The sequence below is a fragment of the Hemicordylus capensis genome, chromosome 5 (assembly GCF_027244095.1).
Source record: "Hemicordylus capensis ecotype Gifberg chromosome 5, rHemCap1.1.pri, whole genome shotgun sequence".
Lineage (NCBI taxonomy): Eukaryota > Metazoa > Chordata > Lepidosauria > Squamata > Cordylidae > Hemicordylus > Hemicordylus capensis.
Window position 1 is genome coordinate 127,855,059 of NC_069661.1, and position 144,179 is coordinate 127,999,237.

The 144,179-nt window shown below is 44.5% G+C and overlaps 2 protein-coding genes and 1 long non-coding RNA gene across 6 annotated transcripts; 1 reads left to right on the forward strand and 2 right to left on the reverse strand.

Annotated features, from left to right (window-relative positions):
* Positions 1-2,196: 2,196 nt before the first annotated feature.
* On the forward strand, positions 2,197-77,270 carry LOC128327367 (potassium voltage-gated channel subfamily A member 5-like). 4 transcript variants are annotated; one of them, XM_053256148.1, is made up of 3 exons: positions 2,197-6,099; positions 68,596-68,727; positions 77,084-77,270. In XM_053256148.1, the coding sequence occupies exon 1, from the start codon at positions 2,691-2,693 to the stop codon at positions 4,620-4,622; it is 1,932 nt and encodes a 643-aa protein (XP_053112123.1). In that variant the 5' UTR covers positions 2,197-2,690; the 3' UTR covers positions 4,623-6,099; positions 68,596-68,727; positions 77,084-77,270. The 4 variants fall into 4 exon arrangements, with proteins under 4 accessions (XP_053112123.1, XP_053112122.1, XP_053112124.1 ...); XM_053256147.1 differs by lacking the exon at positions 68,596-68,727; XM_053256149.1 differs by lacking the exons at positions 68,596-68,727; positions 77,084-77,270 and adding an exon at positions 69,400-69,537.
* Positions 77,271-77,367: 97 nt separating this feature from the next.
* Positions 77,368-98,789, reverse strand: LOC128327368 (uncharacterized). Its single transcript, XR_008308606.1, has 3 exons — positions 98,689-98,789; positions 87,734-87,902; positions 77,368-84,447 (listed from the first exon to the last, which is right to left on the reverse strand). It is a non-coding gene; the product is annotated as an uncharacterized LOC128327368 (long non-coding RNA).
* A 2,196-nt stretch (positions 98,790-100,985) lies between these two features.
* LOC128327550 (uncharacterized) lies at positions 100,986-105,994 on the reverse strand. Its single transcript, XM_053256463.1, has 6 exons — positions 105,843-105,994; positions 105,374-105,397; positions 104,665-104,693; positions 103,103-103,489; positions 102,273-102,922; positions 100,986-101,307 (listed from the first exon to the last, which is right to left on the reverse strand). Exons 1-5 carry the CDS (start codon positions 105,872-105,874, stop codon positions 102,774-102,776), a joined length of 621 nt encoding a protein of 206 aa, XP_053112438.1. The 5' UTR covers positions 105,875-105,994; the 3' UTR covers positions 100,986-101,307; positions 102,273-102,773.
* Positions 105,995-144,179: the final 38,185 nt, after the last annotated feature.

Consider the following 144,179-nt stretch of genomic DNA (forward strand, 5'->3'; position numbering starts at 1 on the left):
GATAAAAGGGTTAAAATTCACTGACATGTGTGAATGTGCATCACTACATTAGTGAAGAATAAATATAAGGGCTTATTTAATTCTTGTCATATTAACTACAGCTTAGCAACAAGCAGACACAAGCAATAGGAAGGAAGCTGTAGGTCTAAATATTCACATCTTCTCTGTAACATTTAATAACCTTAGGTTTGGAAGGTGATAGAAATGTCAGTCAAGAGCTTATAGTAAAGAAAATGACATATTTTCCCCTGCTGATCACTTTGGCTAGTTCACCACCTGAGGCAGGTTGAATCAAAAACAGGCCAGTTCTTGGTTCTGAACAGGAAACAATGTCATTTACATTGCATTGGTGAGAAGCAGCTTCATAGTTTTGTTTTGTTTTTGTCATTCTCTGTAAATGAGGTTTTACATCTGCCACAAATGTCTGCTGGCCTCTCTTTGTGTAAAATCCTTTTAACAAATAATCCATGATTTGGGTGAGGGCACTATAATCTTTTGGCTCCTGTTGATATTGTGTGTTGGTATATGCATCACTCTGTGTGTGTGTGTGTGTGTGTGTGTGTGTATACAGGGGTGTAACTATAATAGGGCAAGGGGAGACAGTTGTCTGGGGGCCCACTGCCTTGGCCCCCCCCCCCGAGGCAAGTCACATGACTGACTCCTCCAGCTGATCGCCCGCCCAGGCTTCCTTCAGTTGTATTCATCTTGCAAAACTGATGTGAGTGTTAAGACCTAGAGCTACCAGAACAGCATGTCTTTCTCTAGTACCATTAAATGACTTGCATCGTCCACAATTTACAAAACCTTTTAAAAAGTTAAATATTTTTTTTAAAAAAAAAATTGAGGATGATGTTCTATTGTGGCACATAGGAGATAGACAGATAGATAGATAGATCTTGCTATGCTGTTTGTTACCACTATTCAGCCTCATTTAAGATTTCTTTACTTCATGAGCTGAGCTTCAGTGAGGGGGGACCCATTTTAAAATCTTGTCTCAGGGCCCACTCCAACCTTGCTTTGCCCGTGTGTACACACACACGTGCGTGCGTGCGTGCGAACGCATGCACACACATACACAATAAGGAACCTGTGATGCAAGGTTTGGTTCTTGTAGCCCAGTTCACTAAAAATCCACAGGACTTTGGAACTGGAGGGATGTGCTGGTGTAGTACAGTGTAGTGGGCATGGCTACAACTCTATGTACTTTACTCAACTCAACGGAACATATTTCTGAGTAGATATACATGGAAAAGTGGGCTCTAAGAATGTGAGCTCTGCACTGGGAAGTTTGTGTTTCAAATCAGGCGCAGAGATAGAATTGAAAATGGGAGGACACAAATGACTCCCTGGGCACCTGAGGGAGGGGCCCCCACTTCCTGGGTGACAGCTTGTTCTTTCCCCATGCCTCTTTGAAGAAGAAGAAGAAGAAGAAGAAGAAGAAGAAGAAGAAGAAGAAGAAGAAGAAGAAGAAGAAGAAGAAGAAGAAGAAGAAGACACCTGGGAGGCACAGGGGACCCAATTCACTTTTTGTCCCAGGGTTCACTCCAACCTTGCTACATTCCTGTTCAAATTTCACCTTATTCATAAACACACACACACAGCCCATCTGCAATATGGAGATAAAATACTGAGCTACCTTACAGTGTTGTTAGAAGGATTGTTGATAATACATAATGTGAAGCATTCTGAACATTCAGAATGTGCCATCTACAAGTGTTGAATTTGCACCCTCGCATTATTTGCAGAGATGTCTCTCTTTTCTTTCTCGTTTCTTTCCCCGATTTATGCTGTGCTGCAAATCTACTGACAAACCGATGGTTTGTGTGGGTTTCCCCAGCTCCCTCCCTCCCTTGTGTTCTGGCTGATGAGAGCAGTATCACCAGGAAACAGCAATAATCTCTTGTATTATCCCTAGGAAGCCCCAGGGTTGCCCCCTCCCTTGGCGTTTGCCCGAGAAAACAGCCCCCCGCCAGCCCCCCACCCCACCATTTTTTCGCGGCTCCTTCCCGGGTTCCATTCCCTAGCGCAGAACCCTCTGGGATCCTTTCGCTGTGATTCGGGTTCCACGCCCAGACAGGTGTGCACAGCTATTCCAGCACAGTGGGATTTACCCCCTAGAGTGATGAACTGAGCTGAGTGCTGATGGATCTGACAGGGTGATGATTGCTCTGTAGTTGGCAGAGAGCCAATCCCGTTGTATGAGGAGGAAAACGTTCAGGAAAACCCCCCAGAAGCGACAGCATCTCTTCCTCCTCCTCTGACAGCCGTGATGTGGGCGGGCTCTTGCTTGGGAGTCGGGTGGGGGTGGGGGGGGGCCAGCTAGTGCTTGGAACGCACGGATTTGCTAAGGCAGCAGTCGCGCTGGGGAGTCGGAGAGATCAGAGCTGCGAGGACCCCCACCCCATGCCTGGCATGAAGTGAAGCTGGGATCCTCTTTGACGTCAAGAGCAGACAGGCGAACGAGCAGGTCGTTCCGGTCCGGGTTTCCCGGCGGGTGCCTGCACTTGGTGCGAGCCGGAGAGGAGGAGGCGGAGAAGAAGAAGAAGAAGAAGAGAGGAGGAGGCGCGCAGGGCAGCCTAGAGGTGGCTGGCTCCGGCGGTCAGCAGGAGCCGCGCGCGAGGAGAGCGCAGCATGCTGGCCGCCTCCTCCGCGCCTGCCGCCGCCTCGTGCTGCTTCTGCTGCCGCTGCCCATGGAGATCGCGTTGGTAACGCTGGAGAACGGAGGCGCCACGGCCATCGGAGGAGGCGAGGATGGCACTGCCGGAGGCGCAAGCAGGGCGGCGCGGCGCCGGGGGGACCTGCTGCAGCTGCCCACCTCGGCGCCTTGGCTGAGCGAGTGCGGCGGCAAGGAGGGCTGTCCCCAGGCGGAGGAGGAGCAGGACGACGACGACGAGGTGTTGTCGCCGCCGGCGGGAGCCTGGAACTCGCCGAGCAGCCTCTTGCGCAGAGAGCCGTCGCCACTCCCGCCGCGCGGCCTCCTCTTGCGCCCGCCGCTGGAGGAGACGATGCTGGCGCCCGAGGATGGGAGCCACCGCGTGGGCATGGCCATGGCTAGGGGCCCCTCCGCCGGCGGCCCCTCTTCCTCCTCGGCTGCCGCCGCCGCCGCCGCCGCCGCAGCGGCTGCTCCCGTCGAAGAAGGCGACGACGTGGAGCTGGAAAGCGAGAGCGCCCTGCACGGCCAGCAGCGGGTCCTCATCAACATCTCCGGCCTGCGCTTCGAGACCCAGCTAGGCACTCTCAACCAGTTCCCAGACACGCTGCTGGGCGACCCAGAGAAGCGCATGCGCTACTTCGATCCCCTGCGCAACGAGTACTTCTTTGACCGCAACCGACCCAGCTTCGACGGCATCCTCTACTTCTACCAGTCCGGGGGCAAGCTCCGGCGGCCAGTCAACGTCTCCATTGACGTCTTCGCCGACGAAATCCGCTTCTACCAGCTGGGCGAGGAGGCCATGGAGAGGTTTCGAGAGGACGAGGGCTTCATCAAGGAGGAGGAGAAGCCCCTGCCCACCAACGAATTCCAGCGCCAAGTGTGGCTCATCTTTGAGTACCCCGAAAGCTCCAGCTCGGCCCGGGGCATTGCCATCGTCTCAGTGCTGGTCATCCTCATCTCCATCATCACCTTCTGCCTGGAGACCTTGCCCGAGTTCCGGGACGAGCGGGAGTTGCACGTGCCCCTTCTCCCGCCACTTAACGGAACTGCTGGAGCACCTCCTCAGCAGCAGCCTCCTAGCACTCTGACTGACCCCTTCTTCATTATTGAGACCACTTGTGTCATCTGGTTTACCTTTGAGTTGCTGGTGCGCTTCTTCGCCTGCCCCAGCAAGCCCGAGTTCTCCAGGAACATCATGAACATCATTGACATTGTGGCCATCATCCCTTACTTCATCACGCTGGGCACCGAGTTGGCCCAGGAGCAGCAGAAGAAGGAGCAGCCGGGCAGCACCAGCAATGGGGGCCAGCAGCAGGCCATGTCCTTGGCCATCCTCAGAGTCATCCGCCTGGTCAGGGTCTTCAGGATCTTCAAGCTATCCAGGCACTCCAAGGGGCTGCAGATCTTGGGCCAGACTTTGAAAGCTAGCATGAGGGAACTGGGCCTTCTCATCTTCTTCCTTTTCATTGGGGTGATTCTCTTCTCCAGTGCTGTATATTTTGCTGAAGCCGATGACCCCGAATCACATTTTTCCAGCATCCCTGATGCCTTTTGGTGGGCTGTGGTAACTATGACCACTGTGGGTTATGGAGATATGAGGCCTGTCACAGTAGGGGGCAAGATTGTGGGCTCCTTGTGTGCCATTGCTGGCGTTCTCACCATTGCCCTTCCTGTCCCTGTTATTGTGTCCAACTTCAACTACTTCTATCATCGAGAAACTGACCATGATGAGCAGGCCATCCTCAAGGATGAGCCCAGTAGTGCTCAAGGCAGTTCAGCTGGGGATTTGAAGAGACGCACCAGTAAAAACTCTTTGGACAAATCTGTTGTGCACTTGGAGAATGCTCAGGGAGTCAACAATGGAACAGGATCTGTAGAAAAGGCCAATATCAAAGCTAAACGCAGTGTAGATCTCAGAAAATCTCTCTATGCACTCTGTCTGGATACCAACAGGGAAACGGACTTATAAGACAGGAGAAGCACAGATAAAATAGGGTTTGTTTGATGGAATTATTGGAGAAAGGTAAATAGCACTGCCATTTAGTATTTTAAATTAGGCTATATTTTTAAGTAGGATGTTCTTAAAGAAAACTCCAGGAAATACAAGGATTTTTTGTAATGTGTTTCCCCCCCCATGACACTGAGAGTGTCACCTATTTATAAAACCAGCTAAGATTAAGCTGAGTACCTCCCATTATCTAGGAGGCTTTCTTAGCTGTTAACAAGTACAAACTGATGTTGCTTGCAGATATTTATTTTAGTAAAAAAGAAAGAAAGAAAAAAGAGTTGTTTCTAAACAGCTAATTTGTAGCACAATTCATTTGTCCGAACCCATTTCCCCCCAAGTAAATGGGATTCTTTGTTGGTACTGTAGTTTGAAGCTGAAATATTTCTATTTTCTATATGTATGGTTATATTTATAGATGAAAAAGAACATTTTTCTGTGATGTATGACCTCATGGGATCTCTAGGAAATTTTAGCTAAGAAATATCTTCCCATTTTTTTTAGTACAAAACCTGTTTTCTTGTGTGTGAAGTGAATGTGGTACTTTTCGCCTTCTAGCAGAAAACCATTTTGTTGTCGAAGTTGGGTTTTTGTTCTCTTGGTGAGCCTTAAATGATTAAAAATGCAGATTTTTCTTGATAAATACATTTAATACTGCATTATATTTCTGATAATCCAGTGATGTGCTTTTTATCCCAAGAAACAAAGAACGTTGGCAGGGGGGGGGATTGGGGTTAGCTTTTTATAACTGGCATTTTCAATGACTTTTGTTTTTAAGTAGAACATTGTTTACTATTAATTAAGCTTGATCCAAGTGCACAACAGATCAAAGGCACTGGGGTAAGCAAAAACTGAGAACAGATATGTTCAGGATCTGTGAAGCCTTTTGGATTCATACTCCAATTTCCAGTTAGCACCATAGATGGACCTCACTGCGTATCCACCTGGGTAGTTGGCTCGCTGTTTTTCATTACAGTATTTCAGCAGTGGATGCTTCCAAAAGAGTCTAATGCAGAAAGGAGTGCTATTTAAATACTTGTGGCTTGCATTTTGCACTAAGCAGGGGTGGGGTAGGGAGATCCTTCAATGGACCTATTTTCTCTAAAGGTTTATTTAAAAACAGTATGATGAATTTGCTGTGTAGTAGATGCTCCTGAATGATAAAAGACAGGACAACCTTCATCAAGCTTAGCACTCCATTGTGCAGCTGGGATAATGATGCTTGCAATGAAACCAAGTGAAGAGCAAAATCAGAGATCCACCTTCATCATTTTGTTGTTGTTACTGCTGCAAACGACCAACATCTCTAGGGTTTTCCCCTCTGTGTGTGTGTTTTCCCTTGCTTTTTTGATGAACTCTGGTTGCATCGTGAATGGAGGTTTCAGCCCTTTGTTCCGTAGGATGGTGTAATGCAAGTCATGGAAGAGGATCAGCTCTCAAGGTTAGTTTATACCTAATTCAACCATGTTCTTAATAAATTCACATTTATTCATTAGTACTTTAGCTAAGAAAGTAAGCTAAATTGAAGTCGCTTTAAATTACTTGTGCCCTCTCTGTAGAGATTAGCCCCGAGAAGCACTCGAATTTGTGCTGATAACATATGGTCTGATCTTTCATTACATTATGGGGGGAACTCTCAGTCCTCTGCAAGTTAGTGTACAGAATCAAGTGGATGACACTTTCTTTAGACTGTACCCCTTCATGCTCCAGGTGGAGTGTTGCTTGTGTAAATGCCCTCTCCCAGGACACAATATTTCTTGTGCACAGAACATCTGCATGTCAGAGTTCGTCTCTGACATGCTGTTTTTCTGTAAGCAAGGGCTATTTTTGTGGGGGAGAATTCAGATGCACAGTTCCCACAGACAGACCTACTGTCTGAAGTATATACTCTGGGGAAACATTTATCACTTGATTCAGCTGACCATATGAATTAGTCTTCAGTCTGGGGCTCTGGCAATCTCCTTCTCCATCTCTCCAGCAAGAAAGTAATGAATGAACTGGCCCAAGCCTTGCAAAAAGGGGCAGAACTGCAACTTACATGTAGTTCTGCTCTTTTTACATACTTTTTAAAAAAGTGTAGAATATTCAGACACTGAGGGGAAAGAGACTTCTGAAGAGGTTTCTCACTTTTTCCCATCAAACTGATTTCCCACTAAAATTGCCCTGTTCCTTTTATCTCCTCTGAGGAAGAAATACAGGTTTCCCCTAGAATCAGTTGGGAAAATATTTTGGTTTGAAAATGGTGCACTTGGGAAGAGCCCCTCTGCACCAGTATTAACATTCAAATGACAGCCTCTGTGGCCGATTTTATAAAGCAAAACCCCCTGCATAATCATGGAAATACACATAATGTATATTTCTGCCCTAAGTCCACAAAATGTTGCTAATCCTCAACATATTTTAAAACTAGTTTGCCTGCCCACGTATATGCATGTTACTTGATTGTGGCCTAAAAGAGCCAACTTTTGTAATGTTTCCTGTCTGGAAATGTACAAGTCACTATTTACAAGCTTGAACCACATTAAATTGAATGTGGTAGCTAACTGGCCATCTGTTCTGCCCCCAAGAAGAAGGAGCCTGGTACACAGACATTTGATTCACTTGTTATTTTCTCCCTCCAGTAAAATAAATTGGGGTACATGCGCACCTGAGTCACATATCTATTTATTTATTTATTGGGCATTAGAAGTGAAAAGTTATTCTTCATTTTGAAAGGATATTCATGCCAGGTTAGGATCGGAGGGGATGTTCCAAGGCTGATGTAATGTAAACAGTTCATAGAGTATAATGGTGTGTTTGTGTGAGAGAGGTAGAGATAGGTAGGTAGGTAGGTAGGTGTGTCTATCTATCTATCTATCTATCTATCTATCTATCTATCTATCTATCCATCCTATGTAAAGCACACAGGAGTCTAGGCTTTAGATTGAGCATCCAACTTGCAGGTCAACTTACTAATCAAAGAGGCCCCAGTTATGATATATATAGAGAGATAGATAGATAGAGATAGAGATATTTGAAAGTATAGGTGGTTGTTCTTAAAACAACAACCAAAAACATTCATTTGACAGTGATTCCAATTTAATGCAACAAAATCATGAACTTGTGTTAAGGATTATTGATTGTAGAGGTTTAACTATATAAAGATGGCATCAGAAGTATTTTATTATTCCCATTAGTAACTTCTGTGGAGATCTCCAGATACGTTACTGCACTTTCCCCTTCAGTTGCTGTATCAGCATAAAAGTAGTTATTAAGGCTATTCACACAATGATCCGGGGAAGGGTGGGCGGTGGGGAAGGCAGGGTCCAACTCATCTTCCCCCCAGATGATTGCTACGTTTTTTTCCGGGTGCACCATTGTGGCGTATCCAGATATCTCCGGATATCCCACAATTCACCACACAACAAGTATGGTGCATTGGCAGATATCCCTGTGAGACGGGTGCTCTTTGCACCTGTATCTGTGTGCACTTGGGCACACAGTGATGTTAGGTGGGCTGGAAGTGCTGGGCTTTGGGCGGATTCCAGCGCTGCACATGAGCAGCCTGAATTAGGCTGAGCTGCCCTAGCCTGGGTTAGGCTGCTCATGAGAACAGTGTTGTTAAATGGGAGTTTTCACCATTTTGGAATTTGTTTGGACTAGAGATGCTGGTGAAGCTTGCCAGGTCAGGCATAGAAACTTTAGGGGTTCATAATGCTGGCCTCAAGCAAGAAGTTTGACTCAGTGAAAAATTCCCAGCTTATCCACCTTCCTAGTTTCCAAATCTTCAAAACCCCTTCTCCTTGCCTTTAAACCACACTTGACAGCAGTGGTGGCACTCTAGCATTGGTGAGAGGGAAGGAGGGAGGTCTGTTTCTTCCTCCTAGTGGGTGGGTGCCTGACATTCTACATAGGTCTCAGTGGCCTCTGGGAAATGTAGTTTTCCCAAGGGCTACTGATGTAATTGTAGTCCCTTGGGAGAACTACATTTCTCAAGACTATCAGGGCCTATGCAGCATGGCAGTATCAGGCATTGGGTAGACAGGTTAAATTTTTGGAACCATTTGAGGGAAACAGATAACTGCAACAAAAAACAAATAATGGTAAGGGAGGGTTGAAGGGGCACAAAACAATGTCTCCTTTATTGTAGGAGAATTCAAGTGGTACAGATTGGGCGTGGGGAATGGTATGTATTTTTATACTCCTGTGAGACAAATTATAATATAAATTAACAGGAGGGTTAAGGAATTTCCCTTGATTTCAGTGGAAGTCCTTGAGGCTATTCACACGATGGGAAAAATTTGGGCTAGTGGAGGCTAGACCGATTTTCTTCCATCGTGAGAAACACCAGGCTTGGCTGTGAGCCCGGTGGTTCCTAAGCGGGTCACCTGCTTAAGTAGTCCAGTGCGAAAACAGCTCCGCAAACCCCTTTTTTCCAATCGTGTGTTGCTGTGGCGTGGTTCTGTGCCATGGCAATTCACAAGTAGACCTCCAACTGGGAGGCTCAAAAGCAGTCTCCTGGCTCAGGGGTCTCCCCAGCATGCCCTGTGCACTCACGCAGGGCATGCTGGATCTTCCGGGGGCCACATGGCCCCTGAACTCCCCAGCCTGCTCCGTAATGGAGCTGGTAGTTGTGTGGGCAGCTGCCGCAGCCGCCCGGAGCAGACTGACTGCTGTGTGTGGGGAGAGCGGGTCAGGGAGAGCTAACCCTCCTGAGGCGGGTTTCCTTGATTGTGAGACCCGCCTCCTTGCTTGAAGAAAGGCTACTTATCTGTGTTGGATGATGAAATACATATCTGAGATGAATTATCCTTGTTCTGCTACTTCCCTCAGATCAACTGTTGGTTGTTTATCTTTGTATTTCATTTTATTTTGGACCATGAAATTCTTTATAATGAGAATTTGTCGCTTGCCATGTCATTTGTTAAACTTGTTCAGTTTCACTGGAAATTACTTTACTTTAGGCATGATTGGCAGCTTTTGACACTTTAAGAGAGTCAAGTTAGCATGGTTCAGCATCATGTTCTCTATTCATTAAGTCATGTCATCATTCTTCTTCAGAAATTTGAAGTATTTGAATGCCTTTACTATATTGCTTAATTTTGGTGGTGGTGGTGGTGGTGGTAGGAGGAGAGATAAAAAAGAATTTCCTAATGAAAGGCACTGACCTTTCCTTTATTAAATATGACTGAAAAAAGCTTATTTCAGCTTTCAGAACAAACTATTGCTTGCTGCATTGAACATAACAGGCTGGATGGAGGCTTATAAAGCACTTAAATGGTGGGTCATAACTCTGCTTGAAATGGATCCCACTGATGGAGAGGAAAATAAGAAGAAAAAGATCAACAGAGAGAAGGGTAGATAGATAGACAATGAGCCGGGTCTCACGATCTGTGAGACCCGGTTTCTTCAGGTGAGCCGGGTGAGCCTGCTCTCCCCGCTCACGAGCGGAGAGGGAGCCCTGGGCGGCCAAATCGGCCCCCCACATGATTGCCGGCTCTGAGACTGAGCTGGTGGGGGCTGGGGGGAGCGGGGGCCGATTGGCCCCCGTAAACTCCAGCATGCCCTGCATGAGTGCACAGGGCATGCTGGTGAGACCCCCGGAACCAGGAGGCGTCTTTTCGTCTCCCCTCTGGGGGTCTCCTCGTGAGTGGGTGTGGCATGGAGTGGCTACCCACAATCCATTAGCCCGGGTTTGCAGAGCTCTCGCTCTGCAAACTCGGGCTAAAGGGCGGGCTACTCGAGCGGGTTAGCCGCTCAAGAACTGGCTGAGAGCCCGGTGGTTCTTACGACTGAAGAAAACTGGGCTAGCGGAGGCTAGCCCTATTTTCTTCAATCGTGTGAATAGCCCCATACTATCTGTGAGAAAGGGCTTGAAGGGGCAGAGGGGAGCCTCAAAAAGCTTCCCGCCCCAGATGATCTCCATCACTTTGTTGGGTGAGCAGATTGCCCACCCCGATGATTGCCAGCTGCTGCCTGCAGCAGGGAGGTTTGGGAGCTGGAAGACTCCCAGAAAGCCCATAATGCACTGCATGAGTACATGGGGCATTATTGGGATTCCCCTGACGCTGGCTGGGAGCCCTGCAGTTTCCCAACCCTGGCTGCAAGCAGCTGGGGCTGGCAGACGATAAAAAGATGGGCCAAGGGAGTGCTTGCTCCCCTAATCTCATTTTAAAGGTGGGCTCCGGAAGTGGGTGTGCTGCCGGGAGCCACGTGGCTCCTAGCGGTTCTAATGATCGGCTGAGTACGGGCTTGGCTTTCTTAGCCTGGTTTTGGCTGATCATCAGAACAGCCTCATTGTAAAATATAAAAACAAAATTAAAAGCGGAACACATAATGCCGGGTGAGATTAAAGGTGGGTACTGAGTTTGGAAAGGTTATCTTCTTCTTTATATAGAATTCTCTTAAACATACCCATCGCTAATCCCATGCGTGGCAGCTCTTGCGAGAGTTTGCGAGTAGCTGTCAGATAGGATATGGACAGGGAGAAAATAGAGATGCTGGCCGGAGGAAGTGGCGGCGGAGCAGGAGGCAGCAGCCGGCCGGGCCAGCCGGGAGCAGGAGGTGGCGGTGGGCCGGCCTGGCCGCAGGGCAGAAGCGGCAGCAGGCTGTCCCAGCTGCAGGGAGGAGGCGGCAGTGGCGGGCCAGCCTGGCCACAGAGAGGTGGAGGCGGCCACTGCCGGGAGTTGGCAGGCAGACTGGAGAAGGTGGCCAGAAAGCGTGGAAAGCCAGAAAGTGTGGGGGGTCAGAGAAGGGGGGGAGAAGAAGCGGGCCGGCAAGCTGGAAAGCCTGATTGGCCGGGTGGGGGAGAGAAGAAGTGGGCCAGTTGGCCTGCCAGCCAGAAACTGTGGGGAGGGGGAGAAGCGGAGGGGGAGGGCTGGCCAGCTGGCTATAAAGCTGTGGTGGGGGGAGGAGAAATTTTTTTAAAATTTTTGTTGTGTTTTACATTTTGTACACCACCTGGAGATACATATATCAGGTGGTATATAAATATGACAGATAGACAGATAGATAGAAGGGGATGGAACTGCTCTGGGAAGAGCAAAAGGTTCCAAGTTTCCTCCCTGGCAGCTCCAAGATAGGGCTGAGAGAGATTCCTGCCTGCAACCTTGGAGAAGCTGCTGCCAGTTTGTGAAGACAATACTGAGCTAGATAGACCAATGGTCTGACACAGTATATGGCAGCTTCCTATGTTCCTAAACTTAAAGGGGATGGAAGAAGGGGAGAGAAATGCTGCCACCAGCGAGGGGAAGAAGGAAGCTGGCTGGCACTTCATGTGTTGTTGGGGGAAGGGGGAAGGAAGGAGGAAATCAGCTTTTATTTTGATCAATGACCAGAACAAACAAAAGAGAGAGAGAGAGAGAGAGAGAGAGAGAGAGAGAGAGAGAGAGAGAGAGAAATTAGTACTCATACTATCAAATTTAGACAGTAATAAATCAAGATAAAAGTCATCTGAACGGCCAGGAAAAGACTTCAACAAGGGTGAATGGGCATCCCTGTAGAGGTCACAGTAAAGAATAAAATGTGCAGTAGACTCAATAGCACCTGAGCCACAAGGGCAGAGGCGCAAAACGTAAGGAGTCCCCATGAACCTTCCCTTAAGAACAGATGTTGGAAGAACATTAAGATGTATGTGCAAAGGCCAAGGCACGCCTAAATTTAGGAAATGTTATGTTACTTAGGTAATTGTTACAAGGAGCCCCTGGTGGCGCAGTGGTAAAACTGCCGCCCTGTAACCAGAAGGTTACAAGTTCGATCCTGACCAGGGGCTCAAGGTTGACTCAGCCTTCCATCCTTCCGAGGTCGGTAAAATGAGTACCCAGAATGTTGGGGGCAATATGTTAAATCATTATAAACCGCTTAGAGAGCTCCAGCTATAGAGCAGTATATAAATGTAAGTGCTATTGCTATTGCTAATCAGCAGGCTTAAGATTGTAGAGCTGGTTACCTATATACAAACCTCTAGGTATTTTGGAGGCTTCAACCTGTAGGTCAGTATCAATTATTCGCTGTTTAATAACCTTCATAGCTGTAGTAAAGCCCATCCTAGCAAATTCTTCAAGTGGGATCCCATAAAGCTGAGATTTTATTTTGAGCGACTGTTTCCATCTCGAATCAAAGGAGTCGGTCATAGTGAGAGGGACTAATCCCGCTTGTGAGAACTTCAATTTTAACCAGAATAGGAAAATACATTTCCAACAAACCGATTCCAAGGTATAGAGGCCTGCCTCCCGTCTAATAGCGGCATTTGAGACACTATTTGGGACCTGGAAAATGGATCTAAGAAATTTTGTCTGTATGGCCTCCAAAGGTGAAAAATTGCAGAAAGGTCCAGGAAAGGAAGGAGTGGCTCAAGGGGAAGGAGAAAGCCAGCCAGCACTTTGGATGCCGCTCCTTAGGTGGTGGGGAGGGAGGGAGGAGCAGCACAGTGTGTGTGGGAGGAGGGGGGTGAAGGAAGCCAGCTAGTTCTTTAGACTCTTTGGCATGCGGTGGAGGGAGGGGAAAGGAAGGAGTGGAGGAGGGAAGAGGGGGGAGGCCAGAGGGCAGGAGGAAGGAGCTTCATGGGCTGGATCTGGCCTGCGGGCTAGGGGATTGACAATAAATAAAAATTCAATAAAAACAAAAACAAGCAATTCTTTTAAAATTGGTGTTACATTGTCTCTTTGGGAGACCCAAGAGACCAATCTGGCTGCTGCATTCAGGTAGAAAGTCTCTGATCTATTTTCTGTAGGTACAGACTTGGAAATAACTGACATCAGACTAGGGAGGCTTGTACAACTTGTGATCCATGAAGCCAAACTAGGGTTGCTATGCAATTGACCAGTCAAACATTTACAAATATTCCATGAAGCCAACAATGCCACAGTGTAGTTGGCAGCTTACCTTTTAAAAATATATGTTATTTAATAGTTGTGGTTTTGTTTATTTTTATTTAATTTCATATAAATTTAATAATAAAATTGAAACTGTAGACTGATCATGGTGTTTCCAGGACAAACACTAAAGGGAAGAACCATTCAGAGAGTCCTCCAGATTTATAGACTCCTTACCTAACATTGTTAAACCTTATAAACCAAGTGTCTCTGTAGATCACCCAGAGATGCAAGTTTGGGGCATTATACAAATATAATTAATTATAGTTTCTAAAAGTTAATTTGTTTCACAAGAACTGTAAACTAATTTGTGTTTGTAGTCAGCATAGGGTATCAAAGCTGTTGATGATTGAAGTATCTTCTTCTTGTTGTCCTGATTAAGTTAATGCTTTAAAAACACTTGATCATTATTTAACCATTATATGGCCAATATTTGCCAAATCAATTGACTAAATCTCCCCTTTTTTACTGGTCAAATGCCCAATCTTAATTGAAATACTGTCCACCAGCTATATATGGTATCTTGCCAGGTGCATGGCAGCCTCCCTGTTCTTGTTGTCCTAGCTGGACAGCAAAACAGGAAGTTTTTTGGGCCATCACTGGGCTATTGTGCATGACGGGTGGGTTTTGTTGGGTGGGTCACATATTGAGGCAAGTCTCACGCAGCAAGAGCACTGAAAGCAGACTGCATTTGCTTCTCTGTAAACATTATCTATTTCATTAAATCATAACTATTCCTGCTTCTACTCCACTGCCTTGTCCTTGCGTGCCACAACACTTTCTTCTGGATTCTACAGTTATATGTACGTCTAGTGACTGGAGCACACTCTACCTTACTTTCAGAAACTTCAGCAGCTGTAGAATGCTGTTAGAAGGTTGCCAACTGGGACCATTTACTGGGATCATGTGACCCCTTTGTTGTACCATCCCCTTTGGACACTGGCTCATTTCTGGGTCCAATTCAAAATCCTGGTTATTACTTTTGAAGCCCTAAACTGCTTAGGATCAGGGAACCTGAAGAACTGCCTCCTACTATATGAACTTGTGACCATTGGGAGATAGGGGTGTGCATGGAACCGTCTGCAGCAGTTCGGTTCGAATTGAAACCAAATTCAAACTGCCAGTCTGTGAACTGGTTTGTTAGAACTGGCCAGTGGTTTGGTAAGAATTCTTACCAGATTCCCCTTTACAAGCAAAGGGGATCCCGAACCCAAAAGCAGTTCAAGGGGCAGGTGAGAGGGCACCTTATTGGCAGCCTGGCGGAGTGCAGAGTGCCTCCAATTTTAAATTGGGGAAACACAAAGTCTGTAGCTCAGCTATGAGATGTTTGCAAAATATTAGTCTTGGTCCCGTAAGAGCAAATGCAGTCAGATGGAGTTGAATCAACCTCTTATAGCCCTACATCAAGTACAGATGTAGCTGGTGTGTGCCAACATCTGAGAGGACCTAGAAAGGAAGAGGTGTCAGTAAGCAGTCAAAAATCAACAATGGCTAGAATTCTGAATAATTCTGGTTAGTAGAATGCTATTTACAAGTTTTCAAGTAAGCCACCTGCTTTATTAATTCTTTAGTTATTCCCAATCAAGTAATCTTAACAAAATAAAGATCTGTAATTTGCATGGCAAGCTATATATTACAGTGGATGCATTAGCCAGCTATTTCTGGCAGAATGGATTTAAATGTTTACATTTAAAAGTAATTTATACCATTTTCCCCAGCTGGGGTTTAAAAAAGAAAAAGGCTGACATGGTACGTTATAAATTCAAACTGTGTTGGGAGAAGCTGTGTTTCTGAAAGCTTGTCTTCTTTGCTACATAACCCAGGAGCCTACAATTCCATAATTTATCTTGGTATTTATATAATACAATCCACCCTATCAACAGAGGCTGAGACCCAAATACTAGGCAAAGTGTAAAAAAATATAGGGAGGGGGAGGGGGAGGGAGATATATATAAATATAAATTTCATATAAATATATATAAATTTCAGTCCCTCAGGGAGAGGTGGGGGATACTGATCATTGTTTGGTCCACTCCAGACTTGTATAATGCTCCCGGAGAGGGAAAATAAGAACAGCCCTGCTGGATCAGGCCCAAGGCCCATCTAGTCCAGTATCCAGTTTCGCACAGTGGCCCACCAGATGCCTCAGAGAAGCCCACAGGCAAGAGGTGAGGGCATGCTCTCTCTCCTGCTGTCACTCCCCTGCAACTGGAACTCAGAGAACTCAGAGGCACCCTGCCTTTGAGGCTGGAGGTGGCCTTTAGCCTTCAAACTAGTAGCCAATGATAGACCTCTCCTCCGTGAAGTTATCCAAACCCCTCTTAAAGCCATCCAGGTTGTTGGCTGCCACCACTGATCTCTTTACTCACTTTGAAATGGCATTTAAAAAAACTGTTTCTTTTGTCTGATTGAAATAAACCATCTGTCAAACTTCAATATATAATATAAATATGTAGTTTCTTTTGATTTAATCTTTGCTGTAAGTGTAGTTCTTGGTAGTGGTGCTGTTGTCCTGCACACTAAGGATGTCTGCGCCTGCCTGGACAAGACCCCAGGGAACCTTCTAGAGCTATTAGAACCTTTTGCCAGTAGCCCCGCCCGCTATAATGACATATCCTTCCCTTCACACACACCTCCCTCAATCTTCTTCCGGCTGCCGCGACAGTGGCCTTGGAGGACCTTCTGCCTCAGTTTCCCTTCAGAGGCCAGAAAATCTATTTATTCTTCTCATACCTTTTATTTTGAGTTTCTTTCTTACTTTCTGTCACCTTGTATCTTGGCCTTCCTTTTGTGTGTTCTTTTAATTTGCCTCCCTCTTCACCTGCCTTCCTGCCTGTTTTCCTCAAGGCATTAAAAAGCGCCACAAAATGAAACACTTGGAGTCTCCCCAGCCAGTCACCATCTCCATGGTGATCTCCCCAATAATACAGGAAGGGGAAGACTCGGAGGAGGAGCAACACGATCCCTGTGAGGGAGACAGCCCCAACTGGGAATGTGACCCTGATAGTTCTGGTACCGAGTCTGACTGCTCTACTGGATGGGCACTTGCACATGGAAATAGGGCGCTCTTTTTCTCGCTGCAGAGAATCAATACTCCTGTCCAGACTAGAAGGTGCAACCACCTTCCGCAAGGTGGTTTACAACAGTGAAATGCACTAAAATTTCCATAATAAAATTACAAAACAACAAAAATAAAGACAGAAATAGCATGCAGAAGTTTTGAAAATGTAAAAATATGCTTCTAAGACCACAGTTATTAAAACAGTTACCCATACAAAGGTTTTACAATGCCTTAGGAATCTGCTGCAATTTAGACTTTAGCAAACCTCGGGAGGCAGAATGTTCTTAAGCTGTGGACCCGTCTTTAAGAATGGTTTTCTGTACAGGTGGTCCTCTTTATTTGCGGGGGTTCCGGTCTCGCCTATAGGCTTGAATACAGAAACTGCAAAAAATGGAACCTTGAGTCAATGGGATTTGGGGATTTTGTTCCTAAACAACAACAACAAAAGGGCCCCCAAAGCAAGGGGTAGGACAGAAATAAGAGAAGAAAAGGACAGTACCTTATTCACCAGATCTCCGGCAATGCACCCCCAAACTCCGAAAACAGTCAAATTTTTTTAAAAAGAGCCTCAACATGGCTCTGCTGGAAAATAGTGGCCGCAAATGATATTGGAAGTAATTTTGGGGTCATTTCTGACCACAGAACTGTGGATAGGTGAATTTCGCCTATTTTTCTACCCATGGATAATAAAACTGGGAGCCCTTTCTCACAATCAGGAGAAAGGGCTCAAAGGGGTGAGAGGAGGAAGCCTTGAAATGATTACCTCCCCCACAGGTGATCTTTTTCGTTGCTGGGTGAGGGACTGCTGGCTACTGCTGGCCGTGTGGAGGGTCAGGGGCTGGGATGCATCTTCCTAGCCCCTGGAAGTCCTATAATGCACTATGCAAGAGCACGGTGCATTATAGGGATTCTCCCAGCACTGGCTGGAAGGCTGCTCCGACACACAGTCAATTAGCCTGGTTTCTGGGAGCCCTCGCACCCAAAACTCAGGCTACGTGGTGGGCTCCCTAATTGGGGTTGCTGCCACGCCGCCAGGAGCCACATGGCTCCAGGTGGTTCACATGCAGCAGCAAAACTGGGCTGGGCTTCCTTAGCTCGCTTTTGCCTGTGCAGGTGAATAGCCCCTGGGTCTCTAAGACCCAGTTGCGGATACACGAACCACGGATACAGAGTCCGTGGATAACAAGGACCGCCTGTATTCCATTGCTCTTCTGACTTGCCATTTGGCTGATCTAAGACAAGGATGGCTAACGTGTGTGTTTTCAGGGACTACACACAATGGTCCAGTGGCCAAACATGTTTCTTTCCACACAAACTGACCCTTTCCATGAACCTCCCTAAAAAAGTTGGTGCCATCTAGAATAAGTGCTTTAAGAATTTAGGAGCCAGCGTGATGTAGTGGTCAGAGTGCTGGACTAGGACCGGGGAGACCCGAGTTCAAATCCCCATTCAGCCATGATACTAGCTGAGTGACTCTGGGCCAGTCACTTCTCTCTCAGCCTAACCTACTTCACAGGGTTGTTGTGAGGAGAAACTCAAGTATGTAGTACACCGCTCTGGGCTCCTTGGAGGAAGAGCGGGATATAAATGTAATAATAATAACAACAACAGCCTATATTTTGCGACGATATCTATAATATCCAACAATACTGATGATAAAATTCAGCCATCCTAGGTCCTTGGGAAGGACTCGATGTCTGGATAAAACAAACCAGCAATAACACCTGTCTGACTGTGTAAACAAGAAATAATAAGTTTATATCATATTTACCCCCAAACAGAAAATAACTCTGAATTTAAGACAACCCCCTTTAAAAATACAGGTTAAACACAGGTTATACCTGTATTTACGCAAAAGGAAAAGGACTGTGAATTTAAGATGCCTCTCTCTAACCATCCCTCCCCCCATTTTTAACATCAAAGAACTTGGAAAAAACTTAGTCTTGGATTCAGTTAAATATGGGTAGTTAAAAAGTAGACGTGCTTAGTCATAAAACATTGCATTATTATGCAAATATGTAAATTTACATATATGTTGCTTTCACACATTTAAAAAGAGATTAACATTAAGATTATGAAACATTTCTTTTCTTTACACCTTGAACACATTTTTTGTTTTCTCACTTAAAAAACAACAACACACAATTGTTGATTGCTGTTTAAAAAGGGGCTTGTAAGGCTGTTGTAGCTAGGTAAAATTGCTGTGAGATCTCAATCTATTCCTTTGCCTTCCACTGATTTAAGCAACAGTAGTGGGACAGAGAGCTGCAGTGACCTCTTCATTATTTAGGTACATGTATGTGTCACAGTTGTTTAGGACAGGCCTTGACAAATTTTTTTTGGATCTAGGAGCCAGCCCAAGAATTTAGGAGCCAGACAATAGATTATTACCAGACTCGATGATGAACATTATTGAGTGGGAGGGTTTATGGGCTTCTCATATTTAGAACAGAAACATGGCAGAAAGACTTTATTAAATAACTCTACCTCCCAACATCCTAGTCTAGGCACTATAGTTAAATTTCTTGGCGCCATGATTCCCTGCCTGGCAACTGGGATTTGTCAAGTCTAGGTTTAGGAGCCATTTGTGTTTAAACTGGGAATTTTGGCATTGTGCATAGCCATTGTGAGCCAGTTGGGGCTGTGATGTCCTCCAGGCTCCAAGATGTCCTCCGGGCTCCCACTGGCCTCCCCTACCTTAGAAGGCCTATATAGTGCTTTGCCTGGGGAAGAGTCACTTCATCTTTTCTGCTTGGTTGTTATTCCGGGCTCTAATTCCTAGGAACTTCTCAGATTGTGCTTCTTGCTTTCTATTTTGCTAGCTCTTTAGACCACCTATGATATCTTCCAGCACAATCTGATAAGGCCTGTAGAACAAAACATTTCTCAAAGGAAAACAGGAAGATCCACCTGTGCCTCCTATGAAAACTCCATTTTGCAATTAAATGGTGGCCTCATGAAGGAAACATGACTGGCATAGAGACCACCCAACCCCCTGGCTATAAACCAATGTCAATATATTTTTGTAATCAGGGCCTTCAGTTTACTGTTTCAAAAACAAGGTCTACTGGCCAGCATCCAGACTAATGAAGTATGTGTGCAAGCAGTTCTGTGTGTGCTACTGAGAAGGGCTGGTTTTCATTGATTCCCCCTCCTTCTGAAACTGTCTGACTCCCAAAAATATGAGTCTAAAGCAAGGCTGCTCAACATCCTCCTGCTTAGTCCTCCTAGATGTTGAGACTGCTCAACATCCTCCTGCAGATGTTGGCCTACAACTCCCATATTCCCTGGCTATTGGCCACTGTGGCTGGGGATTATGGGAGTCACAGTCCAAAACAGCTGGGGGGCCTAGGTTTAGCAGACCTGGTCTAAGGGCTGTGTGTGACCCTCAGGGACATAGTTTCCTGGTTGGCTTCAGAGGGAAGGGGAGATAGATGAAAATTGCTGCTCCTCTGTAGTGTGTGCACAGCATTGCTGCAAGCATACTTTGTTAGTTTGGTTGTCGGCCAGTGAGTCCAGTCCAGTCTAAATTAGTAATGATTAAGCCCCTCTGAAGCCAATGAAATATGTTAGTCCCAAACAATGGGATTAATATGTTTCATTGCCGGTGGATCTTGTGAATGTTAGCTGAGTTCAGCAGCACTTACTCCCATGTGATTCTGCATGGGAATGCAGCTTTATTTATGACTAATTTTAGCTGGATTGGGATTGCCCTCTATAGAGTTGTACAGACCTACATCGTCCTATAGAAACATACATATTCTCGAATAAGGATCAATATTGCAAAAATTAGGCAGAGATCTCTGGTAACCCAGACTAAATCGTTTTGGTGATTTAAGTGAGGGTCAGTTAATGTGTCAGTAGTGAATATTTTTTGAAAGCAGATGTCCATGTCTGTAATGAATCCTTAGCAAGATAACTAAACACAAATAAAGGTAAAGTGTGCTGTTGAGTCGGTTTCGAATCCTGGCGCCCACAGAGCCCTGTGGTTTTCTTTGGGAGAATACAGGAGGGGTTTACCATTGCTTCCTCCCGTGCAGTATGAGATGATGCCTTTCAGCAGCTTCCTATATTGCTGCTGCCCAATATAGTACCAGCGGGGATTCGAACTGGCAACCTTCTGCTTGTTAGTCAAGCATTTTCCCGCGGTGCCACTTAAGGTGGCTCTAAACACAAATAGGTGTCCTAAAATCATTGTTTTATTCACACAGTTAGGTGGGTGTTTTTAGGGTGGTCTTTTTTCTGCTGTGCCAAAAGCTTTTTTAAAATAAAAAAGCAAAGGGAAATTCTAATTCGCATGAATGATTTCTTTTCAAAGGGCATCATTCACTCTTGTCCTCCTCTCACAAAGAGGAATGGTATATTTACCTACTCATCACTAGATCAGAGAGCCCTCCAGATGTAAGGTTGGAATTTTGCAGTAATGGCTGACATGCTGAAGGAAATTATTCAATGTATGTCTGTTTAAATTAAAATTACTTTTAATTTCAATAGGACTACTTTGAGTAATCTTCCTCATTGTGTAAGCCAGTAGTTTTACTGGCCTTTTGTTGTATTACAGCCTTCCCAGGGCTGGATTAAGGGCAACTGATGTCCTAAGCACAGTCCAACAATGGTTCCCCACCCCCCGGCTCCCTCTGTTGCTTAACTGCCAAGACATTAAGACTCAAGCAAATTATTTACTTATACCTTAATATTGATTTAAATTTTTAAAAGTTTTATTCTAGATTTTTTTAAGGTAAAACAAAACAGTTCCATTGCCTATAATTTCATATAAATAGCCGCAACAGAAGGAATGATTGAGAAAAATATTTCAAGGTCAGACATCATAACATACGACCATCTTTTACGTGAAGTTTTATCAATATTTTGTACTGCTCTTTACAGTAATCTTTCGAAAATCAATGACTTTTTACTTCAGATACATGGTTTAGTAGTTTCTCAAAACTGTAGTTGATCACCAAGCCAAAGAAAACGTTTTTTTAACAATGCAGAGTAAAGTCGAACATGGCAGATAAAAACAATTACAAAAAATTAACTAAAGTTGAGTGAAATGCAAGGTGGCAAAAGAAATGCAAGGTGACAATAAGGGAGGCGAAGAGAGATTTTGAGGAACATTTAGTTAAAAGTATCAAGGAGAATAATAAAAACAACAGGGAGGTTGTTGGAACATTAGACAATGAGGGAGTGAAAGGGATTATTAAGGAGGATATGGAGATTGCAGAGAAGCTCAATGAGTTCTTTGTGTCCATTTTCACGGCAGAGAATACAGAGCATATACCTGTTCCTGAACCAGACTTTTTAGGGATGGAGGCTAAAGAACTGAGGTAGATAGAAGTGACAAGAGATGTTGTTCTAAACTGTCTGGAAAAACTGAAAACTAACAAATCACCAAGGCCAGATGGCATCCATCCAAGAGTCCTCAAAGAACTCAGATGTGAAAATTGCTGACCTCCTTGCCAAAATATATAACTTATCCCTGCAATCAGACTCTGTACCGGAGGACTGGAAAGTAGCAAATGTAACACCAAGGGCGATCCGGGAAATTACAGGCCAGTTAGCTTAATGTCAGTTCCAAGCAAATTGATGGAAAGCGTCCTCAAGGATAAAATTGTAAAGCACATAGAAGAACAGGCCCTGCTGGGGGAGAACCAGCATGGCTTCTGCAAAGGGAAATCTTGCCTCAATAACCTTTCGGAGTTCTTTGAGAGTGTCAACAAGCATGTGTAACAAGGTGATCCAGTTGACATCGTATACCTGGACTTCCAAAAAGCTTTTGATAAAGTTCCTCATCAAAGACTCCTGAGGAAACTTAGCAGTCATGGGATAAGGGGACAAGTACATGTGTGGATTGCTAACTGGTTGAAAGACAGGAAACAGAGGGTAGGGATGAATGGAGAGTAAAAAGTGGGGTCCCCCAGGGATCTGTACTGGGACCTGTGCTTTTTAATTTATTCATAAATGACCTAGAAGTAGGGGTAAGCAGCGAGGTGGCCAAATCTGCAGATGATACCAAACTATTTAGGATAGTGGAATCCAAAATGGATTGTGAGGAGCTCCAAAAGGATCTCTCCAAACTGGGGGAGTGGGCGACAAAATGGCGAATGCCTTCAATGTTGGCAAATGTAAAGTGATGCACACTGGGACGAAAACCCCCAACTTTAAGTATACGCTGATGGGATCTGAGCTGTTGGTGACTGACCAGGAGAGGGATCTTGGGGTCATGGTTGACAGCTCATTGAAAGTGTCGACTCAATGTGCGGCAGTGTGAAAAAGGCCAATTCCATGCTAGGAATCATTAGGAAGGGGAATAATAAATAAAACTGCTAATATTATAATGCCCTTATACAAAACTATGGTGCAGCCACACCTGGAGTACTGCATACAATTCTAGTCACCACATCTAAAAAAGTACATTGTAGAACTGGAAAAGGTACAGAAGAGGGCAACCAAGATGATCAGGGGCCTAGAGCACCTTTCTTATGAGGCAAGGCTACAACACCTGATGCTATTTATTTAGTTTAGAAAAAAGACGACTGCGGGGAGACATGATAGAGGTCTATAAAATCATGCATTGTGTGGAGAAAGTGGATAGAGAGAAATTCTTCTCCCTCTCCCATAACACTAGAACCAGGGGTCATCCCATGAAATTGATTGCCAGGAAACTTAGAACCAGCAAACTTAGGTACTTTTTCTACACAATGCATAATCAATTTGTGGAATTCTCTGCCACAAGATGTGGTGACAGCCAACAGCCTGGATGGCCTTAAGAGGGGCTTAGATAACTTCATGGAGGAGAGGACTATCATCAGCTACTAGTTGGAGGGCTCTAGGCCACCTCCAGCCTCAAAGGCAGGATGCCTCTAAATACCAGTTGCAGGGGAACAACAGCAAGAGAAATAGCATGCCCTCACCTCTTGCCTGTGGGCTTCTCAGAGGCATAGGAACATAGGATCATAGGCAACTGCCATATACTGAGTCAGACCATTGGTCTATATTGCTCAGTATTGTCTTCACAGACTGGCAGCAGCTTCTCCAAGGTTGCAGGCAGGAATCTCTCTCAGCCCTATCTTGGAGATGCCAGGGAGGGAACTTGAAACTTTCTGCTCTTCCCAGAGCGGCTTCATCTCTTGAGGGGAATATCATCAGAGTGCCAAGAGCCCCTGGTGGTGCAGTGGTAAAACTGCCGCCCTGTAATCAGAAGGTTTCAAGTTCGATCCTGACCAAGGGGCTCAAGGTTGACTCAGCCTTCCATCCTTCCGAGGTCGGTAAAATGAGTACCCAGAATGTTGGGGGGCAATACGCTAAATCATTGTAAACTCCTTAGAGAGCTTCCAGCTATAGAGCGGTATATAAATGTAAGTGCTATTGCTATCTGGTGGTCCACTGTGTGAAACAGGATGCTGGACTAGATGGGCCTTGGGCTTGATCAAGCAGGGCTGTTCTTATGTTCAGTGAAAGAGTTAAGGGCATGATAGCTGAGGGGAAACTCTGTGGTGCCCCTCCTTCCTTTGGTGCCCTAAACTTGTTTTGCCTTATGGTTAATCCAGGGCTGAGCCTTCCCCTCCTGGGATGCGGAGAGCACTCCACATGCTTTGAAAAATGGTCTCTGATCTAGCAAGGAGTCAGTAGTAACCCCACCCCGCTCTGATTCACAGGATCAGAGGCCTTGGAATAAGAGGTGGTGTTTTATGCAAGTTTTTTTTAAATCTCCTCAGCTCTGTATTGGAGAGTGCAGAACTTCTTTCCTGTAATACTGAATGTAGGTTTAAAAAGTGTGCACACACATGCACACCACTGCATTGGAGACCTTTAGGGTATGTGAGGTCCAGAGATTTGGTGAAGTCCTTCCTGTACTTCTGAAACTAAAAAGCAGAAAGTTCTGGGCCTGCTCCAGAAATGCTTCTGGAATGCTAACAGAGTTTGTATGTGACTATTTATTTAGGCTCAGTTTCCATTCTGGCCAAGGGATAGAACTTTAAAATATGCTTATATTTAAATGAATTATTAGCCATCCATTACTTTCCTTCGAAGGGAAAACAAACTTAGTGGGAAGACTCAATTAGATTTAATCCACCACAGTTAAAACATCCTTATGACCAGTGATCTCTCTAATCTTTTTCATCTGTGTGTGGAATGAGTTTTGTTCTGGGCGGGAGTATCATGGCAGTGTGTGCACACCTGCATTCAGAATGGGGCCTTCCTGATTCAACCTGAGCGGGATCTAAAACTAACTGAGCGGACATCCAAAAACTCGTGAGCATGCGTATGTGCACATGCCTTAGAGGGAACAGTGCTTATGACCACTGATTTCAGTGGGCTTAAATGCATTTAACTCTGGATTGGAGTGTGACCATTGTGTATGTGTGAAAGAGAGCGAGAGCGAGAACGAGCGCTAGTAGCTACAAAAGGCAGGGCTTTCAAGGTTTGATCAAAGATTCAAACTTCTGTGGAGAACTTAGGGAAGGGAAGGACAAATGGATTCCTTTTGTTGTTGTTGGTTGATTGTGACAGTGTTTGAGGATCTCTGTTCTGTTTGAGGACTTCCGTTAAATTTTCAGTTCCAATGGCTTTGAACGACTGAAAAGCTATATATTTTTTTAATAAAATGTACTTGATTTGGCAACATATTAACTATTTCGATAACTGGCAAAGGCACTGTTTGATGTTTTCCAACGTGCAGTGCATCTGCAAACTACAGTAATATAGTCTATGAAGGACTGCACCATGTGCTTATTTCAGCACATGGAGAATCAGTGTTAAGCTTAGTGTAGCAACACAGGCCGAGGGCGGACAGGATATATGCCTTGCATACATACATGGCAGAGTGTGCTATGACCTGCCTGGCTCTCTGTGGCAATCTAATTCTATTTAAAGTCCAGGGTCCCAACCTTGCTAATCCAAATGATTATTGTCAAACAATGGATTATCCAGGGCAACATTTCACAGCAAATGCCATGTTGCCACAAGCAAGTCAAAGGTCTTGTCTCTCTCAATGGCTCTGGTGTTGTACTGGGCTGTACCTCTCAGTTGATTGATTGTAGTCATCATAGGTGATGTGAAAGAGAATGAAGGAATATATCCTTTATGAGCAGTGGTTAGAACCATAATTGCACAATTATGGCAAAGTAGGTCCTGACAAGTAGACATGGGAAAATAAAGGCTGGGTTCTACTCAGTAGTTTGAAATTGACATGATCACACACACTGCTTTCCCACCTGTGAGTGGAAAAATAAGATTCTGCATTTTTCCCCCTGGAGGGGAAAAAGTAACTTGAGTAAGGTGGTTTTGATGTTAAAAGTAACCCATGGGGAAATGGCTGAAAGCCCTTTAAGGTACTGCTCCAATCAAGTTTGCAGTCCCACACAACTGCATTTCTGGTTTTTTTAACAAAAGTTTGAAGAGTAATGATAGGTCTATTGTATCAGGTGTCATTTGGTCTGAGTTGATTTGAGTGCACTTAATTCTATGCTGGATTGTGATCATTGGCTAACCTCTGATTAAATTGCTCAACAGAAGTCCCATTGAAATTAATAAGACAAGTTAGTTATGACAAACTTGTCCTTTTAATTTCAATGGACTTGCGTCAACGGGACTCGGACAATATCAGCCCTTGTATTTATGTTTAGACAGTTGACTGGAAATTGGAATTTGCTAATTCCATAGTACTTGACTGTCTGGAACATATTCAGTGGGTTTTTGAATCCCTGTATTTTCATTTGGAAGGGCAGTATAGAAATTGAATGAATGAATGAATGAATGAATGAATCTTCCTTTTTAGCAAAGCTTCACATCTTCTGCCATTCTTGGAAGGTGTGCTGTTGAGAGTGTTGGCTAAGCAAGAGATCTTTTAAATAGCTGGTTTCCTTGCTAACAGAGGCATAGCATGTAAAACACCCCCGCAGCCTCTAGAAAATCAGAGTCACACTTTGTGTGCAGGGGAAGCAATTTTTGCCGGTGCCCCTCACCCTGGAAGTGCTTCCTCTGACCAGGAAGTAGGTCCTGGTGGCTGTGCAGTCCTCAGGGGGCTGTTTCTGGGTTGCTGGGAGTTCTTCCAGGGGTGGGGGGATTGGCAAATATTGTTTTCCCCCATGTGCACAGTGAGACTTGGGTTGTCTAAACATTGCTGAGGTAATTTGCTTGCTGTGCCCCCACACCATTAGTGAGATGTCAATTAATATCTCTCTTGCAAAAATTTTTTGAAAATCTGGTGTGTTTGTTAGGGGATTCTTTAATAAAGAATTGCACAGCTAGTTTTAGAGGGAAGGGATTTTACTAGCCTTGAGAACATTCAAATTTGCAATGTTATGAAGCACACTAGACTGAAAGATAAGAAACCAGATGAAAATGTGGAATATGAATATTGCATATGGAAGGACAACAGCACACACTAGACACATTCTAATAACACAGCTATTTAGTGCTTATAACTCACTGAAAAAGCCCAGGGCAGTGTCTCCTGATCAGCTGATCAGCTCCTTATCAATTTAACTGCATTCCTGACCCCACACCATTTTTGAACCAGTTTTGCTCTAACCCCACCCAAGCAGGAGAAGTGTGCAACAGCTAGCAGACATCTAAAGCTATAAATGCTCATTCAACAAGCATCTTACAACTGCCCACACCCATTTTTATTCCCTCCCTCCCTCCCTCTGTGTGTGTGTGTGTGTGTATACAAAGCCAGTTTGAGCTTCAGAAGTGGGAGAGGATTTTGGGAGAAGGGACTAGACTCGCAGCAAGGTCCAAAGACTCGCTCTAAATTAAACTGTAAAAATGACGCAGTGCAATTAAAGAACATTAATTGTGGTAGCATTTTATATCTCAAAAGAACCATACATGATGATGCTCTTGAAAAATAACCATGTGGTCTAAAATATCAGGGAGGAGGACAGCCTCTCTGTACTCCCTAAATGGGCATTTGCATCTTTTGTTGAAGTGGGAGACTCAAGATTTGCCCCAGCAGATGGAGGAACAGTAATGCTACCAGCTGACATGATGAGGAACATTTCTTAATTAATTGAAATTCCAATGAGACGGCTTTGAGTAATTTTCCTCATCATGTCAGCCACTGTGTTTGCTAGCTTGGAGGTTTGTATCTGCCATTTCAATGTGGCCCTTCTTGAAGAAACAAATGTTATATGCACAGAGTATTATGATTTTCAACAATACAAGTATGCATGCTTCAGGAATTTGGACTCCAGTTACCCAAACAAATGAAAATAAATGCTTAGCTCTGCTTGAGATAATGTTTAGTTCTGAGTTTGAAAAGTTGAATTTTTAAAATTTAATTGACTAATCAAGTTCCTTAGAGGAAACTGTAGGTGGCATTAAAGCTTTTGATTTCTGTTGGCTGGCCTGACCCTGCAGCCCACAGGACTATCTCCTGTATCTATCCATCCAGAAGAATATTCCAAGAGTTAAAAAAAAAATCTATTAAAATTTAAAATTATCTTAAAAGCAGTTTGGCACCCTTTGGAGTGTGTGTTCCCTCACTAGCAGTCAAAGCAAAGTAAATGAACTAGTTTATTTCCTGAAGTGATCCATAGCTATTGTTGTCCTTTGAATTCTCAATCTTGCAAGGTGGAATCCACCCCACAGAGCTCTAAACAAAATCTGCCTTCTGCCTGTGGCCAGTATGAGCTCCTTAGTTGATAGTCATGTACTAGATGTTATATAACGTTTAGTATTCTGAACCCTTAGGGTAACAGAAAAGAATGTGTAATAAACAAACACGAGGCAGGTTTAGATGGTACTTTGTTTGACTAGCCTGTCTCACATGATAGGTTGTGAGCATACTGTGAGTTCACATCTCTCCCCCCCCCACCATACTATTCCTAAATTGTGTAGAGGGTGTAGTTAGTCTGAACTGCTCTTCTGCTTTAAGAAGAGTAGACATATAGTAATTGCACCATGAGTAGAGTGGTGGTTTGGATGAACTGTGCCCCTTAAATACTATTTAAAGAATAGATGCTGAAAGACATCATCTCATACTGTGTGGGAGATGGCAATGGTAAACCCCTTCTGTATTCTACCAAAGAAAACCACAGGGCTCTGTGCTCGCCAGGAGTCGACACCGACTTGACGGCACAACTTTACTTTACTTTACCCTGGGGAAGCGATGTAGATGCTCATGGTGCACATATGTATCACATGGCCAGGTTTGATTGGGCAAAATGCTGTCCAAACTACCCCAAAAAATTTTTGCATAGATGGAATTTTTTTTTACAGTAGTGTGTCTATGGTCAAAGTGTATAGAAATTTACATGTGGATGTGTGATTGTGGATGTGTGATGTGTGATTGGGATCACAATTGTTCTCCCTGAACTCAACATGTTGATTGTAACTTCTGTATATGGACCTACACATATACCCCAATGCATGTAGATGCCCAGTGCACAGTCTGTACCTTTATTTTTTCAGGGCACCGATTGCATGTTCAGTGCCCACACACATTGAGGTGTATGAATGTAGATCCCTGGGCAGAAGTTACAACCAATACATGGAGATTGGGGGTGGGTCCAGCAGGCATTTCCAGTTCTTCCCTCCACACCTACATTTTTACTAATTTTGACAATCTGCTCAAAGCATGCAAGAGTGTCCTAAACACAGTACATCAAGGATTCAGCATGTTGATAAAGGATAGAATTTCAGAACAGCCACAAATTAGGATTCTCACAGTGTGGGTAATTTAATTTTTCACAACTTTCCTAAGATAAGCAATTCATGGCATTGCTTAAAAGAACTGTTTGCTGTGTTCTTTTTTTTTTTAATGCTGCCTCTATAGTTGATTCACAGTATTAGGCAACTGTGGAATGACTTTCCAAAAATCCAGGATAGTTCATATTTCATGGAGCATGTGAGATAACTTCCAACAAGAGACCTATCCATGGCAAGGGGATCTACTTCTTTTGCTCATTCAGACGGTAGAATCAATATCAGTTCCCCTCATGTTGGTTTTCTGAGGATAATATTTTAATAGCCCTTTGTTGTTGGTGCCTGCATCTTCACAACCAGGCCTTCTTGATACTTCCTTAGGTGATCCTCTTTGTATTTCAATCAGGTTTTTAATTTGTGTGACAAGAACAGCTGTACTCTTATCGCACATATGACAAGATCTTTAGGGGAGTTAATATTGATTCTAGCCACCTTAAGTGGTGCAACGAGGAAATGCTTGACTAACAAGCAGAAGATTGCTGGTTCGAATCCCTGCTGGTATGTTTCCCAGACTATGGGAAACACCTATATCAGGCAGCAGCGATACAGAAAGATGCTGAAAGGCATCATCTCACACTGTGTGGGAGGAGGCAATGGTAATCCCCTCCTGAATTCTACCAAAGAAAACCACAGGGCTCTGTGGTCGCTAGGAGTCGAAATCGACTTGATGGCATACTTTATTATTGATTCTACTATTCATCCTGTCTATTGCTACCCCCTGATCTGTGAATGGTGCCATATACACAGGAGAGGCTTATATTGGAGGGATGCATATGCTTCATAAAGACCTTCTTTTTGCCATTTTTTTCTGTTAAGCAATATCTTTCTGTGAAAATTGGTTTGGGCACTTGTTGGGAAATAGGAATAAGATCTGATTTTGGCTGTGTTTCCCTTCCTCCCACAAGAGAATTGGCTTGAAGAAGAAAATATTAATTTATCTTGTTATGTAGTGGGAAAACAGGTGATGCCATGGTTTTTCAAAGCATATGTTTAGAATCCCACAGAAGCAAAATGATCTGGGGGCGAATGGGAGTACAATGATGGCTGGGGGAAAACATTAAGCACCCATCACCACCTGTCACTTTTATGATGAAAAAAGGCCCCCCTGAAGCCATTTTTCTACAGAAAAAGCATTGCAGGCGTCGGAGCATATATTGTATTTTGTCCCTTAACCTAATGGTTAATTCTCTCCTGCCCACACAAGTCTATTGACCATTGATACATTCTTACTTATTGGGGATGGCTGCTCATTCTGTGTGGAAACCTCCAGATAAGCTCATTATCTAAGCAGCAAGCTGGACAGTCAGATATAATTTTGGTCCTGTTGGCTCGAGCTCTCCTTTAGGAGTGTTCTCTTTGTTTTACCATCCCTAAAGTGGAGATAATACTGATCTGCTAAACTCACAGGAATGATCTGAGGTGTTTTTAGGTCATGCACCTGTGCATTGCTTTATATAGCTTATGAGCATGATAGATAGAGGCTGGAAAAAGCAGAGGAATATGTTTTCCCATAATAGTTGAGGAGGAGGAAAAGGCCTCTGTAGACCGTGGTCACCTGATAATGTAGCTGTATATGATGTATACATCTACATTATGTAAACACCACTGGGGACTTTACCCAGCCGTTTGTGTATTTGTTTTCCCAAGTTGAATTTTCATTATTTCTTCAAAAAAGTGATAAGGGTTTGTTACAGGAATCAATATGGTGGATAGAATATTAGACCAGGTAGACCAAATTTCCAGTCAGCCATGAAGCTCATTGGATCACCTAGCCCCCCGTCTCCCCACACCTATCTCACAGGATTGTTGTGTGGACTAAAGGGAGGGACTCTGTGCCTCTTGGAGGAAGAGTGGGATAAAAATGTATTGAATAATAAAATGAAATGACATCAAATCAAACTGTGAGACTTGTTGTGCTTGAAAGCTGTGCTTTCCTTTTAAAGGGGAGTAGATAAGACAAAACTAAGAAATTGAAATGTAAATTGTTCTTAGATGGGTTTTGAGAAGAAAAAGCTGCATAGCTGTCTGTCAAACAGGGACAAATGTCCCTGGGCCCAATGGGTCAGGGGTCCCCAAAGAGACTGCCTCACAGCCTCAGCCTCAGCCTCCCCTGCCCTGTCCTGCCCCGCTGCAGCTGCCACTGCTGGTGCCACTACTGCACTGCCACTTCTTAGCTTGGCCTCTGTGGGGTGGGCGGTGATCAGAGCAGGGCAGGCCAGCCCCCATGGCAGTGGCGGGCGTGGTGGTGGTGGGCCTCTCTTCTCTAGCTGAACTGCACACCTGCCCAGTTTGACTATGGTGGACGTTGCATGCCTGCAATGTCATGGGCATGCAACGTCCACCATGGTAAACTGCACAGATGTACAGTTTGCTCAGAGGAGAGAGGCCTGCTGCCATGCCTGCTGCTGCCATGGGGGGTGGCCTGCCCTGTTCTGACCACCCCCCACCCCCGGAGGTCAAGCTAAGGAGCAGCGGTGGGGCAGGGGGAGCAGCAGCGGGCAGGCAGGGCGGGGTGGTGGCAAGATGCTTGTTGCCCCACCCCTTACATCTGATATCAGATGCAGGGGGTGTGGCTTGGGTTGCGGGGGCGTGGGAGATAGGCCCCACCACCCAGGTTTTGTCCCCTGGCCCCCGGGGGTCTTCCTACACCCCTACTTTAGGTATAAAGTATCTTGCCTTAAGTCTAGTTCACACAGACAACACATGAACAAATGATTGCTGGTGACAAAAACAGTTCTCTCTAATTTTTTCAACTGTGTGCAGAATGAGTTTTGTTCTGGGTGGCAATATCAAGGCAGTGTGTGCGCACGTGCATTCAGAGTGGGACCTTCCTGATTTAACCTGAGCGGGATCTAAAATTAACTGAGTGGACATCAAAAAACACGTGAGTGCGCGTGTACACGCACACGCCTTAGAGGGAACACTGGTCAGAAGACTCTTCCATTAAAACAAAAACAACTTCTCATTGAAGGCTACAGTTGGGGGCAGTATCAGTTTGTTAATCACAAAACTCCCAATTGTGTTAATTCCCAAATGTCATATCCTATATTTTAAAAGCACTTGTTTTGGCTACACTCATAATACCTCATAATAACTGTAGCAATGTGTCAGGATCATCACTGGCTCCAGGTTTCCAATGAGGGGGAGGAGTCTCTGGACGCCACTGCCCTGAAAGAGTCACTCCACCAGCACCACCATGCAAAGGCTATGGGAACAGCGGTGGTCTCAAGGACCAGCAGTAGGCCTTTCTGAGGATCCTGGGCAGCTGTCCAACAGCGCTGACAACTAACACGGGCCCTGGCCGGGCAAACTAGAGATAGCATAACTGGAAAAGAGGGAAATCTAAGGGGAAATCGGTGGGAGGGTCAAAGTAGGGCACATCTGGATTGAGGTACAGCCAGAAGGATCTCACTAGAGTTGTTGGCATACTTATTTCTTTTTTGCTGGCAACTACAGCCTCTACCCAATCAATCAGTCTTGTGCACAGGATCATCAGTTTTCCTCTTGGCTGACAAATGGGACTTCCTGGTTCACATCCTTCCTCCATCAGCTAGTAGAGTTAGAACTGCCTCTGCTTGTGTCTAGGGGGAATTTTACAGGACACGTATAAACGGCCAGTGAAACAGTCCCTGCAGCACTTTCTGAGGACCACTTTGCGTTTCATGCCAGCTATGTGCTGCAGGCTGGGAAGTGGGCCACTTGTGAGAAAGGGTAGCAGATCCATGCCTGCTGGCTAGTAGCTTCCTCCTCCTCCTTTTTGTAGGTGCCGCTGCTGGTGCAAACCCAGCTGTGCCTACATGCAGGCAGTGTAATTCCTGACACAATGGGTCAAACCGTGCTACCAACATGAGTCAAAAAGTAGGCCCATTTTATTGTTTATAATGATAGCCAGTTTGCAACATATCCTCCAATGTTGAAGAACATGGCTGTGAATATGTAAGGGGAATGGCCAAGCAACCAGGCAGATGTGGTGTACAATTCGTAGTGCTTTGGCATGCAGTTCTGACTACAAGCATGTCACAAATGAAAAGCAGGTGATGAAGTACATGCAGCACACGATTCCAGATTGCCAAAGCAGAGGAGTCAAGCCCATACCCTCCAACATTTCACAGACAGTAATAACCAATTCTCATACCAAGCATTACTGAGCAACTCCCCATGCCCCATGCTTCACATTGCTGAAGATATGCTGTACATAGTGCCTTTGTGTTGTGCACCCATACTCATGCAGGTACACTAGAGACATACACGATGCATTCTCCCACGCTCTGGGAGATTTAACTTCTCTAGAGACTCTGGAGAGGGAGTGGAACTTGAAGAAAGACAGCACAGCTCTAGCAACTCACGTGAAAAAAATGGAATAAAGCACCCCAAGAGGCAAGAACAGGAACAGCGATTTACCAGAAAGAGATTCTAGAAAATAGGGGCTGTCCCTGATAGAGTAAATGTGGTTTAAGAACCAGGAAATTAATTATCCAAAAAATTGCTGCTTTTTAAAAATATCGCATGTGACCTGAAACACAGAGATGTTCCCAAAATGGCATATCTGTTGCTTACAAACTCCTAAATAAACAGCAAATGTCTGTTTCTTGCAGTTTGAAGTTTCACATGAAGGTTTTTGGAACAAAATACAAAATATGGATGTGTAAGTGTGATTTTTTGAAATTTGATGAATGACATTAGCACAGAGCTCTTGATTTTAATCACATTACCAGAACTCTTCATAGAATGGTTCATTACATGGTAGAAAAGTGGTTATTTTGCAGCACTCCCCACTCCTCCCTACAAATACAAACTAACCTAATTTCTGAATAAGCATCCCAAACTATTAAACAAGGAAATTACTTTGTGGCACTAAGTGAATTTCATCAGAATTCACCATGAGCATGAAACCAATTATCAGAAACACCAACCTTTCCCCAGTAGAATTCCAGGTTAGTTAGACTGGGTGGAATCCCAGAACCCAACTAGATAATATGCCTATTATGTGATTGGGGCCTCCATGCTTGTTTTTTATATGTAAATTGTATATGTAGCTTTGCAAGGCCCTGAGCTAGATCAGAATTGCAACATGGGGAGGGAGGCTTTAACCCTTTTGCCCCTGCTTCAGTCCCAATTCAGATCTTACACATACACACACACACACACACACACACACACCACACCACACCACACCACGCTCCTTGGGTGCTATTTGTCCCAGGAGCAATGCTTCCATTTGTGCCAATGGGTCATTGATATGTAGGCTGGTAGAGTGTGATCAGGTCCTTTATCCTAAGAAGCCCTGCCCAAAGCCAGATGCCAAGTTGGTCAGCCATCTGCTCTTACTGCCAAGACTGAGGAGCCGCTCTGCCTCCATCTTAATTCCTTACATAGGATTTCTTTTCTGTGTTCGGCAGCAAAACCTAATAAAGGGCTTAAGAATGTTTTTAAGCAGTTAACAAATTCCAGTGCGTGTTCTCATAGCTTGATTACGTATAGCTCTCCCTCTCTCCGCTTGAAGTATCAAACTGTATAAAAGCAGAATACCAAGCTGTTGTTATATTAGGCCTTCCTGTTTTATCAATGCAATTGGAAACAAGCCAGTGGACATGACATTCAGTGTAATATACAGCTGACAGTGGACCGCTCCTGTAAGAATGGCTAAAGTGAGGGCAATGCTTTTGGAAATACGTGCAAATGGAAAATATCCTGGGAGAGGTGCCAGGGCTAGATTCTGAGAAGCCAGAAACCCTGCTATGAATAGGGAGTCTGATACAACATAGGTGGCCAACCTGTGAGATGTATGCCAAAAGTGGCACAGGCAGGGAGAAAGCATTGCATTCTTGGATTGAAACATTGAGGCCTGTATGCCTGCCTGTGGCAGAATCAGGCCTGCACTCCTGTTTGCCAGTCCTGTTTTATTCTACTGCTTGCTTCTTGGTTCAGCAGACTAGAGGCAAAACCACTCCAAATCTCAAAGTGGGGTCATTCACACAAAAAAAACTGTGTTCTACCCAGGTTTGGGAACTGTGTGTGCTCCCAGTTTTTGATTGTGTGGAAGCAAGGTTAGAGGAAAACCTGGGCAGAAGTGATTGTGTGGAAGCAAGGTAGGAGGAGAAACTGGGTAGCGTTTCCTCCTACCTTGCTTCCATACAATCACTTCTACCCAGGTTTTCTTGCTTCCACACAACTGAAAATGGGGAGCACACACAGCACCCAAACCTGGATAGAATAGTGTTTGATTGTGTGAATGACCTCAGTGTGTCAGGCCCTTCAACATTTCACAGGTAAAAATAGGGATGATGACCAACATGATCTGTAGCCCTCTGGTGGCAGAAGGAGGGCTGTGGGACTGATGAAGGCTGCTCTGCACAGCAGTAGGAGGGGGAAAAAGATTTTTGCAGCTCTTTCGTCCCTCCAAACACCCTTCAACATGCATTAATATGTTCCTGAGAGTCAGGAACATATTAAGGCATGTCGAACAGGCTTTTTAGAGGAAGGGGACAGACATGAAAATCGCTCTCCCTCTATGCTTGGTCTACTACACAAAGAAATCTTCAGTGCAGGAAAGCAGCCCTCTTTCTCTCACTGGAGGGCTGCAGATTATGTTGTCCATTATCCCCATTTTTACCTGTGAAATTTTGGAGGTCCTGACACACTTTGTGCTTTGGAGTGGTTTTGCCATCACTGGAGAGTTGTGGCTCATGTTAGTCATTATTAATATTTAGAATATGTACAGGACAACGTCTTTATTCATGGGGGTTCCGTTCCTACCTATTTCTATGGAAAACGAAACCATGATTAAAAGGACCTTACCCCTATGGGGATTGCAGGGTTAAGTTTCTAAGCACATTGAAGTGTGCTGAATATCACAAGAAAAAGAGTGTAGCAGAAATAAGCACAGTACCTAGTTCTCCAGCAATGCCCCATAAAATGGCTCCGTACTATAAAATGGCAGCCAGAAATAACATCAGAAGTCATTTCCAACCCCTCAGAAACCATGGATAGGCAAAAATAGCTCTATTTTTGCCCAACAGATAAAGAAACCAGGTCCCTATGACCCAATTGTAGTTATGCAAAACTGAAAAACATGCGATGAAGAACATGCAAATAACAAGGGTCTCCTGTATGTATTTTAAAGCAGTTTATATAGCAAAATAAATGAGAAGATGGTTTCCTGTCCCAAAGCAGCTCAAAATCTAAAAGGAACATGAGAGGGACACCAGTACTAGCCAGTGGAATGGATGCCATGCTAGGTTGAACAGGGAAAGTTGATCTTCCCCTGCTAAATATAAGAGAGCTACTTCTTGAAAAGATGTATCTTTGTCCAGTTAGCAGGGGTTAATTCCTCTGCTTGAATTGGGTGGGGTGAGGGGCAGAGCTGAGCAGCATGACTGGCAGACAATGGTGGGGCCAATACAATCCCTGCTCAAATTGATTGATTGATTGATTGATTGATTAAGTGCTGTCAACTTAGTGTTGACTCTTAGCAACCTCATAGATAGATTCTCTCCAGGATGATCTGCCTTCAACTTGGCCTTTAAGGTCTCTCAGTGGTGCATCCATTGCTGTCGTAATTAAGTCCATCCACCTTGCTGCAGGTCGTCCTCTTCTTCTCTTTTCTTCAACTTTCCCCAGCATTATTGACTTCTCAAGGGAGTTGGGTTTTCTCATAATGTGTCCAATTTGTGCCTGGAGTGAAAATTCTGGATTGATTTGTTCTATGATCCATTTGTTTGTATTCCTGGCTGTCCATGGTATCCTCAAAAGTCTTCTCCAGAACCAAAGTTCAAAAGCATCGATACTTCTTCTATCTTGCTTCTTCAAGGTCCAGCTTCCGCATCTATAGAGTGTCACAAGAAAAACCATTGTCTGAATGATTATAATCTTTGTAGGTGTAGAAACATCATGGCATCCAAATATTCTTTCCAAGGCCTTCATTGCAATCCTATCAAGTGCTAGTCTGCAGTGTATTTATTGACTGCTGGATCCTATACTGTTGATGGTCGATCCTAAACGGCAGAAGCTATCCACTACTTCACTGTCTTCATTATCAGTTCTGAGGCTGGTTTCTGTACCCATTGCCATTAGTTTAGTCTTCTTTACATTTTAGTCATAATCCCATTTTTAACAGTGCTTTCATTACTTTCATTACTAGCGTTTGCAGATCATCCACATTCTCAGCTATCAGAGTGGTGTCATCAACATAGCACAGGTTATTGAAGTTTCTTCCTCCAACTCTAAAACCACACTCATCTTCTTCCAATCCAGTTTATCTCAGTATATGTTCAGCATATAAGTTGAACAAAGAAGGAGAAAGTAGACAGCCTTGTCTTACTCCTTTGCCGATCTGGAACCAGTCTGTTTCACCATGTTCCGTCCGGACTGTGGCTTCCTGTCCTGTGTATAGGTTTCTCATGGGAACAATGAGATGTTCTGGGACACCCATTTTCCTAAGGATATTGCAAAACCTGACATGGTCGACACAATCAAAGGCTTTCCTGTAGTCAATAAAACACATATTGACTTCTTTTTGGTATTTTTTGGCTTTCTCAATTATCCAGCATGCATCAGCAATGATGTATCTTGTTTCTCAGACTTTTCTGAAACAAACTTGAACATCTGGCATTTCCCTTTCCACGTAGGGCTCTAATCTGTGTAGGATGATCCTGAGCATTATTTTGCTAGCATGTGAAATTAAGGATATTGTGCGATGAATATCCCCCCCCACCCCCTAGTGAATTAACACCCAACATGGTGTCCTTTTAGTTAGTTCTGGAATTTATACAGGTCTAAGTGATAAGTTTTACAAGCCTCAAATAAAAATCAAGTAGTCCACCATGTGTAAGTAGTCTTGTTCTCTAATCTTGACAGTTTGAATCTGCCATTGAGAAGTTATAAATAAATGACAATTAATTTGACAGTTAACACCCCCCCCCTGCATACATGTGAGGGTTATAAATAAATGTCAATTAAATCACTCAAATTCAAGAAATGTTTAAAAGTCTGTAGTGACAGCAAGGATATTATGTTTCGTTCTCCAAAATTGCCACAAACAAAAAGAGGGACATAAAAGTGCATAAGCTGTATCTTCATAGCTGTAGTCCCTTTGCAGTTTGCTGTGGAGCAATCCACATACGACAATGCAGATTTTAATCTATATCTACATCATTATACTGTTTGAAGGATATTGGTCTCATTTTACAGATGAGAAGTACTGAAATACAGCCGTAGGTGACTAGCCCAAGTGACTCTATGGCAGAGAATTCTTAACAAAATAGAAATAACATTTAAATAACGATGGTGTCTCTGGGAAAGTGCTCCCCACTCACTACAGTGCAACTGCAGCCGCCACCTAGTAGCATATCCTATAACTGAAGAATATGGTATGATTTGGGGGTGGGGTGAGGGTGGTGTGTGTGGTGTGGAGGGGGTGGTGTGGGGTGGGGTGGGGTGGGGGAAACTCAGTCAGCATAACTGAAAGAGCAGGCCTTATAGGATCAGATACCAGAAAGAAAAATTGTAATCAAGATAAGATAACCACAAGAACTAGGAAGAAAGTAAACTGCAGCTGGGCCAACAGATTCTAGCAACCACAATGAGTAGTGTAGAAGATGAACCGTGAGATGATATGAAAGAACAGTGATAGACAGCAGAAGGGCAAGTAGAGCGTATCTCTGAAGAGTGAGTTCTGCCCAACATATGACTCCCAGACACTGAGGTAAAGGGGAAATTACACTCAGTGCAGTGGGTTTTGAAACCTCAACTTCCTTGAAAAAGAGGAACTCAAGAATGCCAAATGAAAGTAATAAGCAGACAAGGCCCTGAGAAAGTAAAAAGAGCCCTTGTTAGCACCATTCTCTTTTGGCACACTGCTCTCCTCATAGATAAAGAGGCGCTTCACATGGTACATGCGAAGTGCTGACGGGGTTCTGCGGGGAGAGTGGGCTTAGTCCGTTCTCCCCACAGATGAGCAGCTGCTCATCGCTGGGCAGCCGGATTGGCCACCCACATGGCTGCCGGCTCTGTCACAGAGCCAGCGGGGGCTGTGGGGATTGGGGCCCATGCAGCCCCGGAAGTTCCAGGATGCCTTGCGCAAGTGTGCGGGGCATCTTGGAGAGACCCCCAAGACCGGGAGTCCAAGTCCGGGAGTCCGAGCCTGGGAGTCTGGGAGTTTGAGCCTGGTCGGGGGTCTACTCATGTGTTGCTCAATGACTGACCCACACAAAGGGCACCTGATTAGCTATTGGGGTCTGAGGGTTGTGATAGGGATTTCTCCAGCTTGAAATAGGGTTGCTAATCTATTAATTTTGTATGTTATTATCTTTGCTTTTCACATCTATTCAGCTCTTGTTAAGATTCAGCCTGAGTAGACTATGGCGAGATGTCAGAATTGTAAAACCACTGGAGAACAGTGCCCATAGTGTGATCCAATTCAGCTTATATGTGAGTGGAGCATTGCCAAGGAAGTCCAGCACAGATGAGTTGGACTTCAGAAGAGGAAACTTCTCAAAAATGAGGGGACTGGTAAAAAGGAAGCTGAAAGGAAAAGTCAGGAGGGTCAAATCACTCCAGCAAGCATGGAACTTATTTAAAACCACAATAATAGAAGCTCAGTTGGAATGTATACCAAGAAGGACAAAAGGTACCACCAAGTTTAGGAGGACTCCAGCATGGCTAACAAGTAGAGTCAGTGAAGCTATATAAGGGAAGAAGACTTCCTTCAGAAAATGGAAGTCCTGCGCAAATGAAGAGAACAGAAAGGAATATAGGTTCTGGCAAAAGAAATGCAAGGAGACAATAATGGATGCAAAAAGAGAGTTTGAGGAGCATATAGGTAGAAGTGTCAAAGGGAGTAACAAACACTTCTTTAAATATCTCATAAGCAGAAAACCTGCCAGGAAGGTTGTTGTACCATTAGATGATGAGGGTGTGAAAAGGATTATTAAGGAGGATAAGGAGATTGCAGAGAAGCTAAATGAGTTCTTTGGATCTGTGTTCACAGCAGAGAATATCGACCATATACCTGCTCCAGAACTCAGCATCACAGGCTTGGAGGCTGAAGAATAGGGCCAATTTGAGGTGATGAGAGTGGATGTTCTAAACTGTCTTGAAGAAATAAAAATGTACAAATCACCAGGGCCAGACGGCATTCACCCAAGAGTTCTGTAGAAACTCAAATGTGAAATTGCTGATCCTCTAGCAAAAATATGTAACTTGCTGCTACAATCAGGCTCTGTACCAGAGTATTAAAAAGTAGCTAAAATAACTGATTTTCAAAAAGAGATCCGAGAAACTACAGGTTGGTTAGCTTAACTTCTGTTCCCGGAAAATTGATGGAAAACATACTTAGGGATGAAGAACAGGCCTTTGTGAAGGAGAACCAGCATAGCTTCTGCAAGGGCAAGTCTTGCCTCACTAACCTTTTGGACTTCTTTGAGAGTATCAACAGGCATGTGGGTAAAGGTGATCCAGTTGACATAGTATAGCAGTCCTGGGATAAGGTGGCAGGTTTATGTGTGGATTGGTAACTGGTTGAAGGACAGGGTAGGAATAAATGGACAGTTTTCACAATGGAGGGAATGTTGTATTCTATCTAGGAGTTCTTCATGTTTTGTTGATTAGAAGTTTGACTCAGTGGCGATCCTGTGGGGTGGGGGTGGAGTCAGATAGAAAAGGGAGGGAAAGGAGAAGCGGAAATGGAGTTTTTACAGTGGAATAAAGTATTAGTTAAACAAATATAAGATTACTTTGTACTTAAAAGGGAAGCAGCTATAAAATATTTGGCAACAAGGTTTTGAACCAGCTGTTAGTGTGAACATGCAAAGGTTCTGAAGGTCCCTGCATCTTCCCTTCATTACATCACTTGGCCTACATTCCTGAACTGCTGCATTCTACTATTGCTGCTGCTGATTGTTTTTCTAGCTTCTTGACCTGCATAACCCCTGAATGTTATTTCCATTTGGAAACAATGGAGGTCCTATTTCAGCAATTACTTCCTCATTATACAGACCCCATTATTTTACTCCAGCAAAGCAGAAGGCTATATTGCTGCACAGAGGCACTCTTAACTCTGGACTTCTGAGGCAAAGTCCAAGGCCTCCAAACTCCCTGGGGCCCCCCATATCCTCTTTAGTTTGTGATGTGGCCGTGCTGTGCCGCTGGCCAGTGCTGCACCAGGAAATGTTTCTGCTAATGCATATTTGCATAAATATACCTGTTTTATATTCTTACATTATTGTGAGTTCAGTTGCTGTTTGTGCCCTCAAGAATCCACATGTACTGTGTGTGTCACTGTGTATGTGTAGGGGGATGATTCTTAAATCATAGAGATAGCTAGGAGGGTGGAAAATGCTCTTCATTGTGCCAAATCATTCTCTTTGGTACCCTAGAAAAAAGAATGATGCATGCCACTTTTGGGACTATGGATGGCATGCATCACTTGCTTTCAGGATGACATTTTAGTGTATGGCAAAACCACTGAGGAATATGATGCTAAACTGACATAAGTCTTAAGAAAATTCCGACAACATGGACTTACTATCTCTGCAGAGAAATGTCAATTTTGCACACACCCGGTGATGTACTTGGGGCACACAGTATCTCAAAACAGACTTGGTGAAAGTTATCTATTAGTTATGTAAGGTTTAAATTCAATAAGCATTTGATCAGCACTGAGGGCCACTTTCTATTCTGAAGACGTGAACACTCCATGAGTGGGTGAAGCTATTTGAGCAATAATCACTCCTTCATCCTCGTCTTCTGGGATCTCCTTTTGGCCTGGAAGTGGAAGTCAAGATAAACAATCTGCAGTTGTATTCCGAATACCTGGCAGATATTCCACCTGGAATTCAAAGTCCATAACCGCCTTGGGGTTATCTTTTTGACGAAAGGCGGTATATAAATGCAAAAATAAATAAATAAAAATAAATAAGCAGAGGCGTAACTAGGGAAAATAGCACCTAGGGCAAGCAATGAAATTACACCCCTGTACAAACAGGAATGATGGGACTTGTAGTCAACAATATTTGGAAATCCCTGTTAAAAGGAACACTGTACCATCTAGACATGGTTGTTGATCAAAACCTGAAAACATGAGCCATCTCTGTAAAAGACTTAGAACAACAGTCAGGAGTTATGTGAGGATTCCAAGTGTCATTTTTTCTGTCTCATCTCATTCTTTAAAAAAGATGACTTTGTCCTAGAGGATCACCTGCCCAAATAGCCACTAGCAAAATAGGGGAAGAAGAAGGTGTGTGTGTGTGTGTGTGTGTGTGTGTGTGTGTGTGTGTGTGTCTATAAACCAGTGAATGACTCCTGCCAGTCTTTGTCTTATGATGACTGTTGGCTCATGATGGGGTATATGTGCATTCACCACACTAGTGCTTACTTTGACACCAAGAGGGAGGAGGATACATTAGTTTGCCACACTAGACAGAGGAATTTGCAAAAGGAGCAGACAGCTAAGTTCTGCCAGGGCCAAAACCAACCCCTGCCAGACTAAGAAATCATTGTAATTTGCCCCTTCCTGTCACAAGCAGTGTGCTGTTCTTTTATTATTGACTCTAACTCTCAGATATCCCAGTCATGGATGGAAAATTCAGGGTCAATTTACAAGAGACACATTTTCTACATGGAAGTTTCTTCTGTGCAGGTGTTGTGTAGGGATGTGCGAACCGGTTCAGATCCGAACCAGTTCGGATCTGAAACGGGGCGGTTCGGTGGTTCGGATCCGAACCGAAACAGCCCTCAGGCTCGGGGTGCAGGTTTGAATTCGAACCGAACCGGGTGGGTTCGATTCGGACTGGTTCTGACCAGTTCAGACACTCAAAAATTGGAAGGATGGTAGCTGGCACCCAGGGGTACCTGTCACCCAAGCCCCAAAGCAATCGGACACTCGTACGATTTTTAATGAATTTTTGAAAATTATTTTTATTTTTTCTCATAGGATATAAAGGGACTCCAACCAGCCCATTATTCCTTATTGTGGAGCACCCATGGGTGCCAACAACCATGCAAACCCTGAAGCAATCAGACACCCCTATGATTTTTTATGAATATTTGAAATATTTTTAATTATTTTTCTCATTGAGTATAATGGGACCCAAACCAGTCCATATCCCCTATTGTGGAGCACCTAGGGGCACAAAAGCGGGGTGGGTGGTAGACAGACAGGGGTGCCTATGACCCAAAAAATCCCAAGGCAATTGGACACTCCTCTGATTATTGGTGAATTGTTAAAGTATTTTTGAATTCCTCATAGAGAATAATTAGGATTGCAGCAAATGAATAGCTTCACGTCGGGGGGAAAGGGGTGTCGTAGAGTGGAGTGTGGTGGCTTGTAGTTCCTAGGGTGGGCAAGGAGGCTATCAGAATTACTTGAAAGGAATTGGGCAAAGGGGTGATTTTTAAGTGATTTTTGAAGTTTACGCGTCTTTAAGGTTTTTCTCCATAAAGAAGCATGGAGGTGTCAGCAAATGTATAGCTTCACGTCGGGGGCAAAGGGGTGACCTAGAGCAGTGTGGGGTTGGTGGTAGTGCCAGGTAGGGGTAAGGAAGCTACCTGAATTTTTTCAAAGGATTTGGGCAGAGGGCTGATTTTTGGTTAATTGTTGAAGTTTACGCGTCTTTAAGGTTTTTCCTCATAATAAGTTATAATGGAGCTTTCAGCAGCCCCATAAGTGCACTTGGGGGGTGCTGGGGTGGCCCAGAGCGAGTGGTGGTGTAGTCCACATAGGGTGCCAACCACCCCCATGGGTTTCTAACCCATGGGGTACATGGTTCTGTTGTTTCTGAGGTTTTGAGTGTGGATTCTATGATAGCAAATGAGATTTTCAATGAGACACCATGAATCTATTCTAATATGCTATCATAGAATCCACATGCAATACCTCAGAAACAACAGGTACCCCATGGGTTAGAAACCTATGGGGGTGGTTGGCACCCTGTGGGCACTACACCACCACTCGCTCTGGGCCACCCCAGCACCCCCCAAGGGAACCCTGGGTGGCCAGATCGGCCACCCACACGATTGCCGGCTCCGTAACGGAGCCGGCAGGGGCTGGGGGGAGCAGGGCTGTGTGGCCCCCCAGAAGCCCCAGTATGCCCTGCGCAAGTGCACAGGGCATACTGGAGAGACTCCCGGAGCTGGGAGGTGGCTTTTCGCCTCCCCTCTGGGGGTCTAATCATGGTGCGGCTACTTACGACCAGATAGCCCAGGTTTGCGGAGCACTCACTCCGCAAACCCAGGCTATGAGGAGGGCTGCAGGAGAGGGTTAACCGCTCGAGAACCACTGGGCTCGCAGCCAAGCCCGGTGGTTCTGACGATTGGCAAAAATCGGGCTAGCGGAGGCTAGCCCGATTTTTGCTGATTGTCAGAATAGCCCCCAGGACTGATTGGACATTTGGAAATGCAGGGTATCTGACCCCATTAAAGTTAGCACACATTAATAAAAACTGCTCCCTGCTTTGCTGGAAAGGTTGTGGGTTGAAGGGAACCTATTTTCATCTTTGGTGGACCTGCCCCAGGGTCTTACACTTTTGGTCAGAGGTATTCTCAGAGATGAGTAAAATCACAAATCAGAAAATAGGATTATGCCCCCAGCCAGCATTAGTAAATATTTTTTTCTGGTGTCAACACAGATTTGTCATCAAAAAAATTAGTGGTGTTTATGGTAACTGCGACCAGGTTAGCTATAGCCAACCACTGGAAAAATCAAACCATGTCAATGGATAACTGGTATAAGCATCTATGGCGTATCACAATATCAGAAAAATTATCTCATATTATTTGGTCCCGTGCAAATCAGACCGCAATAACTCTTTTAATGAGTTATTAGATTTTATTCATTACACCTATTGGGAGAATTATGGTTGTCTTCTTACCCCAGATAATATTAGAATGTGGATGGATAGCTGAATTGGGGTTTGTTGTATGATGTTTTGCTGTTTGTGTTTGGATTAATTTTGTTTGCATTGTAAATCTTCTAATAAAGTTTAATTTAATTTAAAAAATAAATGATCTAGAAGTTGGGGGAATCAGTAAAGAGTCTAATCTATTTAGAATAGTGAAATCCCTAACAGATTGTTAGGAACTCCAAAAAGATCTCTCCAAACTGGGTGACTGGGTGACAAAATAGCAAATGTGGTTCAATGTAAGCAAGTGTAAAGTGATGAATATTAGAGTAAGAAACCCCAACTTCACATATACACTGATGAGGTCTGAGTTGTCAGTGACTGATCAGATCATGGAGTTGTGGTGGACAGCTAGTTGAAAGTGTTGACTTAGTACATGACACCTGTGAAAAAGGTAAATTCCATGCTTGGAATAATTAGGAAGGGGTTTGAAAATAAAAATGCTAATATTATAATGCCCTTATACAAATCTATCGTGTGGCCACATTTGGAGTACTGTGTACAGTTTTGGTCACCATATCTTAAGAAGAACATTGTAGAACTGGAAAAGGTGCAGAAGAGGTCCGCCACGATGATCGGGGTCTGGAGCTCCTTCCTTATGTGGCAAAGCTACAGCATCTGGTGCTTTTTAGTTTGGAAAAGAGGCAACTACGGGGAGACATGACAGAGGTGTATAAAATCATGCATGGAGAAGAGAGAGTGGACAGAGTGAAATTCTTCTCCCTCTCACACCACAACACTAGAGCCAGGGTCATCCTATGAAACTGAAGGCCAGGAAATTTAGGCCCAACAAAAATAAGTACTTTTTCACACAACACATAATTAATCTATGGAATTCTTTACCATGGGATGTGGTGATGGCCACTAGCTTGGATGGCTTTAAAAAGGGCTTAGACAAATTCATGGAGGACAGGTCTATCTATGGCTACTAGTTTGGTAGATATAAGCCACCTCCAGCCTCAGAGGCAAGCAGAGGTGTATCTAGGGAAAATAGCGTCTAGGGCAAGCACTGAAATTGCGCCCCCTGTCCAAACATCTGACACCCATCTTTCAGATAACTTTACCAAAATATCAGCTGAAAAATACAAGTCAAGCTCGTTAATCTTTTAATATTTCAAAAACTATTTAGCAGTGGATTTAGCCAGACCAAAAAATGCCGGAAAACTACAAATTTCAGTATGCTGGGGCTCATGAAGTACCCAAATACTATGTGGAGGTGTACTTGGAAAACTAAACAGAAGTGCCTGTCTAATTCTCTACTATGCGTTGTAGCATCACTATTACGTAAGTTTTAAAAATCAATGGAGAATTTGACTTTTCCCAGATACTCTGAAAATAATTAAAGGATATGCAGAGTAAACTGTGTCACTGCTTGGAATATATTCTAGTATTTCAGAAAGACAGTTAAAATGAGAGAAAGAGAGCAAGAAACTCCCAGTGGGCCTTAATACTAAGAATTTCACACTGATTCAAAGACAAACTCACCATTAATAGCCATATTATTAAGACATCACATTTAACTCACTTATCACAAGAAGCAAAGTAAGAGCAAATGAATACAATTCTAGCTCATAAGCTTCAGCTCAGTATTCGCAAGCCCTGATTCTCTGTACATAGTGCCAAACTGAATATGTGTACAGTGACTTATATTATATTAATTTAAAAATAAATAAATACCTGTAGCGCCTTCTGGGGGCTTCCTAAAGGCCGTGGGGGGTCTGCAAAGGTTTCCCCTCCCCCGCTGGCCTCTAGGGCCTCTCAGGGATCATTTGAGCATGTGCGGTGGCCATTTTTAAATATATATATTTTTTAAAAATGGCTGCTGAAAACAAAATGGCTGCCGTTCATGCTCAAATGGCCTCTGCAAGGCCTGGCATGGCCTAGGGCCTCACAGAGGCCATTTGAGCATGCACAGTGGCCATTTTGTTTTCAGCAGCCATTTTTTTAATTTTTTAAAATGGCGCCCCCCTTCAAGTGGCACCCGGGGCACGTGCCCTGCCTGCCCTACCCTAGATACGCCCCTGGAGGAAAGATGGCATTAAATAACAGTTGCAGGGGGTCAACAGCAAGAGAGAAGGCATGCCCTCAGCTCCTGGCTGTGGGCTTCTCAGAGGCATCTGGTGGGCCACTGTGTGATGCTGGATTAGATAGGCCTTGGGCCTGATCCAAAAGGATTCTTATGATCCTTATGTATTCTTATAGATTCTTATGATACCCTCAAAAGAATCTAGTAAACACTGACAAAGCAGAAAGGAATTGCTTTATCTACCAAGTCTCTTTATCTACCAAGTCTCCAAATCATTTATATTAGCAGTATTGTTTTCTATGCATTTAGAATTAAAAAACTTAATTTGCAGAGTGATTAATTAGATGTACAGTATAGTGAAGAAAGAAATCTGCCTCTTTTAAATGAAGATGATAAAAAAATCTCCAGGGCCATTTACAAATTAAAAGTATAAAATTCAATACGAAACTAGTGCTTAATATTGCAGAGCGGCACATTGAACACACGGATTAAAGCCCCAGCACTCCTCTCTTTAGAAATGAAACACTGACCCTACCTTCAGTGCCAACAAACTATAACCAGAGAATGCATTTATTTTTTCCCTTCCACATAACAATCCACTCAGAGATTCTGCTCTCACTTTCCTTCCAGCAGCTCTTCACAAACATTTGTTCTCCTCTGCCCCCCAGTTTAGTTTGTGTCAAGACTCACCAAGACCTTTTTTCTATACCACAGTGAATCCTGGATCTGCTAAATAATAGTTCCCTTTCCTCATTACTGAACAACTGCTGCCTTCTGCGTTCTCCACACTTAGAATTCAGAAGATCCAAAGCACATTCAGTATAAGAGCTGAGTCCACAGTCCTTTCTCTCCACATTTAGATCCACTCCTACTTCTATAATTTGATATAGAAATTTAATAAATAAATAAAATAAATACTTAACTCTCTCCCCATAACTTCCCTGGTGCCACATCCCCATTTCATAAAATAATGGTATGTTTTCTTTTTAAGTAACTTACCCATACAATGGAAGAAAGCATGCTTTGATTTTTTTAAAAAGTGCATCTCTATATAACTGACCAATAAATGAAAGCACGGGTTAAACAACTGAATGTCCTGTATCAACAGTACAGGTTTATATACAAGTTTGGTAGGTGCCTTCTTTGGTAGGTACCTTCTTAGCTGCCAGAGGCAGGTTTAGATGTATAGTGAAGAAAGAAATCTTCCTCTTTAAAACTAAAATGTTTTTTAAAAATCCCAAGCAGTTTACAAATTAAAATCCATTACAAAACTAATATTAACCCCAAAGTTCTTGGACCAACACTTTGACCAAATTTTGAATGGGGTGAGGTGATGGAGTTGAGATTGGGTGAGACAAACACCTTCCCCTAATTTTGGTTCCTAAAAAATTGGGGTGGGGGTGGGGGGGGTGGGGCACTGTTCAGATCAGTAATATACAAAATTATAGTGACACTTCATTTTAAGCCTACTTTCTGAAAACAAGGCCTGTGAGATCGCCATGTCCGTGTGTGTGTTTGTGTGTGTGTGTGTGTGTGTGTGTGTGTCCCTCTCTAATAAGCTTTGCATTTACATCCTGATAAAAACCAAATTGACAGCATATGGGAGGGTCCTGACGGGGATTTTTTTTGAGGGGGGGGGATGATGTTTCAAGATGGCAACCAGTCAAGTATAAACAACATTCCTTTGTAATGCAAGTGCTGACATATACAAATCAAATTCATGGCAAAGAGAAGGGGGTTGTACTAGGGGATCCTGATAGGTGTTTGTTTTTTCGCAAATCTGGCATATTTCAAGATGGTGGCCACTCAAAAGTATGGGCAACATCCTTTGTAACCCAGTACTGAGAACTAGATACAAACCAAATTCACAACACATGGGAGGGGTCCTTGCTAAGCATAATCAAGTAAAAAGAAATGGAAAGTAGACTCCATTCGTTCTGCTCAGAACTACTTTTCTTTAAAGGACTCATTGGGAGGTGAAGTGTATTAGAGTTGCCTTGCTGGGAAAATGGTGTGTTTGTGTGTCTGTGTGTGTAGGGGAGGGGATTTTCCCCATGCTGTTTTCCCAGTCTAAATTATCCCCTTGAAGCTGTTATCATTCCCTCTGAAGCTATTTGACTTATTGGGAAGGATTTAGATTGCAAAAAAATGGTATGAGAAATTTTTTCACTTCTACCCCACTCAGCTCCAGGCCCTTAATTTGGAGTCTCTTGCAGCTACCTTTTCTGGTTTAAGGCTTGGAGTCCTTTGCATTGTATTTCAGTGAGTTTTCTACATACTGAGGCCATTCTCATCACCAGCAAAAATCAGGCTAGGAGAGCCTAGCCCGATTTTTGCTGGTCGTGTAAACCAGGGTTTCTTAACCTTGGGCCCCCAGATGTTGTTGGATTACAACTCCCAGAATCCCCAGCCACAAAGGCCATGTCTGGGGATTCTGAGAGTTGTAGTCCAACAACATCTGTGGTAGTCCGACAACATCTGGGGGCCCAAGGTTAAAAAACCCTAGTGTAAACCACCGGGCTTGCAGGTGATCCCGGTGGTTTACAAGCAGCTAACGCACTTGCAAAGCCCTCCCTTTAGCCCAGGTTAGCAGAGTGAGCGCTCCGCTAACTGGGGTTTCCGGAGAGCATGCGCAGAGCATGCTGGAACTCCAGGGGGCCACGCGGCCCCCGAACTCCCAAGCCCCCGCCGGCTCCATGACGGAACTGGCAGTCGTGTGGGCGGCCGATCCACCCTCCTGGGGAGGGCTTAATGATAGTCTGCAGGGAGAGTGGGCTTAGCCCGCTCTCCGCGCAATCCCTCTGGAGGCAAGTCTCACCGATGATGAGATCCGCCTCCATGAGTTTCTTCAGTTTAATAGGGAGCAGTGCTGCAACCCCTGACTACTGTTTTAGAGTCTTGTATGGGAACAGACTCCCCTTTTGTGACTCTGGAAAAATTCAAAATGGATATCAAAGACCTGAGATAGACTGAGGCCATTTTGATGTATGCATAGTAAAAGAATATGTTCCATTCTCAGAGTAGAAAGATGAGTCAGACTAACTGCACTAAAGCAGGATGTACTGTCACTACAGGATGCTAGTCCTTAAATACTTCCAGAACATTCCACACAAATAATTGATACATAACATATGCCTTAGAACTGGTTAGCTAACAGCCTTTGTAAAGTATGAACTGCATTCAGATAATTTCTGTGCAAGGCATAATGCTGGAGGCTGGGGAGGGGTATATACAATGGACCTGTAACCTTTGGTCTTATTCCCAAAGCTCATGCACCAATATAACTCCAATGTAGCTCTGGGAAAGAATGGTTGTCATGCAGAAGTGTGTAGATAACTAAGTTTTAGTTTTATGTGCCTGAAACATAGCATAGGTGCTATGATGGTAGGCAGAACTGTTAGAGCATACATTAAAATACAACATCAATTAAAAGATCTCTGGGCTAATGAGTGTGTTACATTCCTTTAGGAAGTCACTGGGCATCTCACTTCACCCATTTGTCAGGACCAACTAAGAGTGACTTTAAACGTGTTGTTTAGCCCTGTGTATCAGCCCCTACCCCACCCAACATAGCTGCTGTTTAAAAAGAAAATGTCATGGTGCAGGACTAAATCTTCTAATACATGAAACTGAATGTCTGTTTGTCTGTCTGTTCCCTATACTGTACATTCCCACACCCTTTGAGCTATCAGGACCAAACTTGGCAAGGCAACTTACTAGGACCCTACAAGTAACATAGAGTGCCCGGGGACCATGACAACCACCCCGCACAGATGGACGGATGGATATATAGCGGGTAGAGCCACAGAAGTGGTCCCTCTAATTTTTTTCATCTCTGTGCAGAATGAGTTTTGTTCTGGGAGGCAGTATCAAGGCATGTGTGCACACCTGCATTCAGAATGGGGCCTTCCTGATTGAACCTGAGCGGGATCTAAAATGAACTGAGTGGACATCCAAAATCTTGTGAGTGTGCGCATGTGAGCATGCCTTAGAGGGAACAGAGGCGTAGGGTGCTCAATATGAACTAAGCCATCAGCAGCTGCTGTCCAGGTTTAAATCAGTGTCAGGGGGGCATTTGTCATATTGCAGGCTTTACTGCAAGGCTCTACTGTGAGTTCAAAGTTGCCCCCCAAAACCAATGCAAAATGTGGATTTTTTTTTAACCCCGGGTAGAAATTGGGTTACACTCTAATGTGCAATGAAAAACCCAAATCATATGTGAAGTGCTCCCTGAGAGCTCACAGGGACTTCAGGGTAAATATGGCCAATATGTGAATGCGCACCATCCATTCCGGAGGAGATGCGAGTTAAAAGCCCTGAGTGAAAAACACCCAGATTGTGCAAATAGATGAGGTTGAACAAGCTGAAACTCAGAGGTTGAACAAGCTGAAACACAATCCGTGAGACCCGCTTTCTGCAAAACTGCAGGGAGAGCGGGCTAAGTTCTTACGATTAACAAAAATCGGGCTAGGCTCTCCTAGCCCAATTTTTGTTAATTGTGAGAATAGCCCCTTTGTCTGTTATAGTCAGCCCCTGAGCTTATGTTATTTGGGATGGAAATCCCCATATCTTTTTGTGTGCATTTTATTGCTTGAAACAGAACACGATTTTCCACTTGAAACTGCATAAAACAAGATCAGCAGATTTCTGTCCCAAAAAACACAAGATCAGGGGATTTGTGTATGGCCACCCGTATGTTAAAATATCACCAGGTGGCCATGGGGGATCTGTTAGCCTAGAATGAGTGAGTCCTGGAGTGATTTCTCCAGCAGCGACACTGACCAGAAGGCCAATAGAAAACTCATTACAAGCATTAAATTGAAGATTAGGAAAATAACTATGCCATATTTATGTCATAATTTATGTCATAAATTACTATGACAAGGAAATTTTGATTGAAAATGATATCTGCTGAAGCTAATGCTTTGAACATTATATTTTGGTGTGATGCTATCTTGAAATGTATATACTTTGCTTCAAATACATTACAGCCTATTGAATACTTGAGTGGGGCTTGTGGCATATCTAAAAGTTAAGCTGTGGCATAGTCAGAATTAGGAACTTATAAATGTTGTATAAGCTGTTTGAACCAAGTAGAATGTATGTTAAGGGGAGATAAGAAAACAGAGCGAGTGGGTGGACCAGATTTTAGAAGGATTTGTGGCAGACATGAAGATGGCATATGATCAGTTATTAGGCCTGTGAGCATTCAGAAAATTCAGATTTGGATTCGGATTCAACCCAATCAAAATTTGAAAATATCTGATTTGGATTCTATGGGCGCTGGTGATATTGGATATCAGATCAGACTTGGAATTTGAATCCAAATTCTGACTTTGAATTTGGAATTCAAATCTAAATTTGGACACCCCCCCAATAGAGGTCAATGGGGAAATTGGAAACAATCACCAAAAGTCACTGGTTGATCCTAGAGCCTTGAAACTTGCCACACATATGGGGAAGGAGATCAGGGCCCCCTGTAGTGTACTATAAGAGAATTGGTCATTTCCTTGATTTTTTGCAAATTTTTGAAATCTTTTTTAAAATGGTAAAAATGGTAAAATCTAGCTTGTTTCAAGCCAGAACTTTACAAAACCTTCTGAAACTTAAGATCCTTGTTTGAACATCATTCCAACCTCATGTGGAGGAAGCTTCCCTTTGCCTTCATAAAAAGGAGTAACAACATGCCCCTTCCCCCCTCCCCTTTTGTATTTCTGGAACAGATGGGCATACAGTTATGAAATCTGGCACACATGAAGTCCATATTGGCAGGACTGTGTGTAATTTCTTTAAAATGGCTAGAAATTGTGAAATCTGGCTTGTTTAAAGCCAGAACTTTACAAAAAGTTCTGGATCTGAAGCCCCACCTTGGACCATAATTCCACTCCCATGTAGAGGGAAAATGACATTCCTTTGATTTTATATTAATTTATTTCTTCCTCATTGCAGGAACAGGCAGAACCTTTAAAAGGAATTAAAAGGACTTCAGATCTTTTAATCCCTTAATGGCTAGAAGGGAAAGTGGGTAATTCCTGCCAATGTGGAATTCCTGCCAATGTTTTCATGTATGCCAGATTTTAGCCATTTTTAAGGGCAGCTTGCAGCTTGCACTGACACCGAGATGGGTGCCTAGAGCTCCCATCTCCTGGGGAAAATCCCACAATGCATTGTGTATGTCATGCAGTGCATTGTGGGATCTCCGTAATCTCCGTCCCAGCCTCCCAAGCTCCATGCTGCAGGTGGGGCGATGTGTCCTCCCGTCCAAAGATCCTACAATGCAGTGCACAACATGCACAATCTCTGTGTCAGTTCATCTCTGTGTCAGTTCAAGCTGCAAGCATCTCGTGCTGACACCTCATCCTGGAGCTGGGGTTAAGGGCATGTTTGTGCCCTTAACTTTGGCCAAGAGCCAGGCTGCAGTGCTGGGTTTGGTGCTGCAGCACCTCTGGGATCTGCGTGCATCCCAGTGGTTCTCACAGGCAGCCAAGCCCAGGATTGGCTGCTTAAACCTGGGCTTAGCTGCTTGTGAGAACAGCCTAATTTTTATCTAAATCTGGGATGGTTATAAGCCATAGAAAAATCACATGTGACGGATAAAGATTCAGCTTCATAAGCACGTCAGCTTTCTTTCTGTCTTTTTTTTTTTAAGAACACATTTCTAGCCCTTATATCTCTGAAAATCTTCACGAAAGCATGTGGGCAATGCCTAGTGAAATCCCAGACACCAAAAGAGTATGTTTTCCGGTGGACAGATGGTAGGGTTTCAGTGCCCTGTGTATCCCCCAGCCCCTCCCCCTGATTGGCAGAAGCAGAACTATGCAAAGTAATACACGCTGCAAATTAAATTATGGAACATAAGAGAAACCATGCACATTTAATTGATTTGCATAATTTTATACATGCCAGTATTCAGCTCTGGTCTCAGAAATTTGGATGCTTTGCTTGGATGGAGAATGTTTTACTTCTATTCTTTTTGCACAGAGTACATGCAGCCCTGTTGACATCCTCACTCAACAAGGTCATGATCCAACCAAAGTTAAGGATTGGGAGAGAGAGAGTATAAGGCTATTCTCACATCGTGGCAGGTGGGTGTGTGGGTAGGGGAAGGCAGGGTTTCACCTACCTCCCCCAGACAATCCATCCTTCCAACTTATGCATGCTGCCGCATGCCCACACAATCCACACTGCTCCAAGCAGCGCAGATCTCTGGTGGCTGCAATGATGCGTCCCAGTCACTGGATATCCCACAATGAACTGCACAATGAGCATGGTGCATTGGGGAATAGCCCCATGAGATGGGTGCTTTAGGTGACCTTCTCTGTGTGTGCTCAGGCTGTATGCAGCTCAAGCATGCACACAACCCCAGTGCTGGGGTTAAGGGCATACTCACGCCCTTAACCCTGGCTAGAGACCAGGCTTAAAAGTTGGGCAACCCTTGAGGGCAGCACCAGGATCAGGTCTAATCCTGGCAGTGCACATGGGCAGCTAAACCCAGGCTCAGCTGCCCTAGCCTGGGTTTTGCTGCTTGTGTGCATAGTCTTAATGTGTTGAAATCTCTCCCACTGAAATTAATGAGACTTTAAATGCATAACTTTGGCTGGATTTTGCCAATACTTATTATTCACTGCCAGCTTGCAAGCAAAGTTGTGAGTCAGTCTGCTTCTGCACTCTGAAACAAATGAGATGAAATTATATAAGGCATGATGCCACCATTGAATGTTCAACCTAGAAAATGACATTGCAGAAGGCGGGAGCAGATTGCTGTCAAGTACTGTGTGTTTCCCCAGGAAACTCAGTTTGTGCATGGAGAAAGAGCATTGCTTAGCTTAACTTTTGTTTTGCACAGGTCTAGTTCTCACCAGAATGGTAAGCCTGTGTCTGGGCTGATGGAATGTGTAGACAAATTTCAATTAATTTCATAAGTTTAGTTACTAACATAATGAATTGTCACAGTAAAAATCAAATAAGGCAATTCCAAAGTTAAAATTCACTCCCCTCCCAGATAATTCTAGGAAAGTAAGGGCCTATTCTCACGATCGAGGGAAATCAGGCTAGGAAAGCCTAGCCTGATTTTTCTTGATCATGAGAACCACAGGGCTTGGCTGTGAGCCCGGTGGTTCTCGAGCGGGTAAGCCGCTCAAGTACCCCTCCTCTTAGCCCGGGTTTGAGCTATGTGGTTGTGAGTAGCCGTGGCACGACTCCGCGCGGTGGCTACTCATGAGTAGACCTCCGGAGGGGAGGCAAAAATCTGCCTCCCAGCTCCGGGGGTCTCCCCAGTATGCCCTGCGTGCTCGCAGGGGGCATACTGGCGCTTCCGGGGGCCGCGCAGCCCTCGAGCTCCCCAGCTCCCGTCGGCTCCGTCACGGAGCCAGAAATTGTGTGGGCAGCCGATATGGCCGCCCAGGACTTCTGCAGAGATCGTCTGCGGGGAGAGCGGGCTTAGCCCACTCTCCTCGCAGCTTCGGCAAAAGCAGGTCTCACTGATTGTGAGACCCTCCTCATTGTGTGTTTGTGTGTGTGTATGATTTGAGAGCGAGAGCATATCGCTCCATGACTCTTTGGGCATGTTCCAATTAGTATGATAAAAGTGGTCATTGAAGCTATTCACATGACCAGGAGAAATTGGGCTAAGGGAGCCTAGCCCGATTTCTCCTGGTCGTCTGCTACCATGGGAGCTGTGTGGCTACCGGCAGCAAACTACCTAAAGTACTCCTCCCCTTAAATGAGGTTAGCGGAGGTAGCACTCAGCGAACCCCGTTTAGTTGCTCATGTGCTGCTGCGGCACGGCTTTGCACCATGGCAACACATGAGGAGACCCAAACAACTTCCCGGGCTCAGGGGTCTCTCCAGGATGCCCCTCACGCAGGGCATCGTGGAACTCCTGGGGATTGTGCGACCTCTGTTCTCTGCAGCCCCACTGGCTCTGTGATGGAGCTGGCAGCTGTGTGGGTGGCTGATCCGGCCGCCCAGCTACAAGTGGCTGTTCGTCTCAGAATCCCGTCAGACGCTTCACACGTGTTGTGTGAAGCTCCTCATTGTCTTCATTCCTTTCCTGTCATTTAAACTATGTAATGGAGATGTATCCTTTTAAGTTGTCATCTCCTAAATAATTACAAATAGTCTAATAAATATTTCTGTATGGATATAACAGTTAAACTACATTGTATGCCTTATTGATGGTTTCCCTAAAATATTTCAGTTCAACTAATTTTGGCTCTCAGAAGAATGTCTGATATTTGAATAGCACACCAATAGCAGTGTGGTGTTGGTGTACTTTTAAAAAGTTTTGTTTATTAAAAAAATTGTTTATAAAAAATAAATCAAATGCATTAACTCAAATAGAAGTTGAACAGGCTTCATGTTTCCTGCTCTTCTATTCTCTCATAACATATGCTTTGTGGATCGGCTGAGAAAGCACTTCCGTCACCACCCACGCAAAGTTTGGTGATGGACGCTGAGGTCTTAAGGACGTCTTACTGGGTTTCCCAGCCACCCAGACGAGAAGATGGCTCAGGACCCTGCTCTTAATCACTTCAATTATCTTCTTAGCAAAGTGGTTGCATAAATATATGTTAGAACAATTATCATGAGACAGTTATTATTAAGCCATAATATAAAAAGAGGCCTCACAGCGTGCACCTCAGTAACCTGGCTTCCTCCTCTCTGCAAGTGAAATGACAGCCATGCAAGAGTGCTCTACTAATAAGGCAAGATGAGGCATCGCCTAGAGCAGCAGATGGACAGAGGCAGAAATTGGCTGCCTCTGTAGATTTGCTACATCCTCTGGCTACCTCACACCACCCAGACTTGCTGATACCCCTTTTTGTTGGCACACCAGCCACTGCTGCTCCCCTTTCTTCTCCTCCTCCCTCCTTGACAAGTTCCACCCTCTGAATTTTTAAAAAGCAGAGGGTGAGGAAGTGAGAAAGTCAGGAAGTGATGAAACACACTCCCTACCTCTCCAGCTTCCCTGCCCTCTGCTATTTGAACAGTAAGAAGGTGTGATGTGGCAAGGAGGAGCAGTGGCAGCTGTCCTCCTCCTCCTCCTCCTCCTCCTCCTCCTCCTCCTCCTCCTCCTCCACCACCACCACCACCACTACTGGGTAGGGGTACTCAGTTTGCTTGCAAGAGGTCAGACAGCTTGCTGCCAATCCAGCCCTTGTAAAGGCTCTGTGGAAGAAAGGGGGCTGCTGGCAACCTCCTCTCCTCACATGAAGCAAACATCCTTACAAGAACATTGCAAGTGTTGGATTGGGAGCTTCTAACTTGGCCCTTGCAAAGGATTTGAAAGTTTGGCATGAGGAGGGGAGTTAGGAATGTAGGAACATAGGAAGCTGCCATATATTGAGTCAGACCATTGGTCCACCTAGCTCAGTATTGTCTTCACAGACTGGCAGTGGCTTCTCCAAGGTTGCAGGCAGGAATCTCTCAGCCCTAACTTGGAGATGCTGCCAGGGAGGGAACTTGAAACCTTTGGCTCTTCCCAGAGCAGCTCCTGAAGAGAATATCTTACAATGTGCCCACATCAAGTCTCCCATTCATATGCAACCAGGATGGACCCTGCTTAGCTAAGGAGACACGTCATGCTTGCTACCACAAGACCGCTCTCTTCTAAAAAAAAAAAGTTTTTGGCAGGTTGGTTGTGGGAGGTTGTGCAAAACCCTAGCAAAGCTTTGAGAGTAGGGTTGCCACATGTTCCAGATTGACTTGGACAATAAAACAATACCCAGGCTTCCACATGTGAAGGTATGGGGCCCTTGTCCTTCATGGCAATTATTGCCCAGTTGCAAATCTCCCACTTTCAGGCAAGATGTTCAAACATGTGGTGGCAGTTAAAGTCCAGGCATTGCTGGATAAAGCAAATTATCTATACCTCTTTTAGTCTGTCCTTTGCCTTGTTATTGGGTCTGAAACTGCTTGGTCATGCTGACTGTTGATCCTATACTTCTGATCAATCCTCATCATGCTTATCATCATCCCCATCATGCTTACACACAACGTGTGTCTGTGTGAGTGTGTGTGTGTCTTTTTGAGTGTGTCAGCACCAGAACAGGGCTTCAAGTACAATGTCCCTTTTTTTGAACATCTGAAGAATCTTCTGATTTACTATGTTTCACGCACTGGGTGAAAGCTGCTCTGTCTACTTTGGTTTTTGGCTGAGAGTTTGGTATAGTTGTTTTAGATTATGGCTGTTGATTATGATTTGTGAATGACTGGTGCTGATTATTATTTGCTTTTATTTTCTGGTTATTGTTGGGTTTTTGGTTTTTGAACTCATCTGCTGCTGTATGGTTTGCAGTGGTGTTGGGGGGATCCAAATTAAGTTAGTCATGGCTAAACACCATTGAGATCAATGAGATAATGGCATTAATTTCAAAGAAGCTATTCACATGCATAACCAAAACTGGGCTAAGGAAGCCCAGCTCAGTTTTGGTCACGTGTGTGTACCGCTGGGAACCGCATGGCTCCTGGCAGTGGCAAACCCGATTAGGGAGCCCACCGCTTAGCCCGGGTTTTGGGTGTGAGGGTGCCCAGAAAGCAGGCTAAATTATCGTGTGTCAGTGCCGCATGTCTTTTCATGGCACCTATACACAAGTAGCCTCCTGGCCTGTGTCGGGAAACTCCCCATAATGCACTGCGCACTCGCGCAGTGCATTACAGAAGCTCCGGAGGCCTCCCAAACCTCCCAGCTGCCAGCAGCAGGAATGGGTCATCTAAGGAATGGATCATCTGCGAGGGAGGTCAGCATTTCATGGCTTCCTCCCCTCACCCGTTTAGAGCCCTTTCTGTGATCATGAGAAAGGGCTCTTAGTCATGACTAAGTTTCTCTGGATAGAACTCATATTTTTGTTATAAGAGTTTTTTTTTAATCCTTTGTCGCCTTCTTGAATGCCGTTACACCACTATGTGGTGGAAAGGAAGACACTTCCAAACAGATATTTGAGAGAAGCTAAAAAATAGTTTTTGGAAGACAAGTGACATTTTCTAGAAGGGTCTCCGACATGTTTCTTTTGGTTTTAAAAAATACTTCAAAACTATAAGAGGATTTCCCGTGTCCTGAGGTACTTATACTGTTAAAAGACATTTCTTTCCCATTCTCCTTTCCAAGCTGTCTTTTGAGGCTTTATTCATGTCAGGTCACTAATCACAGTCACTTCAGAGTTCCACTTGAGGCTCTTCTGCAGTTTAGAAACATGACAGAGGGAGAAATAATATAACTGGTATGTTAAGGACAGGCTTTGGATTCAGGGAAGGCTCTGCTCTTTGGATTAAGGGACATCTGAGTTGAGGGAGGATGAGTAAGCCTTCAGCCTTCTGCCAAATGTACACCCTCTCCCCTCTAGTCAGTCCAACAGACACACTGCAGCTTTGGGCTGGGAGACAAGCAGAGAGGAGAATGCAATGGATGACCTGAGGAAGCATCAGTGCAAAGTGAGTCTAAGCATCTCTGGCAGCTTTCAACTAGTTACCACCCCATCCCCCCAAAAACATAATTTACAGCTGTCGGACTATTTCAGTCATCATCTGAGCTTCATCTGAGGGCGGGGGAAACTCCAGTTCAGCTGACAGGAAATTAAGTCTGCTACAAGGATAGAAGGGGAAAGGGGCATAAAGTGGCACTCCTCTGAAAGGAAGGCGTGCATCTTTTTCTCCCTTTCTCATAACTTTAGAATTCTGGATCATCCACTGAAACTGATTTGGACAGGAGTGGAAATTTTGCTTCTTTAAACAAGCCTTATTAATTTATGGAATTCTCTGCCACATGATGTGGTCATGGCCACTAGCTAGATGGCCTTCAAAGGGAGTTAGACACATGTATGGAGGAGAGGTATATCACTGGTATATCACTCATAGGAGCAGTATACCTCTCAATACCAGTTGCTGTGGGTGGGGTAGGGGCGCACATTGGGGAGGGCTATTGCCTGGGTGCCCTGCTTGTGGGTTTCCCAGAGTCATCTGGGGGATGACTCTACTATGGGAAGCAGGATGCTGGACTAGAAGAAAAACATTTAGTTGATCCAGCAGGGTCTTTTCTATGGAAATATGAGGGAGTTGGAAAAGCTGGGAAACCTCTGAGAATGCCCTGATCTGAGAATGCCGCCACACCAGCGTGATGGGGCAGGGGGTGGGGTTGTGCTCCCGGCATGCGAGGAGTATACTGCAGTGAGAGGGCCATCACATGTGCTTGTCAGTCATTTGAGGGCAATGACATCGGCTTGCTGAAGGGCAAGGCCTTGATTCTATAGGCGATTGAGGACCTGAGTAAACTGGCTGCACGGTGGCCGGACTTGCTGTGGGTTTGGTCCAACATGGTTCCACGGCTGAGCGGGAGGGGCCAAGGGAGTCCACTGTGCTTCAGTCAGGCATGCAAAAAAGTGAACAGGGAAATTGGCAGGGTGGTCACCGCTTTGTGGGGAAGGGTGATCCCTCATCCAGACATTTGGGTTCAGGATGGTTCGCTGTTCAGGGGAGGTGGGGTACATTTGTCTGATCAGGGGAATGAACTGTTCCTCCGGGACTTGCAATGAGATGTTCAAGAAGTGCTAGTGGGGTGGGGTAAGCGGAGCTAAACAGAGGTTTGCCCCACTTTTGTGGCAGGAGGGTGCAGGTGTGGGGTAGGTAGATTGATTAATGGTGCTCGGTTGGAGGGACATTTGAGGTGAGACAGGGCATGGAACAGCCCTTGAGGGTTGTTGGGGGTCTTTTTGCGGCCCAGAGGGTTGGGAATGGCCCCTTGGTGGGCGGTGGGGAGGGCTCAGCTCACCAAGTCAGAGCTATGCAGCTTGGGCTGGGGTGGGCCATGTTGCTCTCCCCTCAGCAGGGGAAAGCGTTGTGCTGAGATGACGTCAGGACCTGGCACCTGACAGAATCAGCACCCAACCCTTTGCCCTGGTGTGAGACGACCCTCCTTAGGAGGCTGTTCCACAAAGGAGGAGTACCCACACTCTGGTTAGTTAGATCCCTCGTTGCAAGTCTTATTTATGCTATACATTAATAAAGTGGCCCTATTTTACTCCATCTAAGCATGTCCTGTCTTCATTAGGGCCTGGGGGTACAAAGAAGGGAAGCAAGGCAATTCTCAAGGTAGGCCAAACAAAATCCCCAAGAGCAAGGTGCAGGTGGGCCACCATATATGCCTGATGGGCTTTGTTTGGTTGGGTGGGTCACAGGTTGTGTTTGCCTAGGGCAGACTCTTTCCCTCCCTCATTCAAATAAATTGACTGGCAGTATGTTCAAGACTCATAATAGGAAGTACACAATGAGGTCATTCACACAATCAGAAACTGAGGCTATTCCCATGATCATCTGAAGTCGGGCTAGGGGAGCCTAGCCCGATTTCAGATGACCGTGGGAGCCACCGGACTCGCAGCCAAGCTCGGTTGCCTCCCGGCAGTTAGCCCGCCTAAGTACCCCTCCCCTGAAACCGGGTTTGCGGAGCGAGCGCTCCACAAACCCCATTTTTCTGATCGTGAGTAGACGCAGCGCAGCTACTCATGAGTAGACCCCCCGGAGGGGAGGCGAGAAGCTGCCTCCCGGCTCCGGGGGGTCTCTCCAGTATGCCCTGCGTGCTCGCACAGGGCATACTGGAGCTTCTGGAGGCCGCGCGGCCCCCAAACTCCCCAGCCCCCGCTGACTCCATCACGGAGCCGGCAATCATGTGGGTGGCCAATCCGGCCGCCCAGGGCTCCCGCCCTGCTCGTGTGCGGGGACAGCGGGCTTAGCCCGCTCTCCTCTCTTAGCTCCGCAAACCGGGTCTCACTGATTGTGAGACCCGGCTCACTGTGTTCTTCCCAGGTTTGGGTGCTGTTTGTGCTCCCAGTTTTTGGTTGTGTGAAAGCAAGTTAAGAGGAAAACGTGGGTAGAAGTGATTGTCTGGAAGCAAGGTAGAAGGAAAACCTGGGTAGCTTTTTCTTCTACCTTGTAGATCGCTTCACACAATCACTTTTACCCAGGTTTTCCTCTTAGCCTGCTTCCACACAACCAAAAATTGGGAGCACACGTAGCTCCCAAACCCAGGTAGAACACAGTTTCTGATTGGGGCTATTCTCACGATTAACAAAAATCAGGCTAGGAGAGCCTAGCCCAATTTTTCTTAATCGTAAGAACCACCGGGCTCACAAGCGAGTTCAGTGGTTCTTGAGCAGCTAACCCGCTCAAGTAGCCCGCCCCTTAGCCGGGTTTGCGGAGCGAGCGCTTTGCAAACCCGGGCTATCTGCTCATGAGTAGCCGACTCACAAGTAGACCCCTGACTGGGAGGCGAAAACCCGGCTCTGGGGGTCTCCCCAGTATGCCCTGCGCACTTGCGCAGGGCATACTGGGGCTTCCGGGGGCTTAGCCAGCTCTCCCCGCAGTTTTGCAGAAAGCGGGTCTCACGGATTGTGAGACCTGCCTCATTGTGTGAATGGCTTCAATATGTAATTCACTGTCACAAGAGATAGGGACAAACTTTTAAGAAGAATTAGACAAATTCATGGTGAACAGGTCTATCTGTGGGTTTTAACCATGGTTGCTAAATAGAACCTCCTTGTTCAAAGACAGTCTACCAGTGAATACCATATAATGGGGACAAACAATAAGTGAAGGCCATCTTTCATGTCTTGGTTTGAATACTCAAGGGCATCTGACTGGCTGCTGTTAGAAACGGACTGATGGAGAGATGGATTATGGTTTGATTTAGCAAGGCAATTCTTATTTTTGTAGAAATGCTGCTTTAATAGATATAGAATACTGTAACTGGGGTACATCTGTGCAATTGTCATTGTACCCCTCTGTCTCCGCACTACTTCCCAAAACAATGTTTTATGTCCTGTGCGGACTAACAAGTGTAAATGAGCCTGTTACATCATAGAGCCGGTGGCTTTACAGCTTGAGCTGTAAACATTGTTAGCATTAGCTTCAAAAGATACCAGTTCCGTTTCTGGCATGGAGCCTTAGGCAGGCGCCAAATTATTAAAAGAGGGACTCATCTAGGACTGAGTCAGTGACCTTTGAAACTAAAGATAGGACTAGCTCCATAAGTTATAAAAGGTTCCTTTATGTTCACCACTGTTGTGCACATTGATCACTTGGGATTCACACAAAAGCTCATAGCAGGGTATGTGCATGTTTGTGTGTGCTTGTGTTATAGACAAAAGATGAGACAAGAGGAATGCAAAGAAAGAGCTAGTAGCTATTTTCAAAGGCGACATTCAGAGGTAGCTTGATGATAAATCAGTGTTGCTGTTGGTTCTACTGGGTTATTAAACATTTCCATTTTCTGTTAGTATACTGATGATAAGATGTTTTAAATGTAAAGAATGTTTAATCTCACAGTGGGTCTGGTTGCACTTGTTTTAAAATAGCGGCAATTTACATTCAGCAACTTTTGCTTTCTGGACAGAAGGTTGTGGGGGGTGGAAGGGGAAAGCAGTGCACTGGCATTTATCTGATGTACCTCAAGCACATGGACAGGCAGGTGCAGCAGAGTCAAGATGCATCCTCCTTGCATTTCTCTTTGCCCCTGTGGCTGATGATGGCAGACCCGGAAAGCTAAGCCTGCATGTGGATTCTAGCATGGACTGGAGAAACTGTGTAGGGAAGAGGATGTGAGAGCAATCACCATATTACTGTCATGCCACACTGCCATGTGGCTCTTCTGCTGCCTTCACCTTTCCCTGCTGTTCATCTGCTGCTCCCCTGTGCCCTCAGTTCAACGGAGCCTCTGGAGGGTGGCTGCAAAGGAAATCCACACATGCATCCTGCTGTGTGACAAGCAGCAGTGTGTGAAATTGAATTCTGGGGCTCAGCTCAATAACCTGGTTCTTCACTGGGGAAATGTAGGCCTCACAGTTCAAGCACGCGCAATAAACAAACATGCCACAGCTGACCTTTTTCCTCAGAAAATGCTGGCTTTTCTGAATGAAATTCTGGCAACAGCAGACACTTTGGCTTTCACACACACACACACACACACACACAAAGGTTGATAACATGTCCAGAGGTTGGTTGGTATTTTTTTAACCCCAAACCAGCCAACCCAGGTCAGCCAAGCTTGGTTTTTGTTTTCTAGTTGGTTGGTGTCTCTGTCCAAAGCAATTGCGTCATGTTGCTTCATGGCAAGGTAGGTCCTGAGGAAAGGAACAAACTAGAAGTCTCATCAGAAAGCCCAGTATGTCACACTACACTGAGAAACACAACCAAGGAAATCTGCGCGAGAGGCCAAAAAACAGAACTGCTCAGCCCTTGATTCCACAGCTGTCTAGCACATAACTGTTTAATTTACTTGGGAATGTGTGACATTCCAGAATTTTCAAGTGAGACAGCAACTTTGGCTTCAGCTAGCCTAGCTGAACCAGGGCAGGCCAATCTAGAGGGAGTCAGGTGAAGAAATCCCTCTACCTTAAGCTTGTGGCTTACAGGAAGTGAGTATTTGGGCTCAAGACGTAGGCCCCTGATCGAGAACCTCTGCAACAATAACATCTTCAGCAACATTGGCCAGGAATATTAGGAGAGGTAGGAAAAGACTTTTTTTAATTTCCTGCCTCCTAAACTCTCTGTCATCTACCACTGCTGCCGTATAGTCTAGCTAGCCTGGCCAAGGCATGTTGGGCTAATCTGGAGGGAGTTGGGTGAAGAATTTACTTGCCTTTGAATTTGTGACTTCTGGGGAGTGGGCATTAAGGACCATGTCCTGCCACAAGTGGGTCACACCCAAAGGGACATGCACATAGGGGGCAAGATGAAGTGCTCACTCCCTCCCTCACCTGGAATTTTTAATTTACTGAAAAAAATGACGTGTGGAAATTAGTGGGCTCTTGTGCAACCCCCCCCCCCCCCACACACACACTCTAGTCAACAGGAGACCTGAGGGATTTCTGAGACTATTCTTAGTGAGAAAACAGTAGTAGGTGCTGGCTGCCAAGCCTGGACTCTCTTTACTGTTCTGGAGCAGGGCTTAGGTCAGCAGTTCAGAGGAACATTGCTTGTGCTGTTTTTAATGCTGCTGCTTCTGATTGGCTCTTGCAAATCTTAGAAGATCTGTACATTCCATAAATGTAACTTCACTCTTCCCCTTCGGATAATAGGCTTGCTTGCAATCTCCCAGTCCAGCTCTGTGTCCTGGTCAAATGCATAAATTAACCTTCCTTCTGGCTTGGATCTTTATAAATGCCTCCCCCCCAGGCTGCTCTGGATCTAGATCTTCCTCCTCCCCTCCCCAAGTCAAGAGGAAGAGTGGAAGCAGCAGCAGTCATGAGTTGAGAGTGGGGATAGAGAAGCTGTTTCTGTTCCTCCCTGTTAAAAAGCAGCCAGCAGCACAGCATGCAGGGATGGTGTGAAGGGCCTGTCCCATTTCATGTGCTGCAGTGGTCCCTATTTGCCATGGTCAGTTCCTATTTCCTGGTATCTGTCCTTGGTACTGTAGATCTCTGTTCCTGTTTTTTCTTCTAGGGATGCTTTAATTAAATCTTTTCTTAGAGTACACTCACATACATCTGCATTAAAAATGTCATTCTCCATGTTTCATCCTCCTTTGCTAGGTCTCTAGAAATTTTGTCAAAGCATTTGGCAGTGTTTCCTATTATATTTTTGATTCAACTGGTCAAATGCAGGCTAGATGATCATACAGGCAGGTGGATTCACCGCCAGTTGGGAAACTGTACTCAAAGAATGCTCTTCACTGGCTCACCATCAAACTGGAAGGAGGTTTCAGGAGGTGTTCTACAGGGCTCTGACCTGGGCCCAGTACTCATTAACATTTTTTATCAGTGACTTAGATGAAGGGGCAGAGGAAATCCTCATCAGATGGGAAGATTACATAAATACAGCAGGATTCCAAGATAGGAATAAAATCAAGATCACCTTGATAGAGTAGAAAGCCGGACTGAAACTGACTAAATGAAATGCAACAAGGACAAAACTACACACTTGCCCCACCCCAATCAAACACAAAGGTATAGGATAGGGGGTACTAGTTGGCTGGGTAGTAGTACATGTGAAAAGGATCTTGGGATTGCAGTCAGTCACAAGATGAACATGAGTTTCATGCTAAAACGTATGCAGTTTTCGACTGCATTAACAGAACCTTAGTTTCCAAGTCATAAGAAGGAATAGTTTCACTTTATTCCATGCAAGTAAAAGCTCTTCTAGAGGACTGTGTGTAGTTCTGGATGCCACAATTTAAGAAGGATGTGGACAAACTGGAACAATTTCAGAGGAAGGTGACTAAGGTGGTGAGGGTTCTTGAAAATAAGCTGTATGAGGAGAGGTTGAAAGAATGGGTGCTTTTAGCCTGGACTCTGGAAAAGAGAAGTCTGAGTGGGGGCATGATAGAATGTTTTAAAGAAGAGGGCAAGGACTTGTTCTCTGTTGTACCAGAGGGAAGGACTAGACCTGATGGCCTTAAGTTACAGGAGGGTAGAGAGACCCCCAAGCCAGGAGATTGCTTTTCAGCCTCTCGGTTGGGGGTCTACTCGTGAGTTGCCGTGGAGCTGTGCCACGGCAACTCACGATCGGAAAGCCCGGGTTAGCTCTCACTGGCTCCGCTAACCTGGGCTTAGGGGAGGGTTGTTTAAGCGGGTGGCCCGCATGAGACCGGGCTCGGGCTCAAAACTATTTGAGCTCAAAATGAAACACCCTTAAAATAAAGGGCCTGTTTCAAGTTGGGGGGGGAACCCCTACCCTGTTTCAACCTCAAATTGTTTCAAGTGTTTTGAGCACCATTTGGGAGGGCTCTTTTTCTGGGGAGAGCTAGTCTACTGATTGGCGACAGGAGGCAGCCCTCCAAGGCAGGCTGATGGGCCTAGTCTGGAGCAGAGGCCTGGTCTACCTGCTGCATTTCGAGTGTTTTATCAAAACAGCCAGCTTGGTCACTGTTTCAGCAAAACATTTTGAACATTTTGCATTCCATTTGAAGCTCGAAATGAAATGCAAAATCCATTTCAAGCACACCCCTAAACATATCACAGATCAATTATCTTTTTTTTAGTGTGCCTTTATGCAAAGGAAGATGCATCCCTCCTATTCTTAAACCATGAAATATAGCCTAGACTGTGACAAAATTCATTTGTTCTTAGTTGTCTAAGGAAACCCAGAGTTCTGCTTCCTTTCCATCTTCCCATAACTGCTTACTCAGATACAACCAAATCCCTTGTAAAATTAAACATTATGTACAACATTCTTTGGTCAGTGGGGAAATGACTTGACTAGCAAGCCAGAGGTTGCCGGTTCGAATCCCCTCTGGTATGTTTCCCAGACTATGGGAAACACCTATATCAGGCAGCAGCGATATAGGAAGATGCTGAAAGGCATCATCTCATACTGGGTGGGAGATGGCAATGGTAAACCCCTCCTGTGTTCTACCAAAGACAATCATAAGGCTTTGTTGGTTGCCAGAAGTCAACACCGACTCGACAGCACACTTTACCTTACAACATTTTTTAAACTTTTTACAAAGGAAATATTATGGCCAACTTATTAACACACACTGCTTCACAATTCAGTGTCAAGACAGCCTATTGCAGAGCAAGTACAATGTATGACAGGCAATGTCCCCAGGCAATGTGCAATGGAGTGGGAACTCAGGCAGAGAGCCTTGGTGTGAGAATACAGTTGGTACAATGTCACAAAATTCCCTTTATTTCCAGATGTGATATATAAGAGGTATGCACTATGACACACCACAGACAGTTCAGATTTGTAAATCAGCACTCACCTATTGTGAGTAAGAATGATCTCCAAGCAACCAGACAGTGAAGTTTCTGTAAACTGAAAGTGGGTCCCCCACTTCCTTCCCTTTCTCTTATTCAGACTATTGCTGTGCTACCAATGACTGACTGAAGTATGTGTGAGTAAAGGGACTAGGAAATATATTTGTAGGCTAGTAGCTTTGGTGAGCTTATTTATAAATCATCTCATCTTGACTTCATCCTGTAAAACGTAATCTCTCTCTCTCTCTCTCTCTCTCTCTCTCTCTCTCTCTCTCTCTCTCTCTCTCTCTGAGATTTCCCAGACAGCAGACTTTATCATAGGTTTACTGAAAGGTTTTACTGCTGGTTCGAAGTTACCCCCAAAAACCCAAATCAAAAAGTGGATTTTTTTACCCTGGATATAAATCGGGCTATACTCAAACGCGCAATAAAAACCCAAATTGTGTGTTACGTGCTTTCTGATAACTCACAGGGACTTTAGGGTACATGTGAACTAAAAGCCGGGTGTGAAAAACTTCTCTGTCTCCCTTTCTCTGACTCCCTCTCATATCCTTCTGCCATTTGGTTTATTCTGTTACCTTCATACCTAAACAGCTTTGAGTGCTACTGCAATGCTAGCTTTAAAGAGCAATATTTACAATAACAGTGAAGGATATTCATAGTGATATTGTATTAGGTTGCTTGTTTTGGTTTTATTCTAGAGTGACCTGAAACAGACACAGTTGTGCTGTTTTGAGAAGGCTCCCCAGGGTTTAGCTGACCTCTTCACACCTAGTGAACCACAATACTGGAATCGGAAAATCCAGTATGGTGAGGGTGTGAGTCACAGATTGGTAAGTGCAAGAATAAACAGGATGATGGACAATATTAATTTGTCCATTTTTGCCAGTATTCCACATATCTCTGTATTTCACAAAGTGTATGCACAGATGTTTGTGTACGCACACACACGCATGTGTTACCAGTATTCCACCACAGGCTGAGTTTACACAACATTAAGAAACGTTAACTATGGTTTGGCATGATGCTTGACATGTTTGCAATTGGTCCAGGAAACCAGAATCAGAAACCCTGGTTTGAAGTGGAGTTTGCAAACTATGGATTGTGGGAACCGTGGCTTGATTTGACAAATGAATTAACAAACCAGTTACAGCCAATGCTCCATTGTCACTTAGAACTCAAAGCCTAGTTGTATGATTCCTCCATTCCCATGAAAATATTCAATGCATGTTCGGTTCCAGTCCCAACAGAATGCCACAATATGTTCTGAGATCTGTGTAGATTGACTACATAACAAAGGCCCAATTATGTCTGGCTGCAGGGATGATGCTAGGGATGTGCATGGAACCAGCAGTGGCAGTTTGATTTGAATCTGAACAGAATTCGAACCCAACTGCTCAGTCTGCGAACTGGTTCATTAGAACCGGTGGTTAGGTTTTTGCTGTCGAACCGGGTCAAACTGATTTGACCTGGTTCAACCCGGTTTGTGTGCTTTGCTTTTAAAGGGGAATCCAGTAAGGAAGAAGCAAAAAGCGAAGTGGGGCACTGGGGAGGACTACCGGCAGAACTGAGAAAGGCCACTGCTGCTGTGAATCCATCCCTGCGACCACTAGGGAGACACTACCACAGCCGTTGCCACCACAGCAGGTATGGTGCCCTCTTGCCTGCCCCCGAACCCTTTTTTAGGTAGCTTTAAAAGCGAAGCACTCAAACCAGTTGAAGCATGCCAAACTGGTTTGATCAAAACTGGGCCCAGTTCAGTTCAAACTTGGACTGCCCCCCCCCCTTTTTGAGCCGATCTGGCTTGATGTTGAATCAGGCAGGTTCAAATCGAACCAGGTTCGATTTGAACTGTTTCTGCAAATCCCTAGATCATGCCAAGGGGTAACAAGTGCTCCCCCTAAAATATTTACCACTCCCCTTTTGCTCCTCCATCCACCAGTCCAGAACTTTATAGAAAAGTGTCTGACAATACAATATGGCTCTACAATTTGAATTAGTGGGGAGGAGCCAAGATGGTGAATAGCTAGCAGCACTGTTCATGAGCTCCTGCCTTAAAACGTCACTTCTCTTCATTGGAGATGAAATTCTCTAGCAAAACCTACACAAACCTCAGCCATGACAAATAAAAGCAAATAGGAACAGCCCTAATGACCTATCAGCTAAACGCAGGGAAGCAGATGAGGACTGACTTTTACCTTCCCAGCAACGGAGCTATGAATACAACCTTTACACCCCCTACCAAGAACAGATTTATGGCCCTGGGCATGAAGAATCCTCCCTCGTTCCCCAAGGAGTCTCTACAAGGGAGACTGCATTACATCAGGCATCTCCTTTGCTATTTAAGAACTCTGGCTTGGAAAACCCCTTGGAGCAGAGAGACAGGGGACCTAAGAGAGCCAGATGTCCCTGTGGACACTCCCACCGATCTCTACCAAAGTATTTAGGAGACACATGTTTACTTACAGCAGAAATAGTCAAACAAATCTTAGCACACTTTAATACAATCTCAATGAAAGTAGACATTCATCTAAATCAACATGTGTACTTCAAATCTCCCAGGTGCTACAACAAATAGAAATAAATCTTATTAATGCTGGGAGATAGGCTCATCATAAAGGAATTACTAACTGAGTCACCTCTTAAACTGCCACCCCAGATCTGTAGACCTGGACTTTTCTGCCAAGCTGCCCAGGTTTAAAAAGAATTCTGCTCACTTTCAGTCATCCCACCCTCCCATGCCAGCTCCTTAGTCTGCAGTCCCCACAGATGATTGGCAGTGGAGCCCTGGGCGGCCAGATTGGCCACCCACATGACTGCTGGCTCTGTCATGGAGCTGGCAGGGCTGCGGGGATCAGGAGCCTCACCAGCTCCCTGGAAGTCCCAGGATGCCCTGCACGAGTGCGTAGGGCATCCTGGAGAGACCCCCGAGCCCAGGAGGCTGCTTGCGGCCTCCTGGCCAGGGGTCTACTGGCCAGGGGTCCACACTGTGGTGACACATGAGCAAAGGAATGAGGTTAATGGAGCACTCGCTCTGTTAACCTCATTTAGGGGGAGGGTGTTATAGGCGGGCTAGCCGCTTTGGGAGCACCAGGCTTGCCCGCGGGCCCAGTGTTTCCCACGAGCACTGGAAAGCGAGCTAAGCTCCCTTAGCCCACTTTCCAGTGCTCGTGGGAATAGCCTCCCTATGTGCTTCATCCAAAAGACTTCTTCCATTCAAGCAACATGCTATGGTGGCAGCAATCCACTTCAGACACTGCATCTTACTAGTCATCAATGGACTGGGTCTCACTATCAGTGAGACCCGGTTTAGGGCACTGAGCGGGCAGGGAGCCCTGGGAGGCTGGATCAGCCGCCCACACGATGGCCGACTCCGTGATGGAGCCGGCGGGGGTGGGGGGAGCGGGAAGCCGTGCCGCGGCTACTCACGAGCCTAAAAAGCAGGTTTGCTCGCTCCGCAAACCTGCTTTTTAGCAGGGGTTCTCGAGCAGGTTACCCACTCAAGAACCACCGGGCTTGGCTGCGAGCCTGGTGGTTCTTACAACCAACGAAAATCGGGCTTGGCTCTCCTAGCCCGATTTTTGTTGGTCGTGAGAATTGCCCCAATATCTATCTACCCCCACAGAGGTGGAAATCTCAGATCAGGAAAGCATGGAACACTACCTGACCAACCTCCTATCATCCTTCACTAATACCTACATTGTGTTAGGCGGAGACTTTACAATCTCCCTTGTAGATTTCAGCTAGCCTGATACTGATCTGTCTCCCCCACTGCAGTCTTCCCTGCCACATAATCTTGGATAGCAAGAGAATACTACTACTGCTACTACTACTACTACTACTACTACTACTAATAATAATAATAATAATAATAATAATAATTCGATTTCTATACTGCCCTTCCAGAAATGGCTCAGGGCGGTTTACAAAGAGAGATAACAAACAAATAAGATGGATAAGATACTAGACAGGAAAATAAGATAATAGACAGGAAAGATACTAGACAGGAAAGATACTAGACAAGAAAATAAATAAGATACTAGACAGGAAAATAAATAAGATACTAGACAGGAAAGCAGGCTCAGATGATCAGCCCTATTTAAGTAGGACAGGGCTAGCCCAGGTAGGGGCTCCCGATCCTGCTGCTCCTCCCCTGGGTAGCTCTGAATATAAACCCAGGCTAAAAGTGAGGTGGGAGGACAAGCATGCATCTCCTACCTCATTCCCTGGCCATGTCGGCCATCACGCTGCTGGCAGCTGTTCCCAGGTTGCCGGCAGCCATCATGATCAGAGAGCCTAGGGGAAGGAGCAGCCAGGCAGCAGGGAGCTTTCCCAATGTGCTGTGCTACATGTATGGTACATTGTGTGATACTTGGCAGCCCAGCTTCCTTCCCTCCTGATCACCATTTGTCTCCTCGCTGCGTGGGGCATGTGGGCGGTGGAGCCTAATTGGACTCTAGTTGTCTGGGGTAGGGCAGGTAGGTTCCAGCCTTCTCCCCAAGCCCATTTCCCTGTGGCCATGTAAATGACCTTACTATTTTTAAAGAGGAATCTGACACATTTTCTGAATAAATCTGAAATGTCAAGCAAGGACAGCTCCTCTGCTGTCAGTGATAATGAAGGTCTTAGGGAAGGAGAACACCATTCTGAGAAAGAGGGAAATGTTCCCTTAAAAGAGACCCCTTCTGTGAGTGATGAGCCCATATCCTCTCTCACAGGATATATTGCTGTGGGGGCCTCCTAGTAGTGGGTGATTCGATCATTAAGGGTATACAGAGATGGGTCTGTGACCCGTGTGTAGACTACATGGTGACTTGCCTGCCTGGTGCGAAGGTTGTGGACATCACACAGGCAGTGCTGGGGAAGAGTCAGCTGTCGTGGTACATGTTGGCACCACTGGTGTTGGGAGATGCAGTTGGAATGCCCTGGAAGCCAAATTGAGGCTGCTAGGTAGCAGATTGAAGACCAGGACCCCCAAGGTAGCATTCTCAAAAATGCTACCTGTTCCACATGCAGGACCAGCAAGAAGGAAGAGCTGAGGGGTCTCAATGTGTGGAGGAGACAGTGGTGCTGGGAGGAGGGGTTTAGATTTGATAGGCACTGACATACATTTGGGATAAGATGGGCTCCACTTTAATCAAGATGGAACCAGACTGCTGGCGCTTAAAATTAAAAAGGTCACAGAGCAGCTTTTGAAATGATGCCTGGGGGATAGCTGACAGGAGTTGGGTAGTATCTGGTTCAACAAATGCTATCCCTTGAGGTATGAGGGTGTAAATGATTCAGATAAAACAGAAGGGCAAAAAGGACAAAATTTTTAAGGACAAAATTGTTAAACACAGAAAAATGGGCCTTGCTGAAGGAGAACCAGCATGGCTTCTGCAAGGGCAAGTCTTACCTCACTAACCTTTTGGAGTTCTTTGAGAGTGTCAACAGGCATGTGGATAAAGGTGATCTGGTTGACATAGCATAGTTGGACTTCCAAAAAGCTTTCGACAAAGTTCCTCATCAAAGACTCTTGAGAAAACTTAGCAGTCATGGGATAAAGCCATGTATGGATTGGTAACTGGTTGAAGGACAGGAAACAAGGTAGGAATAAATGGACAGTTCTCTAAATGGAGGCAAGTAAGAGGTGGGGTCCCCCAGGGGTCGGTACTGGGATCAGAGCTCTTTTAACTTGTTTATAAATGATCTAAAAGTTGGGGTAAGCAGCAATGTGGCCAGATATGCAGATGACACCAAACTATTTAGGGTAGTCAAATCCAAAAGAGATTGCGAAGAGCTCCAGAAGGATCTCTCCAAACTGAGGGAGTGAGCAACAAAATGGCAAATGCAGTTCAGTGTTAACAAATATAAAGTGATGCATATTGGGGCAAAAAAACCCCAACTTCACATATACACTGATGGGGTCTGCGCTGTCAGTGACTGACCAGGAGAGGGATCTTGGGGTCGTGATGGACAGCTCATTGAAAGTGTTGAATCAATGTGCAGCAGCTGTGAAAAAGGCCAATTCCATGCTTGGCATAATTTGGAAGGGGTTTGAAAATAAAACTGCTAATATTATAATGTGCATACACAGAACTATGGTGTGGCCACATTTGGAGTACTGCATAGAGTTGTGGTCACCATATCTTAAGAAAGACATTGTAGAACTGTAAAAGGTGCAGAAGAGGGCAACTAAGATGATCAAGGGCCTAGAGCATCTTCCTTGTGAGTCAAGGCTAGAGCACCTGGGACTTTTTAGTTTAGAAAAAAGATGACTGAGGGGAGACATGATAGAAACATGATAAAATCATGCATGGTGTGGAGAAAGTGGATAGAGAGAAATTTTTCTCCCTCTCTCACAACACTAGATCCAGGGGTGATTGCCAAGAAATTTAGGACTGACAAGAGAAAGTACTTCTTCACAAAATTTATAACTTGCCTATAGAACTCTCTGTCACAAGATGTGGTGACAGCCAACAGCCTGGATGGCATTAAGAGGGGTTTACACAAATTCATGGAGGACAGGCCTATCAGTGGCTACTAGTCTGAGGGCCACAGGCCACCTCCATCCTCCGAGGCAAGATTCCTCTAAATACCAGTTGCAGGAGAGTTGCAGTAGGAGAGAGGGCATGCCCTCAGCACTTGCCTGTGGGCTTCCCAGAGGCATCTGGTGGGCCACTGTTTGAAGCAGGATGCTAGACTAGATAGGCCTTGGCCTGATCCAGCAGGGCTTTTCTTATGTTCTTATTAAGCTTAATTAATAAGGCAAATAAATCAACAATATTAAATACTTATAGTGAGATAATTAATGTATAGCAAAACCCTTGCTCCCCTAATAACATTCTCTGCTCCCCCTTACTGGTTGTTTTTTAAAAAATATTTATTTATTTATTTTACATTTATATCCCGCTCTTCCTCCAAGGAGCTCAGAGTGGTGTACATGGTTATTATTATCCTCACAATGACCCTGTGAGGTGGGTTAGGCTGAGAGATACTTGACTGGCCCAGAGTCACCCAGTGAGTTTCATGATTGAATGGGGATTCAAACTCAAGTCTTCCTGGTCCTAGTCCAGCGCTCTAACCACTATGCATGCCAGCTCTTGTGCTAGAGTTGTCCCAGTCTGGTTGGTTGGTAGCAGCGTGAACCCTGCAATCTCCTGCACAGTCTCATCTCTTCCTCCACATATCCCTCCACCCTGGATTCTGTTTCTTTGTCTCTGATCTTAGCTGCATACACTCACCATATGAAAAGTAACCAGGTATAAGCCAGGCTGCAGCTGCTGAGAATCCTGAAAGCTTCCCCAGAGACAGGCAGTGAAAGCGGGAGGAGATCCTACAACTACTGGCTGCCTTTCTCTGCAGTTTATCTCTGCTTAGCTATCTTATCTTTCTCAGCTAATGGGGGGGGGAGGGGAGGATCAGGAACAATTAGCTGCTAAGATAAGCAGAGATGAACAGCAGATGGAAAGACAGCCAGCAGCAATATGATCCCCTCCAGGTTTCTAGCCTGTCTCTGGGGTAAACTTTAGAATTCTCCACTGTCAGAGCTTGGCTTACACGCGGATACTTTTCATGCGATAAGGCTGGGCCAAAAACCTGCACCTGAGAACATTTGGCTCAACATTTGAGGAGCTAGGGAGTGAAAGGCGGGGCAACACTGCCCCTAACTCACTTCCCTCCCCACTGCTGCTGCGAGTTTTGCAGAGACAGAAGGGCTCCTCTGGTCGCTGACAGCTGTCACTTTTATTTCCCACAAGTCTTCTCAGAACAGTGCTCACACCCTCATGATCTAGAATAATTTCAGGGAGACTTTCTGGAAATAAAAATGGCAGCTGTGGTCAGTGGCCACCAGGAAAAACACAGCTGCAAGGTAAGGGTCTTCCATTTGGCCAGCACCTTCTGAGAGTTGCCAGAAAGCCCTCATATTTTTGCCATTTACAAATGGGGTGATGAATTTGTGGGAGGTATTTCCAACTCTTCTTATCATAAACATAATGTGTAGCCGGGATCAGACACCAAGGTGTGATTGAACCTGGATAAGGATAACTGGATAACTAGATATAAATAGTGAATGGGGTGGAGAACAGATCATAATCATACCAGAGAGTGACAAAGTTTGTTAGATTGTGACAAAGTTATGCAGAGCTAGAAATTTTAGATTGATCAATAGAGAGAAATGTGTCACCTTCCCAAATTAAAATATCCTCCAGTGTTTTCCTAGATGTGACCTGTGATTTTGCTCTTTGAATCTATATTATTATGAAAAATAATATCCATTTAACAAATTCAGGGGTGGGCCATCATTTCTTACTGAGGAACTTTCAGCTTGAAATTGGGGTCAATGTGTGTGTCAGGGAGAGGGAGAGTGTAAAATCATGAAAGGTTTTGGGGAGCTTTCTAATGGAAGGTAGCAGGGAAGCAATGTTCTCTTTAATTTTTTTCATCTGTGTGTGGAATGAGTTTTGTTCTGGGTGGAAGTATCAAGGCAGTATGTGCCCATGTGAATTCAGAGTGGGGCTTTCCTGATTCAACCTGAGCGGGATCTAAAATTGACTGAGCAGAGATCCAAAAATGTGTGAGCATACGGACATGCAGGGGAGTTGGTCTTCCAAGTGGCTACCAGCTGGAAGCTGACCCCCCCACCAATATCATCACCATCTATTTAACGGCAGCAACAAAGCCACTCTTGATGGCTGCCATTTTCCCCCTCCAGAATGCCCTTGAAGTAACATTGGGATGGAGCATTGGGATGGAGCATTGATACATTGGGATGGAGCGTTATTCTGGGGGAGCTTTTGAGGGAATAATGGCAGTTGCCAGCGGGGTCTGCCTTTTTTCTCCTAGGAGTCCCCTGAGAATGCTGCTGCATCATTCCAGGGGCATTCTGGGAGTGGGAGGGAGGAGTGTTAGCTGAATGTTAGGAATGGCAAAGGTGGGGGGGGGAATAATGGCTTCCTGGAAGGCCACTCTCAAAGCTGTCACCCACTAGTATTGCCCCCCCCATTTGCAATTTTTCATCCCCCTTCCCAATTGCTGAAATGCCTCCATTTAATTAAATTGCAGAAATGGTGGGGCATTTTGGCTTGACTCTAATGTTAACTTGTTTCTAAAGAAAGCAAACTTTAAGTTAGTGAGAAGCAGTGGCTTTTTTGACTGTTGAAATAATTTTAAACATTTTCTCTCCTCCCTTATTTTCTCTTTCAGGGGCTGTATATGAAGCGACATCAAGGGAAGGGACATTTTATAAAGTTTTTAACAAATCATCCGTGTGTGTGTGTGTGTTTACACCATCAATTTGACATTGCTTTTGTATATGATGTATTTTTATTTCCATATCTGTACAAATTTTTATTTTTATTTACATTTATGAAAAAAACAACCATAATTATTAGTTGTTGTCACAGGAATGACTTTTATGTAACTGAGTTTCATGTAACTCAAGCTATTGTCTAAAGGAGCAAATTCACCAAACAATATATTTGAATTCAGTCAAGATGATTTGAGAGAGGATATACCTCACCGTTTCAGCACATGAAATTGGAGGCATATGTGGAGAAATGCACTGACACCTGGGATCTTACGACCAAACAACACTGATCCATTATGAAGAGATCTGGTATATTTTACTTTCACTAAAAGCAGCCAAGCTGGTGGGAGAGGGAGGCAAATTATTTCTGCCCACACAATTTCCCCAGTTTAAATCATACACTCTGATGCTGCTACTATTTTTATTTATGTATTTGCTTATTAGCACTTAGCAATAGCAATAGCACTTACATTTATATACCGCTCTATAGCCGAAGCTCTCTAAGCGGTTTACAATGATTTTTAGCATATTGCCCCCAACATTCTGGGTACTCATTTTACCGACCTCGGAAGGATGGAAGGCTGAGTCAACCTTGAGCCCCTGGTCAGGATCGAACTTGTAACCTTCTGGTTACAGGGCGGCAGTTTTACCACTGCGCCACCAGGGTAAAACTATATATACCACTCTATATAAAATCTCAAGGTGGTTTACAATCCAATCAAACAACTAAAACCTAAAAATCATATAAACAGATTAAAATGGCCATAAATAAAATTTTAAAACATCATACACTAAAAAGCCTGATAAAAGAGGTGTTTCCCCCAAAAAAGTTATTTAAAAACAGCCAGATATGGGAAGACCCTGATTTTATTTGAGAGTGTCTTAAGGAGCCTCAGGGCAACCATAGAGAAGGCCTGTTTCTGAATTGCCACCAAGTGAGCAGTACTGGACCTCCCCCAATGATCTTAATATATGTACAAAGGAATCCTACAATGTAGGGCACATTGCAATAGTCAAGCCTGGATGTTACCAGCATAGGCACCACTGTTTGAAGGTCATTTGTCTCGAGAAATGGACTTAGATGGCGTATCATTATATTAGAAATGATAAAAAGCATTTCTAGCCACTGCCTCAAACTGAGATATCAGGGAGAGGTTTGGGTCCCAAAGTACTCCCAAACTACATACCAGCTCTTTCAGGGGAGTTGTAACCCCATCCAGAACAGGCAGATCTAAACCACTTCCTAAATTCTGGCCTCCCACAAGAACCTCCATCTTTGGATTCAACTTCAGTTTGTTCTTCCTCATCCAGCCCATTACCGATTCTAATCACGCACTTAGATTGGTTAAGCCATCTCCTGACTAAGCTGATATGGAAAAATAGATCTGGGTGTCATCAGCATATTGATAGCACCCAGCACCAAATCTCATGATCGCTCCCAGGGGTTTCACATAGATGTCAAAAACTATTGGAAGCCCTATGGAACTCCATACAACCGCTCCTGCTTTAAAGAGCAACTATCTCCAAGCAACACCATCTGGAATCTACCTGAGATGGAGGAGTGGAACCACTGCAAAGCAGTGCCTCATGCTTACAACACCCTCAGGCGGTCCAGAAGGATACCATGGTCGATCATATCAAAAGCCACCAAGAGGTCCAAGAGGACCAACAGGGTCACACACACACTGTCAAACCTTAATTGGAGACCAATCAGGCTGGCCAAGGCAGTCTCCACCCCATAACTCATCTGAAAGCCAGTTTGAAATGGGTCCAAATAATCTGCTTCTTCCAAGACTCATTGGAGTTGAGAAGCCACCACCCTCTCAATCACCTTGCCCAACCAAGGAAGATTGGAGACAAATAACTTCCCTGCTTGATTGTATAGGCCATGTAGGGTAAGGGTCAAGAGAACAGATGGTAAGGCGAATTTCTCCAAGCAGCTTGTCCATGTCCTCTGAAGTCACCAACTAAAACTGATCTAACCTAACCATACAAGAGGAGTTGCTGGACACCTCCACAATAGACTCTGCAATAACTGTGGGATCCAGTTCAGCTTGAATCTGAGAGATTTTATCCAAAACCATTCATTAAATGTGTCACAGTGAGTCACTGATGGCTTTAAATCCCAATTCAAGGGAGGAGGGGCACATTCTAGTCCCCTCACAACCATGGACAACTCTGCTGGATGTGAGCTTGTGGATGCAATGCGTGCAGAAAGGAACTGCTTCTTTGCTGCATGCATTGCCTGAGCATAGATATTCATATGCGCTCTGTGCTGTATTCTGTCAGATTTGAGTCAAGTCTTTCTCCACCTGTTCTCTAAACACTTATTTGCTGCAGAAGGAAAACAAGTTCTGGTAAGAACTAATCTGCCTACTTTCCTTTCACTATAATCTTAATTGATAATTACCATCCTCATAAATTAGCTCACTTCAGCCTTAAACGTCTATACACCGCCATTTTGAATTGGGGTGGATTACATTTTTATAAACTATGCCGTTGAGGTGTCCTTATATGTGCCTACAACTGTATCAAATTTGGTGCACATCAGTTCTCACTTACACCTCAAATGTTCACATGCCCATCATCTTGAATTGGAGTGGATGACATCATCACAAACTATGGCGTTGAAGTGTACCTAAAGCTGTAGCCAATTTGGTTCAAATAGGTTAGGTGATTTACAAGTTAGCCCTCTTGTGTGTGTAACGTTCACACGTGTAATGCATCTGCCACCTTGAACTGGGATGGATGACATCATTAGAAACTGTTTATAAGTTAGCCCAGTTATAACACAGACATACATGCATCTGTCATCTTAAATGGGGTGGATGACATCACCACAATCTACGCCCTTGAGGTGTCCCTACAACAATTAATTTCTGTATGTAAACCGCTTTGGGAACTTTGGTTGAAAAGCGGTATATAAATATTTGTCTTATTCGTATTCGTACAACTGTTCCAGATTTGGTTCTATTCAATTCGGTGGCTTGCAAGTTAGCCCACTTGTGCCTCAAACATTCATGCGTCCACCATCTTGAATTGGGGTATATTACATCATTACAAACTACACCATTGAGGTGTTCCTATGTGTCACTCACTACAGCTGTAGCAAATTTGATTCAAATCGATTAGGCGGTTCACAAGTTAGCCCTCTTGTGCCTCAAACATTAAAACATTTGCCATCTTGAATTGGGGGTGGATGTCCCGTGTGTCCCTACAACTGTACCCAATTTAATTCATATTGTTCCAGGCATTGTGAAGTTGATAGCAGGGACACACACACACACACACACACACACACACAGACAGAATGCCAGGTGATCTCATAAGCTTACTTTCCAGGTGATCTCATAAGCTTATATCTGTCCTTTTAGTTGGCTAAAAAGACAGATATAATATGGCTACCAGTCTTTTCAGCCTTCCACAACTAATAGCAGTTTTGAGGGGTAGGGATTTAAGTTGTTGAAGTGGCATATGGAGAAAAGGTCAAACGTCCATCATTGTAACATCCTAATCCATCCTCAGATTCAGTGCCGGGTTCATGAAGGCGCTTGGTCAAGTGCCTAAGGGCCCCCTTGGTGGTGTGGCGGGGAAGCCATGCTGGTGGCTGCTTTCTTTCCCCACCATACTGCAGTGTCCCACTATGGCATCACTGGATACAACAGCATTGCTTTATAGATTATGAAAAATGATAGTCACCAGTATAGATGCTAAAATAGTTCTCTGAGTTGTTGCCACCACTTCCATGAAGTAAGCCCCTACAAGGATTTTTGGTAGGCTTGCCTTGGTCGTAGCAATTTTGGTAGGCTTGCCTTGGTTGTAGCAAAAAAGGCTTGGCATTTTTCTTCCTGGCCACACAGATAGCACTTTTTTTTCCCATCAGGGGCTCAGGGATTGGTCCTGGGCCCTTGGCCAATGTCCAAGTTAGCCAACTCTTTATACCAGCCCTTTGATCTGGGATTCCCATGTTGTGCAGTCTAGCTCATATGTCTCTTTCTCCATTTTGTGTTTGTATTCCTGGATGTTTAACAATTTGGATGCCTACCTAATGCAGATGCATGTGCTCCAAAGACCATATATACAAATAGCAAATGGGCCTAGAACATCCAGCCGGTAGCCATAGTTTCCATCTTATTGTTGCAGACAGACTAACCTCTCATGCTAAATTTTCTCCTGCAATTTTATACACCGGTTGGAAGAGAAAGCAGCTTCTTTCTCGTGTATGACCTGCCAACCTGTTGTCATCTTTGTTTCAAATACAACAGATTTAGGGGATTCATTGACACCTCACTGATCTGCTTTTAAAGTAATGTCACTTTAATATGTGATATGTACCTGCCATTCCCAAGGTGTGTAGCTATTAAAGACTGCATCACTTTTTGACGCTCTTTGCCTCAGTGAGGTTCCTTGACAAGAAAGTGCTGTAGTTTAAATAAGTGTGGTGGCTGAGGCAGCAATCCTGACCATGTTTCCTGGGAAGTAAATACCACTTTGGATTTTGTTGGGATTTTGAGTAAATGTGCTCAGGTTGAGCTGCATGACTATGAGCCCTGAACCAGGAAGTCAGGTTCAAATCTCTGCTCAGCCATGCACTCACTAGATGGCCTTAGGCAAGCCATAATTTTTCTCAGCCTTGGACCCTGCCTCCCTGATTCTTCAGTTTGATGATGATGATGATGACATTGCTGTTGATGGTGATGGTGATGATGATGATGATGATGATGAATAATGATCTATCTTACAGGTTCTTGTAAGTGTTACTGGAAAAAATGTTTGTGAAGCATTCTGAAAATTTAAAAAGCAATGCTATTATATAGACTATACACACACAGTTACTTGCCTGGAAGTAAGGCCCATTGAACACAGTGGGGCTTACTTCTGAGAAGGCATTCATCAGGTACAGTAATTGATTAAAGTCATTTTTATCAACTACAAAGGTTCCCCAGTTAATCAGCTAACACATTTGAAATATGAATTATTTCTAACATATGTACTTACAAAAAGCAGTAGATGGTAGATTACCCACCAATTATTGCTTTATTCATATGCAAATGTATGCATGTATGACAAAACATCCATCCATACATTTGAGGACCTTATGGCAGCAGTAATATCTGTTCTCCAAACCTACCCTGACATTGAGTGGCTAGGCTTCCAGTCAGAGATGCCATATGGAGCTATATATGGACTGTGTCATCTCCCCATAGGTTCCCGCAGCATGCTAGTGCGTTTTAATGTGCATTTTCCTAGTTAGTAATAAGAGATGGTGGCCAACATGATGTGCAGTAGTGCCTTGGTTTAAGAAGGGCAGTGGGTCTACAGGCAGCCCCTAGTGTTGCTGCAGTGACGGCCCATTGCACAGCCGAGAGGGTGCAGAGGGGGAAGTGTTTTTTGCTCCTCTTCCATTCCTCCAAAAAACCCTTTCCATTGCACAACCCTCAATAACATATTTATGCTTTTGAAGGGAGGGGAGGAGAGCAAAAATCATTTGGCTGTGCAACGGACCATTACCACAGGGCCGCTAGAGGCTCCCTGTGGACTTGTAGCCCTTCTTAAGTCAATGTATTGTTGCACATCATGTCAGCCAGTGTAATCATTTAGATCAGCTGCTATCCAGTCATGTCATAGCAAGGCCCCCCCTCAAGTCAAGAAAGAGATGTCTAAGCACTGCTTCACACATGCATGCACATCACGTCATTCCTCTACACTTGACAAATATGTGAACTGACTCAACTAAAAAAGCCTGAAGTGTCTGAGGTGATGTGAAGGTGAAATGATTACTCCATCCAACTCATTACATCTGTGATTGCCTGATACATAAATGTAAGTCATCACTTGATGTTGCAGCCATCAATAGCAATGCATGTTTGGACAGGCCTTAACTCTCTTCCAGGGTTTAGACACTGGAGAGGCATTCTGCTTGCAGTTTTCACTGCTGCTCTAAGCTTAGGGGGAACTTAAATTCAAAGAAGAGGAAGGGAGCTGGGTTATACCTATCCAATGAATGCCTTAAGTGCCAAAGCGCCAAGCACTGATGGGGTGGGTGAATCTTGGTTGATCCATGGATTCTCAGCACAATCAACACAAGGCATTTGTACTCAAAGACATATACACCCTTCAGGATATACTATATGTCTGCACTTAATTTCTCTGAAATGTCTCATGTGTTTAGTTTCCCAGCCCCTTCCATCCCTTGGCCTGTCTCCCTTCAAAGTTGCCTCCTCATTCTTCCCTTCCTTCTTCTTCTTCTTCTCATGCCCCTTTAGCATCCAAGTAGTTCAGAATTTTTAAAATCTATTATATTTCTGTTTCCCTTCCTCCAAGAAACTCATGATGATACATTGAAATGATGTATCATATGGATATTGCCCATGGTACTCACACAACAACCTAAGGAGGTAGGTTAAGCTGAGAGCTAGTGACATGGCCAAAGTCACCCAATGAGTTTCATGGCTGAGAAGGTATTTGAACCCAGGTCTCCCTGATGCCAATCCAGTACTCTGTCACACTGACTGTCCAGAACTTGAGATCCTTCTTCCTGCTTTGCCCTCTAGGACACTACAGAAGCGAAACTAAGCACTGCCGAACATTTCACCACCACCGCCACATTCTTTAGGAAACATAGGAAACTGCCATATACTGAGTCAGACCATTGGTCCATCTAGCTCAGTAACGTCTTCACAGACTGGCAGTGGCTTCTCCAGGGTTGTAGGCATGGCAGGAATCTCTCTCAGCCCTATCTTGAAGCCAGGGAGGGAACTTGAAACCTTCTGCTCTTCCCAGAGCGGCTCCATCCCCTGAGGGGAATATCTTACAGTGCTCACACATCAGGTCTCCCTTTAACACATTCCAATATAGATTCTGGGGATGGAATTGGTGAGAAGTTGAATATGCCTTTCTTTATCCTTACACACTTTTTAGAATGCGTAACTGGAATGCTTTTCTCTTGATAAAGCAATTGGTGTTTCTCCAGCAATTTCTTTCCTTTCCTCTCTAAGCAAGCACATTTATCTTCATCAACAGGATTCCTTAGTTTGGGTTTTCTTGGAATACAATTTCTACTAGGAATATTTTTCAGTTCTGGGTTCAAAGCAGTTCTGGGTTCAAAGCTAACAAAGTACTGTGGTGCTGTGACACTCCAGCACATACTTTTAACTCACTGCCAGATGTAGCCAAGCACAACATAGACTTTCGAACAAGGTTCTTTTGGAAGTGTCTTGCAGGTTGTTTCTATCTTGTTGGCTTTCATCAAATATTGCTGCTGTTGGAAGGAAGGAAGAAAAAAAGAAGAACGAGAAAATCATTCACATGGATACAATCAGGTTATACTAAAGCCCTATTCACAAGTTATGTTTAACACACATATAATCTGTGTACTCATGTGTACTCATGTACACACATATAGTTATTCCCTCGTTAAGTTCAACAGACTTACAGTAGTACATTTCCTACCTGTACCATGTATTTGAGGGACATGTATCCTTCAGTGAACGCAGGTGCAGTCATTGATATAACAACATGAACATGTGTACACACAACTGTAGGCATGCTCAACATAACATTAGGACAGGATTTTAATTAGAGTTATTTCTGATTTCTACTGGGGGGTTTTCTGCTAGGAAAATAAAATAGATGGAATTACTGTTTCAAATCTTGGCATACAATTGTCATCCATACAGGTTACTGGGTTGTCCTCTTTCTGAGGTCCTGCTCCTGTATATTTAACAGCCTGACATGCAGATATTAAGCTGCAGGTTTTGCCGGTGGAGAAAGAAGTGATGATCAGAGTGTTGTCTGCTTTTCACCTTTTCTGTTGACCAAGCTGCTGTAAAAGGCAAAGCAGCTGAGCCAGGAAAAAAGTGATAATTTTATGCACTAACCAGAAGGTTAGTCTTAATTTGACTCAATAGTACATTTCCTTTTCCATTTTATGTCAATATTGGTCTTTGCAAAATATGTATTGCCTGTACTTTTTCTGCCTTTTTTGTCATTCTCTCTTAATTTAATAAAAAAAATTCCAAGTTTCCCTCAAAATGGTTTCTTAATTATTAATTGCTAGCAGTTATAGCCCCTGCACTTCTCTTGTAACAGAAGCAAAAAGAAAAAAAGGGGGGAAAGGGTCCCAGCTCCGAGTTATATTTTGCCAGGCTGGGGGGAGGGGGAGAATGAGGGAAGGCGATGAAATAAAGGCAAAGGCTAACAAGGGATGAAATCGGTGACCAATGCGGTTGCATGTACTTCATTTTATGAATAAGGTAGATGTATGACAAAATGGAAGCTAGAAAGGAGGAGACATGCAAATTCACATCTCTGAAAAATATAAGCTTGTTTACACAATCAAGGTTCAAAGGTTGTCATCTTTGTTGTGGACCTGCCTATGCAAGAGAGAAATTTCAAAGTGTTTCAGCCACACATCTTCACTGAGGTCATTCATATTCCCACTCCCCCCCATGGAACTGAGAACTCCACCATCAACTAGAGATTGTAGCCCTTCTAATATTTACACAGTCAATTATCCTGGGATGAAGGAGAAGCATGTCAACAACTTCTGAACTTCCCAGGGAATGACAAATCTTTCCGTTCATTCTTGCTACATGTAAATCAATCACAGGTTGGACTTCAGGGATTGTTATCCCATGATAAGCTATTGTCTAAGCAAGTTTCATTGGTTGGGTTCGGAGTTTCTATTCATAAACAGTCCCTGAAAAGGTATATATGGCATGCCCTGTTACATAATCAGGGTTACCATTTGGGATGCAATAAGGGCATATATGTCATGTCTAGAGCAGAATAACCAGCAAGGAACAGACTATCTAAAGCACCATCAACAAATCATGTACCATGTATAAGATGCATAAGAATTAAAAAAGAAAACACCCCATAGTATAACAAAAGATAAAAGTTGAAGAGGATACAGGACAATGAAGTCTGTGGCCTGGTGTTTCATAGAAAAGCAGGCTGCCTTTTCCCTCCCTTAGTTGAACAGGTATGCATCCATCACCTCCACTACATACCTCAAGTAATAAGGTATCCAAGAGTATGTATGCCTTCCTGTGTGCACTCTCACCCCCCACCCCCCACCCTCTGCCACACACAGTGTCTGAGGGGGAATAATTGTGTTCTGGTGTGTTGCTGTAAACAGGGAATGAAAAGGCTGCCTTGTGTACACTTTTGGTAGAAAAGCAGTATAGAAATGCCATAAAGACACTAAAAACAAAATTTTGAGAAGGTATTTCTAAGAATGATGGGCTGCCCTTGTGCCCTCCTCTCACATCTGCTTCAGTATCTCAGAAATACATTGATATTATGCTTTGGGTAAAATGTACATTAATTTACATCTAACCAGTTAATTTATTGGTTTAAATAAAGTGATTAATCAGCCGCAATTCTTTAATTGGTTAAAGTCCTGGTTTTAACATATTTCCCACCAGTATAAATAGAGATTCTGATAGCATTAACAAATCACACTGGCCTAGTTTAATAAAATCACAATGCAAACATAGCCCATGCAAAGAAGGAAACGTCACATCATTAGAATTGTCATTATATAACGTTTCTTCCTTGATTTGTGCAGTGATTTCTGCATCCTTGCCATCAGGCTTCATTTGAGGAATCATCAGACTTCTTAACTAAAGACAGAAAGCTAGTTCTGCCCTTCCCAGAGGAGGCAATTCACCTTGAGAAACTCTTGTCAATATGAGGCACTGCTAGTGGCTTCTCTCTTAGTCCCTTTCTATTTTTCCTCTCATCTGATGAATACGGTACTTTGAGGTCAAATATCTGTGCAGCCTTTTCCTCACGCCTTGTACTATACTGCATGGATCACAACTCCAATTTGGAATTTATTCCCCCTTCCCCTCTTCACAAAGAGTTCAATTCCAGTACAATGGCTAAAAGATGATGGAGGGGGGGACCCCCCAACTTATATGTTCATTTTCCCCACTCTTATTTAATTTTTCATCTGCTCCCTTCCACAGAATCATACAGTTCTTCATACATCATACAGACTTCTAGTCCTATAGCCTGCTCAGTTCAGGAATTTAGGAACATAGGAAGCTGCTGTATACTGAGTCAGACCATTGGTCTATCTAGCTCAGTATTGTCTTCACAGACTGGCAGTGGCTTCTCCAAGGTTGCAGGCAGGAATCTCTCTCAGCCCTATTATGGAGAAGGCAGAGAGGGAATTTGAAACCTGCTCTTCCCAGAGTGGCTCCATCCCCTGAGGGGAATATCTTACAGTGCTCACATGTGGTCTCCCATTCAAATGCAACCAGGGTGAATCCTGCTTAGCTAATGGGGCAAGTCATGCTTGCTACCACAAGACCAACGCTCCTCTCTAAATTTGATCTGGCAATTTCCTTTCCTTCCACATAACCCTGGTCACTCTCACGAAGGTTCCTCCTGATCAAAACTTTAGATTTTGTCTGAGCGTTTCATACATTCAGCTAGAATTATGCTTACATACATATAATAAACATGCAGGAAAGCCTGCATTGGGTTGGGGAGGTGAAATATAAAGAGGGAGAGAAGGGTAGAAGAACACCCACATAATGCTCAGTAAAGTCTTCTTTCTGTGCTCAGCATATTCCCACAAACTGTATATCCATATTTCTTTGTAGTTCTCTTCCATCGCTTGATTTTTATATACTACTCCTTCCATGGCAGCTAGGTCCACTAACATCCAGTTAATCATTTCTGTCTGATGTATTCACTGTACTAGGGCATGAAAAGGAAAATATTAAAGCTAGTTTTCCCTTCTGTCAGTAAGCAATAGCTTGTTAATTAAATTGCAGATTATTCACTATCTTCAATACCTCCAGAAAAAGCACCTGCAGTAAGGTTTTGGTGATGTGCAAATTCATTTAAATATAATTGGTTGACAGCCTAGTATTTAGAGGACATGCTGGATAGAAGGGAGCTGAATTGATTAGCAATATAGTTAGCAGCTTGATACTTGAATAATGGGGAAGGGGAAAAGAGATGCAATGAGATATCTGTTATATAGTAAGATCGGCTTTTCAGTACTCTGTTGCAAAATATTTGGCAGAAACTTACCTAGGAATCAAAGGACATTTCAATCTGGGATTACAAATTCTCTCTCTCTCTCTCTCTCTCTGATTGCCTGTGTGTGTTCATGAAGGGGGAAGCTCACACAGCACATTCCCACAATGCACTCTGCCCACTCCCTTTCCTGAGCACTGCATTCATTCATTTTTTTAAAAAACCCAAACATTTTTTTAAGGCAAGATGAGCAAAATCTCCAGCAGATGGGACTAAAGATGGACAGCTGCAGTGCACATTACAAGCCACATGGAAGGATGTACACCGAATCCTTTCCAGTCAGTGGCGCTGGAACATTCCCCCGCTACCATGACAAATGGGGGAAAAATACAATTACCTGAATCAATTATGATTCCCCTCAACCTTTAAAAAAATCTTTTCAACTCGTCTGGAAAATGAGGGGATGGCATTAGCTCTGGGGAACATAAGCTTTGCTTCGTGATTAATTACCTCCAAGGGGCATGTCAGCATCCATTTGAGGCTAAGGGGAAAGAGTTCTGGTTAAGGACATCTGAGTGAAGAAATGCATAAATCTCAGCACAGCACAAACACATATTCAAAAGATATACATAGACAAGATTACAAAGTGGACCTGGAAGTATATGGAGGCTGTCCTAACCTGTCCTGTCCTGGAAGGGAGACTTTTGAGGAGGGTCTAGTGCATACAGGCAAAACACACCTGACAGAGGAGAGCTGGTCTTGTGGTAGCAAGCATGACTTGTCCCCTTAGCTATTATTTATTATTTATTTTATTACTTTTATAAACCAACCCATCCAAAGGCTCTGGGCGGTGTACAACAACTCTGGGCGCTGCAGGGTCTGCCCTGCTTGCATATGAATAGGAGACTTGATGTGTGAGCACTGCAAGATATTCCCCTTAATGGATGGAGCCTCTCTGGGAAGAGCATCTAGGTTCCAATTTCCCTCCTGGCAGCATCTCCACGATAGGGCTGAGAGTGCCTGCAAACTTGGAGAAGCCACTGCCAGTCTGGGAAGACAATACTGAGCTAGATATACCAATGGTCTGACTCGGTATATGGCAGCTTCCTATGTTCCAATGTAAAGGAGCATGAAAGATACACTCTTGTAAAGCTGCACATGAAATTGGGGGGAGGGAAGAGGACCCTGTTTGGTATCTGAAATAAAAAGGCCACCTCATATGTTTGGTGGGATTCTGAGTTGTAGAGTAAGCAACCAACCTTCTTGCAAGGAGATTTTTTATGTGGGAAAAACACTCAAAAATGGTGTCCTCTACCTGCTGTCTGTGCAGTCTACTCTACTGTGACAGGACACAACCATCCAGGGGCGTAACGAGGCTGGAGTGGGCCCAGAGACAAAATTTTAAAATGGGCCCCTTGCTGATACACACACACTTCACAATATATAGTCATGTAACTTGCCTCTGGGGGGGGCGGCCTTGAGGCGTGGGGGCCCCCAGGCAGCCGCCTCCCCTTGCCTCATAGTAGTTATGCCCCTGCAACCGTCCTAATTTTGCTCCAGCTGTAGACCAGACATGGATGAGTTCTGTTTTGACCCCGCTGCAAACTGAGCAAAGAGACACCTTTTAAAGAGGCGATTCTCTTATATTTAGCAGGGGGAGAGCAACAGGCCCTATCCAACCCCAGCATAGCAACTCTCCAGTGGCTGTTGCTGGTATCTGCCTTAGCTTTCTTTTTAGATTGTGAGCCCTTTGGGGATAGGGATCCATCTTTATTTATTTATTTTTATTTCTCTATGTAAACCGCTTTGAGAGCTTTGGTTGAAGAGCGGTATATAAATATTAGTTGTGGTAATAGTAGACATCTCCCCCACTGCAGCAGTCTTTTTAAATTAGCTTCACCTTGGTGGCTAATTTTAATCATAATAATAACTAGCAAGTTAGCCTCTCATATTTTCTTTCCATCCTCATTCTGCCAAATGAATGTGGAGATTCAGCCTGAGTTAAAATCTAGCGAAACTGGCTCACCCAGGCCTAATTAGATCATTCCTTGTGTACCCATCAGCATCTGCTCCCTGCTTTCTGAAATTGCCCCACTTGTGTTCCCTAATTGGAACGATAGCCTGATAAATGGCCTCTGAATTGGTGACCACATCCGTAGAATAGATAGCATAGTGTCACCATAGCCTTCTTGATGTTTTATTCGCCGTTTTGTGCAGTGCACACCTGGGCATTGTAATGCTTGCCTTGTGCTGGTGAAGAATTCCCAAGCTCAGCAACAGCCCCAGTGGGAGAGCCTGTGCTGCTTAGTGTTGACATGGTTTCCTGGTGCTCTCCAGATTATTTGATCAGCACATCAAAGAAATCTTTGTGCTCTATGCTGAAAAGAACAAGCAGAGAGACAGGCAAAGCTGTTGCATGCTGGAGGAAGGCAGCGCTGCTTTTCTCTTCTTATATGTTAGAAATTACTATTTTTTCAGATTTAGCAAAGCTACAGGAGTGAGAAGAAAACTGCTTTTGTTGAAACGTCCCTTTTTAACACAACAATTAAAGCTACAGGATTGAACCCTTGGCTTCTGGAGCCATCAAATAATACCATATTAGGACATTAGGGCAGGAAATTTAGGACCAACAAAAGGAAGTACCTTTTCACACAGCACATAATTAATCTATTGAATTCTCTGCCATGGGATGTGGTGATGGCCACTAGCTTGGATGGCTTTAAAAGGGGCTTGGGCAAATTCATGGAGGACAGGTCTACCAGTGGCTACTAGTTTAATGGTTATAGGTGAGATGCCTCTCAATACCAGTTGCAGGGGCTCAACAGCAGGAGAGAGGGCATGCCCTCACCTCTTGCCCATGGGCTTCTCAGAGGCACCTGGTTGGCCACTGCGGGAAACAGGATCCTTGGGCCTGATCCAGGAGGGCTGTTCTTATTAGGGATGTGCACAAAACAGATTTCACATTTTGTTTCATGCTTGAAATGAAATGCAAAATGGTCAAAACGTTTTGTTGAAACGACGGTCGAACTGGTCGTTTTGACAAAACAACTCAAAATGTCTCAAGTTTGTTTCAAAATGTTTCAAAACAATTCTAAATGTCTAGAAACCAAGAAGCAAAATTAAACTAATTCCTAACATACATTGTTATTTTTCAAAGCCACCTGAATGTAAGTCAATGGATTTTCATGTTTATGTTCCATTTTTTGAATTCATTTTTGGGGGGCCCAACCAGATAAGTTGAGGGAAGATCTGTGAACACACAGAACAAACAACAACAACAAAAAGAAAAAGAAAAAGAAAAAAGATAAATGAAGCTGTTGGGCTCCCAGTTCAGTTTGGAACCATATACCTAGCGTGGTGTAGTGGCTAGAGTGCTGGACTAGGACCGGGAGACCCAAGTTCAAATCCTCATTCAGCCATGATACTTGCTGGGTGACTGTGGGCCAGTCACTTCTCTCTCAGCCTAACCTAATTCACAGAGTTGTTGTGAGGAGAAACCTAAGTATGTAGTACTTCTTGGGGGAGTACTCCTTGGGCTCCTTGGAGGAAGAGTGGGATAGAAAATGTAAAATAAAATAAAAAGTTTAACTCTTTTTGCACTCTTTTCCCAATAAAAATTACCCCCTGATGTTGCTATTTGTCCCATGGAGCACCAAGAAGTTCAGGTGTATCTGTGTCAATTTTAATTGAGAAAATAGTACAGAGAGAAAGAGTTAAGCAACTCTCCATCAATGCTGTGGTGCTGAATGGCTTCCACCCTGTCCCCAGAAACTGCAATTAAACTGATAGAAAATAATAGGCAATCCAATCATGGATCTTCCAGTGGAGCTATGCCCAGGGGGAAAAAAGTCACACAGAAACACGGGGGAGGGAGAGGTATACATCTCCTAAAAAATATGCAAACAAAATGAGCAAACATTTCAGCACCCCTCCCCAAGCACTTCTGAGGGCAGCTAGTTCTTACTCTCCTGTTTGAGTGAATTGTCACTTGCATTTTCATTCAGAAGAGTGTGCCTCTGCTGCTGAAGCTTTAGGAAAACTGGCTGAGATGGTATTCATTTTAAGTCAGATAGATGTATTGCTACAGAATACTGGAAGAAGAAAGTAAAATGTATACTGAAGCCAGTGAAGGATTACCCTAACGAATCACAACTCATTTCTGCTTGATTTGTTTTCAGGAAAGAAGGCAGTAAAGCAGATTGACAAGGCAATTGCACTCAAGCACTTTTTAAAAAGGAGAAAAATAATCTTCCCATTACATTTTTGCTTGCCAGCATGCATGCCAATGTCCAGCTGTTCCAAGCTGAAGTTCATACTACATATGGGTTGCAATCTTCTTCAGAGAGAAAGCCATCTTTAATGCAGTGATGAAAGGAAACAGATGTTCACTCCTTTACACACTAATCTTTCTGGATGCTCCAGAAACATAACTACTTTTCCTTCTCTCTATCTCTGTGTCTCACGGGAGTTAAAGTGGATGAGAATCTTATGTAGAATGATGAACACACATTTTTTGTGCATGTACACACACACAAATGCACACATGCATGCGCACACGTGCACATGCACTCACCCCAATGGTCTTAGGACTGGACAGGCATCTTGCCTAGTTTCCTAGAAAATTGAATGCACATTGGGAGAAGTCAGACAATACAAGAGATGCTAAATCTCAGGTAGCATAACTTCCAAGCATGGAGTTTGTGTGGGTGATAGCAGCCCAACTCCAGACATCTGTGGTTGAAGTGAATTATCTAGATGCATTTCAGTAAAACTTTTGATAGGTCTGAATATGGACACAAAAGTTGGGATTGAGTCTGATCTGACATAATCCAACTCCCAAAATGTTGGTTCGGGGTCCTTTGGACCCTTCTTAGTTTTGGGGTCAGGAATGGATTGGGATTGGAGTTGGGATTGGGATTGGATCAGGGTCAGTGTTGGACCAACCTTAAACTATTTTTTTCAAAATAATCATAGAATACAGATATTCACTGTGAACCCAGAAGAAAAATTATATCCGCCAGAGAGTCGCAGAGGAAGTGAGGTAACATCAGAGAATCTAAGGGGAAGTTACCTCACACCAGAGAATCACAGGAGAAATCTGGAAATCAGCTGCTTGTGAGTGAATGAAAAACTTTTTAATATATATATATATATATATATATATATATATATGCATGGGCGGACAGGCAGGTGGGCAGTCAGAGGGCAGAAGATGGGCCCCCCTCCCCAACTGCAATAATTAAAACAACTGGACTCTCTCAGAACCCCTCCAATTATGGTAAAATTGGAAAATGTCAGATTTTATTGATCCGATTTTGCACAGTCTTGATTGGCCTGGTTGGCAACCTTGGCAGGAAGACAGAGAGAGTCGGACCCTGCTGATTCTTCTGGACCTCTTAGTAGTTTTCAGTACCATTGACTAAAGTATCCTCCTGGATCACCTGGCAGGGACAGGAGTTGAAGGCATTGGACTCCAGTGTTTCCATTCTTATTTATTTGGCAATCTGAGTTCAGAGAGCATTATAGGGCCCCACTAGGTTCTATTTTGTCTGCCACACTAGATGCAGCAGTGTGTTAGGCGCCAGAGGGGAAGGGACCGAGAGAGATCTCCCTCCCCCATCCTAAGTGTTGCTGCTAGAGAAGCAGGCCAGTTATATAGCTTGGAGGGAGGGATTTTAATCTCACCTAATGAAAAAATTGGGAGGCTGTAATGCTTGCCTCACAATTTCAGGTAAGCATTATGCATAGTGACACCATCAAATTCATATCTGGTCAGTTTGTTATATAAATCTTTGCTGCTGCTTCTTCCTATTTGTATAAAGAACCCTGATCCCATTGTGCTGGATTTTATTTTATTTTATTTTATCATTTTTGTAATTGAAGCTAGATTAACTGCTCTTTTGCATCATCTGTATGGCTGGCTTGACTAAGGAGGCAAAATTAAAACTGCAACAAAAATAAAACCCAGAAGCCCCAGATAAACTGGAAACAAAAACAAAACTTCTCTTAAGTTTTTTTTTTTTTTTTTTAATCATTAAAACTTTCTACTGAACCTTGAGAGATTCTGTTTCTGCTTTTGGATTAAGCAGAGACAAACCCCAGTGCTGTGCTGTCACTAGGGGTGTGCACAAACTGGTTCGGGGTGAACCGGTTCACCTTGAACCAGGCTGGCTCAGCGGTTGGATCACAGATGGAACCAGAGGTGGTTTGGTCTGTGATGGAACTGAACTGAGCCCAGGCTGTGGTGGACTGGGTCAAACTGGTTCAGCTGTTCAAGGAGGCTATGCTTGTAAAGGGGAATCAGGCGAGGAATTGGGGGAATTCCTCGCGTGGGGGAATCCTTAAAAAGGCTTCTAAAGAGACTTACCTGTCTAGTGGCAGCCATACTGCCACTCCTAGAAGGCCCCTGACACTCCCCAGCTGCTGGCAGTCCCCAGCAACCCGCCTCTGTGGAGAGGCTCTAACATTGACTGGCCTCCGTCTATGCATGGAAGCCATTCGTGTGGGGTGTGACATAGCCCTCAAACTGAGTTGAACCAGAGTTTTACTGGGTTCAGCCTGGTTCAACCAATCAAACTGAAATGGCAGCCGGTCCAACTGGACCAGCAGTTCAGTTCAAATTTGGCTCAAATTCAAACCAAACCACAAGAAACGGTTCTGCACACACCCCGATTTGTCACATGCTCAAGATGTTGCTTATTTTAACCCTTTAGTAGCATAGTGAAAATGTTCAGTCTGTTGGCACATGCTCAAATGTTGCTTAATTTAATTACTTTCAGATTCTGGGGCCAAGAACCTCCTTGCTAGAGGCTGGTACCTAGTGAGTGCTCAGCTGATATAGTTGATATAGCCAGTGCTCAGGCCTCAGAGTCCTCTTCTGCATGCAGAAAGGGTGTATAGCATCCACTCCTGCAGTTGGCAGTAGGGGTGTGCAAAAACCCGATTTGCCTGGTTCAGTTCAGGTCTGGACTGGACTCGAGTCCTGACCAAGCTCAGGCATGTTCAGTTTTTCACACCCTCGAACATGCTCCGACTCCTCTTGAGTTCGAACCGGCTCGAGAGTCCTAAATGTAAGAAGAAGAAGAAACTGAACCAAACAGGGCCCTGTTTGGCTCGAGGGCGAGCAATTGAACAGGCCTGGTTCAATGGCGAACTGGCTCAACCTTGAGCTGATTCGCACATCCCTAGTTGGTAGGCAGTATGAGTAGGCTTGTCACTTAAAGGCTTCAGAATAAGGAACAGATTTTAGGACGTTAATAAAAGGACATATTACATCCATCAGAACATTAACAGTACTTTATTAGAAGATCGTGTAATGTATTAAATATATTTATTTAATATATTTATATACTGACTTTCTAAGCAAGTTGCCAGCGTGGTGTAGTGGTCAGAGTGCTGGACTAGGACTGGGGAGACCCGAGTTCAAATCCCCATTCAGCCATGATACTAGCTGGGTGACTCTGGGCCAGTCACTTCTCTCTCAGTCTAACCTACTTCACAGGGTTGTTGTGAGGAAAAACTCAAGTATGTAGTACAGCACTCTGGGCTCCTTGGAGGAAGAGCGGGATATAAATGTAAACATAAATAAATAAATAAATAAATTCATGGGTAGCATCCAGACTAACTTAGTCATAACTAAGTCCCACTGAAATTAATGGGACTTAAGTTAATCATGATGACTAAATTGATTTTAGCAGTGCTTCTTATGAGTAACTTAGTCTGTTACTCTTATGTATGTATGTATGTATGTTTGTATTTATTTATTATGTTTTTTATTATGCTACCTCATTATAAATAACAATAACCATTTTGAAATACAGCATTGAAAGGAAACAGCAGAGCTGATTCAAAGCTAGCCTGCAATGTGAAGCCACCCTCCTGTCGTGTGTGCTGTATACTGCAGTCAGTGGTCCTTGGGCAAGGTTGTTATTATGTTCTTATCACCAGCTTGGATGGCTTTAAAAGGGGCTTAGACAGGACTGGTCTATCAGTGGCTGCTGGTCTTGAAGGCTATAGCCTACCTCTAGGCTCAGAGGCAGAATGCCTCTGAATCCCAGTGGCAGGGGAGCAAAAGCAGGAGAGAGGGCATACCTTCATTTCTTTCCTGTGGGCTTCCCAGAGGCATCTGGTGATCCACTGTGGGAAGCAGGATTCTGGACTAGATAAGCCTTGGGCCTGATCCAGCAGGGCTGTTCTTATCATTGCTCCAAGGCCCAAAAAAGGAACAAACTAGTCAAGTCAAGTTTATTTACGGTCAAAGACCAGAATTCAAAACATATGTACAAATAAGAATCAACAGTGCTTACAGTAGTTTGGTATAACGTCTCAGCATAACAAATAAACCCCAAGTTACACGAACTGGTCTACTATCTGATGCTTAACTTTCCTAGCCAACACACAGAACTTTGCGACATTAGTCGTTGTCTCCTTCGTCTGATCAGAAAGCATGTAATTAACATAAAATATGCCTGTATGCCCTGGATAATCGACCAATAGCAGAGCAATAAAATATTGATGAAAGTCCCTGTAAAGGGAACAGTAAAGTAAAAAGTGAAAAATCAATTCTCAATCTCCAGAGTCACACAGGCACAGTCTCTGTTCTATAGGAATCTTTCTGAACCTACTCTCCAAATCAGCCTAAGGTAATACATGAAATCAGGCCAACATGAACATCCTGCAATATTTAGCAATTGTAAGTTTATCTAAATAACTTGCAGGTTTGTTATTATAGGGCTATAGTCCCCCCCAAACTTCCTTGGGGATTAAAGACTGATCAATTTGTGCCTCCATATCATATTATCTGTTGTTTTAGTGCCAATCTCGCACGGATGAATCCCACCTTCAGCAGGACATCTAAGGTAAAGCCATAAAGGCTTAGTTTACAAAAAATTGACAATTTCCAACAGGAGTTAAAACTATCCATAAAGGTAAGATGACAGAGGTGTATCTAGGGGAAATAGCGCCTAGGGCAAGCACTGAAATTGCGCCCTTGTCCAAACAGGAATGATGGGACTTGTAGTCAACAATATCTGGAAATCCCTGTTAAAAGGAACACTGTACCATCTAGGCATGGTTGTTGATCAAAACCTGAAAACATGAGCCATCTCTGTAAAAGACTTAGAACAACAGTCAGGAGTTATGTGAGGATTCCAAGTGTCATTTTCTCTGTCTCATGCTTTTTAAAAAACATGACTTTGTCCTAGACTAGAGGATCACCTGCCCAAATAGCCACTAGCAAAATAGGGGAAGAAGGTGGTGGTGGGGTGTGTGTGTGTGTCTATAAACCAGTGAATGATTCCTGCCAGCCTTTGTCTTATGATGACCGTAGGCTCATGATGGGGTATATGTGCATTCACCACACTAGTGCTTACTTTGACACCAAGAGGGAGGAGAATACATTAGTTTGCCACACTAGACAGAGGAATTTTCAACAGGAGCAGACAGCCAAGTTCTGCCAGGGCCAAAACAAGCCCCTGCCCAACTAAGAAATCATTGTAATTTGCCCCTTCCCATCACAAGCAGTGTGCTGTTCTTTTATTATTGATTCTAAATCTCAGATATCCCAGTCATGGATGGAAAATTCAAGGTCAGTTTACAAGAGACACATTTTCTACATGGAAGTTTCTTCTGTGCAGGTGTTGTGCAGAAACCCATGTGTAGTGACTGCCGGGGGCATAGCAAGGTTGGAATGGGCCAAGATGAGATTTTAAAATGGGCCACCAGCCCCTCAATGTCCAGGGCCTCCACACACCCCAGGCCCCCAAGGATTTAAGTCTGATATTTCAAAATAAGTATGCTGCCCGGAAATACATTTCACTGAATACACACACGCACACGTCACAATATATAGTGATATACATTGAGTACTATATATTTGTGCTACTTTTAATGCCTAGAACACACCAGAAACACTAATTATTAAAATGGCCCCCTCGCTGCAGATTAGCAAAGGAGACTTTCAACCATGCAGGGTGAGCCTATGTTTGTTTTCTCAGAATTCTTGAACAAATTCAGTAAAGTTTGGTTCCAGGAGATTTTTCACACGAGGCTTTTAAAGCCCTTTAACACACATCTCCTCTGGAATGGAGGTTCTGCATTCACATGTTGGCCAGATGTACCCTGAAGTCCTGTGAGTTATTGGAGAGCAGTTCACACACAAGAAAAATAAAATAAAATAAAAGCACAACACATGCTTCACAGTTCTCACTCAGACCTTCTGGGTTGCAAAACAACTTGAACATAAGTGCATTTATACATGAATGAATGAATCTAATATTGTTTGTTCCAGAAGTTTTTGTAATTTTCTGCCATGAAACAAGCAACAGGCCTTTTTAGATAGTAAAAAGCCAGAAATTTAAAGCCAGAAATTTTTCAATCTGTTTTAAATTAAATATTCAGAGACTTCTCAGTCTCCCCCCCGCCATCAAAGCCCTATGGCAAGCAGATCCCTATATACCTGGGGTGGGGGGAGGGTAACCACAAAAAGGAATTCACAGTCTACCTTGCAAAAGCTGTGTTGGATGGGCTGGGCAGAGAGTCTGCTGCAGAGAACTCTTCCATCCTGCCTCCTTCCTGGCTTGCGGGGGAATGCCAAGTTCAGGCTTCAGGGAGGCCTACACGGAGGCCTCTCTGAAAGCCCCGCCCACCTGCCAATCAGCTGAGAGGCGGGGAGAGAAGAAGAGCTCTCTGCAGTTTGCAGGCTGCTCGGATCCTAGGCCAGAGCCGGAGGGCAAGGCAAGCAGGATGGCAAGTGGCTGAGGGGCCCTGGGGCAGGGCTGGTGGGCAATGGGGTGGGGGGTGGCAGGAACTGGTGTGGTGCCCCCTCCTCAGTGGCGTCTAGGGCATGTGCCCTGGCTGCCCCCCCAAGTTCCACCCTTGAATGCAGGTGATGTGCCTTTCTCTTGACAAGATGCATCCTTTCTTGCCTCGTTGCAGCACTGTCATGGTTAGGTGTGCAGTGGCTTGTGATATCCATGTTGAGATCTAAATTGGCAATTTTGCTGAGCCAAGGCAAAGGGATGTGTATTAGTTGCTAGGCAACAGCAAGGGACTTTCAGCTGCTGATTTGTTGGCTCCCTGACCCCTGGGCCAAATATCCCATTTACTTTTGGAGTTGGCCCTGGGCTGGCATATATTGATACAGATATGAACTATTCTCTATCAGAAGAAAAGAGAGAGAGAGAGAGAGAGAAACTATTTGCTAAATGTGCTTTCAAAATTCAGCCATCTGGTCTTGGCAAAATAAGGAAATTCTATAAAAGTAGTTCCATTTTTATTAAGGGGCATCCAAAACAGTCATATCTCTTGGAGCTGTTTATTTCTCTTAAGTTAAAACAATTAGTAGACTAAATGTTGGTCACTCTGGCCAGGAAACTGAATCCTTTTAAGAAAATAAATGTATGACCATCCAGTTAGCATAATGTTAATAAAATGTAATAATGGTGTCAGGATTACAGAAACTCTCTCTTCACTTTTAAAAGGAAACTGACCTTGAAGATTGAATGATATTCCTGAATCATTGCCAGAATATCAAGCTTGTTGCCTAGAGCTGTCTGAATCAGGCGCACCATTTGTCTGAAACATCACCTCTTTGCATTACTGCATTCATGGGCACAGCACTCCCATGGTGATGTGTTGTTCTAGGTGCAAACACTCAGCCCAATGTATCCCATTAAGAAGGCATCTTCTGTTGATTCTAATGATTCTTCTCAGTGCATGCACAATGAGCCTCAAGAGCAAACATGTTCTTGTCCTTACACTTGACCATCTTTAAGGGCTGTTAGAGATGGTCAAGGACAGGCATTCAACCACTGAGTTGTGTAGCTAATGCAGTGGTCCCTGCATTGCTATTTGATATTTCATTGTCATATCAAATGTAACATCTGCAGTGACAAGTGCTCTCTTTCAGGCTTTCCTTCTTCTCTCTTCTCCTGCAGAAAAACAGCCTGGAGGCTAAAGGTCTAATCTCATTGCTGATCCTGCATTTGGGAGGAGGCCTGCTATGTAGGGGGCCTCTTCATTCTCTTTCCCTGAAGTATCAGCAGGGATGGATTGCCCTGGGTGGAGGTCTGATACAGAGCTCTCATGATATAAAGGTGGTCTCCTTGGGTTCTTCTGCCAAAGTACAAGCAAGGCTGGAACGTCCTGGGAGGTGGCCTGATATGGAGACTGCCTTTTTTGGTTCTTTCCTGTCATGCTCTACAGAGAGCCACCCCCACGGCTTTTCTTCCTGCAAAGGAAATGGAGATGCCACCTCCTAGCTGTTCCCCCAGGGCCAAATCAGTCACTCAGTTTGACTCCACCTGGATCTAAGCCTCCAGCTGCTGCTTTGGCTCTTGGTGGAAAATAAGAGGGCTGGAGAATAACATTTGGCCTCGAACTTGGGCCTTCCAACTGTTGTTTGATTACAGCCCCCATAGTCCCCAGTAGTCACAGTAGCCAATAGTCAGGGTTGATGGGAACTGTAGCCAAACAGCAGCTGGAGGGCTGGAGTTGTGCAGCCCTGCCCTAAATCAAACTTCCTCTTCTGCATCACCATTCCATCCTCTTCCACACGGGGCAGATCTCTCTTCAGGGCCAAAATCCAGCCTCTTAGCCATACATGTTGGGGCAGACAAGCTCTGTATGAGCCTCCTGGCAAGGAACTGTCTATCTTGAGCTACATCTTGAACCTCTCAAACATCTCTTGGCCCTGAGTGGACTGGCCAAGAGAATCTTTTCTGTAGCTGAGTTTGACCCAAAGTCCTTTTTACCCAACTCTACCCAAAGAATATTCAAAGCAAGACAAATGTATTTTCTTTAAAATAAAACATTTTATTTTTTAAAACAATAAATATGCTAGTTTTATTGCTGTTCTATCTCTTCATCCTATTAAAACAAATATTTAATTTTTAAAAAATATATACACAGCATTTTATTGCTACTTATGTAAATAGTAGCACAGTTGTCTCTTTTAATTTGCCTTCCCCTTCTTCCTCATCAACGTCCAGCTCCTTTGGAGGAACCACGATCCCCATAGTGGCTTCCACCCTGGCCAGTCTGCTCCTTAGCAGCCTCAACTGTCCCCTCAGTGCCTTGAAGCTTTGTAAGTATTCCTGGCAGCTGTGGAGGTCTCTTTGGCCTTGAAGGAGAGAAAACAAACAGGGTGAAGGGGCCTGTCCTCCACCATGTCAGTCCCTGCACGGACTTCTAGTCCCCTTCCATGCCCAGCACAGACTCCTCCTCTCTGTCTTGAAACCCCTCCATGGCTATGTACCCCCACCCCCGGTGAACTTGCACCTCGTCAGGTTGATTTTTGCTCTTCCAGCTTCTCTGTCTTCAGGAGCCACCTGAAGGTCTCCTCTCTCTAAAACAACTCTTTCTCTTCCCTCTCGCTGACTCTTGGGTCTGGAACAGACACTCAGATGTGGCCCCTCGTCTCTCTCCTATCCCTCCAATGATACCTGAAAACCCACCTCCACTGCACAGCCTTTGGCGTAATGCCTCAGTAGAGGCAGCTCCATCGGCTTGAATTGAATTCCCCTTATGCTTTCCTCTCCCATTCCTCCTCTTCCTCACTTCTCTCTCCAAAGCCAAACTTTAGACTGTATGCTCCTGGTGGCAGGGAACTTTTGCCCATGTACATTGATGACACTATAAAGAGGATTTGCAATATGCACAATTGTATATCATCCTCCTTGGTTTCCTGTTTCATCTCAGCTTAAACTCAAAAGGGCAGATATTTGTTTTCCTTTTAGCATTCATATTCTGCTCTTCTTCAAGCAGCTCAGGGAGGTTTATACATGGTTATTTTTTCCTCACAATAACCCTAAGAGGTAAGTTAGGCTGTGGGACAAGTGACTGGCCCAAAGTCACCCAGAGAGTTTCATGACTGGATGAGAATTCAAACCTGGGTCTCCCTGGTCCTAAGGAGGTGCAGCTGAAATACATACACATCTTTCCCCCACTTGCCCCCATCTCAGCTTCCCTCTACTTCTTCTATTGTATCCCTGCCTCTGTTTTTAGACTATAAGTTTTTTAGATTGTAAAATCACAATGAGGATGGAAAAGGTAGAGGTTATGGAGTGCTGCCTCTGTGAGACTTACGGTCACACAGCTGATGGACCTGCATCTCTACCAAACTCTGCAGAGTTTCTTTCACATTGTTGAGGTCCAGCTCCAGAGGAGGTGGGGAAGGAGGAGGAGGAGGTGGAGAGGGATGCAGTTGGAGGGAAGAGGTGGAGGTGGAGGGTGGGATGGAGGCAACCTCAAGGGAGGCAGAGGACAATGATGAATCAGACCCTGAGGGCTGGAGAGGTGCAGCAGGGCCTTCAGGAACATCTGCAAGAGAGAAGAAGCAGGAGGTCAGCTGCAAAGGCTGACATCCTACCACACCCACCATCACTTGCCCTCACTGCTCACTCTGAGAAGCTGCTTGGATTACAGGCACTGGAGCTTGGACACATGAAAGACAGAAAACGAAGGAACACTTCAGCAAGCACTGACAACCCACTCACAGGCCTCCCCCCTGACACCTTAGATGCAGACTCAAATAAAGCATTTCAACATGAAATAAACAAAAGAGCCGTTCTTAGCCCAGCAGCAATTTCAGGGGCATGCTGTGAACATACCTTCCCTTTCCCACCACTGCAGCCGAACTTCACTGCGGATGAGCCTTGTGCACATGTGACCAATTTGCAGGTTGATGGCCCGGAGAGAACGAGGGAACTGCTGGGAAATGCGGCGAACCCTCAGTTCTGCAACAAAGAGAACAAAAAGGAACAAATGTTGTATGTGCTGACCAGGCTGAGTGCTGGTGACTTGCAAAAAGGGCAGTGTTAGGGCTTAGTCCATCATCTGGGCTGGGTATCAAAACTGCAGCTGATCTTTGTGCTGGGTGTATATGCAAAAGGTTTCTGAGGTGTCGCAATACTTACGCTGCTGGACATAGTCATGCTGTAACCCTTTGAAGAGTTCTACTTCTTTCTGTAGATAATTATAAGCAATGGAAGGCTCTAGTAAGGGCTCTGACACAGAAGCTGCTTCCTTTGGAGTGTCTGTGAGGATGGAAGGACCTGGCACTGAGGTATCCTCAATGAGCACTTTCCCTAGTAGGTCATTGGTGATGCAAGGTGTTGGAAGGGGTTCTGGCACGGGGGGTTCCTCAGTGAGCTCTTCCTCCAGGATGTCATTGGTCATGCCAGGTACTGGAAGAGGTTCTGGCAAGGAGGGTTCCTCAATGAGCTCTTTCCCCAGAGTGTCCCCCAAAACATTGGGGAGTCCCCCAGAAAATGGTGCAACATGGGATGGGTTTCTGGGATGATCTGAAAGAGAGGAAATAAAGCAGGAATCAGGAAATGATCGTGGCTTGTAGGCCTGATAGAAATGGCCTCCCTTTTCTGCCTAGGCTAGCCAGCTGGGAAGTAGCCTGGGATTGTGGGTGAGGTGGGCCACCCAAGGAACCAAGCAAGGAATGAAGAGGAGTACATTGCATAGCACTGACTGGCAAGACAGCCCTCACCAAGTACACTTCAGAAGGGAGTGCAATGGCGAGGCTCTGTCTGCTGTACATACAAGTGCAGCTGCCTTCTACCAAGTCATACTCTTGGCTCTCTTTGCCCTACTCTGGCGGGCAGCCACTCTTGGGCAGAGGCCTTTTCCTAGCTAGCTAAGATCCTTTAACAGAAGATGATGAAGTCTCAACAGGAGACCTTGTGCATGCAAAGCAATTGTTCCACTACTGGGCTATGGGCTCTCCCTTCTGTGTGAGGAAAGAAGCTTCTCCTTTGAGCAGAATGGGAGCTGATGGTTGACATGGACTATCTCTGGTTCACAAACCAACCCCCAGTTACAGCCTCTTGGCCTAGTGGGGTGGGGGGTCTTGAAAATCTGCCTGGATGCCATAAGCAGGAAGCATAGCTGTGATCTCAGGAATGCGAGCCTGGCTCCTGGAGGTAGAAAACTGTGGTCGGAGAAAGAAAGAGTCTCTTTGGACCAAGCTCAGAGCACATTGGCCATGAAATGTTGCCCTTGTTTTCAGGTGATCCTCCAATTCCATCTTGACCCATGTAGTTGTCAAAAAATGAGATACTTTGGAAATAATTAGCTTCCTCTTCTTGAAGGCAGGGAGAAAAAGACCCAGAGGATGTTTGGGGGCTGGGTGTGGGCAAAGGGTTCTCGCAGGACTTTTTCAAAAGTGCACAACCTCTAAAGGAGAATGACCAAACCTACCTGCCTGCTGCCACAGCCCTTTCCCCATCTCCTCCTCGAATGGAGGATAGTTAGATGTGACTCACAGAGCCCGCCCCCCCAGTCTCCTCTAACACTTTCGGCTGCATCAACAGCAGAGGTGGCTGAACCTGCCCTCCTGCTATCCATCCATCAGATGGATGTCTGCCCATCTCTCTCCATTGTCTAAGAGAAACAGTTCTCCAAGGAGGCTTTCCCTGGGGGGCTGGGGAGCCCTGAGGAGAAGCAGGCACTCTCATCATCCACTTACCTGTCAGTGCCCCCTCTTCAACTTCATCCCTGCAGAGATAAGGAGAAAAATTCTTAGTAGCAAATCACAGGAAAGAGAGGGTCTCCTCCCCCAGTAATACTAGGGGTATTACTAGTATTACTAGGGGTATTACTAGTGTGTGCCCTCCCTCTAATTTTAATTCACATGCAGCTAAGTATGTCCTCTCCCCTAATCCTTCTAGCTGGCCCTGCTAATTTTGGATGATTCCATAGTTGGGAGCAGTGAATGTAATTGCCGTTGAATGTCACTCACAGCATTTTGCTCAGAGTATTTTTCATTGAGGATTGACTGGTTGTGGCGGGTCGGGGGGTGGGCCTGCTCTCGTAGTTCACAGTCATGAGGCCAGCTTTCCCACCCCTCTCCAGTGTAGTTTCCCCACTTTTTAAAAAGCCCCCCCCCTCAAGGGACACATACATGCTGTTTTGTGTTTTAAATAGGAGGGAGGCAGCCTGCCAAAGGTATCAAGGGGACAGTTGACAAAATGGGCATTTGATTCAGCAGCCAATTACTGGCATTCTGAACATGGAAAGGAGATGGGCTCACCTTGATGAGGCAATATATGCCACACCTGGGTTTGGGCTATGTCTGAACACCTCCCCCTCATCACTCCCCCCCCCATCCCTTCAGCTGGCCACACCAGAGCCAAAAGCATTAAGAGGAGTCAAGGGTAGCGAAGAGAGCAACTCACTTTGGTTCTGCCTCTGGGTGAGACCTATGGGAACATGAAAGAAGAAAAGTTTAGGCATGTTCTTGGAAATAACATGGGGGTGCTGGGGGGCAGCTTTTGAAGTCAGCTTCAACTGGTGGGCAGGATTTCCCCACAACCCCCCAAGTGGGCCCACAGGAGCCAGCCAGTAGCTCCTGGGTGATACAGCTTCACCGGTTTAGGACCTCCAAGCTTAAGAAACACAGTGGAAATCAGCCAAGCAGGTGACCTTCGAGGGCCGCCTGCATTTCAAGAAGAAGCTGTGTGGTGTGAAGAGGGGTGGTGAACTTGTGACCACTGAAGTTCCCACAGGGAGCACAAACACGTGTGAACACAGCAGGCTGGGCTTCAGTTCTCTGCCCAGACAGGCTAAAACAACAGAAGGATATCTTTAAAAACCAAGTCCACACCGCCATTAGATTTTGCTTCACCCACCATGCCAGAGACTTACCTGCAGGCCACACATGACCAACAGCCACCCATCTTGACAACTAAGCTGATAAGCTTAATAAACTGACAGCCGAAGACAGCCAATTTATCGAAGATGCTTCAGCTAATCTAAAACGCTGCCAAGTGAGCCTGCTGCAGAATCTTCGCAGGTTTCCAAGGGGAACCATGATGGCAGAATTCTGTGGCTGACTGTGAAGTCACAAGTTACTGTTACTGGTCATGCTGGCTCTGGTTTGAATCCAAACACTGTCTTGGGGGTACAGCTCAAAGTGTCAGAGCACCAGGGGCGAGTCATCCTAGTCCTGCCCTCCCTGCTCTCCACATGTCACTTTCTATTCATTTGACTTTCCCCTTCTGTTAACAAATTCTGAAGGAAGGGGATGCTTGTGGATAGGGGTGGGCTGCAGCTGCTGCTTGTACAGTTGGACACAAAGTTTATAATAAGCCTTGCATGAGTCCTCTGTAACATGTAAGAGGGCAAAGGCAACAGCCACATCCATTGCATGTCCCCAGCTAATTTCCCACCTAATCACTTAGATTAGATTTCCACCTAACCTAATCACTTGCTGAAGTCCTTTAGCTAGGAAATTCCTCTAAATCACATTCAGCACTGAGGCCCGTCTCTGTTCAGAATACACAAAAAGAAAGCCAATTAACTTGTGGAACTCACCACCTCTAGATGCGGAGATGACCACTGGCTTAGATGGGCTTGAAAGGGGGTTAGAAACATTCAAGGAGGAGGAGAGATCCCTCTGTGGCTATTAGTCACGATGGCTATAGAGAACCTCCAGGTGCACAGGCAGAATCCCAGATGCTGGGGACATGCAGTGGGTGCAGCTGTTGCCTTTGCATTCTTACATGTTACAGAGGAAGCATGCAGGTTTATTATAAACTTTGTGTCCAACTGCACAAGCAGCGGCTGCAGCCCACCCCTACCCACAAGCATCCCCTTCCTTCAGAATTTGCTTACAGAAGGAAAAAGGTGAATGAATCGAAAGTGACCGAGAGGGAGGGAGGGGAAATAAGAAGGACAAAGAAAGAGGGGAAGCACAAAAAATGAAGATGGCTCACAAAGAATGAGAGGGCGCAACAGAAGGCTGTAATGTACTTTTTGTATAAGGTTATGACAATGGAAAGCAAACAATTATCCCCACCCCCTCTGTTTCTTCTTAGGAAACAACCCACATCCTTATTAAACTCAATAGGTCCAACTGTACAAAATCTTAGTTTCTGCTGCATATAGTTTGATGTACTGCACATTAAAATGAACATTGAACAAAGGGACCTCCTCTCTGTCCTCTCAAAAGACCCACCATGGTAACTCATGGCCCCACAGGGGATGGATGAATCCCGCTAAAGATGCTACTCTTACATTTTTAGGCATTCTAGCGATTGCCTCCTTACAGCTATTATTTCTGCCACTATAGTTAAACCATATGTTGTTGTTGGAAGTGCTTTTGCTTAATGTTTTGTTGACATTCTGTCAGCTGGTATGTATCCCTCACTTCCTGCCCCTCTGGCTGCTGCCGCCACCAACAGCACTGCAATTACTTTCCAGTATATGATTTTATCAGGAAGCAAAAAGGTGTCACATAGAAATACGGAAGCACTCAGTTGCTGTTGAAAGTCACTTTGCTCAGAGTGTTTTTTGCTCAGAATGTTTTTCCTTGAGGATTGACTGGTTGGTGGGGGGGGGGCAGAGGCGCTCTTATCCCTGGACATTGGGGCCCTGGTCCATGGCCTCCAGGGTCAGACTCCAAATGGTCAGGGGGGGCCCCTCCTGCAACCACCTGTGCCCGCCTAGCCACACCGTACGTCCGGTGTTTTTGTTTTGTATAATTTAAGCGAGGAGTGGCAGCTGGGGAGTGAGCTTAGCAAGACTTGCCTACCTGCTCCCCCGGTGTTGTCCGAAGTGACCGCTGGGCTTGTCTATTCAGCCCAGTGGCTCTTGATAACTGCGAGGTGCTCCAGCGCGTGGCATCATGGGCTTGTGGCAATCTATTTTAACTGCACCGGTGCGCTGTAGCACCTCGCAGTAAACAAGAGCCTCTGAGCTGAATGGACAGGCCAAGTGGTCACTCCGGCCACCACCACCAGGGGGTGGGAGGCAAGTCCTGCTCAGCTCACCCCTCAGCCCTGGCCCACCCCTCAGCGCCGGCCCACCCCTCAGCCACACACATGTCATGGTGGCTTGAATTATGAAAAAACAAAAAAACAAAAAACAGAGTCATGGCGTGGCAGGTTCAGGGTGGCTGCTGGAGGCACCCCAATTGCCTAGGTGCATCCCTGGCATGGGGAAGGGTGGACCTGCTCTCATAGTTTACAGTCATGAGGCCAACTTTCCCACTCCTCTCCACAGAAGTTTTTCAACTTTTTAAAGAGTCCCCCCCCCAATAAATAAATAAAAATAAAGGACATGTTTCAGGTGAAAGAATGGCAACAAAAAGAAGAAGGACCTAGGTGAGTCCAATAGAAACTCTATATTGCACCACAAGAACCCACCCACACAAAACCTTTGCTGTATGCAATATTAAAGAAATCTGTAAAAAGACATTAAGGGGACACATTCAACTGCAACCTAATATTGTAAGGATTTTTCTCAAAACATACCAAAGGATGAAAGTTGCTGGATATTTAATATATACTGTTTTAGAATTACCCACATAAATCAATACATAAATCCTTAAAATCATCAAAATTCACATATACATAAACATTAAAATAGCCAATAATACCCATTATGTTAATATTTCATATGGGCTAATACATAAAATCTAAAAGCACCCAACTATTCTTTCAATAATCCCTTTGTTTTATAGCTTCATGAGTTCCAAACTTCCAAAAGGTGCACAAATGCAAAGAAGGGGTCACAAAACTCTATATGGACTTCTTGTACCACATGTGCTGATGTTTTAAAATCCACATCCATAAGTAGCTTCCTCTGTCTCAAAAAGGTGATAAAACCAGCTCCACATTCTACAATACATGTGTAAGCACTCCTTTCTGTACTGAGCTGAAAATGCCATCAGATAAATTCTGATTTTATTTCTATCTATAGCCCTATTCCGATGTTAGATTATGTTCAGATGTTACAGATGCTACGCATGTACACATTTTTCTGTGAATGCTTGTACATGGATTCATTTAAAAGGTGGACCTGAGCACAGGCCCCTCAGACACAGGCTACAGATATGAAGTTTACCATTGTTTGTGCATTGAACGTAACTTGTGAATAGGGCTTATGTGTACACATAATATGCTTTCAAGGACACTGATTCCAAGTATGCTTACATGGCAGTCCAAGGAGCACACTTCAATTTCCTTAAAAGGAAACAGCACTAGCATTTTTTGCTGTTTTTGTAATATCTTTTATTGACCGACCAATCAATCAAACTATATCAGGGGCTATCAATGGCCAGTTATGGAGAAGATGGCATGATTCTGTCATGAATACAATGTAGCAACACATGTATTTTGCCATAAGAATGTTTACAAAATATATAATGCATAAAGGTGGGATAAAGACACTGGTTGATACCAATGCTGACAAAGCACATGTGAATCCATGTCAGCATCCAGATTGCTGCTGCACCATTGCACTCGTGGGAGCAGGGGCGTATCTAGGATGGGGCAGGCAGGGCACGTGCTCCGGGCGCCACTTGAAGGGGGGTGCCATTTTTTAAAATTAAAAAAAAATTAAAAAATGGCCACCCAAAACAAAATGGCCACCGTGCATGCTCAAATGGCCTCTGTGAGTTCCTAGCCATGCCACGCCTTGCAGAGGCCATTTGAGCATGCGTGGAAGCCATTTTGTTTTCAGCCATTAAAAATTTTTTTTTTAAAATGGCCACCGCACATGCTCAAATGGTCCCTGCGAGGCCCTAGAGGCCAGAGAGGGGAGGGTAACCTTTGCAGACCCCCTCATGGCCTTTAGGATGCAGCTTGAAGGGGCTACAGGTGAATTGTTTTTTTAAAAAATTAATATAATATGTCACTGTAAACATACATATTCAGATTGGCACTATGTACAGAGAATCAGGGCTTGTGAATACTGAGCTGAAGCTTATGCGCTAGGATTGTATTAATTTGCTCTTACTTTGCTTCTTGTGATAAGTGAGTTAAATATGATGTCTTAATAATATGGCTATTAATGGTGAGTTTGTCTTTGAATCAGTGTGAAAATCCTTCGTTTTAAGGCCCACTGGGAGTTTCTTGCTCTCTTTCTCTCATTTCAACTGTCTGAAATACTAGAATATATTCCAAGCAGTGACACAGTTTACTCTGCATATCCTTTAATTATTTTCAGAGTATCTGGGGAAAATCAAATTCTCCATATATTTTTAAAACTTATGTAATAGTGATGCTACCAGTGCATAGTAGAGAATTAGATAGGCACTTCTGTTTAGTTTTCCAAGTATACCTCCACATAGTATTTGGGTATTTCATGAGCTCCAGCATACTGAAATTTGTAGTTTTCCAGCATTTTTTGGTCTGGCTATGTCCACTGCCATATAGTTTTTGAAATATTAAAAGATTAACAAGCTTGACTAGTATTTTTCAACTGATATTATGGTAAAGTTATCTGAAAGATGGGTGTCAGATGTTTGGATAGAGGGCACAATTTCAGTGCTTGCCCTAGGCACTATTGTCTCTAGATACGCCTCTCTGTGGCAGACTGTCCAATGACAGTCAAAATGAACATTTTGACTTCCCCTTCCCTCTGAAGCCCACTGTGTGTCCCAAAAAGATGTCCCTGAGGGTTTCACAGCCCTTTGGAACATTTTTCTGATGCACAAGGGGCTTCATAAGGTAGGGGTGATTGTCAAATACTGCTGCTTCCCCCATGCACAAAATGACACAGTGGTACTCTGGATCTTCAAATTTCAACAAATATTTATATACCATTTTTTTTAAAAAGTGTTCAAAGTGGTTTACATAGAGAAATAACAAACAAAGAAACAAACAAGATGGATCCCTGTCCCCAAAGGACTCACAATCTAAAAAGAAATATAAGATAGACACCAGCAACAGTCACTGGAGGGGTACTGTGCTGTGGGTCGATAGGGCCAGTTGCTCTCCCCCTGCTAAATAAAGAGAATCACCATGTTTAAAAAGTGCCTCTTTGCCTAGTTAGCAGGGGTTAACTAGGCAAAGAGTTAATCCTGGCACTGCTGCATGAGCACAGTGCTAGTCAGGATGTCAGCCCCTGTTAAGAAACTTATCAAGTGTGTGTGTGTGTGTGAATAAAAATCCAAAAACCTTCAACCTGAATACATTATTTTAAGCAAATGCACAGGGGAAATATGCAGGAGAAAGCCCACTGGCTAAGGAGAAAGCCCACCAGCTGCGGCTTTCTCCACATCTGAGCAGCTGTTTGGGTCCAATCTGACCCTTGTGATCTTTTGCAAGAAGCAACTGTCCTCACATTCCTTGAAAAGCTTGCAATATACCCGAGGAAAGAAGAGTAGGCTGCTGGCAACCTGGGTGCTGTTGGGAATTCTCTCTGGTAAGAGAATCCCTTTTTCATTATAGCAGAGTGCACAGAGGCACAACACAGTGGAATTTGGTTAGGCATGCATGTATGCTGAGAGTAAAGTAACTTGGAGCCAGTTCATAGTTACAAATCAATATATATGGCATTTATTAAAGAACTCCATTCTAGATAGGAAAGTGAGGAGTTAGGATCTCTAATCTATCTAGCTAGCTGGATGCAGATGGATTCTGCATCTCTGCACACATGGTGCAGGGGAGAGGAGCTTGCATGTTGCAAGGTAGAAGGAACAGGAAGAGAAGGGAAGGAGCAAGTGCAAAACAGGAAGGAAGTTAGTTAGTCCCTAAGAGCAGCAATCTACATTCCAAAGGGATAGTGTCAGAGCAGTAGAGAAGGGATGACCAATGTCTTGACCCTCCAGCCCTCTGACTCACTAGTCTGCCCTCCTATGTCAGTGAGACAAGAGACAGTGCAAAGTCCTTCTCTTCCAACAGGTGCCACAGGTAAGCATGATGATCACCAGTCATGATGTTTATGGCACTGTCCCCCTCCAGACAAACAGTGCTGTAAGCATGGTTGTTGCGTGCAGGGAGGATGAGTGACAGCAGGGGGCAGAACATCCTCCCTGCTTCCCCACTCATGAGCAGTGCTCAGTTATGATTCATAAAGTCTGAAGAGGGCTAGTGACAGCTGCTTTTGTTGGAGTTGCAGCTCCAGTTGCATTGTCTGTTTGCACCTTTTGTCCTAGTTTCCACTAGCAACATTAGGAATAGGGGTGTGCACGGAACCGCGGAGCTGTGGTCCAGCACTAAGGTGGGGGGTTCCATTAAGGGCGGCGGGGGGGATTTACTTACCCCTCCCGCGTTTTCCCAACTCCAGCGCCGTATTTAGTGTAGAAATCCGGCGGCAGGATACCTCCTTGCCGCCCCCTTCAATCCCGCTCCGCTTCGTCATTAGAAATGGGAAGCAGGATATCTCCCTGCCGCCCCTTTCCCTGCTGGGCTGCAAATACACTAAATATGGCGCCGGAGTTGGGAAAACGCGGGAGGGGTAAGTAAAGCCCCCCCGCCCTTAATGGAACCACCCACCCTAACCCTTCCGAATCGAACCGCCCCGTGTCCGGACCGGTCCAGAGGCCAGTAGAATGGCCTCCGAACCGGTCCGTGCACATCCCTAATTAGGAATACAGATAGTAAGCAGGGGTCTCACTCTTTGTCTCCCGCCCCCATTTCTGGCATCTCTTTGCTCTGCCTTCTGATTGGTACACCCAATCGGTATTGGTATTACCCCCCATGCCCGTGTGTCAGGTGGAGTCAGAAAGGGAAAGGAGGAGAAGAAAATGGAGTTGTTGCTGAATAAACTCTTAGTTAAATCTATATAAGATGACTTTGTGTTTGTGAGGGAAGCAGCTATAACAATTGCCAATGAGATTTTGAACCAGCTAAGAGTGTGAGCCTGCAAAGCTTGTGAATGTTCCTGCAACTTCGCTTAATTGCATTACTGGGCCTGCACTGCTTTCTACTGTTACTGCTGCTGATTGTTTCTCTAATTTCCTGTCCTGCACAATCCCTGAAGGTACTTTCCCCTTATCAATCCTAGACTCCGTTGTTCCCTGGGTGCCCACCATAGCATGCAGAGGCGTATCTAGGGACAATAGCACCTACGGCAAGCACTGAAATTGTGCCCCCCTGTCCAAACATCTGACACCCATCTTTCAGATAACTTTACCATAATATCAGCTGAAAAATACAAGTCAAGCTTGTTAATCTTTTAATATTTCAAAAACTATATGGCAGTGGACATAGCCAGACCAAAAAATGCTGGAAAACTACAAATTTCAGTATGCTGGAGCTCATGAAATACCCAAATACTATGTGGAGGTATACTTGGAAAACTAAACAGAAGTGCCTATCTAATTCTCTACTATGCATTGCAGCATCACTATTACATAGGTTTTAAAAATCAATGGAGAATTTGACTTTCCGCAGATACTCTGAAAATAATTAAAGGATATGCAGAGTAAACTGTGTCACTGCTTGGAATATATTCTAGTATTTCAGACAGTTGAAATGAGAGAAAGAGAGCAAGAAACTCCCAGTGGGCCTTAAAACGAAGGATTTCACACTGATTCAAAGACAAACTCACCATTAATAGCCATATTATTAAGACATCATATTTAACTCACTTATCACAAGAAGCAAAGTAAGAGCAAATTAATACAATCCTAGCTCATAAGCTTCAGCTCAGTATTCACAAGCCCTGATTCTCTGTACATAGTGCCTATCTAAATATGTGTACAGTGACATATTATATTAATTTTTTTAAAAAACAATTCACCTGTAGCCCCTTCAAGCTGCTTCCTAAAGGCCATGAGGGGGTCTGCAAAGGTTCCCCTCCCCTCTCTGGCCTCTAGGGCCTCGCATGGACCATTTGAGCATGTGCGGTGGCCATTTAAAATTTTTTTAAAAAAAAATTGCCGAAAACAAAATGGTCTCCATGCATGCTCAAATGGCCTCTGTGAGGCCTGGCATGGCCTAGGGACTCACAGAGGCCATTTGAGCATGCACGGTGGCCATTTTGTTTTTGGTGGCCATTTTTATTTTTATTTTTAATTTTAAAAAATGGTGCCCCCCTTCAAGTCGCGCCCGGGGAACATGCCCTGGCTGCCCCACCCTAGATACGCCACTGTAAGATGAGCAAGGTTTGTAGGAAAGAAATGTAACTTCAACCAGTAACTTAAAATGGAAAGCCACACCTGGGCCTCCACTCTAGGAATACCAGCTTCCAGCCTCAGGATGACATTTGGGATGCATCTAGAGGTCTGAAAAATTGATTGACACATCTAGGGGTCTGCAAAACTGTTTGAATGCTCTCCAAAGCTGCAAAATTAGCATATGGACCCAATTGTGATCTGTACAACATCTGAGGGCAGGATTTAGCTAAAAATAATTTAAGTGCTGCTGGAACAAATTGAGCACCCCCCTGATGAAAATTTGATTGAATAGCTGCTGTCGATATTCGAGGATTCTGAGTAACTGCAGATGTGCACTACATCTCACAGAGGCCTGGAAAACAACACCTAGGTATTTAAAGGTCTTAATTTGTTCCAACTTATGCCCATCCGAAGACCAATTCAAGATCTTTGGGCATTTTGCAAAAGCTAGGATTTTACTATAATTAATTTCTAGGGCGTATTCATGTAAGAAGGATCCAAGGAGTGAAGCGCTCTGCAAAGGCCTACAGGGGTCTGAGAAAGAATCGCAGCAGCATCTGCATATAGCAAGATGTTAACCTGGCTATTGGCTAGCTTTGGTGGATGGAAGGACGAATTAATCTATATAATCTACAATAGGATTGATATAATAATTGAAGAGAGCTGGAGCCAGAATACAGCCTTGTCTCACTCCCCGATAGGTGGGGATTTCTTTAGTGAGATTTCCAGCAGAGCTACAGTGGACCTTCAGACATGAATTCCTATGTAGCTTATAAATCAAAAGAAGCAAACGATGGTCAATTGTAGAATAGAAGCAACAAATTACATTCCTCATTAACTTGACAGGAACACACATTTTAATCCTAAATAAGAAACATTTCCTTGAAATAAGGAACAAGTGACAAGCCTAAGTATGAGATCTCTTGTTTGGTCAGGCTCGGTGGAAATTCCAGGAGCCTGACCTTCCGCCTTTAAGTGGTCAATAGAGCATTATCTTTTGCACTCCAACTTCTTGGTCTAAATTTTGGTACAGCGACCAAAGATTGGCCCTGACCATGAATTTTGTAGAGGCACTTCTCTGTTTATCATATAAGGTTTGTGAACAGGTTTTATTACACAAAACCTTTGAAATATCTCTATTTTTTACATGCAATCTGGTTGTGTGCTGGTCATTTGAATGCATTCTGATCAATTTGTTCACAGGAATTGGTTTGACACTTGCCAGAGGGTAAGTAGCAGCCATTATGTTCCCCCAGTTCATGAGTTTGTTCGACTCTTTCAGCTGCCTTGTTAGTTAGTTAGTTAGTTAGTTAGTTTGTTTGTTTTTCAAATTCAATTGTTATTAATTTTAACAGTAGTAATATTATCATTCATTGCAAATACACACAAAAAGGTGGACTTCCCGCTGCCTTGCTTGAGAGGTGCACCTGAGAGGTTCCCTTGCAAAACAGGCAGAACCCCAAAATACTTTACTATTAGGTTTGGTGCATTAAAAAGTGCTGAATTTCTACAGATGTCTCTTCACTGCATTTACTTGTTTGGGCTCTGATTGTTCTATATCAGTACTTCACAAGTACCAAGGAACCCCCCCCCCAAAAAAAAAGTTCTACCACAAAAATCCAGTGCCAATTTATTTTACAGTAGTGACAGATTTTAAGAGATGCCATTCCATGTACAAGGGCTTTTAAAAAAAAAATATTGTATTCCAATTTGGTTATTTAGACAGGAGAAAAGTGCCATCTGTTCAGAGTGGCATCTTTTCAGGGCTATCACTTAGCAGCTCAGCATGTGAGGAATAAGATGGCCATATGTCCTCTATTATATAGTCCACTATTTTGGGACCATTTCCTTAAAAAAAAAATAAAAATCCATGACCATTTTTTTTTGGCAATGTGTACCTGGCCACCATACTGACAATCAAGTCAAGGCATACATCTAATATGAACTAATTTGGCTTGATTGCTGCTTTGTCCGAGATTGGGATAGCATATCTCCCTCCCTCTCTCTCTCTCTCTCTCTCTCTCTCTTTCTCTCTTTCCTTCCCTCCCCCGCTCTCTTTCTTTCTTAACCTTGCTGCATGTTTATGACTCTAGGCTCTCCTATCTCTATGAAATCTAAGCTACTCTTAGCATGTTAATCAATGGGAACAGAGAGGGGGCAGTGCCCGCTCCACACAGATGGATGGGAGCCATCTGTGATTGGCTAGTAGGGGTGTGCACAGAACCGCCAAACTGCGGTCCGGCACTGGGGTGGGGGGTTGCTTTAAGAGCGGGGGGAGGGTTTACTTACCCTTCCTGCCACTTTCCTGCTGTGGCACCCGTAATTTTAGTAGTAATTGGGGTGGCAGAATACCTCCCTGCTGCCCCTTCCCCCCTTTCGCTATGTAAAGCACTCAGGAGTCCTCTGCGCACGCGCACATTGTGCGCGCACTTCAGGTCTCTGTGACGTGCGCGCACACGCAGAGGACTCCTGGGAGCTTTTCATAGTGAAAGGGGAGAAGGGGCGGCAGGGAGGTATCCTGCTGCCCCAATTACTACTAAAATTACGGGCGCCAAAGCGGGAAAGCGGAGGGAGGGGTAAGTAAACCCTCCCTCCGCTCTTAAAGCAACCCCCTACCCAAACCGAACCACCCAGGTCCGGACCAGTCCGGACCGGTCCGGAGGCCTTTAGAATGGCCTCTGGACCAGCCCGGGCACATCCCTATTGGCTAGGGGGTCCAGAGGAGGAGGTGGTACGGCTGAGTATACTTTGATCTCTGCTGGGTGTTGTTGTTGTTTTAAAACAAATGAATGGTGGAGGGGTGGGAACTTAAAAGAGTGTGGACTGGCTGCCTACCTAAACATAAACATAAATTTCTCCCCTGCTGCCTTCCATTGCTCTCTGAGCTCCCCCAGCCCCACGTTCCCTCTCCATCAACCATGCAGCTAGTAGGGCAGGGGAAGCTCCTCCATCGAGCCAGGCAGCAGCAGGGGCGAGAGGCGCAGCAGCTGTTGCTCGTGTCCAGGCTCTGCTGTCTCTCTTCCCGAACCACCCACAAGGCCGGCAGCCATGCAGTGGCACGGGATTTCGTTTAGAAGTGCAGCCGTTTGCCTTTCCAGGCACCCAGTCTCTGCCTCGGTGAAGTCTGCATGGAGGCTCTCTGCGTGGTGGGGGTGAGGCAGCCTCCCAACAGAATGCTGGGTGAGCCCCTACAGGTTCACAGAGGCCGACACCGAGTGCCAGAAAGGATGGAAAGTGGCACTTCAAAAAGAAATCATGCACCCTTCCACCACCACTGCCCCTCTCTGGCTGCTTGCTTGGTGGCTGGTTGTGGGAGAGAGACAGCAGGGCCTGGACACAAGCAATGGCTCCTGTGCCTCTCATCTGGCTCCGCTGAGGAGCCTTGCCCCCAGCAGGAGGCAGAGGAGGGCCCGTGCCAGCCAGTAGCATGGCCCCCTGCAGCCTTAAATCCCCGTGGAGAGCAGCTGGGTGCAGGCTGTCAAATTTCCTTTTTGCAAGATCTTTCTGATTTCCTTTCTGCAGGCTCTAGGCAGAGACTATGTGTGGAAATACAGTATATGTATCTGTACAGTATATACCTATACGTATAAATTAACATATGCACATTTCATTCAAATTTATGCCCTCTTTCCATCCTCTTTTGTCCTCTTCTTCTTCTTCTTCTTCTTCTTTTTTTTTTTGGAAATGAATGCTCTATATGTCCTCATTTTTTGGCAGTCCATGCACTCTTTTTTGGTAATGTGGACCTAGCCTTAGTGAGCAATAGCAGAGTCCTTGCAGGTCGCATTCTCAAGGCCTGTGTAGTGTCCAATGTCTCCCAGCCCAGTTGATTGAACAAGAAGGCATTTGAAATTATCCATCAAGGGTGACAGTAGAACAACCAGTTTGGGAGCCCAAAGGGGTAGTGTCTGTGTTTAGGGAGGAGGAATTCTCTAATTAACCTTCCCACCCTCTCACATTAAATTATAGGCACGGGCATTGCCTCAGAGTTGGGGAAGGAAGGAAGTATAGTCATTCCATTCCTTCACCTATCAGTGGGAGAAAAGCTCTGAGCTCCTCTCCAGGAGCCCACCAAACCAACAAACCCCATTCATAAAGCCCTACATTTAGGACACTCCTCCCCCCTTCCAGCTTGCTCGTTCTTCCCTGGCCAGGCAAGTGGATTGGCCACCCAATCCCTGGCCTCCATAGGTGACTTGTTCTCCAACTTCACCCCCTTCACTAGCATTTCTACATATGTCTGCAGCTGTGGAGCTGATAGCAGCTGTTGCCCGCCTCTCTGAGCCCTTCCTGACTTCTGAAAGGTAATTGCTTGGGTTGTCCTGGCATCTGGAGCCCTCTGCTTCTCTCGGCACACTGCCATTTGACAGGGTAAACAACCCTGTCTCACGGAGGAGGGTAGGAAATCCCAACAGGTAGCAAAGAACATTCTTAAGAGAGTGAGGATTTTCTATACATTAAATACTTGAAGACTGCTTGACATAAGATAACTACAGTGACAATCCATAACAGCAATGGTTGATCTTCCTGGTTTTGCTAAGTTTATCTCTTATTGATGAACACTGTAATCATATTGTTTGTGCGGGCAGATGGGGGGGGAGGCTAAAATATTTTGCAAATTTAGCCACCTATCTAAATTGATCTATTTAAAAGTGGGATTTTGGCTCTTGCTAATTGTTCCCCTTCACCATCAAATCAATTGCCTTCCTCCTCCACAGGACCAAAATCTGAAATGGCACCCCATACCTTGCTTATTCTGTGGTCATAATAGAAAATCATGCATGCATTGCAGACATGTTGTAGTTCCTCAGTGGTGAGGGAAATGCACTCAGTATCTGCTTGGGGATGGAATATGCGGAGATGGCAAAACTTACAGTACTGATAAGAGACCAAAATTTAGAATGCTTTAAAGAAGATTGGAAACCATTCTTCTTATATTTAAAGAACTATTTCCCTAATATTGATTTTACAACAGGGTTTGAAATCTAGTAATATTAGCAGGTTGGGTAGATCAAAATCGTGTTTGTAAGGTTTAGATCTATGTTTTGAATTATTATTATAGCAAGGCTTAATTCTATAGTTGATTATTCATGAGGTGTCAGTGGGAAGTCCATATTTGTTCAATATGTTGTGAATGTTAAGATATTGTTAAAATTAATAAAAATTTAATTTAAAAAATCTGCTTGGGGATCTTTCATCTAGTCTTCCATCTGTTCCATGACTGAGTCATTTTTAAAAAATAATAAATAAATGACTGAGTCTTGGCACTGAAAACATATACCAGGGTGCTGCCACAAATTTAGCCCTGTTCCTGCTTGTTTGGGTTGGGTCAGGGAGGTGGAGTCAGAGCAGAACCCGGCTGTTGATGAGTGGAGCCTGGCAGAACCTGCAGAGTACTGGTTTTCATACTCCACTAGCAGTGGCGGCCCGTGAACACGCCGCTGGGGGGCGGGTGGAAGGCACCTTTAAGAGTAAATGAATTTGGTGCTTACCTCTGCTCCTGCAGCACCTGCATGCTGTTCAGCAAAGCAGCATGCCGCCCAGCAACCCCTGCAGCGGGGAATCGCCTCCACCACTCACCTGGCCGCTGGCGCGGGCTCAGCTCTGAGGAAGCCAGGTGAGTGGTGGAGGCGATTCCCCGCCCCAGGGGTTGCTGGGCGGTACACTGCTTCGCCGAACAGCATTCAGGTGCTGCTGGAGCGGAGGTTAGGACTGAATTCATTTACTCTTAAAGGTGCCTCCTGCCACCCCGCCAGCACCGTGTTCACAGGCCGCTACTCCCCACTAGTTATTTTTACTGGTCAGACCCGTAAATACAGGATGGCAGCCCCATCTGATCATCATCATGTGTCCTGGTGTATTTCAGCCAGCTGCTGCTGGGGCATTGGATGGCATTTGAAAAGGATACCTGATACATGCCCGCTGACACAGAGCGTGGCAGAAGCTGAATTCCAGTGTCAAGTTTTCAGTTACGTGATTTGATATACTAACTTTAAAGTGACCTGTGGCTCCTTTGTGAAGCTATAGCTTAATAAAAGAGCTGCACTGTGCATTGTGTGAAAAAAATGAAAAGTTAATGTTGGCATCTGAAGGGGCTCAGTAAACCTGAATGAGATTCTCATTAAATTCCCACAAATGATTCACCTAAGAAAGATCATAAGCCTTGTTTTCTTCCAGGAACAACAGAAAATGCTGGTTCTAATTTTTAAAGCCTTCGAGTTTAGGCCCAACATCCCTGAGAACCATTCTACAAGATGAAGTAGCAGAATTCTGGACTGTATGGAGCTAGTTGTATGGCTGAACCCATGCAAACAACTCCCTGTATGGAGAAAACAAACATTATCAAGGAGAAAGGTTTAGTGTAATAAATAGATAGACACATACATAGCTAGAATAGGGGGCCATGCCCTGCATGGAGACAACTCCAGCTTTAATCTGTGCCATCTCCAACAAAGGATAACTGGGAGCAAGTCTGAGAAAAACCTCCACCTGAGACCTTGGAAAGGTACGCACGCGTGCGAGTGCGTGCGCGCGCGCGCACACACACACACATAATGTGGATGCTAAATACACTGAAATTCAGATGTCTATTTTTAAAAAATAAGTTTGCAGTCCTTAATGCTAGCTAGTCAACTCTTTTGTTAGGCAGACCAGTGGCTAATAGTTCTGAAGACCAGCGGATGTGTCTTAAAGTAAACTGATGGTTGAAAGATCACTTTGGAGAGAAAAACCTTTAAGAGTCTTGCAAAATGGTAAGCAGTCATGATATCTTCCACTTGATGAGGGGAGATGATCTCAGAGTGTGAAGTGATATATCCTTTCCAGCCTCTCTTAGGGCTCTGCATGCTCAGGAAAGAAAACAGCATATCCAGACAGGGTAAGACAAGCAGAGTTGCCGAGAGGCTGCAATAGAGAAGTTGAGCATGGGGCTGAATCATTTTGGGTTGCAGGGATTGCTCTCTGGGGAACTGGTGATGTAACCTGTTACAGACTTGCTGGAGTGTTCTGCTATTACAATTACATCTAATGCTCATTGTGCATATTTATAAATAAGCCAAATATTAGAAAGATACCCTACGCCTCTCCAAAGGAAGCCAGCATCGAAGTAGCTCTATGGATGGGGAATGGGCACTCCTAAGGGCAGCCAACATTGCAGAGCAGGGGTGAGAAAATGTATGTTGTACTGAGGTCAGGACACGGGTTGAGTGGAATTAGACATTAATGCACTCCTGGATGGGGAATGGGCTTGTAACAATATCTCAGTAATCATGGGCTTATAACAATATCTCAGAACAAAATACTTGGGATACAAGCTTGAGATCTGTGGTACCTAAAAGCGTTGAACTTGGGTTGACTGGTGCCATTGGTCACTGGAAAAATCAGAAGGCTGCCTATTTGTAACAAACTGCCAAACTCTAAGAGGGATTTTAATAACATCATATTCTCAGTGTCATGTACCAACTCCTGAGCTTACATTTCCTCCACATAAAGACTCTGGCCAATCAAATCAGAATCTGAACCTGCTGTAATTCTTGGAAGCATTATGGCTTGACAAACACAACTGTATTACTCTAACTCTCTGTGCTGGCTCACCTACAAGCTATGTATGTGGGTTATTATCTTAGAGAGAGATTCAGCTGGAGAACAGGCCAAAGAGGAATGTAAGCATGTTAGCTTTGATACTGGACACTAGTGCTTCCTAGAAATTAATCCTCCATTAAAACAACAGATGGCCTGTGTTTTTTAGTGGTCTGGCATGCGCAAGAGGAGTTCTATGACTCCTATAATTATGAATGACTGAGTCTGCGTAGATCTTAAAGCTGGGTTAATGGCAGCTAATCCAGTGTCAGAAACACACTGCATTGGTACCTCATGTCAGCCACACACAGTGTCTTAATTTTTTAAAATCAAATTTTCTAAAATGTGACAAGCATTGAAATTGCGGTTCTCCTTCTCTCTCTCTCTCTAGGAAGAACGCAATGAGACTTCTTAGATGGACCTTCAAACAGAAGAGAGAGCAAGGGGTTATCTTTAGGCGCTATGCACACTACTGCATTATGTACATGGGTAATGAATGAAACCTCTGCTTATCCATCCACCAAGCCATACATTTTGTGCAATTAAAAGGCTGGGCTGCCACGCTGCTTCTCCCCCACCCTGCCCATCACCCCAAGAGATGTTCCTTAAATAGGGGGTCATTGTGTACTCCAAAGAACACATAAACTGTAATATACAGAGGACCAGGCCAAAGCTACTTCCAGGCAGTGGGGAAAGGCTCTAGGGCTGAGATAAAATGCCTCTCAACTCCACCAACTCATTCACAGGAGAATCATTTCAAGGTCTGGGGTGTGTGTGTGGCAAAATTCAGATTGGGAGGCCAATCAGCCTCTGTGCTCCTATCAGCAGCCAGCAACTGGCAACCACTTTATTGTTCTGTGAGCAGAAATGAGACCGTGCAATGATGATGCAACATGATGACGTTGCATCACACACAGCTCCCAGAAGCATATCTCTACAAGTGGAAAGGGCTTTGGAGGAAAACACTGAAGGCTTCTTATGGAACTGCAACGCTTTGAATACAAATACGATGAATATTTATATACTGCTTTTCAACAGAAGTTCCCAAAGTGGTTTATTTTGTTGGTTTTTTTAAGCAGTCCCCCCGGTGCAGGGAGAGTACTGATGCTGGCCGGTAAGTTTTGTCACCCCAAAACTTTAATTTTTCACCCTGAAAATGAAGGGGTTTTCACACACACCCCACTTTGCCCCTGATATCCCTTCAATTTCAAGGCAAACTTTATCTATAAGGACTTTCATCTCAGCCATAGGAGGCCTCAGGAGAGGGAAGGTGGGAAATGACACCTGATATTTCTTTCTCACTTTACAGAAATCTTCTCCAGTGATGCTATATGGCATGAAAAGGCTCAGGTTCAGAGCCAGCTAGGCTGCCAGCCTAGACCCTGATCCCAAGGAGATCAACTCCTGTGAGAGAAAGGAGCCAGCTCCTGCCATGACTACTAGATGAAGACCAAGGTTGAAGGATCCCCTGTTCAAATCACCATTGTACAGGGCATGTCGCTGGATATCCTCTCTGTGCAGGGACAGGACCTGAGGCTGCCTGCAAAAGGCTGGCTTGTTTGAGTTTGTTTCAGATTTCTCCCTAGAAAGGTTTAGATGAACAAGGCCATTGACTCATGCAAATGAAATGAGTATTTTACTGCATTTCCCAGTAAAGCTTTTTAAAAAGTAAAGTAATAGGAACTTCAACATCAATTTAGGGAAAAGCTGTAATATGGCTAAAAAATGATGACACAGAGGAACAAACATGTCACAGCAGAGTATGTTTCTTGCTATGTCTTGCAAACCAGAAATGACTTGAGATGTACTGGCACAGTGCAATGGACATTCAAAGGGTTTCACTTTCACAAGAGAAGGTGACAGCTGGCAATGGATTCAGATGGGGGACAGATCTTTATTGGGTAAACCATTTTGAATAAACATAGACTTTTGATAGACCCACACAGGAAGAGAATGGGTGGGGGGCAATTCACAGGTGGTTTCTTTTTAACCAAGCTTCCCCAAGAGTAGCAATGTGTAAGCTCCCCTTTCCATGCATCCATTCACAGACTGCAGTGCAAACTAGCCAGGTTCTACATACTTCTAAATCAAGGTGATGGGGACTAGAGCTAGTCTGGTGGTAGTGAGCATGAATTGCCCCCTTTGCTAAGCAGGATCTGCCCTGTTTTGAGTTAGGATGGCTGACTACATGTGAGTGCTGTCTGCTGTTAGATATTCCCCTTAGGGGATAGGACTGTAGTTCCATAGTAGAGCATTTGCTTGCATGTAGAAGGTCGCAGGTTCACTCCCTGGAATCTTCGGGTAGAGCTGGGAAAAACCTGCCTGAAATCTTGGAGTGTTGCCGGCAGTCAGTGCAAATACTGAGCTAGTTGGACCAAGGCTCTGGCTTAGTATGAGGCAGCTTCCTATGCTCCTATGTTAGGGATGTGAGAGCTGAGAAGCAGCTTGTGGGCTTGCTCAAGCATAACACTTGTAAAGGGGAGATTTAGGAGGGGGAATCTTTACTGTTAAAAGGGAATCTTTACTGTTAGTTTGCTGCCAGCAGGGACAGCAGGGATGGCGGAGGCGGTGACTTCCGAGGTGGCGGTGAGGGCTCCTCCAACCCACCCACTGGCCTCTCAAAAGACAGGCCGTGGCGACACTTCTGTTTCTGTGCACATGCAGAGGCCATTTGCATCACCACATGATTTGACTAGCTAGGCTAGGCTAGGGAATACCCCAGCTCGCACACTCCTATACTTTGTGCCTAAGGCCTTCAGGCTGAGCACACAGTTTATAAATGATCCATAAGGCTTATTCCCATTTTATATATTGAATGGATACGATATGCTACAATGTATTGCTCATGCATAGTTGTTGATTTTTTAAAAGCCATCCTGAAGAATGATATCTGTTTAATGTACACATGTCTATAGAGCTGTTGGTGAGCTTTGATATGACTACTCTATAAGGCTGCAGTAGGGAGTATTTGATCCATGCCAGGAAGGACCCAGCAGGCTCTGATGCTCTGCCCCCTCCAAACATGTCACAGGAATGCCTTATGGCCTAGAGGCTCCTGAGCCTCTGACTGAGGTGGATGTATTCAGATTTCCAGAATTCCAGAATGCATAAGAGCAGTCCTTGAAAACTGCCTAGGTACCAATTTTTTTCACCATAGCTTCCTCACGAAGGACTGAAGATAATGCTTCAAAACTTTCCTCAAGGTTGAAACCTTAGTTTCACCTCAGTCAGCTGCTCAAGGTTTTGAACTTGGAATCTATCCATCTTAGTCAGCTGCTCTACTTTCTGGATCTGGAATGAGTGCACCTATAACTCTTCGTTGCTTCAGTGACCCATGAGGTTTACTATCAAAGATATTAAGCAAACCATCAAAGAAACATCAGAAACTATACTCTCTGGGTCTACATAGGAGCTCAGCTCCTCCTTTGTGCACGTTATGTATTTCTTCTGCCTCATGTCTGTAACTACACCACGTGATATCCTATGACTATTTGTCACTTCATGATATATGTAAATAACATGGCTGTTCTTACTAGCCCTTATTAGATGACAGTAATATATGAATATATGGATTGATTACACTGTTTATTTAGTATGTGTATCTATTATTAGGTCAGGTCATAAGTAGGCAACAGAGAAGGGTGTCATGATTTTGAACCATCTGGAAACTTGGTTCATTACCATATTTTGTAGAGCTTACATTGAAAGAATGCTATGAAAAAGTTGAGAGTGTTTACGCTTTCTTTGGAATCTAAAATTAAACCAGCAGAACGTCTCCTGCTCCAAGATGTAGTAACATTTTGAAAAACTGCTGCCAGTCGTGCCATTTGGGAAGTCTTAGTGCCTGTATAACTCTTAGCTCTGGCATAACCAAGAACGCAGGGTCATTTTCTTTGGATCAAAGTATTAAATCCCAGAGTTCTGTGTAAGTTGGCACTTGGCTTTCTGAATGAGGAACCATTCAGAAGGGCTCTGTATCATTTTCAACAGGTATTTTTAGGAAAGGAGCCATCAATTATTCATGCATTTTTAATTGCATTGTCTTTGCTTTGTCTGGTTAAGAACATAATTCGATAATCCTTTGCTAAGCAGTTTCTACAGAACAATGGACTCGTTTCAAAGAACTGAAGGGCCAGATGCTTGCGGGATTGATAATGAGCATTTGAGCTTTTCTGATTATTCACTTGTTCTGATCAGATTCCAGGGGACGGGCATAGCCTTGTTTGTCTGCTGCAGAAAAAGATACCAAAGTGTCTTTTGACATCTTCAAGACAACGGCCATGATCCATCTCAGGTCGCAGGTGCAGCTCAAAGAGCTGAGTGCACAGGAGGGAGACCAGTCGTCAGCAACTGGGCATGTTTGGCTATGTGTCAGGGCCCACAATACCCTGGACCTGGCCCCAACTGGATCCCCATTGACTGTCCATTGAGCTTTTCATCCCTTATATCTTGAAGTAGTATCTACCCTACCCTAGCCTACCCTAGCCTACAGTTTTGACTTTTTTTGTTCTATGTTTTAATGGCTTTTATATTCTACGTAATAAAATTTGCTTTCCCCTGCCCATTTAATACAATGTGTTTAGCAATTTATTGTTTGTCATTAGTGTGTATTATAATAGTAATTAGTAATAGAGAATGATGTTAGGTTTTATTATTGATGATTGATGCTAGAATGTTTTTTTTAATGATTGTTATCTTATGGTTTCCCTTGATGAAGATATATAAAATGAATTGGAAACTCTTTATTTCATTGCAATTGTGCCCAGTTGGCTTTGGCTGTTGCATTTTTTCTGGTATTGGTGCAGCCCCTCCTTTGGTTTTTTTATTTATGAGCAATATTTATTTAGCTTCAGTCACAGAAGAAAACATAAATGCAGTAATAGGGTAAGCAGGAGAGAGAGCTCCTGTACCTTTGTATCCCATCCATCAGTTTTGTAACATTTGGTACCCCATCCATCAGTTTTGCTGAATGCTTCTTAGAGCAGTTTATCCCCATCCAACTTAATTCTGTCTTCATTTAACCTTAGCTCTTTCACCCACATCCAATCTGTCACCAGTCCCACACACTGATTCAGGACTTCCATTGCCTTCCTAGGACTTGATGTTAAGGAGCGATTGGGACAGGTCTTCCATGAGGTGAAGTGAGTCAGCTGCTGCAAGTGGCAGATTTTTGGGGTGTCAGCATGGCACGGTGCCACGCATGACCCCATCTGTCTCTCTCTGTTACCCACTGCTACTCAAGCAGTTCTTTGCCAATCAGTATAGACATCACTCAGCAAAGAGCTGTCCTGAGACCGTTTTCTGGTGACACCTCATCCCCCTAGTCGAGTGCATAGCCCTTTTCACTGGGCTAGTAATGTGAAGGAGAAGGAAGCAGGAAAGGAAATAATGAAAGGGCAATAGGGTAGAGGAGTTGCTCTGTAGAATGTCTCCTGTACAGAGGCGTAACTATAGGGGGGGCAGGGGGGGGCACGTGCCCTGGGCGCCATCTTTTCTGGTCACGTGGGGGGCGCCGCCATGACCAAATTTTTTAAATTTTTTTTTTAAATTTTTTGTTAATACAAATGTTTCCTGCTCAGTGCAGCAGTGCTGCAGCAGTCAAGGGAGCGCGTCGGTGCCCCCTTCCCCATGAGCGGTCCCTTCCGCACCGCCTGCACCCCCCCATTGCTTTGCTGGTGCCTGGCGGCCAGTCAGTGGCCTGGCTTGGCGGCGGCGGCGGGCGCTTGTGAGGAAAAACCTAGGGGGGGCACAGTGGGGGCGCCATTTCAGTGCTTGCCCCGGGCGCCGTTTTCCCTAGTTACACCTCTGCTCCTGTATTCTATTGTGCTTTCAACATTTACTCTTCTGCTTCCTTCTCCTTTACATTAATAGACTGGTGCACGGAAAGTAGGAGGGTGAATACCAGGCCAGGAGGAGGAAGCAGAGGTAGAGGTGGGTGTTCAGGCACATCTCTGTGTACAATGTTTCATGAAGTGGCAGTAGCTTTTGCTGCTTCTGTAAATAAGAAAGGACAAGGGGACAGCATTTGGACCTTGCCTCAGATGCACCAAGATCTTGGGCTGTCACTGGGAGCAATAGAGCTGGGTGTCATTTGCATATTAATTGCACTATGCTGCAAAACTCTGGATGACCTCACCCAGCAGTTTCATGTAAATACCATGCCCTTGCAGAATCCCACAAGGCAAGCGCTCTGGGGTGGATCAGTAGTCTACCAACATAATCACCAGGAATATGCCATCCACAAAAAATGGGAACCACCATACAACGGTGTACCCACTCTCCTCCCAGCAAGATAAATCGGAAGGATACCACAATTGAGTGTTTTTAAAGCTGTCAAAATAACCAATAGAGCCCTCTCCCTGTCCAGTTTCTCGTGCAGGCTGTGTACTCAGTACTAACGCTAGGCCTCACACAAGGTTGCAAAGGCCTAGATAAAATAGGGATTGCCTCTGGTAAATAAGGAATGTTTATTTACTCTTATGTAATCATATATCTAACTCTCTTCTCATTATTACCATCTTATTATCTTGGTTTTAAAATGTAATAACAATCATACAAATATCATCTGTGTGCTTCTTGTGAAATTACATGCATCATCTGCCACCTTCTGGTTAAATCTAATTTTGCACATTTCTCATTTCTGCTGCCATCCCCCTGCTTATGGCTCAGAAGAATTTATTTTTCAGAATGCAGTTTTTATATGAATGGCTGAGGTAGAACAGGACCAGACTATGATAGCACTTTCTCAGTAGGGGAAGGTTTGTATGTGGCAGATACCTGTGACCAAAAAACATGTGAGTCTTTTGGTGCCTTCTGTCTTTCGTAACTCATGTGTGATTGGCTTTATATCTTTATTTCTGGGCTTCCCTTTCTTTGCATGATGCTCCAAATCTCACAGGGAGCATATATCCCACAGTCTCAGCGACAGTCCAGATTTTAAATCACTGACCCTGTTTTTTCTTTTGGGGAGATTTGCAAAAAGCATTCAACCAGATGCAGTCCTGGGGAGTCCAGGTGGGCACTCCCCTGGACCGCCCAAGCTTCTCTGCAGCCGGAGATATTGTAAGCGGCCTGATTTCAAACTGCAGAAGGCAGTTAGCACAGTACAGCTGAGGGAAGTATAGAGATAGGGGGTGAGTGGAGCAGGGAGAGAAAACATCTACCCCCTACAGAGAACCCGCTTGCTTTAGTGGTCCTCTGTAGGTGGACATTCCATTCCCCAACAGTTTCCAGAGATGCAGCTGCATTTTGTCTCCTGTGCAAGGGAGCAATACCACTCCATCGGGTTACACAGGGAGAAGTACACAGGCTGCGCCCCTCAAAACTGCTGGTGGGAGGAAATGCCCACTATTCTTGGATCAAGTGTCCACCGTGAGAAGTAGGCATTTCTTCCTAACCAATTATTTTTAGAGATATAGCCTCTTTTTACACCCCATGTAATATTTGGGCTATGTAACTCCATTAGATTCCATAGGGGAACAAAAGGAGGCTGCAAAACAGGAGGAGGCTGCTTGGTGGCTGAGAAATTCCCACCATCACAGGGTCCTCTGCAGGATGGAGGTGGGTTCCCCCAAACCAGATTTTTTTGGGGGTACAGCTTGTATATCTCCCCTAGGCTTTGTACCACCAGGAGGTTCCAGCAGGACTTCTCATAAGAACAGCCCTGCTGGATCATGGCCTATCTAGTCCAGCATCCTGTTCCACACAATTAACCACCAGATGCCTCTGGGAAACCCACAAGCAAGAGATAAAGCCTTTTAATTAAAAAGCGCTGGTCCCTGTGCAGATTCCTGGAGAATCCTACCTTTTACCTTTTTAACCCACTTTCTCCTGGTTGTGCAAAACTGTGGAAGGCAACCAGGGATGTTGCAGGCATGGAAGATTCTCTGGTTCCCTTTGATAGGTTTGTATGGCCAGGAGAAGGTGTCATTTGGGGTTTGAGTAACTGAATCTGAACTAGAATGAAATATTGGTCCAAAATGCTATGGCTAAAATGTTGGCTTCCAATCAATTTCTTGCCTCCTTTAATTTGTGTGAAACCAGATCCCAAAATGTTATTAAGTCATTTGGCCACCAATTCAAACTCTAATCAAGCTGATTGGTAAGTATTCCTTTTCATCATTTGCTTAATATCCAAATATCCCTTGAGCCCTGTGGCATTATAGATGCTTTTTACAAAACAAAAATTTAAAATAATGCAATAGTTAAATTACAGTAAAATGACAGTGTTTAAAAATATCAAATTGAAACAGAAGAAAACCCAAAAAACAAAAGAGAGCAAGAAGTGACAAGACAACTCTTTTGCACCCAGATCCAAAAGAAGACTGGAGGATGCACATGGTGAAACGAGGGCCACACCACACTTTATTAACTAAACTAGTCAGATATCTGCAACAGGCATATACATACACAACTAGAATGTGGGAACTCCACCCCATTCCAGGGAGGAACAGCCTCCTAGCAAGGCCTGCCCCCCCCCTCGCTGTTGGGAGAAGCAGCTGGGCTTTGCAGATGCCAGCTGAAGATCAGCATAGCCCCCATCAAGTCACACAGTTTAATATGTCAAGGAGGTAGCCGCTACAGTCACCACCCCTCAAGCCCCAAAGCTCTGAGTGGGCGAGCTGAGCGGCACCCTAAACGTGGTCCATCTCCAAGCCACAAAACCCTGAGGGGCTGTTCCATGAAACCACCTTCACCTGAAAAGGTGCTTACGGGAAGATCTTATCCTCCCAAGCCCACACTCACATGTTCATTTGACCACCAAGCCTACCCAATGACTCCTGTTCCTAATATGGCAGTCCCCCCATGAAAAACACTGTCAGTGAGCAGTAGGCAAAAAAAAAAATCCACGCAAGGCCAATCTGGTGAAGACGAAAAAATCCTACTTAGTTCCAAAGTGACCAGCTAAACTCTCACTGAACAGAGGGTGGGTAGGCAGGAGCTGAGGAACCTGGCTGGAGTGAGGAGTGGGGAAGCATGCACCTGGCTTTATACTGCCATGATGCAATGCTTCCCTATTGGCAGACTGCAACATGTGGCCTCCTGAAACAGGGCAGATGGCCACATGTCTGCCCTCTCTACCCCAGCCTGGGTGCAAAACCTAACTTACCAAATTGGCATTGGGTTAGAGAGGCGACACAAAAAATTGCAAATACAAAAACATTCTTTAGTATTATTATTATTATTATTGCATTTATATCCCGCTCTTTCTCCAAGGAGCCCAGAGTGGTGTACTACATACTTCAGTTTCTCTTTTCACAACAACCCTGTGAAGTAGGCTAGGCCGAGAGAGAAGTGACTGGCCCAGAGTCACCCAGCTAATATCATGGCTGAATGGGGATTTGAACTCGGGTCTCCCCGGTCCTAGTCCAGCACTCTAACCACTACACTAGTACAAAAGGGTTGTAATCAGGGCATTTTTCACACAGCAGGCTTTACAACAAATTTACTGCAAAGCTTTACTGCAAGTTTGAAGTTGTCCCAAAAAACTGACATAAAAAGTGGATTTTTTTAAACCCTGGATATAAATCGGGCTACACTCTAACGTGCAATGAAAAACCCAAATTGTGTGTGAAGTGCTTCCCAATAGCTTGCAGGGACTTTGGGCTAAATCTGGCCTATATGTTAACACACATCCTCCATTCTGGAGGAGATGTGAGCTAAAAGCCCTGTGTGAAAAACGCCCTGGGAAACAAGCCAATTCAAAAAGAATATTAGAGAGAGGATATCCATATTTTATTGCTCAAGATATAGACATTTATAGGTTCCTATCTTTTTCTGTCATTTATCCTTTTATTGAAATGTCTCATGGAGCGGAAAAGGGTTCGCTTAAATTGAAAGTGCCTTTTTTTCTGTGGGGCAAACATGGTTCTATGGCTCTGAATTATGTCTGCTCAGTTTCCAGAAGGTGAATACTGGTTTTTTATCCTGGATAAATGTAGGTTAACCGGCGTGGTTTGACCCAGGATTGCCCTGATATTCTGTATTCTCACAATCAGCTCCACAGGAGGGTGGAGGGCTCATGGATCCTGATTACATTTTTGGCCAGAATCCTTGTGATTATGAGGACACAGCCCTGGTTAAATATGGATTAACCACAGTGTATTGACCAGGATCCCCAGAAATTCTAGGTTGTCACAGTCAGCTTCACAGGGCTCAGTGATCCTGGTTGATTCTTTAACCAAGAACACTGTGATTGTGTGAATGCAGCCACAGGAAGATACAAGGAGAGCACTGCCTGTGTAGATGTGATATGGCTGAAAATGAAAGTATAACATTTGCTGTCTTGTCCTATGTATCATTTGTCAAGGAAGAAATTGCTTGGAGAATTGTTCACTCAAGTCAGGAGAGGTCGCAACAGCAACAAGATTAAGTTCTTACTTTCAGACTGTAATGCACTTATTACATTTAGACTGACAGATTCACTGTTTAGGCTTAGGAAAGGGTGAATGAAGGTTCAAGTAGCTGGTTGCAAGCTGGTCATCTATACTAGAGTTTATTCTTGGTTTATACTGTATTTTGTGCCATGTTGTTAATTTGGCTACAACAACATTTTTGGCAAACCAACAAGATATACCGATATTGATAATAAGACACTGCCTGCATTTGCATTCAAAGTGGAATGGGCCCACGGTTCCACTCCCCACCCCCCACCCACTTTCCTTGGGGAGAGTTGGGGTGTAACAGAGAAACTGCAGAGAGGAGGGGGAACGGGCTGTGTGGGCTTCCTTCCTTCTTGCATGAAGGACAGCCTGCACAGCCAATCACAGCTAGCGAGAGGGAGCAGCTCCCTCCCTCAACTCTGGTTCCTGACAGCCGAGCCTGCAATTCTGCATTTGCACGTAATGCAGGCTGTGGGAAACCTCAGGTTGGAACAGCGAAACTCACTACAACCCGAGGGTTCAAACTGGAGTTCAGAAAAGAAAATATTGGCTTACTCTCCATGCGGAACTGGAATTTCCTGCATTAGGACAAACAGGTTTGGCAGCCTCTGGCCCCTGAAACTCTAGTTTTATGTTACATGTGAATGGGGCAACTGTTAGCAGTAATAACAAAGATTCACCAAATATTTTAAAAGATAAATACCCAGGAAATTACTATTGTAGTACACATTTTTAAGAAAATGGACCAATCCAAGCGAATGTGGCCACTTCTCATGTCCCAGCCCCCACCTCGATTTGATTAACATTTCTATAAAATGTTCCCTTACTTTGTGAATGTTGCCTCTTATGTTTGGACGTAAGAGAAACCATATGTTCACTTCTTCACCACATAGGGTGGATGTTGCGTTTATGACTTTAATTGTGTCATGAAAGGGTTGATCAAACATGTTGTCTGAACCAGCCCAGACATTCTATGTGTGGTGTGTGGAGGAAAACTAAAGGAATGAAGTAAATCTATATTAAAATGACTCACCCCACACATCAAAATGTCGATAGACATTTCAGATGTTCAAAATTCCACACGCTCATGTTTACAGTGCTGAAAGCGGGTAAGAAGGCCTGCCCCAACATGGTCACTCACCCCTCATGGTTCAGTGGCTGTTTGTGTAAAGTGGGAAGTTCTGGGGCTTTGATGGTCAACGCTTCCATGATCAGCAGCCCGGATTGCCCAAAGCTGCTGATCACAGAAGTGCTGGCCACCATGCTCCTGACACTTCCCTCTTCACACATATGGCCCCTGAACCATGAGTGGGCTAGTTGGAGGGAATGACAGTGCCAGGACAGGACTTCCTATCCGCTTTTGGCATTGTAACCTTCAGCATGGTTAGCTTTTGAAAATCTGAATAGGGCTATTATTCTTCCGTGGGATTGCAGTGGGATTTGGGCACACATTGGACCAGTTCAGACACAACGTGGAAGCTGGGTTGGGTTTCAGCATGCCCAGTTTGTATTTTCATCCACACTTGCCTCTGAAATTCGACTGAGGTTCAATTTGGCCCAACAAACCAACTTTTGTAACCAACGTGTGTAGTTGGCTTGCTTATTTAACCACGCTTCAGTTTGTCACTGTGCTGTGTCCAAACTGCCCTGGCTTATTGCAAGAGCTCCACCTCTGTCCACATAGACCCCAGCGCAGAGCAACTGAGAAGCAGCCTCTCTGTGGTCTTCCCTCCAGATGCACTTGGGCAAAACCTGCATGGTGACATCACCACTACCATCAGCGGAACGCAACAGCAACTCTCCTATATTGTTGTGTGCTGGGTGCAGACATTGACCAGGAGTTTTGTGGGGTGAGGGAAGGGCTGGTTGTCTACAGGAGCCAAAAGCAAGCTGCGGGTGGCTTTCTGTGTTGGGCCGGCATCCTCCTTTCCTTCTAAACTATTATAAGAAAGTTCGGAGATGACCAGCAAGCTGTGGGTGGCCCATCTTTGAATAGCCATTCCATGGCTAGGCTCTGACCAGTTGAGAGTAGCCAATTTGGGCAAAAAGAGCTGAAGCAGGTCATGCAGCTTTTGCATGCTCACACCAAGTTGGCAACCAATGGTAAGAGTAGGGCGGGAATCATGGAGTGAAGCATTGCCAGGAGTTGGGCAGACTTGGAACTCTGGGATTGCATTTGGGAAGACTGGGCAAAGGGAGGGGCCAGACAAGTCACCTGCAACCCAAACTAACTATGCTCTTGCTGATCATCTGTGGAGCATACCTACGCTTTCTTTTAGAAGCTTGGCGAAAATGAATTTTGGCTTGACATTGCACCTGACAAGGCCCATTCACTGCATTTTGAAGCATTGGTTTTCAAGGCAGAGATTGTGTCAAAACTGCCTCCACCACACATAAAATGTTGTCTGGCATCCCTTCTAAGTGTGTTGGAAGTGAACAATAAAAGCTAAAATGTTTTTTCTTCAAATATTGTTTTGTCAAACACGTTCATCTATTAATGGTGAGACAATGAATAGTTTTGTGACAGATTTAGAGTTAATTTTCGATCAAAAATATTGTTCATAGAGCATGTTCAGGGGGCACTGCCAGGGCCTCTGAGTAAACATATTTTTTCAGATCAGACCAGTTAAAGTCTTAGCTGGTTTGCAACTGCATTTATCTCTCAAGGAGTGAAGGATTTGATTTATTCTTCACCTACATATGCTTTTTATCCAAGTATAGGGCAATTTTCTGAAGCTTGTCACTCTATTGCCCCCAAAGACAAAGTAATTCTTTGTAAAGTTACAAAAGGTCATTTCCACCTCCCTTTTTATTTGCAGCCTTACAAACATGTTAAAATGCAGAATGTTGAAAAGGTCACATTTTCAACCACGGGTTCCATGGGATGAGTCACACTTGTGCTGAACTGTCATCCCAGATTCCCAAGTGAGATGAAGAATGAGGGAGAAGCTTGTTTTCATCATCATATTAACATTATTTCCCCCAGCCCTTCTCTTCTTGGGCTAATGGCACCATTAGTGGTAGTCTTTATTTTCATTATTGCAAAGGCCAGGTACCAAAGTGGGAGAAATATGTCTTTGCCTTTGATGTATCCAAGGCAATGACACCAGGAAAATACAAAAGAATAAACTTTGCTTTGAGAAATTACACTCTGGGAAAAGCAAAAATCGGTCTTGGCATTTGAGTTGGAAGAAATGGGCCTAACTAGGGTGGTCAGTCAATTTAATAAGTATAGTCAATTAATCACCTACCTTTTAACAGACTGATCAGTTAAATCTGGGGGGAAATCTCAAATATCTCATTAAATTAGATATTTTTTGGAGATAGAAGGAAGTGTACAACACACTCACAATGTAACAACAAAAATCAACACTAATTGTTAGAAGGAGAGGCTATTTTGGATATTTTCTTTTTCACTGCTTTTTACAGTGACCTACTGGGAAATGCTTGACTGAAGGCTTCTGGTTTGAATCCCTGCTGGGTCTATATCGGGCAGCAGCGATATAGGAAGATGATGAAAGGCATCCTCTCATACTGCGCAGGAGGAGGCAATGGTAAACCTCTCCTACCAAAATAAAACCACAGGGCTCTGTGGGTACCAGGACTCTAAATCCACTTGATGGCACAGTTTTACTTAATAAGAAACAAAACAGACTATAAAGTAACAAGTATGTCCCATCACAATTAACTCTCACCAGTAAATCTTCTCTACTAAATCTGGTTAGCTCCTATTGCTTAGTTGCAATCCTTTACACACTTTGCAAACAAAATAATGCAATTGGGGGGGGGATAATCTAATTTAGAGGTGTGAGAATCTTCTTGCTTTCTGAGACATTTCACCTGGAATTTCTATGAGCTTGCCACAGACATTCGCACATTCAAGCAGCTCCAGAAACATTCCTCCAGGTATATTAGATATTGTTAAATTGCCCACAGCTTAATAAAGGAATTGATTATTTCCCCAGCTTGCAATACTTGATTGTATTTTTTGAGCTGCATTCCTTTGACTTGAAATTCTTACTTTGTTCATAATTAAAATAAATGTCTATCATGAGCATATATTTGCTGATTTGGCATCTATGTGGTTGTTATTCATCAGACCAGGCACCCAAAAGCATTCAGACGTTGATATCTGCTGTCAGTACACCTTCACAAACGGAGAACTTTAATCTTTCTTACTTTCACATCAAACTGTCCTTTATTGCTGAAATTTTCTTGATATTTTAAAGTGGGGATGTTTTTCTAAAATGTTACATTGGCTTGTGGACAATCAATTGTCTTTGGAGTGCCACTTAGCGTCTGTGTTTGGCTGGGATAGAGTAGTAACTCTGTGCTATTTTTCATATGTGCCACCTCAAGCAATGGATTGGTGGAGATGGTAGATGAGCTGCCTACTCAGACCGACTGCTGCCAACCCACTCTAACCAGACCTGCACCTGTACCCAATTTTGTCTTATGATGCACCACCCACCATCCTTGTCCTTCTCTGCTCCCCCACCCCCGCTCTGCCTATTTGAAAGACTGAGGGCAGGGAAGTTGGAGCAGCATTAAGTGATTAAACACATTTCATACTGCACCAACTTCCCCTCCTTCTGCTGCATGTTGCTGCAATCACCAGGAAGTTTTTCACACTGGTCTTTTAAAGCCCTTTAACTTGCATCTCCTCCGGAATGGAGGGGGTACATTCACATATCAGCCAGATTTACCCCGAAGTCCCTGTGAGTTATCGGGGAGCAGTTCACACACAATTCGGGTTTTTCACTGTGCGGGTTTTCCCTCATGTGATGGCTTTACAAAGCCTTTCAAGGGTTAGAAAGTTCCAGATCCAGCACTCATAAAGCACTCATAAGGGATGAAAACTTGGAATGTTTCAAAGAAGATTGGGAACCATTCTTACTTTACTTAAAGAACTATTTTTCCAATATGGACCTTTCAGCAGGGTTTGAAATTTAGTAACAACAGCAGGTTGGGCAGGGTAAAATCGAGTTTGCAATGTGGAGTATATATGTTTTGAATTATTATAGCAATGGTAGATTTGTATAGCTAATATGAACCATGCAGACTGGTAAGCGGGAAGTCAATATTTACTTAATTAAATGTAATTGGATTGTTAAGATATTGTAAAACTAATACATTTTAAAATGCAAAAAAGAAAGAAAGAAAGAAAGAAAGAAAGAAAGAAAGAAAGAAAGAAAGAAAGAAAGAAAGTTCCAGATCCAAGCTTCTCAGAGACACTGCATGGAGAAAGGGGCTATGGCAACCCTCTCTCCTTGTGTGGTACCCTTGCAGAACTTTGAAGGCTTGGGGAGAGAGGTCTGGAACAGCAAAAGCACTGAGCCTTTGAGTCTGTTGGTGGAGTGTTGGAGGTTTGGGTCTTGAAAGAAGCTAGGAAAATTAAGAGTGAGGAGTGACCAGCTTGCTGTATGTATGCATGCATGTATCATATTTATGTCACCTGATAGCTGTATTCAAAACAAATATAAAACAGAGTAAAAAATTAAAACAATTTCACAGAATAAAAAAAGTTAAAACAATTTCATAGGATAAAAGCAATTAAAGAGTTTAAAACTAATTTCAGTTAAAAGCCTGAGAAAAAAAAGGTGTGTCATAAGGGTCTTCCTAAAAGCAATCAGAGATGGAGATGCTCTTGTTTTGACAGAGAGCATATTCCAAAGCAACCAAAGAGAAGGCCCAGTTCTGAGTCACCACCAAACAAGCTGGTGACAACCATAACTGGACCTCCCCAGATGATCTTAATAGGCAGCAAGGTTCATGACAAAGGAGGCTGTCTACCCTGGACCCAAGACATTGAGGGCTTTATAGGTAATAACCAGCACTTTGTATTTCACTTGGAAACATATCGGCAGGCAGTGCAATTCTTTTAAAACTGGTGTTTTATGGTCCCTTTGGGTTGTCCCAGAGATCAATCTAGCTGCTGCATTTTGTACCAATGATAGTTTCCAGACTACGTACAAATGCAGTCCCACATAGAGTGCATTACAGTAGTAGAGCCTGGAGGTTACCGCATATGAACCACTGTTTTCAGGTCATTTACCTCCAGAAATGGGCGTAGCTGATGTATCAGCTGAAGCTGTTAAAATGTGCTCCTGGCCAGCAAAAGAAGTCAAATTGTGGACTTGACATAGCTGACAGATGGCTAGATATGTGTTTGCAGGAGGAACTTCTGATCATGACTCATTTCATAGCAATATAGCAGTTCTTTGAATTGTCTTCCTTAAGCACTGTCTGGAATGTGAATAACATGAAAGATGGTGGTGAATATATTTCTTTTGGCTGACGTCCTGTACAAAATTCCATGCACATTGCAACAGAATGTGCATTGCACACAGTTGCTCAAGAGCACTCTTTGTGCAAACATAAAAATTACACAAATGGAATTGTGTGACAGTGAAGCCATTATACATAATGGCTTCACTGTTGTGCAGTGCAGTTCGCACAATTTTTGCATTTGCATGAAGAGTTCTGCTGCAGAAATGAAATTTCTTTCTTTGTTTTTTTTTTACATGGCAGGTATGTCAGCCTCTGATTCCAGTGGGAAGATGGTGTTAATTTTTAAAGATAACTTCAGGCGATCTTTTCTTGTTCAACATTATCTCAAGAAAGACTGCATTTTCCCTGGTACAACCACTATGGTTTATAGCTTTAGAAAGCAGTTCAGACCTGGGACTGTTGACCTGTACAACTAGATTCTTTGTATCTCTTACTTCAGTTCTGTAAAAGAATCCTTCCTTTTAGCAATGTACTGCGGGATTCCCAGTGACAAGAGTAAATGACATATTTTGCCCTTTGCAGTGGTGAGCCAGGTACCGTACTTTAATTTTTCACAAGGGTAAACTGAAACCGTTCCGCTTTCAACCAATACAAGGATGCCCTCAGGGAGAGTATTCAAGTTGCAACCTCTCACTATCGTGCAAAACAAATTATGATGGCTCTCTTTTATTTAGCAGGAGGAAAGCAAATTATGATGGCTCTCTCTTATTTAGCAGGAGGAAAGCAAATTAGGATGGCTCTCTTTTATTTAGCAGGAGGAAAGCAATTTTCCGTATTCAATCCAGCATAGTGTAGCATCCCTCCAATAGCTGACGGTCTCTCCCATGCATTTATGTACAGATTGTATAGACAGAGGAACACTTTGCTCATTCTTTTTCTTATTCTCTCATTCCTATTGCTATGTAAATTAGTCTGTGAAATTCTTGAGTGATAATATATACAATATCTAACTTGTTCTTTTAATTTCGGTTGGGCCACTCTGAGTAAGTTTCATTATCATGTAGGCAAGGGGAAAGGGAGACTTGTGTGAGAGCTGATGCTGTGCTCCTGCAGTCCATCAAAGTGCACACACTTCATTAGTCAGGACCGAGGTGTAGCTATAATTGAGCAGATGGGTTCAAAGAACCTGGGCCTCCAGTTCCTGAGGGGCCCCCAGCTCCACCCCTTTCTATTTTCTTCATTATCTCCCTCATACCAAGGGGCTACTTGGGAGAGGGTAAAACATGGGCCCCCTCTCCTTTAGCAACAACCCTGGTCAGAACATCAGACACTGAGTGCAATTGCACAACAAACCCAGAGGTGTACATTCAGCAGGGAACCACAGCCAGTCCTGGATCTCTGACAAGTGTACCTGTGTGTCACATGTGTTGTCAAACACTTGTTCGTCACATTTTTGCTTTACATTTTTAGGAATATTGTATAAAAACCTATAGGTGTATACAGTATATAAAGAAAAAGTATGAAGACACCATTAGTAGACACACTTGGGAATGGGGTGTAAGATCTGCGGTGCACATAAAATAATACTTAGGAACAACAACTCTGTGATGTGACATTATCACATGCATTTTCCACACACACACCCCCACCAGTGGCACCAATGGTGGGTAGCAGGGTGAGGAAACCCACCATTGGGTCAGCATTTCTAAATATTGTGGTGGAGGGGATGGAGAGGGAGAACTCACCATAGGGCTGCTGTTTTCAGCATGACTCCGTGGTGTGTCTCTGGCAGCCAGTAAAGTGGCCTCACTCTCTCTTCCTTCAGAATCGTCTTCAAAACTCAACCGTTCGATGAAGCCTTTGGCTTAATCCCTTAATCCTCATGCTCATCCATAACCCCAAATGTAACAACACCTAATGGTCACATTAATTCCTGGCTACTGCAGTCTCTCTCTTCCTTTCCCTCTCTTATCTTCTCCACTGTCCAAATTTAGAGGGTAAACTCCTGGAGCTTTTTCAGACAGCAGGCTTTACCACATGTTTACTGTGAGTTTGGGCATAACAGATACTCTGACACGAAAAGAGGATTTTTTAAACCCCATAAATCAGATTAGGTTGCAATATGGAGGGGAAAACCAGAATTGTGTGTGAAGTGGGAGGTTGGAGAGGGTGAAGAGAGGAAGGGGGTAGATTCTGTCAGCCCCCCGACCTCTCCTAATGAATAACAACCATCTCACCCTGCCTGCACATTCCTGTCTCAGCAGAGGAAGTTTGTTTTTGCCTCCACAGACCTTCTGAAGGACTCACTTGTGGCAGCCTAATTGCTGTCCTATTCCACCTGTGCCTTCTATCTGAATGCTTGGCTTGTTCCACCTGTCCCTAAGTACCAGAGATCTATTGTGAGAGGAGAGGTTTCTGGAGTCCTTGGCTGCATATATTGGAGGAAGGCATGCCAGCAGACCACAAGTAGGCAGCCGCCAATGTCGTCTGCCAAAGGGGGCTGGGCTTTGGTGCCGGGCCTTCGGTGTGGGACTGGGGTTGGGGGGGGGGAGTTATAAGATGGGGTTGGAGGTCTGGGTTGGATGTTGTTAGTCTTCCCTTTTATTGGGTTGTGCCAGGCCTTTCATTGTCATGTGTTTGGGTTCTCTTGGGTAGAATGATCTGTGTGTGTGTGGGGGGGGGTCCAGTGGCTCTAGGGCAGCTATTACTGTTGTGGGAGGGAATAGAGGAATTGGCGTTGGCAGAGCAGCTGGCCATTACAGGGGAAGGGAAACCAGTAATTTAATAACTGTTTCCACTTCTGGCTGCCCTGTCAGCTCTCTGGCCTCAGGGAGCAGTTCCAGTCTCCCACAGAACTTAGCCTTGCTCCTTTGCAATGCTAGGTTGGTTCAGAATAAGACTGAAATCATTCATGACTTGATCATGGATGAGGGAGCTGACCTGGCTTGTATAACTGAGACCTGGATGGGGGAGGCTAGTGGCCCAGTTTGGGCCCAGCTTCTTCCACCAGGTTACTCTGTGTTGGAGCAGGCATGGGGAAGTGGGTGGGTGGGTGGAGTGGCTGTGGTCCATAAGGATACCATTTCCCTTACCAGGGCCCCTGTGTGACAGCTGACTTACATTGAGTGTGTCTTTCTGAGGCTGGCAACTAGGGATAGATTGGGGATTCTGTTGGTGTACCGTCCACCCTAACTGAACTGATGGAGCTGGCCTCAGGGTTGGTGTTGGAGTCACCCAGACTTTTGGTTCTGGGGGACTTCAATATCCATTGTGAGGCTGATTTGTCTGGTGCAGCTCAGGAGTTCATAGTGGCCATGACAACTATGGGCCTATCCCAGCTAGTTTCAGGACCAACTCATGTTGCTGGCCACACACTCGATTTGGTCTTTTGTTTGGATCAGGGGGTGTTCCGTGGGTGCAGGATCCTGTGGTTTCCCCATTGTCATGGACAGACCACTACCTGGTTAAGGTTGGTTACACAGCCACAACCCAGCCCTGCAGGGGTGGAGGACCTATTAAGATGGTCCGCCCGAGATGGCTGCTGGACCCAGTAGGATTCCAAAAAGCCTTGGAGTGTTTTGATGTTGGTTCTGCTAGTGATTCTGTCGATGCCTTGGTGGGAACCTGGAATGGGGATCTCACCAGGGCAATAGACACGATCGCTCCTAAGCATCCCTTCCGATCTGCTTTAAAAGTGGCCCCTTGATATACAAAGGAGTTGCAGGATCTGAAATAGCAAGGTAGGCAACTGGAGCGCAAGTGGAGGAGAACCCAGCTTGAATGTGACAGGACACAGCATAGAGCCCATTTGAAGGTTTATGCAGAGGCATTGTGTGTGGCAAAAAACCCCAAAACAATTCTGGTCCGCACGCATTGCGTCTGTGGGTTCGTGTCCATCAGAGCTGTCCCGGGTTGTGAGGAGTTTGATTCAGGCTCCTTCCAATTCAAACCAATCCCCTGGGACTTTGTTCTGTTGTGATGCTTTTAATGGGTTCTTTGCGGAAAAATCTCTTGTATTAGGGCCGACTTGGACTCCATTGTTTCTGCAGATTCTATTAAGGTTGTGTCCAGCAATCCTTCTTGCAGTATTAGCAGAGGTGTATCTAGGGAAAATAGTGCCTAGGGCAAGCACTGAAATAGCGCCCCCTGTCCAAACATCTGACACCCATCTTTCTGATAACTTTACTATAATATCAGCTGAAAAATATAAGTCAAGCTCATTAATCTTTTAAAATTTCAAAAACTATTTAGCAGTGGACGTAGCCAGACCAAAAAATGCTGGAAAACAACAAATTTCAGTATGCTGGGGCTCATGAAATACCCACATACTATGTGGGGGTGTACTTGGAAAACTAAACAGAAGCGCCTGTCTAATTCTCTACTAGGCATTGTAGCATCACTATTACATAAGTTTTAAAAATAAATGGAGAATTAAAGGATATGCAGAGTCAACTGTGTCACTGCTTGGAATATATTCTAGTATTTCAGAAAGACAGTTAAAATGAGAGAAAGAGAGCAAGAAACTCCCAGTGGCAATAATACTAAGGATTTCACACTGATTCAAAAACAAACTCACCATTAATAACCTTATTATTAAGACACCACATTTAACTCACTTATCATAAGAAGCAAAGTAAGAGCAAATGAATACAACCCTAGCTCATAAGCTTCAGCTCAGTATTCACAAGCCCTGATTCTCTGTACATAGTGCCAAACTGAATATGTGTACAGTGACTTATATTATATTAAATTAATTTTTTTAACCTGTAGCCTCTTCGGGGAGCTTCCTATAGGCTGTGGGAGGGGGGTCTGCAAAGGTTACCTCTCCCACCGCTGGCCTCTAGGGCCTCGCAGAGACCATTTGAGCATGTGCAGTGGCCATTTTAAAAAAATAATTGGTTTTTTAAAAAACAAAATGGCTGCTGAAAACAAAATGGCCACTGCACATGCTCAAATGGCCTCTGCGAGGCCTGGCATGGCCTAGGGCCTCACAGAGGCCATTTGAGCATGTGCAGTGGCCATTTTGTTTTCAGCAGCCATTTTTTTTAAAAAAATATTAATTTTAAGAATTTGCACCCCCCCTTCAAGTGGCGCCCAGGGCACGTGCCCTGCCTGCCCTACCCTAGATACACCTCTGTATCGTGTATCTAGGGTAGATTGGATCTGTTTCAAGATGTGATGCCTGATGACATGTACAAGCAGCTTGGGGCGGTGCAGCCTACCACTTGTTCTCCAGATCCATGCCTGACTTGGCCGCTTCTATCTAGCAGGGAGATTGTTGGAGATGACCTAGTTAATATCATTAACTCATCGCTGAGGGAGGGTAGGATGCCTCCTTGTTTGAAGGAGGCAATGATTAGACCACTTCTTAAGAAGCCTTCCCTAGATCCCTCAGTGATGGATATTTGTAGGCCAGTCTCCAATCTCCCATGGTTGGGCAAGGTGATTGAGAGAGTGGTGGCTAACCAGCTCCAGGCAGTTTTGGAGGAAACCAATTGTCTAGAACCATTTCAAACTGGCTTTAGAGCAGGCTATGGGGTTGAGTGTGCCTTGGTCGGCCTGATGGATGACCTTTACTGGGGAATCGACAGAGGGAGTGTGACTCTGTTGGTTCTTTTGGATCTCTCGGCAGTGTTTGATACCATCGAACATGGTATACTTCTGGATTGCCTGGGGGAATTGGGGGTAGGAGGCACTGCTTTGCCGTGGTTCTGCTCCTATCTCTCAAGCAGATTCCAGATGGTGGAGCATGGTGACAGGTCCTCTTTAAAACAGGAACTATTATATGGGCTCCATTCTGTCACCAATGTTTTTTTAATATTTACATGAAACTGCTGGGTGAGGTCATCAGGAGATTTGGTGCAGGGTGTTATCAGTATGCTGATGGCATCTAAATCTGTTTCTCCTCCTCCTCCCCCTCCTCCCCCTCCTCCCCCTCCTCCC

Excerpts from the sequence above, each read along its gene's own strand:
- LOC128327550 (XM_053256463.1), bottom strand. The coding sequence starts at position 105,874 with ATGGGTGGCTGTTGGTCATGTGTGGCCTGCAG. Across the intron at positions 104,694-105,373 it reads CACCCAGAGGCAGAACCAAA|GGATGAAGTTGAAGAGGGGG; the intron begins GTGAGTTGCTCT and ends TTATCTCTGCAG. Across the intron at positions 102,923-103,102 it reads GCATGACTATGTCCAGCAGC|AACTGAGGGTTCGCCGCATT; the intron begins GTAAGTATTGCG and ends TCTTTGTTGCAG.
- LOC128327367 (XM_053256148.1), top strand. The coding sequence starts at position 2,691 with ATGGAGATCGCGTTGGTAACGCTGGAGAACGGAGGCGCCACGGCCATC.